Below are 143273 nucleotides of genomic sequence, written 5' to 3'. Positions count from 1 at the left end.
GGGGTCTCTTTGCAGAAGGAACGCTGAGGCCTGAAAAGGTAAGTGTGCTGCTGAACACGGGGCCCACACTGTGCTATGGCCCTGGGGCTGTCACTTGGCTTCTCTGAGCCTGTTGACTCATCTCTGCGGAAAAAAGGAACTGAAGTAGCAGTGAAGACACAAATTTTAACAGTCAAAGGATGCCATAATATGTGCTCAGAAATATCGAGTGAAAAATCTAGCATATCTCTTACCAATGTATGAAACAGCCAACAGGCGTGCCTAGAGAGATCGAAGTTCAACTCAGAAGGTACCATGAGATGATGAAAACTGTGGTGTGCTACTCTGAATATACAAAACACCATCGGGTTGCACACTTTAAAGGGGTGAATTAAATCTCAATAAAGCTGTTACCCAAAAAATTCAGAAGGAAGATCCTGCCTCCAAATGATGTAAGTGCCCTGTAATCCGCACACAGAGGTTTCCTGGAGTAGGAGAGGAGGCCTCATGGCAAGGTCTGGGGAGACAGCAGGCAGGCCCTTGACTTTGAGAAGGTTTCAGCTCCACTTCCTGCAGGACACCAAGGGCTGACCTCTCCGCTGCAAATATTAACTCAAGGCCTCGAGTTTTGTGTGGTGAATCATTCTAGTTTCTTCTATTTTTTTTTTTTTTTTAGTCTTTTGGCCACACCGCGCAGCATGTGGGATCTTAGTTCCCTGACCAGAGATCGAACCTGCGCCCCCTGCAGTGGAAGCACAGAGTCTTAACCACTGGACCACCCGGGAACTCCCTCTCTGCTATTTTTTTAAAATGGGATTTATGCTTCCCAACAGTGTCTCTCGATTTTTTTTTAAAATGCATTTCTTGTTTAAGCCAACATTCCTGGGTTTACCAAAGTTTCTTAGTTTCCCTCTATTTATAGATAAAGTTCAAACTTGACTTAACCCGCAAGTTGATCTGATGGCTCATTGAGCTTGTTGGTAAAATCCTTTGGCCTCTCAGAATGAAACCACAGGTATGTCCAACAAGGGACCAGAAGTGAAGAAGCATAAAATACAGCTCCTTCTACTGGAGTGAAGAAGAATAAAAGACAGCAATCCGGGCGCCATCAAGCTATACTTCAAGGCCCAGGAAGGCACCACAGTGAGCCCTTGGATTGACCTCCTTCACAACTGCCATCTTTGTTAAGGGCTAGTTATAAAAAACTGAGACGTCAAAAGCCTACCTCTTAAAGGACAGAAAATGAATGTCTCCTTAATTAGAAATACTTCTCTTTAACTTTAAACATTTTAATCCTCAAATAAGACTGAGATCCCGGGACTTCCCTGGTGGCGCAGTGGTTAAGAATCCGCCTGCCAATGCAGGGGTACATGGGTTCGAGCCCTGGTCCAGGAAGGTCCCACATGCCGCGGAGCAACTACGCCCGTGTGCCACAACTACTGAGCCTGTGTGCCACAATTACTGAAGCCCATGTGCCTAGAGCCTGTGCTCCACAGCAAGAGAAGCCACCACAATGAGAAGCCCATGCACTGCAGCGAAGAGTAGCCCCCATTCACCACAACTAGAGAAAGCCTGTGCACAGCAAAGAAGACTCAATGCAGCCATAAAGAAATAAACAAATTTATAAAGTTTTTAAAAAAATTAAAAAGAAAACAAGAGTGAGATCCCTAGATTCCACTGCTATTGAGAATCTGTCACCCCAAAATTTAGCCCTTTGAAGAGCCCTCTTCATTTCTTATCTTCCGGGTGCTTTTCTCAGCCAGTTCCCGCATTGTTTTCGAGCCTCCCGCCTTTTCTCTCCTTGCTAAGAGTTCAAACCGTGATGGAGCTTAGCACCTGTGACTGTGTGATGGGTGGGATCCGCTCGCCTGAACGTAGAGCACTGGGGCGCAGGCTCCCGAGGCAGCTCTTCCACCACAGCGCTCCCGCAGCTTCCCTCCAGCAGCTGGGGAGCTCGAAGCGGCCTTCTGTTGTGTCAGAGTCCATCCGAGCCGCAGTCCAAAGCAGCGCCTTTCTGAGGAGCCCTGAGATGCCCTGGCAGCCGCAGTGCATCCCTGCCCGGCCTTACCCTGCTCTGCTGTGCTCCGAGCAACAGTGGGATGAACTGGAAGCCGGCCAGTGGCTTCGGACTGAAAGATATTAAGGAAGCTCTGCTATTACACAACAGTGACCAGGACAATGCTTTGGAAGACCTCATGGCTCGGGCGGGAGCCAGCTGAGACCAAGCCCTGCCTAGGCCCTGCCACGGAACCACCCCCGCAGGAGCCCTGAGGAGAACACCTGTGGGCAAGAAGGGGCACGCTTCCAGATTTTCTTTTAGGGGTGGAAGGTCAGGTGTAGAGACTGTGCTTGCCAAGTCTCTGTGAGCCTAGGTCCCGAGCTGGGGAGAAAGTGGGGAAGATTTGGGCATGCAAATGCCCCTAGAACTGTCCTGGCTCCTTCCGTAGTAAAAGTATCTGTATTCTGAGAAGTGTCCTTCCCACCTTGGCCATCCAGAGAGACTTCTCTGGTCTTTCTGGGGTCTGTATGGCCTCAGCCGAAACCTGGCCCAGCTGCCAAAGGGAGCTGCGGAGGAGGAGGTGGGAGGGCCTGACTCAGTGCCGCTCTGGGGCTCGATGTTTCCCACCTCTGTAAGGGTGGACTCACCTCTAATCCAAGTTGAGTGCAATTGAAAGGTTCTTCCAGGGTTTTGTTTTTTCCCCTTTTAACAACATCACTTAGCGTTACACTGGTTCTGCAGTGTCTCTGAGGGGCAAAGAACGCCCTTTTCCTCTTGGGGCCCTGAGTTTGCCTTTTCTGCAGGGCAGTTACCATACTTCCCTGCCCCAGCCTGTTTCTTTTGGCCTGGTTTGGACCATAGTCTTCTACTACCTGAGACTTTAGAGCCCCCTGCTCTAGAAAACAGTTGTCAGTTTAACAAATCATTGGCCCCTTCCCAGCACATCAAGTGGGGAAGAAAGAGGCTGTGATTTAGTCACCCAGCACTAACAACAGCAACAAAAAAACAGTTCAAAAACAGCTTCTCTGTTTTTGGACTTATTCTCCCAGGGCCTTGTGTTCTGATAACATAGTTCTTAGAGCCAGTGGTTAGCACGTTCCTTTTTGAAGGTCCTGGAGAGCTTCCCTCACTCCCCCCATCCTTTCACCTTCTTGGTGAGATAAGAGGGGTGAACCCCTTGAGGAAGTGGAAGGCGGTTCTTCTCTGCGGGTCCCCCAGTGAAGCAGTACGACTGGCACTTAGGTTGTAATCCATGTTATGCCGAAACAAAGCTATGGTAAATAATAAGAGACTCGGGGGCAATGTCTTTTGGTAACTGGGACATTTGTGGGGGGAGGAGGGAGGGGAGTAGATTTTTACAAAGGAGCAGGGGATCATAATAAAAACTACCACTTGGGGACTTCCCTGGTGGTGCAGTGGTTAAGAATCCACCTGCCAATGCAGGGGACACGGGTTTGAGCCCTGGTCCGGGAGGATCCCACATGCCACAGAGCAACTAAGCCTGTGTGCCACAACTACTGAGCCCAAGTGCCACAGCTACTGAAGCCCGCATGCCCTAGAGCCCATGCTCCCCAACAAGAGAAGCCACCGCACTGAGAAGCCCGTGCACCACAACGAAGAGTAGCCCCTGCTCACCGCAACTAGAGAAAGCCCATGCTCAGCAACGAAGACCTAACGCAGCCAGAAATAAATAAATGAATACATAAATAAATTTATTTTTAAAAAAACCTACCACTTATAGACTATACGCTGTGTGCCAGGCATCGTGCTAGATGCCAGAGACTCTGTGATAAATCAGGTGGCACCTCCACCTTCCAGTTACCAGAGAGGCCTTGTCTCAGCAGCTACTCAGACATCACTGAACTGAAATGTTTGAGGGTCAGCAGCTTAAGATCTATCTGCTTCTTGGAAGTGTGTGCAACAGTTCAAGAAATTCCTGTGAGCAGTGATTTCATGGATCTGGTCTATTAACAAAAACAAACACCTAAAACACTTCCAGCTGGTCAGCGGGGGTAATGCAGCACAGGGCTCTGTCTACTGATGCGGTATCCTGCAAGTTCAAAGAGGATGATGCTAAGTGTGTCTGGGAATTTGAAGATTACGTAAGAAATTTATTACACTTAGAACTACATCAACTAAAGCCCTTTAAATATTTGTAGGTGGCACCCACTTCTAGACAAAGTCATCGAGACTGTGTGACGTAGGGTGAATAGTTCGCGCTTCCAGATTTGCTCAACTGGTATCTCCATTTTTCAGTGAACAGAGAGGTCAGCCTTGTGACTAGTAGGTACTCAGACACCTGAAATGTTTGCATGTAGGTTGAACACTAACAACGTTTGCTAAGCCTGCCCAGTAAGTTGTCTTTTTTTTTCCTTATAAGTGTACCCAACCGTTCAAGAAATTCCTATGAACATGAATGCCCTAGATCTAGCCTATTAAGGAAAAACAAATTTCTTCTTTCTTAAAGTCAATTGATTTAAAGCAGTGCTCAAAATCAGGTTTGATGGCAAATTTCAACACTGTAAAACTTAACTCATTTTTGTCACGTTACATGTTATCTGACCTGATGATTCAATCCCCAAAAAAGCAGAAAATTGGCAAACTATTTGCCTTAATCTTTTTTTTTTTTTTTCCTGGCCTTGTAGCAAGCGGGATCTTAGTTCCCCAACCGGGGATTGAACCGGTTCCCCCGGCAAGTGGAAGCGCAGAATCCTAACCACTGGACCACCAGGGAATTCCTCCTTAATCTTTCTTGTCCTGCTTTAAGAGCACATATTTTTATATTGGAGATGTGTGTCATGGTTTTCTACCAATTTATGTGCCTGACCCAACCCATGAGAAAGTAGTCAAACTTTCCAGGTACGTACAACATACAGTGCTGGCGTCAAGCTGGTCCAGCTGGACAAGCAAGCACGCGGAGGCTTTGATAAGACACAGAGATAATCCGCACAAAGGTTCAGAGGCTTGCAAGCCCCCCCAGCCTGGTGCCTCGGGGTATGACGGTCAGGGGTGTGCTGGGACACACGTACTAAGTGAAAGGCTGATTGCAACTCCTGGCATCCCTCACCACAGAGGAAGAAGCCTCTTTGGATTCTTGGATGCATCCCACGCTCAGGACAACCCCTCCAGTCCATATACCAGGTGACCCAAAGGCACCCCTTCGCATGGGGCCTGGAGCAGGAAGGAAGTCTTCACTGGGCCCAGGCTACAGGCAAAGCAGTTCTGCTCGGGCCACATGATCCCACGGGCCTGAAGCCAGTGGAGGTGATGCTGTGAGGAGCCATCGGCCAGCTCAAGGGAGAGGCACATGCAGACCCAGCTCTGCTCCTTGGAAAACAGCCCCTGATTATGCTACAGGGCTCTGGAAGGGACTGAATGTCTGACCATGGACACCAAGTGGCCACACAGCAGCACTGCCCATCATGACCTGGGTTCTGTCAGACTCATAGGACCAGGGGAGCCCAGAGACAATCCATAACAAGATGGTGCCTCCAGGCTGAGCCCAAGCAGGACAAGAGGGCACACGTGAGCCATGTGGGCAGTAGCCAGCCCCCTGCCCCCACCACGGCTGCACTTGTCACACCTCTCCCCACCTCAACTGACATGAATAGCCACGTGGTGGCGGGGGTCCCGTAAAACCAGATGCAGCAGGAAGCAAGTGTCCACACTTGATGATGCGGGGTTGGCTCAGTGAGAGAATTCAAGCCAGAAAATGGATGGCAGCTTCGTTGTAGCCACACTCAGCAGTTACCTTGAAAGACAGTGGCATGGGGGAACCTTCCCGATGGGCAGTGTACCTGATTGCATGTGCTGAGTGAAAGGAAAGGCAGCCCAGGATAAAAATATATATGGACTCACGGGCAGTGGTGAATGACCTGGCTGGCTATTTTGGGCACCTGAAAGACCAAGGATGAGGAGGTCTGGGATAGAGGACGCCTATGTGGATGGACATCAGGGTGTGGGCTCAGGGTGGGAAGACCTGGAGAGCGCACACCACGCTCAGCAGAAAGCATCCACCACAGAAGAGGCGCCCGCCAGTCAGCTACATCGACAGACGGACTCAGCCTGTGGACATCAGCCAGCCCAGCACTGGAAAGAAGGTCACAGAAATGGAGTGGCCGTAGTGCCAGAGGTGGACAGCCGACGTGAGCCCCACGGCGTGGACTCCTACTCGCCAAGGCTGATCTAAATACCTCTGCCTCTGAACGTCCAACCTCCCAGCGACTGAAACCATCCCAGAGACCCCGCAGTGGCACTATTTTCTGATAGAACCAACCAGCCACTTAGCGGCAAGTTTACAGCATCCTGGGAAGGTGCACAACGTGTCCTACAGGAATAAGCACTTACTCCAGGCCGGATTGCCCTTCCTGTCCACAGAACCTCAGCCAGCACCACACTTGGGGGCTGTGAAGTTTCTGACCCACCTAGCGTTCACCCTAGAGACCCACTTCAGCATCCTGCACATCCCAGCCCCGGCGGGACCCAGCACTCGAGGTCCTGCCCCCAGCACAGCGGAGGGGCCCGTTTGGAAACAGCCCTCTGCCGCCAGGCTGAGATGCCATCTTCCAGGTCGTGTGCTCTGAGCCTGAGGCCTCTGCGGCGGCGTCTCCAGTAGAGAGGACGCAAGGGTCCGAGAACCAGAGAGCAGAAGTGGGAGCATCCTGCTTCCCATCCTTCTCCAGGGCCCACTGGGGGCCTTCCTGCTGGCCATCCCTCCCCCTCTGCGCTCTGGAAAGCCAGGAGACACAACGAAGTGCCCACCGAGCTACAGGATAGGGCTGCTTTGTGCCCATGTGTCCAGAGACCCAGAGATAAGGGGACAAGCCCCACCTTGGCAGGGGTAATTGGCTCTGAGCACCACTAGGGGTAGAGCTGCCGCCCCACAGCAAGGGCAGCAGTCACCGCGGTGATCCACTTGGGACCATTGTGACCAGGAACGGTCAAGTGCAGCAACACCAACCCGAGAAGAGGATCGGACCCTCAGAAATGAGGGGTGGGGTCACACCACCAAGCCAGCCACCAGGACTAGCAGGACGGACAGAGGAGGGCAGGAGGAATTGAACGGACGGTGGCGGAGGGGCCAGCGCGCATCATCATGGCCCTGAGTCCTCGAGCAGCAACAGACTGTAGTTCGCCCCACTGTCCAGGAGCCCTGGAGCGGCTGAGCGGAGCCCTGTGGCAGGCGGTGGGCGGGGCTGCCAGGGTGGGTGCGCTTGAATCTCCCTCCAAGACAGAGCCCACTGCCAGTGACACTGTAGCCACAGCATCTGGGGGCTCCATCCAGCCTTCAATCGCGGCCATGCCCTTCCAGGCAGCCCCCAGCCAAGGACTGGCCAGGACCGTGTTTGCCCAAAGTGGGACTCCTTTAAGGGACAGCCTTGACCCTGGCCCTCCCGTTGAGCTGACCAAAGCTTCGCCAGATTGCCAGCCTAGGCGAGGGCCCTCCCTGCCCGGCCCTGCGGCTTTCCCTCTGTGCCTTCCACACGCGTGCGTCAGGCCCACGTTGTGACCTGCGAGCTTTTCCCGCTCAGTTTTGCTTCCTCTCCTTGGGTCTTTCGCAAGCTTTCTCCCGCCCCATGCGTCTCCTATCACTGCCAGAACGTGTTACCACAAACCCGGTGGCTGCACACGATAGCAGTTTGTTGTCTTACAGTTCTGGGGGCTAGAAGTCCGAAATCGAGGTGTCAGTAGAGCCGCACTCCCCGAGGACCGAGGGAGGAATCGGTCCCAGCTTCCGGGGGCCCCTAGCCCTCGGGGTGCCCCTCGGCTCGTAGCCATGTCACCCGTCTCCACCTCCGTCCTGAACGTGGCACTCTGTCCTGTGTGTCTGCTTCTCTTTAGTCGTGTCGGACTAAAGGCCCAGGCTGCTCCAGGGTGACCGCCTCCCAGCTTACATTTTGATCACATCTGCAAGGATCCTCTTTCTAAATAAAGTCACGTTCACGGCCACCAGGGGTTAGGATTCCAACACATCTTTTTTTCTTGGGGGCAGGACCCGATTCAACCCACACGCCCCCACCAGCCCACTCGCATTCACTGTCTGCTTCCAGAGGCCCCAACTGACACAAAAGGTAAAAAGGTGATTGACATGTCAATTCAGTTTACATAGAGAATTAATTATTCAGTCATCTAACGGAATGCACCAAGTTTGACTTTATTGATCATTTCCTTAAAGCCCAGCTACTGTGAAGCCTACTGTGATATGTGGATTTCTATCAGATAGAAAAGGTCAGCCCAGAGGTTATTGCCCTGTAGGACATTAACCCATTTTGTCTCTATTAGCCAGTTCATTTCAGTGTTCCCGGGACTGACTATATAAATCTCTGTTCCTCAAATTCCCTTTTAAACCAGACTTGTTATCTTGCTGGTTCCCCCATTAATTACAAGTTGAATAAAATCTTTGACAGGTGTTCCTTTTGTACATATTTGAGAGTCACATTGCAAACTTGTTGACATTGTGCTTTAACAGCCCCTTGGACCTCCCTGTGACCATGAACTCACCCCCTGCATCCCGCCTCCCGGGAGCCGTGGGCAACCCACCCTGAAAGAACAAATTTCTGTGGGCCAGCCTTGCAGAAAAACCATGAGCCCATAATCTTGACACCATAAATGCTTAATGCTCAAAGGTGACAAATTTTCATTGCATTTCATCACCTGATAAATCTATGAAGTTGGTGACTAATAGGAAATTGAAGGCGGCCATTTACAGAGTTGTTCAAATTCAGATTTTGCATGCTAGAATAACGCACTGCCGACAGCTTGACAGGGCTCTGCTACCTAATTCAAACCTCACTACGAGCGACATTACACACATTTTTACAGATGAGAAAACTGAGTCTCAAAGGAATGTAAGTAATCGGTCCGTCTCAGGCACTGCAGGAAGTCAAGTCCACGTTTCCAGCCTCTACACCAGCCTTCCTCACGTCTAAACTGCTGAAGAGGGTTCTCTTCCTAAAAGTTACATCACATGTGTTTTACCTAAATACGTGTGAATCTATTAATTATGCACACACAGAAAATAATGGGACATCTACCAGGAATTTCTAAAGTAAATACCACCATTATTTCTCTGTATCTTAGCACAATACAAATCATTACAAACTCAAAAGTGAATCCAAACTCTAAAGTGAATCATGTTTATTCTTTATTAATTTATTTTTTTATGTTGAAGTATACTTGATTTACAATGTCATGTTAGTTTCAGGCATATAGCACAGTGTGTGTGTGTATATATATATATATATATATATATATATATATGTATATATATATATATATATATTCTTTTACAGATTCTTATCCCTTTTAGATTATTACAAAATATCGAGTAGAGTTCCCTGTGCCGTACAGCAGATCCTTGCTGATTATCTATTTTATATACAGTAGTGTGTATATGTTGATCCCAGCCTCCCCCCACCCCCTTTCCTCTTCGGTAACCATAAATTACTTTTCTATGTCTGTGAGTCTATTTCTGTTTTGTAAATAAGTTCATCTTTTTTTTTAGATTCCATATGTGATATCATATGATACTTGTCTTTCTCTGTGTAACTTACTTCACTTAATATGATAATCTCTAGGTCCATCCATGTTGCTGCAAATGGCATTATTTCATTCTTTTTTATGGCTGGGTAATATTAAATTGTATATATGTACCACATCTTCCTTATCTATTTATCTCTCGATGGACATTTAGGTTGCTTCCATGTCTTGGCTACTGTAAATAGTGCTGCTATGAACATTGGGGTGCATGTGTCTTTTCAAATTATAGTTTTCTCCAGATATACGCCCAGGAGTGGGATTGCTGGATCATATGGCAACTCTATTTTTAGTTTTTTAAGGAGCCTCCATGCTGTTCTCCATAGTGGCTGCACCAATTTACATTCCCACCAATAGTGTCGGAGGGTTCCCTATTTCTCCACACCCTCTCCAGCATTTATTATTTGTAGACTTTTCCATGATGGCCACTCTGAAGGGAGTGAGGTGATACCTCACTGTAGTTTTGATTTGCATTTTTCTAATCATTAGCAATGTTGAGCACTTTTTCATGTGCCTGTTGGACGTCTGTATGTCTTCTTTGGAGGAATGTCTATTTAGATCTTCTGCCCATTTTTTGATTGGGTTGTTTGGTTTTTTTTGATATTGAGTTGTATGAGCTGTTTATATATTTTGGGAATTAATCCCTCGTCAGTCGCATAATGTGCAAATATTTTCTCCCATTCTGTGGGCTGTCTTTTTTTTTTAATGGTTTCCTTTGCTCTGCAAAACTTTTAAGTTTAATTAGGTCCCATTTGCTTATTTTTGTTTTTATTTTCATTACTCTAGGAGACGGATCCAAAAACATATTGTTGTGATTTATGTGGAAGAGTGTTGTGCCTATGTTTTCCTCTAGGAGTTTTATAGCATACGGTCTTACATTTCAATCATGTTTCTTTAACACAAGGGTAACATATTCCCCTAACACCTTCTCAGTCTGTGAGTATGTGGTGTGGCAGTTATCAAGCCTGGAAAGCATACCCTGAATTGGAGACACAGAAGACCAGTGCTTGATTCAACCTAAGATGCTCAAGTGGGCTGTGTGCACAGGACGAGGGTGGCTGCGCTGGGATCAGCCTACACTCCCACCATTTGTCAGGATGGGATACACAAACGCTTCCTGAAGACCAGATGTGGGTCATGCCAGAGAGCGCTATCATGTGGTCATCTTGTGCCCTACAGATACTCTGCAAAGCCCAAGGGGACCCAATAGCAAGATGCTGGAGGCCAAGGCTAAATTCTTAGGGGCTGAGGAAGGAGGACCAAATGAGCCTCCCGAATAGTGACGCATCAGCCTGGATCAGGGGAACAAGGGTCCCCAACAGCAGGACTCTCCTGGGATCCTGTGGTATCACCTGCAGAAGGCAACTGACTCATTAGTCAGTTTCAAACATCTACCCTGCCCGGAGAGCATCTTGGACCATGCCAGTTCAAAGAGGGGCTTTCCTACTCTATACGCCGCTCTGCCCCGACCCTTTTCCAACACTGGAGTGGGTCCAAGAAACTGGACGGGATGCAGGAGCAGGAAGACGGGGAGCGAAGAAGAGGCTCTGAGGGCAAGACGGGGAGAGAGCGGAGAAGCCAGCCACCTGCCCCGCCCACACTGCAGAAGGGAAGGAGATCTGGTGCAGAGCTAGAACTGACTGTTACCTCGGAATAGCAGGACATCCTTGTGCCTGCCTGACTTTTCTTCCAGGAACAAGGGAAGATTACCTCTGCTCAATAACCTTTGTATGGACTGTAGGGGACAAAAGTAAAACTGAATTTCCAGTGTGTTACAAATACCGCTTGTTTCACATACCAGCTATATGCATATTAACGCCCAGTAGGAAGGAAACCTGTTTAGCTTGGGCTTAATGTGTTTATTAAGAAAATTTATCCAAATTTTGGAAAGAGGAAAAAGGGATTATGAGTTGTTGTTTCAGTGTCCCGCTCAGTTTCTAACAAGCTTGCTGGAAAAACCTTCTCCTGACTTGCTACTTAGTATTGGTTAGGATGTTTTAAAGTTCTAAAGGAGATTAACTTGAAGAAAACTGATAGCACAGCAACTGATATTCGTCTTAGAGTAGGGCTAACGCCCAAAAGTATCATTTATTGCCCTGTGGGAAATTAGCCATGTTTGTAGTAATGCAGTAATCTCATTCTACATTTAAAAATAAAGTCTTTCCTGGGCTTCCCTGGTGGCGCAGTGGTTGAGAGTCCGCCTGCCAATAGCCGGGGACACGGGTTCGTGCCCTGGTCCGGGAAGATCCCACATGCCGCGGAGCGGCTGGGCCTGTGAGCCATGGCCGCTGAGCCTGCGCGTCCGGAGCCTGTGCTCCGCAATGGGAGAGGCCACAACAGTGAGAGGCCCGCGTACCGCAAAAAAAAAAAAATAATAATAATAATAATAAAATAAAGTCTTTCTTGATTAACAAATGGACTCTTGTTCCTCAAATGCTCCCTGAGGCTTTACCATCCTGCTGGTCCTCTCATTAATGACTTAATCAACCCTTGACACATTTTGATTTTATATTTGTATGAGATATTCATGCTTTGTAACTTTTTGAAAATTAAACTTTACAACTGTTTTCAAAACTTACTTAGCTGCCAAAACACTACTAGCTTTTTTCCCTAATCTCATTAAGCCCATTGACATCCCTGGGGACCATATCTCAAGGAATCTGCTTTGGAAATTGCCACAAAGGCAGTCTGTCAGCCAGGAGAACAAAGGAAGTGCCTGGTTTGGAAATAGGCAAGATGACCCTTGTTGATTAAGCCAAAGGAAGATTTCAGGCCATCCAAAAAAGACTAAAAATCGAGACAGCGTCCCAATTCAGACACTCCTCTCATCCCCTAATCATCCCTGAGAGTAAAGTGAGGTACTGCTGTTTAGGAAAATGCAACTAACATAAACATCCTCATGTCAAATATTTAATTAGGCATTTGAGCTTTGGTATAGATACATGTAGGAACATATGAGGTTGTTTTCTAATTAACAGAGAGGGTTTTTTGTTTGTTGTTTTTTGTTTTTGCGTTACGCGGGCCTCTCACTACTGTGGCCTCTCCCGTTGCGGGGCACAAGCTCCGGACGCGCAGGCTCAGCGGCCATGGCTCACGGGCCCAGCCGCTCCGCGGCATGTGGGATCTTCCCGGACGGGGAAATGAACCTGTGTCCCCTGAATTGGCAGGCGGACTCTCAACCACTGCGCCACCAGGGAAGCCCGAGAGTTCTTTTTTATTGAAGCCTACTTGGAAAAGACCAATAATCACTAAAGTAAATATTAGAATTACAGGTAACTACACCTTCAGAGAGAATTGAGCCATGTTCAGCTGTTTAATCAACTGTTTGCATTTGCAGAATCAGGATGAAACCTAAGATGCTATTAATGTCATCTCCTTTCTTCATTTAACAATGTCATAAATATTGTCATTAAATATTGTTCTGCATGATTTTTAATGACCTCAAAGTTGTCCATTGTAGGGAGGTACGAAAATTTATTTTATGAATCTTGAACTGTGGACCATTCAGTTTGCTACAAATTCCTAACAATTTCTTTAGGTTAAGTTCCTAGAAGTGGAACATAAAAATGAAGTGTATTTGTCGAGTTTTTTTTTTAACACGTTGCCAAATAGTCCTCCCAAAAGATTGTACAATTAAGAATTCCACCAATAGGTGTATGAGTGTGCTGTTTCCTTACATTCTCCACAATATTGGGTATGGTAATTTTAAATATTTTGCTGAATCTTAAAAATTGAATTATAGTTGATTGACAATATTGTGCTAGGTTTCAGTGTACAACAAAGTGATTCAGTTATATATATAAAATATTATATATATAAATGTTCTTTTAAAATTATAAAATTTTAAAAATTCTAAAATTATAATTAAAAAAATTTTGAATTATAATTTAAAATTTTTTAAATTATAATTAAAAATTTTTTTCATTAAAAAAATTTTAAATCTTAAAAATTTTAGGGGGAGGAGCTTCAAGATAGCGGAAGAGTAAGACCACCTTCTTCCCCACAAATACACCAGAAATAATCTACAAGTGGGACAACTCCTACAGAACACCCACTGAACGCTGGCAGAAGACCTCAGACCTCCCAAAAGGCAAGAAACTCCCCACGTACCTGGGTAGGGCAAAGAAAAAAGAATAAACAGAGACAAAAGGATAGGGATGGGGCCTGCACCAGTGGGAGGGAGCTGTGAAGGAGGAAAAGTTTCCACACACTAGGAAGCCCCTTCGCGGGCGGAGACTGCGGGTGGCGGAGGGGGAAAATTCAGAGCCGCGGAGGAGAGCACAGCAACAGGGGTGCGGAAGGCAAAGCAGGGAGATTCCCGCACAGATGATTGGTGCCGACCAGCACTCACCAGCCCGAGAGGCTTGTCTGCTCACCCGCCTGGGCGGGCGGGGCTGGGAGCTGAGGCTCGGGCTTCGGTCGGAGCGCAGGGAGAGGACTGGGGTTGGCGGCGTGAACACATCCTGCGGGGGTTAGTGCGCCACGGCTAGCAGGGAGCGAGTCCGGGGAAAAGTCTGGAGCTGCCGAAGAGGCAAGAGACTTTTTCTTACCTCTTTGTTTCCTGGTGCGCGAGGAGAGGGGATTAAGAGCGCTGCTTAAAGGAGCTCCAGAGACGGGTGTGAGCCGCAGCTAAAAGCGCGGACCCCAGAGAGGGCGTGAGACGCTAAGGCTGCTGCTGCCGCCACCAGAAGCCTGTGTGCGAGCACAGGTCACTGTCCACACCTCCCCTCCCGGGGAGCCGGTGCAGCCCGCCACTGCCAGGATCCCGGGATCCAGGCACAACTTCCCTGGGAGAACGCACGGTGCCTCATGCTGGTGCAACGTCACGTTGGCCTCTGCCGCCACAGGCTCGCCCCGCACTCCGTGCCCCTCCCTCCCCCCGGCCTGAGTGAGCCAGAGCCCCCGAATCAGCGGCTCCTTTAACCCCGTCCTGTCTGAGCGAAGAACAGACGCCCTCCGGTGACCTACATGCAGAGGCGGGGCCAGATCCAAAGCTGAGCCCCAGGAGCTGTGCGAACAAAGAAGAGAAAGGGAAATTTCTTCCAGCAGCCTCAGGGGCAACGGATTAAATCTCCACAATCAGCTTGATATACCCTGCATCTGTGGAATACCTGAATAGACAAGGAATCACACCAAACTGACGAGGTGGACTTTGGGAACAAGATTATGTTTTCCCTGTTTCCTCTTTTTGTGAGTGTGTATGTGTATGCTTCTATGTGAGATTTTGTCTGTATAGCTTTAATTTCACCATTTGTCCTAGGGTCTGTCCGTCCTTTTTTTACTTTTTAAAATTTTTTTCTTAATAATCATTTTTTATTTCAATAACTTTATTTTATTTTATCCTCTTTCTTTCTTTCTATTTTTTCTCCCTTTTATTCTTACCCATGTGGAGGACAGGCTGTTGGTGCTGCAGCCAGGAGTCAGTGCTGTGCCACTGAGGTGGGAGAGCCAAGTTCAGGACACTGGTCCACAAGAGACCTCCCAGCTCCACGTGATATCAAACGGCGAAAATCTCCCACAGATCTCCATCTCAACGCCAAGACCCAGCTTTACTCAACGACCAGCAAGCTACAGTGCAGGACACCCTATGCCAAACAACTAGCAAGACAGGAACACAACCCCACCCATTAGCACAGAGGCTACCTAAAATCATAATAAGGCCACAGACACCCCAAAATACACAACCAGACGTGGACCTGCCCACCAGAAAGACAAGATGCAACCTCATCCACCAGAACACAGGCACTAGTCCCCTCCACCAGGAAGCCTACACAACCCACTGAACCAACCTTAGCCACTGGGGACAGACACCAAAAACAACGGGAACTATGAACCTGCAGCCTGTGAAAAGGAGACCCCAAACACAGTAAGTTAAGCAAAATGAGAAGACAGAAAAATACACAGCAGATGAAGGAGCAAGATAAAAACCCACCAGACCTAACAAATGAAGAGGAAATAGGCAGTCTACCTGAAAAAGAATTCAGAATAATGATAGTAAAGATGATCCAAAATCTTGGAAATAGAATGGAGAAAATACAAGAAATGTTGAACAAGGACCTAGAAGAACTAAAGAACAAACAAACAGTGATGAACAATACAATAAATGAAAATAAAAATACTCTAGAAGGGATCAATAGCAGAATAACTGAGGCAGAAGAACAGATAAGTGACCTGGAAGATAAAATAGTGGAAATAACTACTGCAGAGAGAATAAAGAAAAAAGAATGAAAAGAACTGAGCACAGTCTTAGAGACCTCTGGGACAATATTAAACGCACCAACATCCGAATTATAGGGGTCGCAGAAGACGAAGAGAAAAAGAAAGGGACTGAGAAAATATCTGAAGAGATTATAGTTGAAAACTCCTGTAATATGGGAAAGGAAATAGTTAACCAAGTCCAGGAAGTGCAGAGAGTCCCATACAGGATAAATCCAAGGAGAAATACACCAAGACACATATTAATCAAACTGTCAAAAATTAAATACAAAGAAAACATATTAAAAGCAGCAAGGGAAAAACAACACATAAGGGAATCCCCATAAGGATAACAGCTGATGTTTCAGCCGAACCTCTGCAAGCCAGAAGGGACTGGCAGGACATATTTAAAGTGATGAAGGAGAAAAACCTACAACCAAGATTACTCTACCCAGCAAGGATCTCATTCAGATTTGACGGAGAAATTAAAACCTTTACAGACAAGCAAAAGCTAAGAGAATTCAACACCACCAAACCAGCTTTACAGAAAATGCTAAAGGAACTTCTCTAGGCAGGAAACACAAGAGAAGGGAAAGACCTACAATAATAAACCCAGAACAGTTAAGAAAATGGTAATAGGAACATACATATCAATAATTACCTTAAATGTAAATGGATTAAATGCTCCAACCAAAAGACATAGACTGGCTGAATGGATACAAAAACTAGACCCGTATATATGCTGTCTACAAGACACCCACTTCATACCTAGGGACACATACAGACTGAAAGTAAGGGAATGGAAAAAGATATTTCATGCAATTGGAAATCAAAAGAAAGCTGGAGTAGCAATTCTCATATCAGACAAAATAGACTTTAAAACAAAGACTATTACAAGAGACAAAGAAGGACACTACATAATGATCAAGGGATCAATCCAAGAAGAAGATATAACAATTGTAAATATTTATGCACCCAACATAGGAGCACCTCAATACATAAGGCAAACACTAACAGCCATAAAAGGGGAAATCAACAGTAACAAAATCATAGTATGGGACTTTAACACCGCACTTTCACCAATGGACAGATCATCCAAAATGAAAATAAATAAGGAAACACAAGCTTTAAAGGATACATTAAACAAGATGGACTTAATCGATATTTATAGGACATTCCATCCAAAAACAACAGAATACACATTCTTCTCAAGTGCTCATGGAACATTCTCCAGGATAGATCATATCTTGGGTCACAAATCAAGCCCTGGTAAATTTAAGAAAACTGAAATCATATCAAGTATCTTTTCCGACCACAACGCTATGAGACTAGATATCAATTACAGGAAAAAATCTGTAAGAAATACAAACACATGGAGGCTAAACAACACACTACTTAATAACCAAGAGATCACTGAGGAAATCAAAAAATACCTAGAAACAAATGACAATGAAAACACGACGACCCAAAACCTATGGGATGCAGAAAAAGCAGTTCTAAGAGGGAAGTTTATAGCAATACAATCCTACCTTAATAAACAAGAAACATCTAAAAAAAACAACCTAACCTTACACCTAAAGCAATTAGAGAAAGAAGAACAAAAATCCCCCAAAGTTAGCAGAAGGAAAGAAATCATAAAGATCAGAGCAGAAATAAATGAAAAGAAATGAAGGAAATGATAGCAAAGATCAATAAAACTAAAAGCTGGTTCTTTGAGAAGATAAACAAAATTGATAAACCATTAGCCAGACTTCTCAAGGAAAAAAAGGGAGAAGACTCAAATCAATAGAATTAGAAATGAAAAAGGAGAAGTAACAACTGACACTGCAGAAATACAAAGGATCATGAGAGATTACTACAAGCAGCTATATGCTAATAAAATGGACAACCTGGAAGAAATGGACAAACTATTAGGAATGCACAACCTTCCAAGACTGAGCCAGGAAGAAATAGAAAATATGAACAGACCAATCACAAGCACTGAAATTGAAACTGTGATTAAAAATCTTCCAACAAACAAAAGCCCAGGACCATTTGGCTTCACAGGTGAATTCTATCAAACATTTAGAGAAGAGCTAACACCTATCCTTCTCAAACTCTTCCAAAATATAGCAGAGGGAGGAACACACCCAAACTCATTCTACAAGGCTACCATCACCCTGATACCAAAACCAGACAAAGATGTCACAAAGAAAGAAAACTACAGGCCAATATCACTGATGAACATAGATGCAAAAATCCTCAACAAAATACTAGCAAACAGAATCCAACAGCACATTAAAAGGATCATACACCATGATCAAGTGGGGTTTATCCCAGGAATGCAGAGTTCTTCAATATATGCAAATCAATCAATGTGATACACCATATTAAAAAATTGAAGGAGAAGAATCATATGATCATCTCAATAGATGCAGAGAAAGCTTTTGACAAAATTCAACACCCATTTATGATAAAACCCCTCCAGAAAGTAGGCACAGAGGGAACTTTCCTCAACATAATAAAGGCCATATATGACAAACCCACAGCCAATATCATCCTCAATGGTGAAAAACTGAAAGCATTTCCACTAAGATCAGGAAAAAGACAAGGGAACAAGACAAGGTTGCCCACTCTCACCACTATTATTCAACATAGTTTTGGAAGTTTTAGCCACAGCAATCAGAGAAGAAAAAGAAATAAAAGGAATCCAAATTGGAAAAGAAGAAGTAAAGCTGTCACTGTTTGCAGATCACATGATACTATACATAGAGAATCCTAAAGATGCTACCAGAAAACTACTAGAGCTAATCAATGAATTTGGTAAAGTAGCAGGATACAAAATTAATGCACAGAAATCTCTTGCATTCCTATACACTAATGATGAAAAATCTGAAAGTGAAATTAAGAAAACACTCCCATTTACCATTGCAGCAAAGAGAATAAAATATCTAGGAATAAACCTACCTAAGGAGACAAAAGACTTGTATGCAGAAAATTATAAGACACTGATGAAAGAAATTAAAGATGATACAAATAGATGGAGAGATACACCATGTTCTTGGACTGGAAGAATCAACATTGTGAAAATGACTGTACTTCCCAAAGCAATCTACAGATTCAATGCAATCCCTATCAAACTACCACTGGCATTTTTCACAGAACTAGAACAAAAAATTTCACAATTTGTATGGAAACAGAAAAGACCCCGAATAGCCAAAGCAATCCTGAGAAAGAAAAACGGAGCTGGAGGAATCAGGCTCCCTGACTTCAGGCTATACTACAAAGCTACAGTAATCAAGACAGTATGGAACTGGCACACAAACAGAAATATAGATCAATGGAACAGGATAGAAAGCCCAGAGATAAACCCACGCACATATGGTCACCTTATGTTCGATAAAGGAGACAAGCATATACAGTGGAGAAAAGACAACCTCTTCAATAAGTGGTGCTGGGAAAACTGGACAGCTACATGTAAATGAATGAAATTAGAATACTCCCTGACACCATACACAAAAATAAACTCAAAATGGATTAAAGACCTAAATGTAAGGCCAGACACCATCAAACTCTTAGAGGAAAACATAGGCAGAACACTCTAAGACATAAATCACAGCAAGATCCTTTTTGAGCCACCTCCTAGAGAAATGGAAATAAAAACAAAAATAAACAAGTGGGACCTAATGAAACTTAAAAGCTTCCGCACAGCAAAGGAAACCATAAACAAGACGAAAATACAACCCTCAGAATGGGAGAAAATATTTGCAAATGAAGCAACTGACAAAGGATTAATCTCCAAAATTTACAAGCAGCTCAATATTAAAAAACAAACAACCCAATCCAAAAATGGGCAGAAGACCTAGACATTTCTCCAAAGAAGATATACAGATTGCCAACAGATACATGAAAGAATGCTCAACATCATTAATCATTAGAGAAATGCAAATCAAAACTACAATGAGATATCATCTCACACTGGTCAGAATGGCCATCATCAAAAAATGTACAAACAATAAATGCTGGAGAGGGTCTGGAGAAAAGGGAACCCTCTTGCACTGTTGGTGGGAATGCAAATTGATACAGCCACTATAGAGAACAGTATGGAGTTTCCTTACAAAACTAAAAATAGAACTACCATACAACCCAGCAATCCCACTACTGGGCATATACCCTGAGAAAACTATAATTCAAAAAGAGTCATGTACCAAAATGTTCATTGCAGCTCTATTTACAATAGCCAGGACATGGAAGCAACCGAAGTGTCCATCAACAGATGAATGGATAAAGAAGGTGTGGCACATATATATAATGGAATATTTCTCAGCCATATAAAGGAACAAAACTGAGTTATTTGTAGTGAGGTGGATGGACCTAGAGACTGTCATACAGAGTGAAGTAAGTCAGAAAGAAAAACAAATACTGTATGCTAACACAAATATACGGAATCTAAAAAAGTGGTCATGAAGAACCTAGGGGCAAGACGGGTATAATGATGCAGACCTCCTAGAGAATGAACTTGAGGATACGGGGAGGGGGAAGGGTAAGCTGGGAGAAAGTGAGAGAGTGGCATGGACTTATATACACTACCAAATGTAAAATAGCTAGTGGGAAGCAGCTGCATGGCACAGGGGGATCAGCTCGGTGCTTTGTGACCACCTAGAGGGGTGGGATAGGGAGGGTGGGAGGGAGGGAGATGCAAGAGGGAAGAGATATGGGGACATATGTATATGTATAACTGATTCACTTTGTTATAAAGCAGAAACTGACACACCATTGTAAAGCAATTATACTCCAATAAAGATGTTAAAAAAAAGAAAAAATTAGTTTTTAATTAAAAAAATTTTTTAAATTCTAAAATTTTAAAAGATTAAAAATTTAAAGCATTAGGGCTTCCCTGGTGGCGCAGTGGTTGAGAGTCTGCCTGCCGATGCAGGGGACACGGGTTCGTGCCCCGATCCGGGAAGATCCCACATGCCGCGGAGCGGCTAGGCCTGTAAGCCATGGCCACTGAGCCTGCGCGTCCGGAGCCTGTGCTCCGCAACGGGAGAGGCCACAACAGTGAGAGGCCCGCGTACCGCAAAAAAAAAAAAAAAAAAAAAAAAAAAAAAAATTTAAAACATTATATATAAAAATGTTGTTTTTCAGATTCTTTTCCATTATAGGTTGTTATAAGATACTGAATATAGTTTCCTGTGCTATACAGTAAATACTTGTTGTTTTAAATATCTTGGTTCATTTAATATATTGGTTAATGCAACTGGTTTATTTAGTAGGGAGAGACTGGTATCTCATGGCTTTAATTCGCGCTTAATTACTAGGTAAGGTCAGTACTTTTTCATATATTTTGGCCATGTTTTCCTAGTTGTATGTTTATTTTTCTACATGAACTTCAGTATCAAATTGATTGGGTCCTAGAAAAGATTTAGTGGTATTTTTATTGAGGTCATGTTAAATTCATAAATTAACTTATAGAGAACTAATGTGTTTATGATACTGAGATGTTCCATCTAAGAACACTGGATGTTTTTCCATTTGTTTAAAACTCACTGTTGTATCTTTTAGAAGTGTTTCAAAGTATCCCCATATAAATTTTGCACATTTGTTTTTATGTTTATTCCTAAATACATTTTCTATATTATATTGTCTAAAGGGCAATTGTGTATCTGAAGCCTCTTTTTCTTTTAAGAAATTTATTTCTTTTATTTATTTATTTTTGGCTGCGTTGGGTCTTCGTTGCTGCGCACGGGCTTTCTCCAGTTGTGGCGAGCGGGGGCTACTCTTCGTTGCATGCGTATGCTTCTCATTGCGGTGGCTTCTCTTGTTGCAGAGCACGGGCTTTAGGCACGCAGGCTTCAGTAGTTGTGGCACAAGGGCTCAGTAGCTGTGGCTTGCAGGCTTTAGAGCACAGGCTTAGTAGTTGTGGCACACAGGCTTAGTTGTTCCGCGGCATATGGGATCTTCCTGGACCAGGGCTCGAACCTGTGTTTCCTGCATTGGCAGGCGGATTCTTAACCACGGTGCCACCAGGGAAGTCCCTCTTATTTTTTGTATGCTGATATTGTATAATATTTTGCTATCTTAATGAAACTTTTTGTTGAGTCAGCTTTAATTTTGATTCTCTGAGGCTATTTAGGGTTACTATCATATCATCTGCATTTTTTTTTTTTTTTACCAATTCTCCTGTCTCCTTTTATAATTAGCATTGGTTAATACCTCTAGTATCAATACAGTGTTAAGTAGTAATGTACATAATGGGCATCCTTTTCCTGTTCCTGATCTTAATAGAAATGCCTCTAGTATTTCCCCTCTAAGTAGATGGTGGTTTAGAGCTAAGATATATGATATATATACAAATAGGAATAGGAGTTGAATTTTGTCAATGATTTTTCAAAATCTAGGGAGATGATATTATTTTTCTCCTTAAATCTGTTAATATGGTATATACAGTTGACCCTTGAACAACATGGGTTTGAACTGTGTGGGTCCACTTATACTCAAATTGTTTTCAATAGTAAATACTATAGTACTGCACAATCCATGATTGGTTGAATCCTCAAATGTAGAGCTGGGGATACAGAGGATCTTCAGATAATGGAGAAACTGTGTATACCAAGGGCCAACTATAAATTATTCTTAGATTTTTTAACTGCACAGAGGGTTGGTGCCCCTAACCTGCATGTTATTCAAGGGTCAATTGTACTATATTAATGAATTTTCAAATATTGAACCAACCTTGTATTTTAGGATTAAATTGTATTTGGACATGATGCATTATTTCCTTAATGTGGTGGTACATTCTGTTTATTTTGTTTAGTATCTGTCTGCTGAATTGTGTCTACCTAAAATGTTGAAGTCCTAAGCTACAGTACCTCAGAATGTGACCGTGTTTGGAGATAGGGTCTTTAAAGAGGTAATTAAGTTAAAATGAGGTCTTTTGGGTGGGTCTCAATCCAGTGTGACTGGTTTTCTTATAAGAAGAAGACATTTGGACCAAGACAGGCATGCATACAAAAGAAAGGCCGTGAGCAGATTCAAGGAGAAGGTGGCCTCTGCAAGCCAAGGAGAGAGGCCTCAGAAGAAACAAAACCTGTTCTCACCTTATCTTGGACTTTCAGCCTCCAGGACTGTGAGAAAATAAATTTCTGCTGTTTAAGCCACCCAGTCTGTAATATTTTGTTCAGGCAGCCCTAACAAATAATAAAGTATCTTAGCCTTGATAATCATAAGTGACATCAGTCTGTAATTGTTTCTGTAGTATTTTAAACAGGAATCAGTATCAACATTATACTGGCTTTATAAAAGTTTTCCCCAACATCACTTAGTTGAAGTTCATCCTCTAATAGACTCTTCAAGTGGGGCTCATAAACTGTTTTTCCCAAGCTTTTGCATGTTCAAATCAATTTTTCTATAGTCTTGATACTTGAAGGAGAATATAGTGGGTTGAATAGTGTCCCACAAAGAGAGATGTTCAAGGAACTTCCCTGGTGGTCCAGTGACTAAGACTCCGTCCTCCCAATGCAGGAGGCCCAGGTTTGATCCCTGGCCAGGGAACTAGATCCCACATGCAGCAACTAAGAGTTCACATGCCACAACTAAAGATCCTGCGTGCTGCAACTAAGACCCGGTACAGCCGAATAAATAAATTAACATTAAAAAAAAAGAGAGAGGGCTTCCCTGGTGGCGCAGTGGTTGAGAGTCCGCCTGCCAATGCAGGGGATGCGGGTTCATGCCCCGGTCCGGGAAGATCCCACATGCCACGGAGCGGCTGGGCCTGTGAGCCATGGCCGCTGAGCCTGCGCGTCCGGAGCCTGTGCTCCGCAACGGGAGAGGCCACAACAGTGAGAGGCCCACATACCGCCAAAAGAAAAAAAAAAAAAAAAAAAAAAAAGAGAGAGAGAGAGAGAGATTCAAGTCCTAACCCCTGGTACCTGTGCATCAACTTATTTGGAAATTGGGTTTTTGTAGATATAATTATCTGCAAATCTTGGGATGAGAGTATCCTTGATTTAGGCTGGACCTGAAATGCAATGACTGGTGTTCTTCTAGAGAAAAGAGGGTGAGATTTTAAACAGAGACACAGAGGGAAGACCATGTGAAGACAGAGACAGAGATTGCAGTTATGCAGCTACAAGCCAAGAATGTCGAGAGTTGCTGGCACCCACTGGCAGCTAGGAGTGAGGCATGGAACAACAGACTGTCCCTCAGAGCCACCAGAAGAAACCAATTCTGCCAACACCTTGATTTCAGACTTCTGGCCTCCAGAACTCTGAGAGAATAAATGTCCATTGTTTTCAGCCACCACGTTTGGTAATTTGTTTACGATAGCCCTAGGCAACTAATACAGACTAAAATCTTTAGTTCATACTTTTCTTTTCTGTGCTGCTCCATGGTTGCCTTATTTCGTGTATTACTTTGGAGAAGTCTGAAGTCTGAAGGCTGTCTAGTTCTCTTGCCCTTGCAAGTTATTTAACCCTTTTGCCTGGAGGCTTTGAGAATTTTTCTGTATCTTTAAGGTCTAATCTACCACAATGTCTCAGAATTGATCATTCTCCGTTAATTTTCTCAAGTGGCTGCGGGTTCTTTATCTATTTTTATAGACAATGATGGAGATTGGTATTTTATCTTTATTTATTTATTTATGGCCACACCGCATGGCTTGCGGGATCTCAGTTCCTCAACCAGGGACTGAACCCTGGCCATGGCAGTGAGAGCACCAAATCCTAACCACTAGACCACCAGGGAACTCCCCCATATTTTGCTTTTAGGTAATGTTTTGCTATCTTAAAAAATTTCTTCTTCCTTTTTTTTCTTATCTTTGTTTTATTAGTTAGTCAATAGTTTTAACTGATTGTTGAATAATGCTGAAAAATCCAAAACTTACAGGACACCTACCCTTATACCCCATTCACTTCTCCCCAGAGGCAACCACTGTTCATTGTGTATCCTTCCAAATATATTCTATGAATATATGATTAGTGTATTTATATTTTTTGTCAGTGTATTTTTATATATATATATTTACACAAATACACTATATTATACATGCAGCCCTGCACCTTGCTATTTTCATTGTACATCTAGGGTATGGTTCCAAATTGGTGCATGTAGAGCTGCCTCATTTTTTTGAAGACCGCATGGTCTTCCATTGCATGAATGTACCTCAATTTATTTAACTAATGCCCTAATGCTGGACTGTAATTTACAGTCTTGCTATTATAAACAATACTGTAATAAATATTTGGTACATATTCATCATTCCACACATGTGGGAGTATATATATAGCCTAAATTCCTAGAAGTGACACACGTATTAGAATGGCTAAAATCCAAAACACTGACAACACCAAATGCGGACGAGTATGTGGAGCAACAGGAACTCCCATTCATTGCTGGTGGGAACGCAAAATATACAGACACTTTGGAAGGAAGTCTGGCAGTTTCTTACAAAACTAAACATACTCTAACGTTATGATGCAACAGTGGTGCTCCTTTGTGTTTACCCAAAGGAGTTGAAAACTTACATCCACACAAAAAACTGCCCACAGATGTTTATAGCAGCTTTATTCATAACTGTCAAAATTAGAAAGCAACCAAGATGTCCTTCACTAGGTGAATAGATTAATAAACTGTGGTACATCCAGGCAATGGAATATTAGTCAATAATAAAAAGAAATGAACTATCAAGCCATGAAAAGTCATGGAGGAAACTTAAATGTATATTATAAGTGAAAGAAGATAATCTGAAATGCTACATGCTGTATGATTCCAACTATATTATATGGAATTCTGGAAAAGGCAAAACTATGGAGACAGTAAAAAGATCAGTGGTTGTAGGGGGTTGGAGGGAGGGAGGGATGAATAGGCAAAGCACAGGGGATTTTCAGAGCACTGAAAATACTCTCTATGGTACTATTACGGTGGACACATGTCATTATACACTTGTTAAAATCCACAGCATGTACAGCAGCAAGAGCGAACCCTCATGTATGCTATGGACTCTGGGTGACGATGATGCATCAATGGAGGTTCATCCATTGTAACGAATGTCCCGTCTGGTGGGGGTGTGGTGGTTAGGGGGCTGTGCTGTGTGTAGGAAAAAGGGGTCCATGGGAACTCTCTACTTTCCACTCAATTTTGCTGTGAACATGAAACTGCTCTAGGAAAATAAAAGTCTATTTTTTAAAATCCTGGGGGCGTCTGCAGGATCAAAGGATATGTGCATTTAAATTTTTAATAGATATAAGAGCTTTCCAGAACTACTGTGGCAATTTACATCAGCCTTGCCTATTTTTATACCTCACTCTCATCAATACAATATAGTTGAACTTTTTTTTTTTTTTTTTTTGCGGTATGCGGGCCTCTCACTGTTGTGGTCTCTCCCGTTGCGGAGCACAGGCTCCGGACGCGCAGGCTCAGCGGCCATGGCTCACAGGCCCAGCCGCTCCGCGGCACGCAGGATCTTCCCAGACCGGGGCACGAACCCGTGTCCCCTGCATCGGCAGACGGACTCTCAACCACTGCGCCACCAGGGAAGCCCCTATAGTTGAACTTTTTGATCATCACTAAATTGTTAAAGGAATAGGGTATCTGCTTGTCATTTTAATTTTCATGTCTCATTATAAATTAGATAGAACACCTTTTTTTTCTTTTTTTTAATATGTCTGAGCCATTTGAATTTCCTTTTGGGTGAAGTGCCTGTTCATTTTCTTTGCCCATTTTTCTATTTGGTCTGCACCTAATTTTATAGTTAAAAATCTACAAATTGGAATGGGAATGATGGTGTTAAGATCTTATATTTTGGATTGAAAAATACAGTTATCATATACCCTGCAGTCAACCTTGCATCTTTAAGCATGAGGTGAAACTAGAACTGAATGAGAAGAGTAATAGCGTATGGGTACGTTTTCTGTGTATCTGGGTACAACCTCAGCCTCTTAACATGAGAAATAATACCATACCTAAATGTTATAAAGAGCATAGAATCAGGTGCACTGTCTAGTTTCATTTATGCTGTCTTTTGTGGAACAGTCCCGAGCTACATTTCATTAGATCATGCAAGGTTCTTTGTGTAGCCTGAAATCTGGATAGCTGCTGAACATACTTTTTGGTATAATAAAGTTAAGCACTGTACCAGATGTGATCTGCAAACTGACTATTTAAAGTAGCCTGAATAGGGACTTCCCTGGTGGTGCAGTGGTTAGGACTCTGTTCTCCCAGTGCAGGGGGGCCGGGTTCCATCCATTGTCAGGGAACTAGATCCCACATGCATGCCGCAACTAAGAGTTTGCATGCCACAACTAAGGAGCCCACGTGCCACAACTAAGACTCAGTGCAACCAAATAAATAAATACATAAATATTTTTAAAAAATAAATAAATAAAGTAGCCTGAATAACTCAGTTGCTTTTTTGGCCAAACATGAGTAAGTGGACAAACAGTGAGCATGTGTTGCAGTATCAGACGAGATACTGACCTTTGTACTACTTTCCTAGAGCTACCTTAATAAAACAAAAACAAACTGGGTGTTAAAACAAATTTATTGTCTCATGGCTCTAGAGGGTAGAATTCTGAAATCAAGGTTTTGGAGGGCCACGCTCCCTTTGAAACCTGTAGGGAATCCCTCCTTGCCTGTTGGCAGTTTCTGGTGATTTGTTGGCCATCTTTGGTGTTCCTTGGCTTGCAGCTGTATAACTGCCGTCTCTGCCTTTGTCATCACGTGGCATTTTCCCCGTGTGTCTCTGTCTTCACATGGACACCTTCTTATAAGGACACCCTACTCCATCTCCAAAATGACCTCATCTGAACTATATCTGCAATAACTCTATTTCCAAGTAAGATCCCATTCTGAAGTACTGGGGTTTAGGATTTCAACATACCTTTTTCGGAGGGACACAATTTAACCCATAACAACCTTTCTCTAGAATCTTTTGGGAGAAGGTGAGAGAGACGAGGTAAAAGCCAAAGAGGCTGACACCTTCTACATACATTGCATTCAGCCTGCCTGAGCCATATCGGCATTTGCTGTAAGCACAGGGTGGATGACTTACCAAAAGCTTAATTTCAGAGGAACTTACAAAGCACTTCTGCCCCACGTGGATCCTAGTCCTTTCGTTTGTGATTCACTGAACTGTATGCTCCACCTTCAGCCATCACCCTGCCACCCTGTCCCTGACAGGACGAGCTGCAAGCTGCAGAGAAAAAGAAATGAACTAAGAAGGGTCAAATGATCCCCCATTAGATCACAGATCAGACTGCAGGCCGGGGAGACTTCTGTCTGCTTCCCGTGCTATTGTGCTCCGAGGGGGGCCCCCTCCTGTTGTCCACCTTGTCGCCCTTTGAGAGCGACAAGGACCCACACATGGAGCTGTTCCTGAAGTAGTCTCAACTGATCTCAAGTTTCAGCCAAAAGACATCCTTTTTGAATTCAACACCTACTGGCCGCCTAACCTATTAAGCATCTATTCACCAAGGGCCAGATTTTACTACTTGGTTCAGTCACCCCTCTGCCGAGAGCCCTTTCTGTCTCGCTGTGGGTAGCATCTGAACTTCTGCTTGTTGTCTCAGAATTAATGTGCAGCCTTTCCTTGCTTTCCTGAGGAATTTTGTACTACTAATCCACTCACATCTAAGTGGCTTTTTCCCTTCTTTCCCAAAGTCACCTTAGAGCATTTCTTGCCCTTTTCAGTGGCCAAGGAATTTTTATACTAACTTCTAAAAAGGCAGTGAGAAGTTATCCTTATTTTAAAATGGGAATACACACACACACACACACACACACACACACACACACACATATATATAAAATTGCCAATATATATTGAATATATATATTTAGAGCAGGCCACACTTTCACTTTTTTTTTTGGTGTGATGACTATAAAAGTCCAGATGAGCCTTCAGCCAATTATTATTCCCTGCTCCATTCCCCCACTGTATTTTTTTTTTAAAGAGCCACGGACGTTTTCTTTAGATTCTTTGCTAGTAAATAAAAAAATTCTTGCCTTGAATATCATATGATAGCTGGGTGGGGTTTTTTTGGTTTTTTTTTTAAGCATGACAGTTTTGTCAGGGATAATTTTCAGATTATCAACTGACTGTTAGAAATGCAAGCAACACAGAGAGTTTTGGTTTTTTCATCAGCTACACTTCAGGTATTTTTTCTTTTAACTCCAGGCCCCAGAGATTGCTGGCTGAAAAGGCCTGGCGGACTTCATTCCAGGGAAGGCAGAAAGCAAAGGCCAGTCCTGCCTTCCCCAGCGATCAGCAGCAGCAGTTTTCTGGAAAGTAGGAAACAGAAAAGAAGAGGAAGATTAGATTTGAGTTAAAATTGTCACTTTCTCTCCAACTGGGAGAAGGTCATTCTCTGACATGATGTGGGGTATGAGGCACTGTATCTCTCTTGTTTGCAGAAGTCACCTAACAAAATCTTTCCCAGTAGGACATACCTACTCATAAATCAGCAGCGTCAGCTTCAATCACAGCTTGCATTCTAGAATGCAGACACCAGGGAGAGGCTGACCTAAGGTAACCTGGGGGGACTCCATGCCCCCCTGGCTCTCAGAGGTTGGAATTTAGAGGATGGCATGCTTCCTGCTGTCTTCACAGGGGCATTTAGAGAGCGATTTAATCCCGCATTATCTTTCCATTATGGGTACTTCTCCTCAAAAGTCCTACAGTCTTTATCTACCAGGGCCCCAAGTAGGGGGCGGTAAGTGAGGCACTCTCCTAGGGGCAAAATTTAGGGGAACCCTAAATAGCCCCAGTAATCAAGATAAACGGTATTTTAACGCAAAAAAATTAAACAAACAAATTGGCAAATAAAGCTGCTAACTGCTTGATTTTGGAAATAAAGCTTCCAGGGCTGGGATCAAGGTGAGGAGAGAGAGGTGGGCTCGTACAAGTGCGGGGGCAGATCCTGCATTTGATATTTTGATATATTGTTCATTATGGGATTTTTTGCATTAATTTTGGCCTTTAAAAATTTTTTAACTAAAATACTTATCTTGATTATTGACTTTTTTTTTCGAATCCATAAATACTGCAACTGAGGCAATTGCCTCTCACTGGTCTCACCCGAGTCCCGGCCTTTAAAATACTGACGAGTCAACAAAAAGCTATCCACCTTCCCGAACCACGACTCTTAGATAAGGACCAGGCTCCGGGGTACAGACACCCTGCCGTGAAGTCTCCGCGTCCCAGTGGGTTTAGACCCTCCCCTCCTCCTTTCCGCGCTCGGGTATTAAAACACTGCACGTTCTGCCCGGCCTTACTCGGAGCGGCCGGCGCGCCCGGGCCACGTCCGCTCCCGCACGTCTGTCCACGTTAAGAGATGACCCCTTCCCTCTCAGAGGCCCAAGTTTCACTCACCGCCAAGCCCGTCCCGCACAGCGGTCCCCAGGCCCGCGCACTGCCGCAGCGCGCTATCCGCTCTCCTCTTTCAGGCGCCGGGCCCGTGTGATCGCGCCTGCGCGCTCCGCCGTGCGCGGGCGTGAGAAAGGGCGCGCGCCGCTCCCAGGTTCTTCCGGAGGGGCAGAGGAGGGCGAAACTGCTCCCCGCGCGGCAGTGCGCAGGCGTAGCGGCGCGCGGCGCTTTCTTCCGCCTCAGCCACTGCGGCTCCGGCGGCGCGCCAGTCGCTGGGCTGCCCGGTGGGGGGCGCTGCGGGCCGGGGCGCCCGGGGGTGGTCGGGGCCGGGCTAGCTGCCCCGGGGCGGGGCCGCGCGGGCCGGGATGGGGCGGGCGTCGGGGCGGGGGTCCAAGCCGGCGAGCGGCGGCGGCGGGCACAGGAGAGGCTGCGAACCGAGGCGCAAGGTTCGGACGCGGCGCCATGCGCGGCCCCCCGGCCTGGCCGCTGCGGCTGCTCCTGAGGCGGGGCCCAGCCGCCCGCGCCCCCGGGACCCGGCCGCCGCCGACGCTCCTGGCGCCGGCGCGGCTTGGGGACTCGGGGCCATCGCTCCTCGAGGGTAGCGAAGCCGCGCGAGCCCCGCGGTGCCGGGCGGGCCGCTGCCCGGGCGGGGGTCCCGGCAGCCCCGCGGGCGGCGCGGGCCTGGCGCGGCTCCTGGCGCTGTGGACGCGGCCCTCCGGGCCCTCCAGGTGCGGGGCGCTCGCCGGGCCCGGCGTCCCCCGGCTCCCGCGCGCCGCGCTCCCCGGTGGCCCAGCGGCGGTCGCGCGGGCCGGGGGCGAGGCTTGGCTGCGCGAGCCGGCCTTGCCTGCGGCCGCGGCGACCCCCGGACACGACCCGCTGCAGCGGCCTGTGGCTGCCGGGCGCTCGGAGGCCCAGAAGCTCCTAAGGCTGGCGCAGCCCGAGCGCCGGAGGCTGGCAGGTAGGGCCCCCGTGTCCTCCCCGCGGTCACCGCGACCTTACACACGCGAGGTCCGGGGCCGCCGAGAGGGGCACTGCGGTGGCGGCAGGGGGACCCGGGGCCACTGGAAACGGTGCGGAGGACGGGGTGCCTCTACCTGGGCGTCCCCACCTGGAGCGCGGACAGAGCGCGCCTGCTGTAGCGGTGTGGAGCCGGCAGGCCCGCCGGGAATCTGCTCCCAGAGCTAATGTTTGTTTTCTTATCTTGATACATATTATACAAATGGGGTAGCATCTCAGTGTTGCAGTTTTCGGGTCTGTTCCGTTTTTACTTTGCTGGCGTTCTCAGAATGACCTGGGTTTTTCCCCCGTATCTTTGTAAAATTAATCCTAGCCCCAAATAAACCAATGTTGTCATATGTGCGTGCTTCAGGCAAGTTTATTAAGCAGCCAACAATACTTTTACTCTGTGAAGCAAAGCAGTGTAAACTTTTCAGGTTTGTCCCCTGCTTTTGTCTCCTGGGTGGTAGGCAGGAAGTTACTAAGTTCTTATCAGAAGAGTCAACACTGGTCGTGATCAGTGATCTGTAAACTCCAGAAGTGTTGAGAAACTGTGACTCATAACCCAACTAAATCATAATTAAGTAATTTTTAAAAAGAAATCAAAATGAATATTTTTAGGGCTTCCCTGGTGGCGCAGTGGTTGAGAGTCCCCCTGCCGATGTAGGGGACACGGGTTCGTGCCCCGGTCCGGGAAGATCCCTACATGCCGCGGAGCGGCTGGGCCCGTGAGCCATGGCCGCTGAGCCTGCGCGTCCGGAGCCTGTGCTCCGCAACGCGAGAGGCCACAACAGTGAGAGGCCCGCGTACCGCAAAAAAAAAAAAAAAGAATATCTTTAGAAACAAAATCCAGATAAACAGATTTTTGTATAGCTTGTCATTTTAGCCATAAATGGAGAAATGTTTAAATGCAAGGGCCTTGTAAGATCTCAAAGGTTTTGAGACTTCTCCAAGTCTTCGTTTCTTTAATAAATATTGAGTCTCATTGTGTGCTAGGCCCTTGGGTTCCACTAATGAGCAGGAAGAAGCATGGTTCCCGCTCCTGCTGGGGCTTGCAGCTTAGTGGGGAGAAACATTGATGAAAAGATATGTGACTGGAGATGAAACTGCACATGTGATGAGGGCTTGCAAAGAGGGCTTGTGAGGTTCTTAGGCTTGAAAGAGGAGAGAATCCCACCTTTTTTTGTTACAAGTCCATTGCTTTAGGAAGGATAGTCCTAGAGAGCTATTTGTGATGTAGGGTAGGTTGGTGCCATGGAGGAGGGCAGTAGAGTGGGAACATTTATACCTCTCACTGACTGTTACAGTTTAGGGGGCTTCTTGGTATTACTGAGGTATAAAGAGAACTATCTCATCGCTCAGTTGGTTGTGCGTGTATTTTTATGGAAATAAAGTTTTTTTCCTTTTTCCTCTTTTAAAAGAAAATTTTGAGGCTAGGAGCTCTCACTGGCCTGTGAGCTGCTTGGGAAAGGGGCTGTGTCTGCCTCATCTTTCTGTGTCTAGTCCTTAGCCTGTGTGTGTGTGTGTGTGTGTGTGTGTGTGTGTGTGTACTTTTAAATCAAGAAGCCAAAAACAGCTGAGTTGAAGAGAAGGAATTACAATGTTAATTTGTTAATTTTTAGGAAAAGGAATACAAAAATCCTTTTTCAAAAATTCCGCTGTACGTTTGAATAACAGTGTTTTCATCTGTGTTCAGTAGTTGGGTGAGCATGCTGCCTGAACTGTGTGACCAGAAAACTTTGGTCTTAAGTGATTTGTGTCAGAAACTTTAAAAACAGGGTCCGCCATTTGAAATGTTTATAGGTGTCTGCTGAGAACAGTCATTTACATTTCTCTTCTAAAGGAACCACAGTCCTCGATGCTCTCCGCGGCCCCTCCTCCCTGTGTCTCACTTTATGTAGGAATTTGCAGATATCTTCCAACAGCTGTGGCCTACAAGGTCGCTCCGCAGTCTTTTTTCACTGATAATTCTTCGTCTTATCACCTTGGTCACAGGAGTCTTAAAAGATGGAGGAGCTCACTGCGGAGCCCCTGTGGGCTGATGGGATAAGAGGTAACTGGTCAGAGCCGTCCTGCTGGGCCTGGCAGATAGAAGCGGCTGCTGGGGCTCCCAGGGAGTTAGAGACAGGCTGCGCAGTGCGTGGGGTTGGGAGTTAGGAGGGGGCCGTGAGATGCCGATGGAGGGTCTCTGTGCGGCGGGCCCGGTGCAGCAGGGGAGCTTGTCTTGCTCACGCTTTGCAGGCAGGCCCCTGGTCAGATGTGGCAGGTGCACGTCCAGCCCTCCACCCCCAGGGTGTTCACTTAAACACTGATAAGGGCCTGTGTGGTTTGAGAAGAGGACAGTTCTCAGAACCTGATGCCCGCCAGGAGCTTTTGCTGCATTTGTAGTTACATTTTATGGAGATAGACCGTGACGTGACCAAAATGAACAGAGTGGTGAAACCAGTGGGTGCGGTAAGCAAGGAGAGGGCGAAGCATGTTTCCTGCAGCCCAAGTCGGGACAGAGGGTCTGACAAGGACAGCACTGGTGGGACAGTGAGGCTGAGCCTCCGCAATGGAGACTGCTCCAGAAAGCCCTACGGAAGTACCACGTTGCAGAGAAAACATGAACATTCTGTATCTGTGCTGCGAAATGTGCTAGTCAGAGTTGATTCAAGACGGAAATACACACCAGATTTTGAAAGGACTTAGTATGGAAAAAGAATTGTGAACTTTCTTTACTTTTTAATGTTCATCGCATGTTGATTAATATTTTGGATATATTGGATCCAAATATACAAATAAAATACAGTATTAAAATTAATTTTACCAGTTTCTTTTAAATGTGGCAGCTAGAAGATTTTAAGTTCTGTGGGCGGCGCCCGTCGCGTGTCTGCTGGACAGGAGCACCCGACGCTCTGGCCTTGCCCAGACCTTTGTTCTCCAGGTCACTCCACGAGCCTGCGAGGCTTCCTCACCCTCCGCTTCCTGCTGGCTGTCAGCCCCCTTCACCTCCTGCCCTGGCCAGCTTAGCTAGATGCCAGGCTAGCTCAGCCTCCAACCTGCACCGGGCCTCTACTCCTTTGTTCCCTATAGACACAGAAAGCTCCTTTCCTCCTCTGTCCCACCCGTCAGAGAGTGGAGCTGCTGGCAGGGACACGGGTCATTCCTGACGCCTTGCGGTGACAGCTGTAATATAGATAATAGCGGATACTTACTGTTTACTAGGTACTGGGCACTGGGCCCGAGGCTTTACGTGTGTGTGTGTGTGTGTGTGTGTGTGTAATTTCTCCTCACAACATTTCTGTGAGGGAGGGGTTCTTTTTATTGCTATTTGACAGATGAAGAAACTGAGGCACAGAGAGTTTGAGTGACCCACTCAAGGTCAAACAGCTAGATGGCAGACCCTGTCAGTCCCAACTTCAGAACTGACCTTCCCAACATGCTTCCCAAATCTGAAATTCTCAGGTCCTGTAGAATCTAGTTCTTAAAAATATCTGCAGTCCTTGTCACTGTCCGTATCCCCTCTGCCCCTCCCCGTTTCACCCCAGTTCCCCTCTCGCCTGGATCAGGGGAGCCTCAGGTCCTTTCTTTTCACTCTGCTGCCAGAGTGGATCATGTAAAATGCAAATCTGACTGTCTCACTCCCCAGCCCGAGGCTCTTAGGCCTGCCTTGCTGCAGAGTCCCAGTTCTACTTTAGAACCCGGAGCCTAGTATGCCTCCACTTTATTTCTCAGTACTTCTCTGCACCAGAGTCCCTGTTCCAGCTTATCCTGCAGCCTTCCTGCTCCCTGGCTGCCCTCACCCCCAGGCGAGGCCCCTGCTGTGTTCTTGGCTTGGAATGTGAGAAGACGAAGAAGACAAACTTTGTCTCAGAATGTGGTTCTTCAGTGTATGAACTGGGTGACCTTGGGCAAGCTCCCTCACCTCTCTGTGCTTGAGTTTCCTCTCTGGAAACAAAAATGAGGGTGATAAAAGCATTGTTGGAGAGAGTGCATATCAAATGCTTCAGAGAGTGGTGGGTGGTTGGTGCCTTAGTACTTGAGTGACACGGGGGGTAGCTGCACCTGCCCAGCACAGTGAGCAGACGAGTCATTAAAAGATCTGTCCCGTATCCAGTGGTGATAGACATGCTTGAGAGCCTCCTCCGCCCCCCAGACCTGTCCATCCAGGAGCTGTCTACCGGCCACAGCCCTTCTCCCAACAGCCTCTGTTTCAGGTTTTCCATCCCCTTTCTTTTGGAGGAGATTTCTCTTATTCTTTGAACGCTGTGATGCAGTAGAATGAGGGTAACGGAAAGATACTTGAAGATACCTGTCAAGAGACAGATGACAGTTGCTTGGGACCCGTCAAGCAAGGATAGGAACAAGCAAGATGCTTAACCATGGAGAAAAGGTGGGGAAGAGTTTCCAGAAGGATTATGGTATACTTGGCTTGTCAGGTTTGGGGAGGAATCAGAGATGATAGTTGTGGCGCAAATCTACATGATTCATGAATGTCCGAGATGGTGCTATGTAGTAAAACCTTAATTAACAGGAATCCAGCTAAACCAACGCTGAAAAAAAAAATTTAACTTTTGTATACATTCAACTTGTAGAAGAAAGAGGCAAATGGCAATAAGACAAGCTGTCAATCGTTCTTTGTTTTTGTTTTTTTAATAAAAAGGAAAGAGAGGGGAGATCCTGGAACGAATTTTGATTCAGCCCAATTCCTTTCTCTTTGTAATCATTATCATCACTGTGTAAGAACTAGTGTGTGTTCATGAGATACAGGTTCTTATTTCGGAGTTGTAACTTTGAGTTTGAAAACTAGAGGCGGGAGGGAGAGATGGACCTTGATGGCACTCTGCATACATTACACTTACTGAAGTATTTGCCAAAGGGGAGAAACAGACCAGAGAAGCTGGCTGCTGATGACAGATGAAACAGGCCTTTCGGGTTAACCCCCGGCTCGCCAGGCCACTGCTTTCTGGAGCAGCCCGTTTGCCACGACCGTGCCCTGCAGAACCCGAGCTACACTTGCCTCCTACACCCTTCGGGCTTCCAGTCCCTCTGAGCACTGTCATCAGGAACACGCGATTTGAAACAAGACCCCGGGTCTTAAAGCAGAAGGAAATGGCCCTTGGCCAGGTTCACGTTATGCAGTTCGGTTGTGATAAAAGGGGCTTTCAGCCAGTCACATGGGCTTTCTGGCTCTGGTAAAGGAGTCATTGCCACACACGGACTTCCTGAGCCACCAGATCTTACGATTCTCTTTAGGCTGTTGTCGAACTCTGATACACTTTCATGCCTCCTTTGCCAAAGTTCAGTTTATTTGTTCATTCATCCAACAAATATTTATTGAGCTTTTCCTATATACCTGTCCCTGTAGGCAGTGGGGATACAACAGTGAACAAAACAGACAGAAATCTTTTATCCTACTGGAGAGAGACAGTAGACAAGTGAAGCGTTGGGAAGTGCTGGGAGGAGAACGGAGGGCGAGGCTGCTGTGTTTGGGTCTGTATTAACAGATAGGACTGCAGAGCAGGCCTCCTTGAGGGGAGGCCATTAGAAGACCCCCAGGAGGGGAGAGAGTGTGTGCAGTGTTCCCGACTTAAGTCAGGCTCACATTCCTCCTACAGCTCTGTTTGCCAACTGAACAACCGGTTCACACTGAGTTCGTTCTCTACTCTTTTTATTAATGTTTTGTGAAAGTAAAGCCTTTCACTGAAGTGTGAGCATTAGGCAAGACACAGATAGAGAAACTGTTTGCAGGGTGTTGGCAGCGCCCATTCCCCAGGGCTCAACCCTCATTGTGTCCACTTGGGGTTCTCGCCATTGATTCTCCAGTGATGGAGCTAGCTGGGCCCCAAGCGGGACCAAACTCAGAAGGTGCACAGTGGCACGCGCCCTGCCCCAGTCACTTGATGCCACTCTTCAGAAGGAACCTCTGTTACTTGTTTCTTGCTACTCTCCTGGAGATATTCTGTGCATTCATGAACTTGAAAATCAATAAGCAAAAAAGTGCCACAGATGTTAACATCTGTGTCCTGGGCTTTTTCACTAACAGTGTATCTTGGTGGATGGCTTCATGTCTCTTCCTATAGACTCACCTCGTTCTTTTTAACGACTGCATAATATTTATAAAATAAATGCTCCATAATTGATTTAACTTTTCTCCATTAATGAACGTTTAGGATATTCTGAATCTTTTGCTGGGATAAGCAATGTCATAATGAACACCCTTGAGTGTACATTTTTTGCATACACATATGGGAGTGTATCTGTAAGTTAGAATCTTAGAGATAGAATTGGTGGATGAAAGGGAATGTGCATTTATGTTTTGACTGATAAGATCACATCGCTCTGCCATTGCAACTGTACCAGTTTGCACACCCACTAGCAGTGTAAATGCTTCCTTTCCCACAGCTTTACCAACACCATGCTGTCAAATTCTTTGATCTTTGCCAGTCATTAGATGAAAGTGTAGTGTAAATATGCATTCCTCTTATTAGGAATGTTGTTATCTGATACATGTTGTTCCTAATTGGATTTTCTCGATATTTTCTTTTCTGAAAAGATACTGTGTCCTGTGTCTTTTTTGTTTTTAAGCCGTGTGAACAGTTGTGTTCTTACATGTTTTATTATCATGCTCATACTCTGGTACTTTATCTCCCAGAGCAATAATATTAAGAAGGAACGTATCACATGTGTAATGGCTGCCCATAACTGCTTTCCAAAGGTTCAAGTGTTTTGAAATACTGGACATAATCAAGAGCTTTACCTGCATAGTTTGATCTTCAAGCTAAGATACAGTTAGATGCCAGGAAATAACAGTGTGTAGCACGAATGTAGGAAAAATGTCATCTCGGGAGGGAGGCCAGAACGGATTTTTGTGGTTAGCTGTCAGTTACTCCTGAGGAAGAAGAGAGCAGCAGACCAGGGTAAAGCAAAAGCCGTCTTGTCTGGGTACTTGGGGACGATCAGTGCCCTTACAGTCATCCTGCCTGATTTGGCCCCAGAAACTACTCGGTTCTTCCCTTTAGTCAAGGGTCCAGGAGCTAAAGGGAGGAGACTCCCGGCATCTGAGAGCATCACATGATCTGAAAAGTTTATTCGGGAAAGAAGCGTGATGAACTCAGCACCCTGCCCCTTGGCCGAGGCACCGATGAACCGGAGAGTTGCTTGTGTTTTCCAGCTGCAGTTGGGTTTCTGACGGTGTCCAGTGTCATCACCATGTCCGCCCCCTTCTTCTTGGGGAAGATAATCGACGTCATTTACACAAACCCCTCTGCGGACTACAGCTCCAGCCTGACCCGCCTCTGCCTGGCGCTCGGCGGCGTGTTCCTGTGCGGCGCCGCGGCCAACGCCGTCCGCGTCTACCTCATGCAGACGTCAGGTGCCACGACCCACCTCCTGGGCCACATGGGGTGGGGGTTGGGGGGGGCGGATCTCGTGGGTTCCCTGTGCTCCGGCCCCCACCTGTGCTCTCCGGCCCCTGTGCTCTCTTCCTCCACCGCGTGGGGGACAGGGCCAACACTGGGCTGGGGATTGTTGTAGATCATGTGCTCTGTGCTCAACCTGCCTCTCCCGTGAATTGGAGCGCAGTCGCCTGTGTGCCTTCCGGGAGGTTTGAGTGAGGCGGCCGCAGAAACCGGGCCGTGCCCCGCGCTGTGCCGCCCCTGCAGGCGGAGCCGGGCGATAGTGGTCGGTGTCACTGTGAGGCCTGCTTGTTAGTAGGCGGTGACACCACAGTGACGCTAGAGCCCGGCACACCCGACTCCAAGTCGGTTGCTGGCCATTTAGCTGATGAAATACTCTGTAGATAAGTAACCAGTTCTTGCTATTCGAAGTTAAATCCAGGAAAGAATTGCGAAGGAGAAGCAAAATTAGCTTTTGAGAAGTTAAGGTCGTAAAACTTCTCTGTAAGTTATACTTTACGAAAGTCTCTTGGTCACATTCCGTTTACTGCTGTATCCTGTCCTCGGCATCCTCGGGCTGTGGGCACCGAGAGGAGATCGGTGCTGGTCAGCAGCGCGTGCCGATTAGTGCGCCCGGGCTCCCACCGCACCCAAGCCGGCGCAGACAGGCCTCCGGGGCTGCGGCTCAGAAGAGGCGCCGACCTCGGGCCGCGCGGCTGCGTGTTAGCGGCTGAGCCCAAGCCGATGCCACTGCTCTTTGCCTTGCAGGTCAGCGCATCGTGAATAGGTTGAGAGCTTCGCTCTTTTCCTCGGTTCTGAGGCAGGAGGTCGCTTTCTTTGACAAGACGCGCACCGGAGAGCTGATCAACCGCCTGTCCTCGGACGCGGCCCTGCTGGGGCGGTCGGTGACCGAGAACCTCTCGGACGGGCTCAGGGCCGGAGCCCAGGCTTCCATTGGCGTTGGCATGATGGTATGTCGGCCCGGCTGCCGGGGCGCCCTGCGGCCGGGGCTCGGCCCGCGCCCTCTTCTCAGGCGTGAGGTGCGCTCCGTTGAGCTGTTCTCATCGCTGTCGCAGAGGCCGCGGGGACCTGGAGCAGCTGCTTCCTTGGTGGCACCTGCGCCTTCACTTCTCCGCCATGAATTCCTGTCTGGAGAACGGACCGTTGGCATTTAGAAAAACTTACCTTGTTGCCTGGGTTTTCCGAGAACGTGTGAAAGTGGTGGGAGGGCCCTCGGGTCCTGAGTGTGGGTCAGAGGAGGGGTGTCAGTTCCGTCCCCAAAGGCAGGAAGCTGCCACTGCCGTCTGGATGGGACAGAGGCCTCATTTCCTCTCCTCCTCCTATCAAGAGCAGGTCCCCTCCTGCACGCAGGCAGCTCTGCCCTCCCTTAGGGGAGCCGGCTCCACCCAGGCCCGTGTCCCTTCCTTAGCTGGGGGCCTGAGCCCAGCTCCCTTCTTCACACCAGTGGTCTCTTCAGACCTGCGCAGCTGCCTGGTAGGAATGTAGTGCAGGCCACGTGTGCCAGTGTACATTTTCTAGTAGCCACGTTTTAAAAAGCAAAAAGAGGGAATTACCTGGCGGTCCAGTGGTTAAGACTCCGCGCTTTCACTGCTGTGGGCCCGGGTTCAGTCCCTGGTCGGGGAACTGGTACTAAAATCTCACAAGCTGCGTGGTGTGGCCAAAAAAAATTAAAAAAAAAAAAAAAGCGAAAAGAAAGGTGAGGTGAGATTAATCTTAATAATTTTACTTAATATAAACAATATTATCAATTCAACATGTGTTTAATATAAAAATTGTTAGATATTTCAAATTATTTTTTCATATTAAGATTTCAAAATATAGTGTGTTTTCTTTTATAAATTTATTTATTTTGGGGTCTTAGTTGCTTAGTGCAGGTAGTTGCAGCGAGCGGGGGCTACTCTTCGTTGCGGTGCACGGGCTTCTCATGGCGGTGGCTTCTCTTGTTGCGGAGCATGGGCTCTAGGCGCACGGGCTTCAGTAGTTGTGGCTCGCGGGCTCAGCAGTTGTGGCTCGCAGGCTCTAGAGCACAGGCTCAGTAGTTGTGGCACACGGGCTTAGCTGCTCCACGGCATGTGGGATCTTCCCGGACCAGGGCTCGGACCCTTGTCCCCTGCATTGGCAGGCGGATTCTTAACCACTGCGCCAGGGAAGCCCCCAAAATATAGTGTGTATTTTATACTTACGGAACACTTAAATCTGGATGCTAAATTTTCATTGGGAATACCTGATCTGTATTTAGATTTCATAAAATTTGTGGTTGAAAAAGTATATTAACATACCCAAATTCCCAGACATTCTTAAAACTTTACCAATAACTAAATAGAAATGGAGTATCAGTTTTTAAATTTAAATTTTAATTAAAACTAAATAAAATGTAAGGTTTAGTTCCCCAGCACACTGGCCACATTTCAGGTGCTCAGTAGCTGTGAGAGGCTGTCATCTTAGCACAGTACTAGACCCCTAGAATGAGGACGGAGACTGATCTTTTCTCACAGGTGGAAAAGCTTGGGTTTCTGTCCTGTGTCCCACAGGGCATTCAGTCCAGAGCAGAAGAATATGTTGAGCCTGTAAGATCTGACATACAGAGTGGAAGACAGCTTTGAAATCTTATGTATGCCCAGCCAAGAGAGAAGCAAAACTCTGGGAGAAGGGCCCTCCTGAACTAAAGCACCATTTCCAGATATTAATAGTCCAGGGCTCAGGAAGAGCTGGGAACCTCTTTTTGTAGCAGGTGAAGAGAGTCCCAGTGTAGGGCAGGTGGCTCATCAGGGGGAGGGAGCCTTAGTACCTTGAGCTGCATAGCAAAGTACCACACCTGGGGGCTCAAACAACAGAAGTTTATTTCCCGTGGTTCTGGAGTCTGGGAGTCCCAGATCAAGGTGCTGACAACGTAGGTTCGTTCTGAGGCCTCTTCTCTTGTCTTGTGGGCAGCCATGCTCTCGCTGTGTGCTCCGCTCACAAGGCCTGTCCTCCGTGCTTGTGGGGAGAGAGCTGACTTGCTGGTGTCTCCTCTCTTAAGGACCCGAATCCTATCAGATCAGAGCCCCTGCCCTTATAACCTCATTTTACCTTAACTCCTTCCTTAGAGGCTCCATCTCCAAGTCCAGCCCCATTGGGGCTTAAGGCATATGAGTGTGGGGGGGACACAAACACTCAGCTCATAGCAGGGCCTCATAAGGGGGCATCCCCTGGGACCTGGCCTTTAGCTCTGGAGGAACAGAAGTGTGCTTTGTTTCTCATGGGCTCCCTGGACCTGACTATGGTAAGCCTGCTCCCAAGAACCTAATGATGTCTGTACCATACTGCCAGTTTGGTAATTTACGTTCGGGGGTCTCCCTCCCACCATTAAGATGTGTGTCCTGATACTCCAGCGCTCCTTGTATGACAGCACCCTGCAATATTCTTCAGAAGGATATTTCTAAGCGTGGAACTGGAGCACGGGGAGGGAGGGTTCTGAGCCCGTCCCCAGGGCCTGGGGGGCACCGAGGGATGCTCCTGCCCCCCGTGCAGAGGGCTTGCTTGGGCTGTGCTGAGACCTGCCTGGGTGCCTCGCTGCCCCTGCATGTGTCCTGTGGCCACTGCCATCCCAGCGTCTGCTTGTCTGCTCAGGGTGGGTCGTCCCATGGATCAAGGTGCTGAGCTCATTGCTGCCTCAGGGCCTCTGTGTTCTTGCTCTTCCAAGACCACATGACCCTGTGGTTTCTCTCTCTCTCTCTCTTACCTGTTTGCTCTCCGACTCTCATCTTTGCTGTCCCCTTGGATGAAGCTCCATGTGGGTCAGTTATCTCCCAGGTGCCTAGAATAGTGTTCGCTGCATGACGGCATTAGGCAACCAATGAGTAAATAAGTGAATGATTGCGTGCTTCGTCCTTTACTTTACATTTCAGTCTGCAGCTTTTCCTCAGCATTTTAGGAGAGCCTTGTACTGATGATACTATTTTATAATTAATAATTTGTCGAAGAAATGCTAGTACCATTTAAAATACAATCACCTAATTGCAGGGTTGGCTACGGGAAAACCCCACTGTGTTACTTCCCCTTCGAGCAGCTCCAGTTGTTAGGAGACTCCTCCTTTTGTTGAGTCTAGATCCATCCGACTGCGATTCCAGTCCTCTGAGCCGCGGAAACAGCTCTAACTTGGTTGTTACACCCCCTGCCAAGTCCTCTTTCAACTCTGTCATATGATGTGGGTATTTTTGGTCTTGCTGCCACCTGAGTCATTTCAGTGAGATATTGCTCAGGTTGTTCAGAGCCCTTGATCTGGACCTGAATGCAGAACTCCTGGTGAGGTCTGGCCAGCGTGGAGCAGAAGGCGGCCTCCTTCCTCTGCTCACATCCTGCCCCCCTTCTCTGTCGGTGAACAGCGTGGCCTGATTTACACAGCACTGGTCCTGCGTTGTGTCAGTAGTGGTGCAGCAGTGGAGGGTAAAAGAGCCCCACCCTTGCTTCAGCAGCTCTCTGTCGCGTCACTCCTGTGTGGCAGGCTGAATATTCATGGGGCTTTGTGAAGACTGAAAATGTTTGAAAAGTTCTACCAAAACTGGATGTACGATTTTGAGACAGCAACCTTTAAGCCTGCCTGTTAATTTCAACACACGCACACACTTAGAGCGGGCAGTGAGAATGTCTTGCTACTCTGTGTAACACAATACCTTTTGGCTTTTGTTTTCGACAGTTTTTTGTCTCCCCTAATCTGGCCACTTTTGTTTTGAGTGTGGTGCCTCCAATATCCATCCTTGCTGTGCTTTATGGCCGATACCTACGGAAACTGACCAAAGTCACTCAGGACTCCCTGGCACAAGCCACTCAGGTAAAGGCCCCTCCCTGGTGTGGTCTCCACTTGAATGAACTCAGAGCCAGGGTATCGGTGGGCAGACCCTAAGGGATGTGCTGAAGCTTTTCAAAAAAGTACTTCCTTTTCCTTACATTAGCCCCCCGGATCTTAGCAACACAAAGTACTCTGCCTTCTAGACTAGATTAGTACCCACACCTCAGCGTTGAGCCCACTTGACTGTACATTGTGTGAACTTCTTACTGTCACTATTTCTTATAGGACGAAAAAGCTAATTATATTCTGAAAATAGTTTCTGGATGATACTCTGTCCTTCATTAATGAATAAGGGTAGCTTTGTAATGCTATCCAGTATTGTCTTTTTTAAAAATTAAAAATAACTTATATTTTCATGTTACAAAACCATGCATATTTATGAAACTAAAATTTTGAGAATATAAAGAGAAAAAATAACATGCATAATTCTAGCTCTCAGAATGAATGTTATTAACATTTTGGAGTCTATGCTTTTCATCTATCTTTTTCACTACGTAAAATATATGTCTTTATCTATCTACCTACCTTCCCATTTATCTCTTTATCTACCTATATATATGATGTGTCTATGTATAAATATAGATTTGTTTCCAAAAACAGGATTGTTTATCATATACTCTACTTTGTAATCTATTTTTGACGTAGTTGCGTATCATGAGCAGCTTTCTATTGATAGTATCTTAAAAATGAGAACCACATTTTAATTTTGCCTCCCTCGAAATATATGTATTATTTCTCCCAGCTAGCTGAGGAACGTATTGGAAATATAAGAACTGTTCGAGCTTTTGGGAAAGAAATGACTGAGATAGAGAAATACACCAGCAAAGTGGACCATGTGATGCAGTTAGCAAGGAAAGAGGCATTTGCTCGGGCTGGTTTCTTTGGAGCAGTAAGTAGATCATTTTGGAAAGAGTGGAAAGGGTAGACGTTATGACTGGGAGGGGTTTTTATTCTGTGAATCTTGCCATACATAGAAAATACTTCTCCCTCAAGAGTAAGAATTACCATCCTTAAAATATTTTTGTGAAGGAGGAGGAAAACAAGTAAATGTAATTAAAAGAAAGGTGGTGAGACCAAGACAGTGTGGGATTGGGCACTGATTCTCAGAGTGTGGTCCAGACCAGGCATGTCAGCTTCACCTGGGAACTGGTTAGGCACACCAGCTCCACTCTGGATGTCCTGAATTGGAAACTCTTGGGATGGGGCTGGCAATCTGTGTTTTAGCCCCAGGTCATTCTGATGCAGGCAGTTTGAGACCCACTGAGGATTAACCAAAATAATCTCAGTGTATTTCAAGAAGGAAGTATAAGAAAATTGATCACGTTGATCACAATGAACTCGGGTAGGACACCGAACTAGAAAATCACCATGATGGCAGATTCATAATATGTTCAAACTGGAAAGAATGTTAGAGGTGATTCAGTAACGGCCGTGACTTAACGGATAGGAAGGCCCAAGGAGGCAGCACTTACAGAGACCACGCACCTAACGCAGGTCAGGGCAGGTGAGCGAGATGCAGGGCTCTAACTTCTCAGTGCAGCCTGCCCAGCCCAACACGGTACAGTGTACTGATTTCCTCCAGTTAGGGAAGGCCTCCTTACTATCATTTTTCTCCTTTGCAAATTGATTAGACTGAGTAAAATAGGAATCTGATGGGTGACTTAGTGTTTAGGTTTCTGTGTTAATGAGATTATTTCCTTCAATACTGTGATATTTCAAAAGTATTTTTAAATTCAGATTAAAACTTATTTAGTATTTTGGAAAAATCTTGCTTGATGGTGAAATGCATAAAGGGAATTATAGGCCATGCAAATGCTTTTTGCATTTGGCGACTTTGGTTCCCACCTGACTTCTGTGTTTTCTTCCCTTGACAGACCGGGCTCTCTGGGAACCTGATCGTGCTTTCCGTCCTGTACAAAGGAGGACTGCTGATGGGCAGTGCCCACATGACAGTGGGTGAACTCTCTTCCTTCCTAATGTATGCTTTCTGGGTTGGATTAAGCATTGGAGGTATATAATTTAAATAGGCTTGGGAATTTACAAATCAAAAATAGGGTTATAGTTTCTGAAATGAAAAGTTAACTTTCCCATTACTCCACCTCTCATCAATTAACTAACTGCAAAAACCTCTCCTAGAATGTTACTCCAACTTGACTTTGAAAGAAAGAGCAGAGATACAAGTGGGATCCTCCGTGGGGTCTGGAATTTCCAGGGTTTTGCAGGCCCCCCGTAGCTGGTGGAGCTCCGGGTCTCACTGGAGCTCTTTCCAGCTGCATGTAGGGCAGCCTGTTCCCTTTCACCATAGGATGGATGCTGGGGAGGAAGGGTGGTGTGAACAGACATGTACAGGAACCCCCGTCCTCTGGTGGTGATGCTTCCATGATGGGCAAGTCACTGGTGGGGAGTAAAGTTCCTTCTGTACAAAGTCAGCCATGTTCAAAACTAGTGAACAATCACAAATATAAGTGATAAAGTACATGAAGCACAGTTGCTTGCTTTTGTCAAGAGCCTCTCAGATGAGCTTTCATCGTCTACTTCTGAGTGAAGGGAAGCAAGACCCGTGGAGTCTGCGAGGTTTTCTTTTCCGTAGCTTTCCTGAGGCCCCAGCCAGCTGGGAGCAGATGATTTCCTGCTTTGGAAAGGATGGAAAGGTTAGATAAACACTGAAGTCTGGTTCAAGGAGCTCAGGTATCCCATGGGGGTCACCTCAACCCGACACTCTTGTTGTTTTCAGGGTTTCAGGGTTTTCTACTGGTTAAAGGTATAGACTTTTCCTTAGACATCTGCAGGCAAGTGAGGATGTTTTCTGGACTGAGATTTCCAGAGACTCCTTTAAAAATAGCATAATAGTTCCTCTGGCTGGTCTTGAAGACAAACCTGATCAAGACACTTCCGGGTGCTGAGTGACTTGGGATGCGAGAGGGCCAGTTCAGGAGGACAGAGCAATGACAGTGTTTCTCTTTTCTCTCCGTCTCTTGGGTTGGGCCTGTCGGGCTGTAGGCTCGCACACCCGTGTGGGTGGGTTCCTTTCAGCCTTTTGTCCCACCTCAGAGCGGACTTGTCTGCCGCCACCTTCCCTCTCTGTGGCCTTCCTGTGCACGGTCCACGCTTGACCGCTGTCAGCTTTCCTCCTGCCCCCCCCAATCTTGAGTTTTCTGCCACATTTGTCTTGATCTTTCTTAGTCCCTCTGCTGACACCTCCTTTTTTCCATAGTACTTGACCTGATAGACACTACCTCTGTTTTGGGGTGTTCTGCTGCCCTATCTTTTGTCCCAGGTTCATAGCTGTGTCTTGCACAGAAATTGGTTGGAAACACAGTTCCCGTCCCCTGGGAGTCAGTTACCTCCCCTGGTCACAGATGTGCTGCTGAGGCTTTGTCTGTGCTTGAGATTTCGGGGGGCTCGGCCTCCTGAGCCACAGGCCACCCCACAGCTCTGGTTGATGGTTCCTGCCATCTGGAGGTGGAGAGAGGAGTGAAGTGTGGGCGGGACTGTAGGGACCTGTTACAGGTTGAGTTGGGTTTTAAATGTTTTTGTGAAGCTCACTGTTTAGAGTGATTCTGTAATGAATCTGCAATCAAGAAATCCTGTTTTATTTATTAAATAAATCAGAATTTTTATATGTTGGTTCCTGCTTAGAATAGATTTTACTGAAAAAAAAAAAAACCCACAGTAAATTCTACATTTATTTTCTGTTATGAGAGGGTCAGAGGTGCTATTTGAAGGAAAACATGCTTGTTTCTTTTATACCAGAGAAGGCTCTTACATCTTCCTATCAAACCCAATATCTTTTTTTCTTACATTTTTATTGAGGTGAAATTCACATAACACAAACTTAATCATTTTTAAATGTACAGCTCAGTGGCATTTAGTACATTCACAGTGTTGTGCAACCACTACCTCTGTTTAGTTCCAAAGTATTTTCCTCACCTCGAAGAAAAGCCCATACTCATCAAGCAGTCTATACCCCCCTCCCCAGCCCCTAGCAACCAGTTTGCTTCCTATCTGTATGTATTTACTTACTCCGGATATTTCACGTGAATGGAATTATATAGTTTGTGGCCTTGTGTGTTTGGCTTCTTTCCCTTCGCATGTTTTCAAAGTTCACCCACATTGTAGCATGTACTTCATTCCTTTTTGTGGTTGAATAATATTCGATTGTATGGATAGACCACATTTTGTTTATCCAGGGCCATTTTGTCTTTGTTTCTGTTTTCCAGAGTCTAAACTCTTTACTATGTTGTGAACTACTTCCAACTCTTTCCCTTGGCTTTTCCTTCCTTCCTTCCTTCCTTCCTTCCTTCCAATTAATAGACTTCTTAAAAGAGCAGTTTTAGGGGCTTCCCTGGTGGCACAGTGGTTAAGAATCCGCCTGCCAGTGCAGGGGACACTGGTTCAAGCCCTGGTCCGAGAAGATCCCACATGTCACAGAGCAGCTAAGCCCGTGTGCCACAACTCCTGAGCCTGTGCTCTAGAGCCTGTGAGCCACAACTACTGAGCCCACGTGCCACAACTACTGAGCCTGAGCTCTAGAGCCCGTGCTCTGTAACAAGAGAAGCCACCGCAATGAGAAGCCCGCGCACCACAACCAAGAGTAGCCCCCGCTCGCCACAACTAGAGAAAGCCTGCGTGCAGCAACGCAGACCCAACGCAGCCAAAAAAAAGGAGCAGTTTTAGGTTCACAACAAAGTTGAGCAGAAAGTACAGAGAGTCCCATAGACCCCCCCGCCCCCCATGCACAGACTCCCCCATTTATCAGCATCCCCCACCAGATGGTGCATTTGTTATAATCGATGAACATACACCGACACGTTATCACCGAAGTCCAGAGTCTACCTTAGGGGGTCACTCGTAGTGTTGTACGTTCTGTGGGTCTGGACAAACGTATAATGGCATGGATCCACCACTGTAATATCATACAGAGTAGTGTCACTACCCTAAAAATCCTCTGTGCTCTGCCTATTCATCCTTCCTTCCCGCCAGCCCCTGGCAACCACTGATTTTTTTTACTGTCTCCACAGTTTTGCCTTTTCCAGATGTCGTGTTGTTGAAATCATGCAGTGTGGAGCCTTTGCACCTTAGCTTCCTTCACTTAGTAGTAGGCATTGAAGGTCCCTCCATGTCTTCTCATGGCTCAATAGCTCTTTTCTTTTTAATGTTGTCTGGATGGACCACAGTTTATCCATTAAAAGGACATCTTTGTTGCTTCCAAGTTTTGGCAATCATGAATAAAGCTGCTGTAGACATTTGTGTGCAGGTTTTTGTGTGGATATAAGTTTTCATCTCCTTTGGGTAAACACGGAGGAGCATGATTGCTAGATTGCATACAGTAACAGTATGTTTAGTGTTGTAAGAAATCGCCAGACATTCTTCCAAAGTGGCTGCACCACTGTGCGCTCCCGCCAGCCCAGAATGGGAGTTCCTGTTGCTCCACGTCCTCACCAGCATTTGGTGGTGTTAGGATTTCGGATTTTTGCTGTTCTGATAGATTCGTTGTTGTCATAATTTGCTTTTTTCCCTGGTGACGTGATGCAGAGTATCCTTTTATATATTTATCTGCCATGGGTGTATCTTCTTTGGTGAGATGTCTGTTTGTCCATTTTTTAATTGGCTGTTTGTTTTCTTATTGTTGAGTTTTAAGAATTCTTTGTGTACAATAGTCTCCCCTTATCCTCGGTTTCACTTTCTGTAGTTTCAGTTACTTGTGGTCAACTGCAGTCTGAAAATATTAAATGGAAAATTCCAGAAATAAGTCATAAATTTTAAATTGCACACCATTCTGAGTAGCATGATGAAATCTCACGCTGTCCTGCCTCCTGCCTGGGACATGGGCCATCCCTTTGTCCAGCGCATCCCACCCGTTAGTCTTTTGGTAGCCGTCTCAGTGATCAGATGCACTGTGTAGTACTGCAGTGCTTGTATTGACGTGACCCTTGTTTCACTTAATAATGGCCCCAAATTGCAAGAGTGGTGATGATGGCAATTCAGATATGCCAAAGAGAAGCCATGAAGTGCTTCCTTTAAGTGAAAGGGTGAAAGTTCTTGATTTCTTAAAGAAAGAGAAAAAATCATATGCTGAGGTTACTGAGATCTATGGTAAGAATGAGTCTTCTGGTCATGAAATTGTGAAGAAGGAAAAAGAAATTCATGCTGGTGTTGCTGTCCCACCTCAAACTGCAAAAGTTACACCACACTGCTTAGTTAAGTTGGAAAAGGCATTTAATTTGTACAAGATACTTTGAGAGAGACCATGTTCACATGATTTGTTACAGTATATTGTTATAATTCTATTTTATTATTAATGTTACTCTCTTACTTTATAAATTAAACTTTATCTTAAGTATGTGTATGTAGGAAAAAAATACAGTTGACCCTTGAACAACACGGGTTTGAACTGTGAGGGTCCACTTATACAGATTGTTTTTCAATAAATACGTACTGTAGTACTACACAATCCACGGATGCAGTTACAGAGGGCCTGCTACAAAGTTATACATGGATTTTCACATGTGAGGGGTTGGCGCCCCTAACCCCTGTGTTGCTCAGGGGTCAGCTGTAGTATATATGGAGCACCACGGTTTCAGGCATCCACGGGGGTTTTGGAACGTATCCCCCGTGGATAAGGGGGAACTACTGTATTTTGGATACCAGTCCTTTGTCAGATGCGTCTTTTGCAAATAATTTCTCCCAGACTGTGGCCCATCTTCTCATTCTCTTGACAGTGTCCTTCACAGAGCAGAAGTTTTTAATTTTAATGAACTCTAACTTCCTTATTTTTTTCTTTCGTGGATTGTGCTTTTGATATGATACTTAAAAAGTCATTGCTGAACACAAGGTCATATATGTTTTTCTCTTATGTTATCTTCTCAGAGTTTTATAGTTTGGCGTTTTATGTTTAGACCACTTTGAGTTAATTTTTGTGAAAGGTGTAAGGTCTGTGTCCTGAATCATTTTTTGCACATGGATGTCTGGTTGTTCCAGCACCATTTGTTGAAAAGTCTACCCTTTCTTCATTGAATTGCATTTGTTCATTTGTCAAAGATCAACTGACTATATGTATGTGGCTCTGTTTCTGACCAATGCATTCTTAATTTAACCTGAAGGTTTTAATCCACCGTATCTTGTATAAATAACCGTATAGCTTAGACAGAATATTTGAATTGCATTTTTTCAGCATCCTTACTGAGGGAAAGTGTTACAAGTATGTGTTCTGGCAGTTGACATGGAGTGTACTTGGAGTTTAAATCATTAATTAAATCATAGTTCAGAGGTGGCTTTAAGAAGAGGTTGGAGGCTTCCCTGGTGGCGCAGTGGTTGAGAGTCCGCCTGCCGATGCAGAGGACATGGGTTCGTACCCCGGTCCGGGAGGATCCCACATGCCGCGGAGCGGCTGGGCCCGTGAGCCATGGCCGCTGAGCCTGCGCGTCCGGAGCCTGTGCTCTGCAATGGGAGAGGACACAACAGTGAGAGGCCCGCGTACCAAAAAAAAAAAAAAAAAAAAAAAAAAGAAGAAGTTGGAGTATTTAACATTGCCAAATTTCTTTTCAGTTTTTAGCCTGGTAAAAGTTGTATTTGTTGAGTGTCTGAAAGGAGGGTTTGATTATGTGGATATGTCTTTTAAATGAATATTGGGGTACCTTAAGTTCCTTATAAGTATGGGATAAGCATTATATTTTATTTATATTGCTATGTTTTTGAGTAGGTAGACTTTTATGTAACATTGTGATTTGTTTTTTGTTTTTTTTTTGCGGTGCGCGGGCCTCTCACTGTCGTGGCCTCTCCCGTTGCGGAGCACAGGCTCTGGACACGCAGGCTCAGCAGCCACGGCTCATGGGCACAGCCGCTCCGCGGCATATGGGATCTTCCCGGACCGGGGCATGAGCCCGTGTCCCCTGCATCGGCAGGTGGACTCTCAACCACTGCGCCACCAGGGAAGCCCTAACATTGTGATTTTAATTCAGTGGTTGATTAGTATGACTATATGTATTTATAAATTCCCTGATCTGACCAAACATTAAATCCTTACTAGAAATAATGAAATTGGAGGAGGAGAAACTGAAGGAACACAAGGGTATGAGACTGAGGGAACTCTGATGGATTCCCAGGTAGCTGCTTCAAATCAGATTCTGTATTCACAGCAGGTTGTGGTCACTGTTCCCAGAGGTGCGGGAGTAGCAGAGGGCCGTTTCCTGGTACCAGTGATAGACGTGTGCCTTTGCTTCTCGCCCAGGTCTGAGCTCCTTCTACTCAGAGCTGATGAAGGGCCTGGGTGCCGGGGGCCGCCTCTGGGAGCTCCTCGAGAGAGAGCCGGAGCTTCCTTTCAATGGTGGGTCTGAAATGGGTTTGCTCCTCTTGGCTGGGGTTAAACAAATGTGGTTTTGGACTGTGACACCAGCTTCCTGCCCCACTTGGGATGGACGAGCTGGAGCGGGACGCTGTCCCTTGCATGTGGCAGGGACAGGGCCGTCAGCGGGGTGGGCGGTGAGGAAGCACAGCTGCTGGGCACTGTCATGGGGCCCCAGGGCGTCCCTGGAGGCGTGGGGACTGACCACAAAGTGTGCAGCCACTGTTTACCTCCCTGCAGGCGATTTGCTACCACAGACAGCAGGGTAGAAGTAAGTGCAGCTCAGGGGTGCAGATAGGAAGGGCCCGGCCAGTGCCCAGACTCGTCTCCCTTGGTGCTTTTGACGTTTGTGTGGGCAGGGGGAGGGAGGCAGGAAGAGGGATCACACGTATAAAAGCCTCTGAGTTGCCTGGCTTCGGGGGTGGGGTGGAGGGTGCTGGTGCTAATTGGCCAGAGCTGTCTCCTTCATCAGCTGCTTCCCGGGAAGCCGGTGCTCGGGGCAACTGTGTGGCCTGGGCCAGCCAGCCAAGGGGTCGGGGGACGGGGCTGGGAGCGGCAGCCACTGCCAGCTGCTCGCTGATCCCTAGGTACTGGCGTTGGCCCCAGGTCAGTAGTGAATGCCCAGTATTCTCCACTATGACAGGCTGGGAGAGACTGAGCCCCTTCTCCCAAGTCAGGAGCAAGGTTACACAGGACAGAGCAGACCTCTGACCCCCCTCTAGCTCCGGGGCTGTTGTGCAGCGCCCGCCTGTTCATCATCATCCTCTGAAAACATTGATTTAGAGAAGGTGAGGTAAACCCTAGACAAGGGAACCACGGAGGCAGCGTACAGGGAGAAGGCCACTGGGCTCGCCCGGATGGCTCCCGGGCTGGAAGCTCCATCCACGGCTCGGTTGACACGGGCAGGCTGGCCCCTCTTCACCTCGGCGTCCCGTCAATAAGACTGGGATGGGGACTTCTACCTCTCGGGGCTGCGAGGCTCCAGCAGGGTGGCGGGCGTATGGTTGTACTGCCAGTGCAGAGCGGGTTCAGGGAAGCGCTGGTCGGAGGCCTCCTGACTTGCCCGGGAAGAGCCCAGACTCCAGGACTCGCCATGCTGGGCCATGTCTGCAGTCAGACAGGCGGGCACTGGGCTCTGCTGTGAGCCTGAGCTTTGCCCTGAGTGATTGGAGCTCCATCTTCCCTTGCAGAGGGGGCCATTTTAAACGAGAAGAGCTTCCAGGGCGCTTTGGAGTTCAAGAACGTGCATTTCGCCTATCCAGCTCGCCCAGAGGTGCCCATATTCCAGGATTTCAGCCTTTCTATCCCAGCAGGATCCATCACAGCGCTGGTTGGCCCGAGTGGTTCTGGCAAATCAACAGTGATTTCTCTCCTGCTGAGGTTGTACGACGCCAGCGCTGGTGAGTGGCTGAGCACATCGTAGGACGGGAGGCCTCTCCTGAGCCCCCAGAGAGGGTCAGGTTACGCAGGGGCCGTGCAGTGCGCGAGTTCTGAACACAGAGGGTTTGTTCCCAGCAAGGAAGTCCCAAACAGAGGATTCACTTTTCGGGCTATGGCAGCTCACACAGAGGGCCCATCAGGCACGTTGTATCTTGTGTTCGCCACTCAGGTCCAGAGTGACTTCCTGAACCCCACCTCCTCGTCTCCCATGTGGTGCTTCCTCCACCGGGAGAGGGGCTCCAAGAAGGTGCCTCGGGGTTGCTGAGCACCACCGGCCACGGCAGCACCATGAGTGCATGCCACTCTGTGCCAGCCCTGAGCTTGTGCAGGAGCCTGGGCTCTCCCTGAAGCCCTCCGGTCCTCCTGCCTGGGGCTGGTGTGCAGACAGGGCATGTGGCCGTCACTGATTCACTTCTGGGCCGCTGCTCCATTGAAGCTTTCTTGCGGTAGTAGAGATTTTCTTACAGACTTTTCTCATTCAGATTTTTTTTTTTAATTTTTAACTGGATTATAGCAGCTTTCAGAGCAAAGAACACATTATTTTACTTCTTTATATCTTTTTAAAATATACAGTTGACCTACAACATATTAGTTTCAGGTGTAGAGCATAATGATTCCATATATGTATATACTGTGAAATGATCACCACAGCGTGTCGAGTTAACATCCATCACCACACACAGTTACAGAGTTGATATCCTTCTTTGTATCAGAGCTCGGAGAAGATAGTCTGTTTTTGGATTAAGAAAACAATGATGGGGACTTCCCTGGTGGTCCAGTGGCTAAGACTCTGCACTCCCAATGCAGAGGGCCCAGGTTCAATCCCTGGTCAGGGAACTAGATCGCACATGCATGCCGCAACTGAGAGTCCGCATGCCGCAACTAAGACCCAACGCTGCCAAAGTAAAATTAAATAAATATTAAAAAAAAAAAAGAATGGTATTTCTCAGCAAGAAAACAATTGTCAGTATAAAATAAAACCATGAATTTGAAGAGTATGTCTTATGGTCTTTTTGGTTACAACAGTGTGAGAGCTGGTTATGTGCCAGGTAATTATCTGACTCACAGGTCCTGACCACAGAACCACCAAGTGCATTAAAATGGGTATTACTACACTGTTGGCCTCTGGCATCACTGCCTTGGTTTACCCTCTACTTGCTGTAAAATTCTGAGTTTAGAAAAATCCTAGTGAGTGGGATGCAAATCAAGTCAAAATGTAAGTCTCCAGTTTCTTCACAGCGGTGAGTAAATCAAGGAGAGAAGCAGCTACGCTTACATCCTGCCTTGTGCAGCCTATAGGACACTTACACTTTTTAAGTCAAGACCTCAGGTTTCGGTAGGTTTATGAAAGTTTACAGCTGGCTTGTATAATGCCACACACCTAACTGAGAAGGAATGGGATGTCTTGTGTTGGTCACTGTCATTGTCATCGGGAAGCATGATTGCGTTCCCTCAAGGTGTAGAGGTAATTCTGTCAGCTGAGGTCACAGAGTTACATCTGACTGTTGAAACACTCTGCCACCGTGTCAGAGTGTTAGTTGCAGACAGCAGACTCTCCAGCTGTGCTTACTCGGGAAGGCGAGCTGGATGGATGAGCTAGGTGGGCTTAGTCATCTAACCACTGCAGGGAGATAGTAGGCGTGGACAATCCAGAAAAGTCCCTTTTAGCTCTGAAGTTCCCTAAAATACGTTGGTTTTAGATTCTGTTTGGAGATTTTGAGTATCTGATCTTTAAAAAACTGAGTCTAGAATTTTCACATCAGAGCCTTTCTGTGTTTACATGAGTCATTGGCCCCATGACACTCAGTGACTCTTTCCTTCTTCTCTGCAAGGAACGATCAGTCTTGATGGCCGTGACATCCGTCAGCTAAATCCAGTCTGGCTGAGATCCAAGATTGGGACAGTGAGTCAGGTAGGAGGAGAGGGCTCCATTTTTATTACATTTTCTTTTAAAATTGCTTTTGTCATTTGCTTTTTTCTTGGTCTTGAACCTTTCAAAAGAAAAGGAATGGAAGTTTTCTAGATTTATGAAACCAGTCTCCAGGGCAGGTTGTTTAGGTTTGTAAATAGTGCTGTTTCCTGAAGACCTTAAACATGTTAACCACTCGAAGCATTGACTTTATCAGAAGCTGGGGACTGGCATTACTTTGTAATGCAGATAGTCTAGAAGATTGGGGAGAAAAAGATACAACTGTTTAGCTGCTTCTGGCTCTTCCTCAATTCTCATTTTCATTGCTAGCCAGTCTACTGTTTTGCATAATGGGTTTCAGAGACAAGCAAGCAAAGGCTGTGGCCAGAGCCAGGGTCTCCTTGCAAAGAGGCTGCAGATTTCAAGAACCTTGATGGAATGCGGTGTCTTTGATGAGGCTGTTTTCACAGGACCACTCGGTGCAGGGGAGTTTTGACACAGCTATTGGTATTTTTATCACCAAGCTTCGTGCACAGCAGGCAAACACAAGCACCCCGACTGCTGAGCCTCTTCCTCTAATGAGCCTTCCCTCAGCACCACTCCATTGGTGGGGGGCAGCGACGGGGGGCTTGGCTCGGTGGTGCAAGGGTCACGGCAGTGCCACAGCCTTATTAGGGAGGGAGAAAGAAGCTGGGAGTTCATTTGCTTTTTAGCACTATTCCACAGAATAGCTCTGTCCAAATGCCACGTTCCCTTCTGCTCTGTGTGTATATCAAAAAGTGATAGAAATGGATTCTCCCATTGCCCTTGGAAGGCAGGCAGCTGGAGAATGCCGACGGGCTCGGGGTCCTCCTCGGGGAGGGGGACTTGCATTTACAGAGCGCCTGCTGTGTGCCGGACGCTTGCAGGTGGCTACTGTGGGACCCCGTGTCCTGCAGTGGGGGACCTACAGGTGATAAAGGCAGTCCTGCTCGTGCTAATGCATGAATTTTTTAATCGCCCATGGGGTATATTTATGGAGAATGAACCAGAAAAACAGTATATATTCTCTGGGAACCGTTTAGTGTCTTAGCTGTAAGTATTGTACTAAGCTCCACTGTATTTACTAGACTGTTGCAATTTGCAATAAATACGTTTTATTTCCAATGTGTAGGAACCAATTTTGTTTTCTTGCTCAATTGCGGAGAACATTGCCTATGGTGCAGACGACCCTTCCTCGGTGACGGCTGAGCAGGTAGAGAAAGTGGCTGGTGTAGCCAATGCAGCTGCTTTCATCCGACATTTCCCTCAAGGGTTCAACACTGTGGTCGGAGAAAAGGGTGTTCTCCTCTCAGGTACCTTTTTGTTACCCCTTTGCAGCAAACACTCTCTAAACACTTCCTGTCGCAGTGTTATTTTCTAATTAGGCTCTTGTCCTTAGAGTTTATGAAATTAACCTTTTTCGTTTTCTCACATCTCTTTTGTATGTGGACAACTCCCCAGTTCCTTTCACTTTCTACCCCAGACATGTTTCCAGATTCCCACTGGTGTCCCACTGGGTAGTACTCAGCCACAGCAGCTTTCTCTCATCCCAGAAAAGATACGTTTTGTAACTCGAGATCCTTGAAAATTGTAGAAAATAAGACAGATACCGCGGATGGCAGGATGATTTGTCCAGGAGGCAGAGACTGCATCAGGGCAGACGTGCAGCTGAAGGGGCTCCTTATTCCTCACTTCGTAGGTTATGTGTAGACCCAGGACTTACAAACTTTTCTGTAAAGGACCAGAGAGTAGATGATTTAGGTTTGTGCGTCACACGTGGTCTCTGTCACAGTCTTCTTATTATTTTTTAACGACTCCTTTAAAACATAAAAAGCATTCTCAGCGTGAGGCTGTGCACAGACAGGCCCTGGTCCAGACCTGGCCCAGGTGTAGTCCGCTCTGCCCCGTCCTGGACGAATGGGGGCTCGCAGGGCTGTGGCACCATCTGGCCCATGGTATCGGCTCCCCCCGCAGGTCAGATCGCCTTTGGGGGTGGTGTTTCCAGGAGGGAAAGAGAAAACAGTTCTATTGCTTTCAAGTACAGAAGTGGGACCAATGAATAGAGGAGTAAATCTTTGGTGAAACACAGATTTTTTTTTTTAATTACAAATATTCAACTGTACTTCCTTTCACGACGAGCTCTGTCACGGGATGTGTGCGAGCAGGGGGTAGAGACCTCCACGTCAGAGTGAAGCTGCCGGGTTGGGTGGGGGCAGGAGTCCTTCCAGTGCTAAACCGTTTGCTTGAACTTAGACTGCAGACTTTAACACAAAAACGTTTTAATTTTGTTGTGTATGATTTGTTTCAATGATAGGCAGTAGATGAAAAAATATTTTTTGATAGATTGGGGAAGTTCTGGGGTTTTGATAGATTGGGGAAGTTCCGGGAGTAGAACCACTACTGTGTCGCTGGAACAGACGTGTCCTTGGGCAGGACTCCAGTGTAAGCTGCTGGTGGTGAAATTACCGAGATGGAGGGGTGGGGTTGGGAGCTACCTGTGCTCTGTCCCATGAGCACAGCACCTGCTCGCTTGGAACAGGTGCTGCATGTCCTTCCCTTCGACCAGGATGCTCAAGCTCCATCTCCAGTGAAGTAACCGAAGGTCACGGTCTACCCTGGAGGAAGGCCCCTGTGTGCGCATTGGCACTGGGGTCTTCAGAGCTGACCAGAGCCCTTGCTGGCCGCTCTGCTGACCCACACCAAGCACTCAGACCCCCACCAACCAGAGAACTGGGAAAGGAAGGGTTTTTCCTCCTTCCCTCCTCATGAGGGTGGGGTTGCCTGGTTGAGGACAGCTTTTAGCAGCATCACCCATTTCAGTTTAAATGATTAACTTGTCTCAGATGAAATAATAAGTAGGTTCAGCCAGTAACATCAACCAAAAAGGAATGTTTTCGTCACCAAAAGTGGAATTGAGTTTCCTAACATGAACTAAGTTGGGAGGAGTGAGTTGAGTCCTGCGCTGAGACTTCACCAGTTATAACTTAGGAGAGCGTCCCTGGGGGGAAGGAGAGGGTGGGGTGCAACAGGGGTGAGGAGGGGAAGTATCATCTGTCCATCCCTCCCCCTTCCCCCACACCACCCCCTGGCGTTTAGTCGAATTTGAGTTTTACAAAGGGGGCTGGCTAGCATGGCATAGTCTATCTGTTGCCCCCATTTTCATACACGCACAAAGTACCGCGTGTGTCGGTTGTTCCCTGGGGCAGGAAAAAGAAAACAGCGTGAGAGTGGAAGTATGGAGTAGTGTTCTGGGCGGACAGTGGAGTTACCAGTCCCAGCTCCTTTCGCTCCTGTCCATCTCACGTACTGCTCTGAAACCTCTAACTTCCTCGAGTTTCCCGTTCGTTTCCTGCTACAAGAGGTGCCCTCTTGCGGGGCACGGCACGTGTGTGGTTAAAAGCGCACAACACTGTTCAGACCTCGGCTCTGCCACTGACCAGCTGTGAGGCCTCTCACAGGATATTGTGCCTCAGCTTTTCACCTGTAAAAAGAGAATCATTATAGGATCTACTTCAAAGGCTTGTTTTTGAGATGAAATGAAATAATACATGCATTTAGGAAATGCATTTAGGAAATGCCTGGGACGTAGGAATTCCTCAATGTTAGCCATGATAATAATTATTGTTATTATTAATCTTGAGATAGATGAGGAAACATTATAATATTTAAAATGTAGGTTTCTGTTCTCGCATCTATCTCAACTATGACTGGGAGAAACTACCTTCAAATTGCCACATGGCTCATCAGAAAAGCCTGTTACCAAGAATTTTTGTTAAGGCGTTCAATTTTAAAATGTATATATTGTCATTGTCAGGTGGGCAGAAACAGCGAATTGCAATTGCCCGTGCTCTGCTTAAGGTAAGCCGGAAGCCTCTCAGCGGGGGTTGGCATTGTTCTTAATCAGGGACCTTGTAATTTGTAATGTGCAACTTTTCTTCTTCTTCCTTTTTCTTGGGAAGGGGCGGGTGGGTATATGGTTGACAGTTCTGGTGAAAGATGAGTTGGGAATTCCACTGAGTACCTGTGGTCCAAATTTAGCAAGTGTTTCCTGAGTATTAGGAGCCAGAGGGAGAACAGTTTAACACACGGATCTTCCATCAAGAAGCATACAGAATATTTTAAAACAAAAATGTCTCTATGTGTGTAACTGAGTCACTTTGCTGTGCAGCAGAGCACAGCATGGTACATCAACTACATTTCAGTACAAAAAAATAATAAAATTAAGCATACAGTCTAACTGGTAGAGTAGTGATTATATCAAAATACCAAAATAATACAAGTATTCTTACTCGTATAATCTGTAATCACCTGCTAAACTGAATAGTACAGACTTGAAATACTTATACAAGGCTCCTAAGAGGAGAGGGAAAAGCTGAAAGTCATAGACATTGTATTTTGTAGGAAATGATGGCCTTCTCCTTTGTTATATAACTATTCTCCTCAGATTTATAGGTGATTTTTTTAAAAAAAACAGCTTTATTGAAGCATGATTTACATATCATAAAATTGACCAGTTTTAAATGTACTTTTCAGTGACTTTTAGTAAATTTACAGAGTTGTGCGCCCATCACACAATCCAATTTTAGAACATTTCTATCACCCTGATACCCTTTTGCAACCTTTCTGCCTTCCCAGCCCCAGCCCGCCACTAATCTACTTTCTGTTTGTCTAGATTTGCCTTTCTGGACATTTCAGATAAATGGAATCAGACAAGATACAGTCTTCTGCTTCTAGCCTCTTTCAGTAGTATAGTTTTTGGGGCTCCTCCATGTTGTAGCCTATATCAGTACTTTATTCCTTTCCATTCCTTTGTATGGACAGACCACCATTTGTTTATCACCCAAGTGTTAATGAACTTCTGGATTGTTTCCGGTTTAGGGCTGTTGTGAATAGCACTGCTCCGAATGAACAGTGTACAAGCTTTTGTGTGGGCGTGTTTTCATTTCTACGGACGGGTTCCTAGACAAAGCTAGATTTCATGTGTTTCTCCGCTCTGTGTGTACTACTCCCAGCTGAACTACAGGCAGGGCCTTGAGAGTCTAGACTCCATGTGACTCACTTTAGAGCCCCACTTCATACTGTTGGTTGATTCACCAGCAGGTTAAAGCTGCACTACGAAGAATATCCGATTCAGTGATCACTGGGATCATGGTTTTTGTGTGAGATCATGCGATCTCAGACACTTACGAGTTTGTTTTTCTTCTTTTGTAGCAGCTTTATTGTGATAGAATTCACACACTCTACAGTTCACCCATGGAAAGCGTGCAGTTCACTGTTAGCGTATTCAGAGTTGTGCCTCCATCACCATAATCAATTTTAGAACATTTTCATCACCCCCAAAATAGCATCCACACACCACCCTGCCTATTTCCCCATCGACCCCAGTCCCAGGTAACGACTCTGCCCCTGCAGAGCTGCCTGTTGTGGACATTTCCTCTAAGTGGAATCGCACACGAGGTGGACTTCTGTGTCTGGTTCCTCTCGCTCAGCAGAGTGTTTTCAAGGGTCATCCATGTTGTATCACGTATCAGCACTTTATTTCGTTTTATTACTGAGAGTGTGTTTTTCTAATAAAATTATGTTTTCTTTTCCTTTTAATGTTTTTCCTTCTTCAGAATCCCAGAATTCTTCTCCTAGATGAAGCAACCAGGTGAGGCTATCTTAATGTGTAACTGGATTAAACCACATTCTTCCTCTATCACAAATTTTTATTCTGTACTTCAAGTGATACGGCTGAGAATGCCTTACACTTTAAAGTCACGGGGTCTGAATTAATCATGACAGTTGGGAGGCAGTGAGCAGGCCGAGTCATGAGTTGAGGGTTCTAGTTTCAATTCAGACATTTGTGATGAATCCCTGATCACCAATCAGCAACTGTGCAAAATGCTTTTAACTTACATGGCAGTAGTTCTATGGAGGTCACGGGTCCAAAGCTTCTTTTTTTTATAGTAACTTTATAATATAAAATATAGATAGTTGACCCAAGAGGTTACAATTTTGATCATAGTGAAAATTGGCTGCTAATGAGGGGCCAGTGTACGTGTACCAGGAAATACACGCGTGAACAGTGTGCGTGGCCCTGACGTCTTTGATTTCCTGTGGGTTCTCCTATTCAGTGCACTGGATGCTGAAAACGAGTACCTCGTTCAGCAAGCTCTGGATCGACTGATGGAAGGAAGGACGGTGTTCATCATCGCCCATCGTCTGTCCACCATTAAGAATGCCAATATGGTAGCTGTCCTTGACCGGGGGAAGATCACCGAGTGTGGGAAACACGAAGAACTGCTTTCGAAACCAGACGGGATATACAGGAAATTAATGAATAAACAGAGTTTTATTTCAGCATAAAGAAGCAATTATTGGTAAACTTAATATGAGACACTTTAAATCAAAGCAGCACTGCAGGAAAAACATTTTTTAAAAACCCAGGCTGTATGAAATCTGTAAATCATACTTCAAGTTATTTGAAATCTGCCTATTTTTTCCAAAGATTGTAAAATATTGTTTTGAGATCGACCTGTTCTCAAGACCTTTTTATTCAGAGTTTTAATAATTGTAACTTTCTAAATGTCTAGTTCACTGAAGTTATTTTCAGGTTTTGTACTTTTATCTTGGAATATTTTGATTAATATAGCCTGGCACCTCACTTTATCTGCTGTTATAAATTGAAGCTATTGTCAAATGACAACTTTTAAAAGGGAATTATAAATAAAGAGCCTAATTATTTTAGGCCACTTTACCAATCACTGTGTAATCTCTTGGTAGTACTCTACCTACTTTGGGTATCGTTGTACCAGGTAGCATAACAGAAGGTGAAAATCTAACCCTTTATTTTATCCTGATAATCTCATAAAGCAAACCTGACATATATATATATGTATGTGTATATATATATATATATATATGTATCTATATATATGTGTGTATATATATATGTATATATATGTGTGTATATATATGTGTGTGTGTGTGTATATATATACACACACACACACACAAATAGTTAACATCACATGGCAAGGAGGGATCATGTATGTTCCCCATCTCCTCTCTTCAGAGGTGTGAAAGTTCAGGGACATGTGTTCCTCTGGGCTGAGACTGTGTTTGGATGTGTGCATTTTCAACATTTTTGGCACCTAAGAACCTGATGAGTTGTGAAAAGGGAAGAGGCCCCATCCTTTGAATATGAGAACTTCTGATTTCATTATTTACATATTTGTTTCTGTGAATTTGGGAAGCCAGGTATTATCAAGAAGGATGTAAAAATGAATTTTACACTTATGTTGTCTGAGGCATGTATCTTGAAAATTATCTTTTAAGAGTTTATAATTCCTAGCCAAATTGTACAGCTTTTTATCAGTTACTTAGTTTTGAAATTTCATTCAATGAGGCTAAATTCCAAAATTATTAATATAACTGTAATGTTCAACCTTAAAACATTTGAAGGAAACTTATACGTTCTTGCTATTCTGCAGAAGATCAAGAAAGCTTAAGAGCTTTTCACTCTTCTGAAAAGAGGACATAACTAACCATCTTTCTTTTATTTGTGGTTGTAGTTTTATTCACCTAAATTTCTGAAAATTCCTCAAGCAATGCTGACGCCATTGGATTTGTCGTATTTCATATCGGCACCATTAATTTGCTGTTGCCTCAAGAAAAAGTGCTTTTCTACATTGATAATGCCAGAACCTAAGAAGTGACAATGTTGATGTGATTAAAATGGACGTTTCCTCGTGTCCTAAGTATTGATTAGTTTCCTGATTATACTGGAAGAAACCACTATTTCACGATAAGCATGGAGTATTACATTTATTCTACGTAAGGGAATTTATTAATGAATAAAATGAGTTCAGTGAATGAATGAACTCAGTGTTCTTTGAATTAGTAAACAGTACATCTGTGACAGTAACTTTAACAAGCTTTACTTGTTTTCTTCATGGTTTACTACTATGGTATGGTTCTCAGAAAGATACAATCACAAGGTTGGATCTGAGGGAAATCTCTTTGTGCCATAGAAATATTTACAAAATTGAATTTGATCATTACATTTTATTTTCTTATACAATGTGTTAATTGTGTCTTGGGTAACATTTTATGTCATGGATTAAAATTCAAGCACATTACATTTATTGTGCACTTTATTTCTATTATTATTACAGATGCAGCTTGTCACTTGCCACTCACTGATAGGGTTTTGATATGAGTCTGCAAGCAGTTGATTTACTATGCAGTCAAACCTCTCTGCTAAGGATAATCTGTATCTGCAGCCGCTCCCCAGCGCTAGCATCACCACCTCAGCTCCACCTCAGATCACCAGGCATTAGATTCTCATAAGGAGTGCGCAACCTAGATCCCTCGCATGCGCAGTAGGGTTCGCACTCCTGTGAGAATCTAATGCTGCCGCTGATCTGACAGGAGGCGGAGCTCAGGTGGTAACGCGAGCGATGGGGAGCGGCTGTAAATACAGATGAAGCTTCGCTCTCTCACCCACCCTTCACCTCCTGCTGTGCGGCCTGGTTCCTCCGTGGCCTGGGGTTGGGGACCGCTGATCTAGAAGATAAGCAAAAAGAAGTTTAAATCACATGAAAGTCTCCACGTGAAGATAAAATGTCCCATCAGTGAGCTTAGTGTTCTGTGGTCTGCTCTCCCAGGCTCCTCTCTGTGTAAGGTCTCTGACCTTGGACCTGACTGGTTCCCAGGAAATAATCACAAATTAAACCACTATAGGCCGTACCCTGTATATGTACTTTTATAAAGTAGGGCTCCACTTAGGGAAGTGCATTTTATTCCATAAAAGTGCCAAAGCTGTTAGAAAATAAGTGAAAACAAATGTAAATGTTGTAAAACATTAAGTATATTAATGAAAGAAGTATATGGAAACTGCATTGTAAATGTTCGTTTGAGGGTGTTTGTTTTTCTCCGTTTTTACATCTGAGGCATCATGGAGCTTAGCTGGTAATCGCCATTCAACCCATTCAGTAAACATTTATGGAGCATCTTCTATTTTGTTAGGTCCTGTGCTAGGTGCTGGCTGCACCTCCCTCATGAGGCTGGCACAGGGGTCCACAAGCTGTGACCTGCTACCTGTTTTGTATGGCCTGCAAAGCTAAGGATGGTTTTTACAGTTTTAAATGGTTAAAAAAAATTCATAATACATGAAAGGTATATGAAATCCAAATTTCAGTGTCCATAAGTAGAATTTTATTGGAACACAGCCATACTCAGGGCAACAGACAGCAAGCTGGAGATTCTTCCTCTCTGGCCCTTGACAGTAAAAGTTTGCAGCCTCCAGCACTGGGGAAAACAACACACATTCTTCACTGCTTGAAGGATGTTTAAACTATGCTGAAATTTAGAGTTATCTCAAGAAGTTCCATTGCCACTAGATGGGGGCCTTGGAAATGACTAGGCCTGGATAATTTCCATGATGAGTTCTTCATTGCACCCCTGCCTTTCCATTTGAAGAGGATCATAATTTCTGTGTTGCTGAGAATGGAATTCTGATAGTTCTACCACATCTGCAGGAAATAATCCTGGCTGCTTCCCTGTTGTTGACCGCAGGGATGAGTCCCACATCAATCAGTGTGGTCGTAACAGAATGGGCTGAGGTTTAGGAAGGTTGGACAGAGGGAGGCACACCTAGGCTGAGAATCTTACACACACACATGCTGCACTTGTGGGGTATTTTTCTTTTTATCTTAATGAAACAAAAATGGGCTTATATTGGACATACTAATTTTTAACCAAACTTTTTTTTTTTTTTTTTACCGGTATGCGGGCCTCTCACTGTTGTGGCCTCTCCCGTTGCAGAGCACAGGCTCTGGATGCGCAGGCTCAGCGGCCATGGCTCATGGGCCCAGCCGCTCCGCAGCATGTGGGATCCTCCCGGACCGGGGCACAAACCCGTGTCCCCTGCATCGGCAGGCAGACTCTCAACCACCGTGCCACCAGGGAAGCCCACCAAACTGCTTTTTTTATTTGATAATATCTTCCTACATCTGCAAGTATTCATTACACACATCCACATGTATTCTTTTTAACCATATAGCATTCTATAATGTGAATATACTAGAAATCTATTGTTGGACATTTATCTTACTTGCTGTATTCTTTGCTGTCATAAACAACATTACCTATATATCTTTGTTTTGATTTCTTTGATTTTTTCAGACAAATTTCTAAAAGTGAAATGGCCAAGTTTAAAGAGCATATACAAATTATAAGGCTTTTTGATAGACTGTCCTAATAAAAGACTACTAATTCATAATCCCACCGGGAGGCTATACAGTAGGACCTCTTTCTCCACAGCCTTTTCAACATGAGCTATTTTCTTTTTCTTTTCTTTTTTTTTGCGGTATGCGGGCCTCTCACTGTTGTGGCCTCTCCCATTGCAGAGCACAGGCTCCGGACACGCAGGCTCAGCGGCCATGGCTCACGGGCCCAGCCGCTCCACAGCATGTGGGATCTTCCCGGACCGGGGCACAAATCCGTGTCCCCTGCATCGGCAGGCGGACTCTCAACCACTGCGCCACCAGGGAAGCCCGCTATTTTCATTTTTTAAAACATTCCTGCTGGTTCAACAGGCAAACAGTGCTGATGGGTGGTTTAACTTGCATTTCTTTAATTAGTAGTGAAGTTTAAGACTTTTTCATGTGTTTTTTGTCATTTTTAGTCTTTGATTTAGTGCTACTTCATGCCCTTCATACATTTCCATTTTTTTCTATTGGGGTAGCTTACTTTCTCTTACTGATTTTCTTTAAAGTTTACTATTTTATTATAAATATTTTTCCTTCAGATTTTTTGTGTTTTTTGACATCCACAAATGTAATGGTGTCTCTGTTCTCTAATTCTCACAAGTGGGCACTATTAGCAGTTTATCAGAGGCTCAAAAAGGTGACACAGATAGTAGACAGCAGAGGCGGGATCTGAAACAAGTCCCATTTAATTCCAGAGTCTATACACTCTTGTCAGTTACTACACAGTAGTTAGCAAAATGTCCCAAGACAGCTGTCTCAATAACACTTGGAATAAAGACACAGACCTACTAGAGAACGGACTTGAGGTTATGGGGAGGGGGAAGGGTGAGCTGTGACAAAGCGAGAGAGTGGCATGGACATATATACACTACCAAACGTAAGGTAGATAGCTAGTGGGAAGCAGCTGCATAGCACAGGGAGATCAGCTCGGTGCTTTGTGACCACCTAGAGGGGTGGGATAGGGAGGGTGGGAGACGCAAGAGGGGGGAGATATGGGAACATATGTATATATATAACTGATTCACTTTGTTATAAAGCAGAAACTAACACACCATTGTAAAGCAATTATACCCCAATAAAGATGTTAAAAAAATAAATAACACTTGGGAGTGCAAATTGTTAGAAATGCAGACTCTCAAGCCTCAGCCCAACGAGTCAGACACTGAGATGGGGCTCAGCCGTGTAGCTTAGCCAGCCCTCCAGGTGCTGCTGGTGCCCACTTAGGCTGGAGAGCCACTGCACTACACTACCCTTCATTCTGGATTTCCAGAGTAAGTGGCTGCACTAGATTAAATGAGGTAGAAGGATAAACAGGGAAATGGCAGCACTGGGGAGGGATAGAGAAGCCCTCGGCTGCCCCAAGGTGTATGTGATGTCTTCCGTTCCACATGCCTTCTCCACTCTATCCTCTGGGAGGCCGGCCTCCACAGACTGTCCTCGTATCCTCCTCCCTCACACCCTGGCCTCCCTGCACTGAGGTCACAGTACGAACACTCCCAGTCCCCTTCCTTCCAGGTTGCCATGAGTTGCTGCATCTCCTGACCCAAGGCCACGGCTCTGGCAGGTGGCCCTATTTCTCAGGTTCTGGTGACCACTTCCTTTCTTGGCCCATCTGCTGTTAGGAGCCTCAGGGCTTTACACAATCCCTAATAGTCCTCTTTTGAAATTTTATATATTTATTTTATTTTGGGCTGCGTTGGGTCTTTGTTGCTGTGCACGGGCTTTCTCTAGTTGCGGCGAGCAGGGGCTACTCTTCATTGCAGTGCATGGGCTACTCACTGTGGTGGCTTCTCTTGTTGTGAAGCATGGGCTCTAGGCACTCAGGCTTCAGTAGTTGTGGCATGAGGGCTCGGTAGTTGTGGCACACGGGCTCAGCTACTCCGCGGCATGTGGGATCTTCCCGGACCGAGGCTCAAACCCGCGTCCCCTGAATTGGCAGGCGGACTCTTAACAACTGCGCCACCGGGGAAGCCCCCCTAATAGTCCTTTATTAAACTCTCTACCCAGCTTGAGGGTGCTATCTATTTCCTCTGGGATCTTGTCTGATAGAGTTTACAAGGCCCTTCCTGGACCCTCATTTCTCCAGTCTCCTCTACTTTTACTCACTTGTTGTTGGTTGGTTTGTCTGAAGTCCCTGGAATGTACCAAGCTCTTTGCTGCTTCAGGACCTCTGCCTGAGGATCCACTGCTTCAAACACTCTTCCTCCTCTTCTTTGCCTGGCTGACGGCACGTCTCAGCATAGATGGCCTTTTCTCTCAGAGGCCTTGTAGATCTTCTTCCAAAATCAGGTACCCCAGTCATTCTCTGTCAGACACCCTGCTCTTTTCTTTCATAGTACACATCTCAACTTGTAGTTGCGTAAATAAGTTTGTGTCCATTTGTTCAGTATCCGTCCTTCTCACTGGCCTGTGACTCCATGGGGGCAGGGCCCATGGCTGCTTTGTTTACAGTCATAAACCTCAGCACTTAGCGCACAGTCTGGCACGCGGTGGGTACTCAATAAATCCAGAATGAATGAGTGACTGTCTATTCGCCATCCTTCCTTAGTCATACATCTGGGCTCCAGGGAAGTTCCTTTGAGCACAAAGGTGCTGGCGAGTCGTTTCAGCCCCTGCAAATAGCAACTTTTATAACTGGCTGGTGGACAAACCACTAACCAGACCCACAAAGCCCAAGAACAGATTTATCCCACAAATACCCACTCAGCCACGACTACTCTCATCCCCCTGGTAAGAATGAAACAAGAGGGGAATGCACGGGGCTATAAAAGCTATAAGACTCAAAGATGAGGTGCAAAGTTGGGTTATAAATCTAAGAGGAAGAAAGAGCAAAGCAGCTTGCCTATATAACCTTTGAGTGACTGTCCTGATGCTATAACGTGCACAAAAGAATGGCTTCCCAGGGGAAGTGCCAACACCTGACATCCACATTGTGGTCTCCCACATCATATGCCAGTGTTTACTTAACCATTCCCTTATTTCAACAAATATTTAATGAAAGTCTATGTACCTGTTATGGTGTGCACAAAGGGAACAGCTGTTAAGGCATTCAAAAGGAGCTAAGTGAGAGAGGGTTATGTAAACAACTGTCATGCAGTGTAAAAATATTATAGCCTCTACGTAGGAGCACAGCGGGCAAAGGATAAAGGGATGCCTAGTCCTGTGGAAGGCTGCACCGAGAAGGCAGCACTGAAGTAAGATGATGTAAGAGGCAGACGCTTGTGGGCAAAGGGGGAGGGAAGGCATTCCAGGCAAAAGACACATGTGCAAGGGCAATGCAGGGGGGTGTGGGTTAGGGACAGAAAAGCCAGCCAGAGTTATATCACAAAGGACCCTGCAAGGGAGCTTAGCAAATTACCTTTGGGCAACGATCAGCCAGAGCATTTAGAAGCCCAAGAGCAGCTTCTGGTTTTCCTTAGTTTGTTAAGCGGTGTCAATTAAAAATATATATTCACAACCTGAAAGTTGAGAGTTGTGTTTTATTTGGCAGGAATTTTTAGGACTTCAAGTCCAGGAGGCAGCATCTCAACTAACCCTGAGAGAACTGCTCCAAGGAGGTGGGGGGGGGGGGAGCCAGGATATATAGAGGTTTTGCAACAAAGGGCAGGTAGTCTGAATGTCAAAATATTACTGTTAAAGAAAACCAGGTATGTCAAGTTATGGAATTTAGTATTTTTCTATGTATGGGAAGATGCAAGAGTCTGGGCTCACCGAAATCATTCCTTTGATATGCACCTCAGCTATCTGGGGCCAGCATCCTGTGTTTTAATATCCTGAGTTTCCTCAAGGCGCATCAGCTCACCATCAGCTGTGGCTGCAATCGCTGATGACTGACATTCTCTGTTTACTGATACGACAGGCAATATTCCATTTATCAGCTGGCAGCATGGGAGGACAGTGTTGTAAGACTACACAGAGGCACGGAGACTCAAAAAAGAGGTGAAAGTCTACAAGAGAGGGAAAAGGTGAACACGTGAACCAAGGCAGAGGCAGTGCAGATGTGGTTTCTACTACAGATGCTCAGTACAATGTCCCAGGTGTCACAGTGGAGGAGAGTGTGAAGAATGACCCTAGGACAGAGCTCTTCCTTTTTTTTTTTTCCGGTACGCGAGCCTCTCACTGTTGTGGCCTCTCCCGTTGCGGAGCACAGGCTCCGGACGCGCAGGCTCAGCGGCCATGGCTCACGGGCCTAGCCAGTCCACGGCATGTGGGATCTTCCCGGACCGGGGCGCGAACCCGTGTCCCCTGCATCAGCAGGCGGACTCTCAACCACTGCGCCACCAGGGAAGCCCAGAGCTCTTCCTTTTGCCTTGGCCAACTGCCCAGTTTTACCAAATGTGGCAGAGGTGGTAGTAAGATAGGGGTCCTAATGAAATCGTGAAACCAGCTTTTAACGACTGAATTGTGAGGGGTCTGCAGGACTTCCAGGTGAAAGCGTCCACTAGGCGGCTGTCAGAAGCCTGTGGTTTTTGAGCAGGATCTGGTTAGCGATACGGACTTGTGGCGTCACCAACGTGAATGGGAAATGACAAACCTAAAGAATAACATCTAAAACACTGAGTGTGAAACCCAGTGTCAGATTTAACACTTTTCCTCCCTTCTCAGCTTGGACCAGGGAAGAACTCATTTCCCGAGAGGCTCAGGAAGGACCAGCGTGCAGAGGCTTTGCGTTCCAGTTGCTGGAGGGCCACCCCCACCCGCCGGACTGGAGAAGGGCACCTGCTTTTGCTGCTTCACTTCCCTGGAAACTCCGGATTCTCGCCGCTCCAGGACGGGTCCACGTGCACACAGACCCTCTCCCCCTCTAGGGGCCGCCGCCTTGACCACGCCCCGTGGCTCGACGTCACCACCCCACCCCCTCCTTCCCGGTTTCTCCTGACTTCCCGACCTCGCCCCGCGCCTCGGCGCGGCGCTTTGGCGTCATCACAGCGCGCCCCGTGGCCTGGCGCTGCGCTTTGACGTCTTCACCACGCTCTCTCCCTCCCCTCGGGTGTTCAAGCTTCGCGCGCTGCCCGAGCCTCCGCTCCACGGTTGAACGTGCGCTCTCTGTAGCCTCTCCCTTGCGTCATGTTCCCGGCCGTCTCCTCTCCGCGGACCCCGGGGCCCGGGGCTCGAAGGGGCCCGCTGGGCGGAGTCGGGCCGGGCTCCACGCCCCGGGCGACCAGCAGGAAGGGTTTGGCCCTGGGGTCTTCGCTCAGCTCTCCGGTGCTCTTCTCGCCGGCCGGCCGTCGTAGCTCGGTGAGCTCGCGGTGAGTGATCGTCCCGGGTTTGGTTTGGCGACTCACAGGCTCACGGGCCTCCAGAAGCCACCAGAACCGGGGACGGCGCGGGACGCCAGTGTATTGGGAGAAGAGACCTCTGTCACCCTTGCATCCTTGTGTGTTATTTTAGTCTCGCTTTAATTCATCAATTGAGTCTTCGCATCATGCACTTTGCATGGAATTACCTTTGTGTAGAGGTGAAGAACACATTGGATTAGAATCAGTGGTTACCCGCCTCACTCTTAGTACCCCTGTGGTCTGGTGTAGGTCACTCATGATCTCTTCGTCTGCGAAATGGCGATAATGATACCTGACCAGAGCCTGCGAGGAGTCAGTATGAAATGCCACGATGCAGATGTAAAGTGGAGAGTGAGGACCTCAAACCCTGGAAAATCATTATATGTGCTTAACATACTAACTGCCCTTAATATCCGCTGGTGGATAATTAAAGGGATTTTAGCTACAGAAGTTAGCTTTGTAGCCAAATTAATAGGGAAAAGGCTTTCCATAAGCAATGCGATAAGACTAGTAGTTTTGTTACCAAATAAAAGCGTGGCACACCAGTTCACGTCACTCGTGAAACCGTGGTCTGCATCTCCCCTTTCATAATTAAACTAGAATTTTAGAAGAAGCTAACATGTGTCTTAAGTGGTTTCTTTTGAATTCATCTATCAAATGTGAATTTTCCCCTGCAAAAAGACGGTGATACTGGATCTTGAACTTATAGTTAAAATTTATCTATAGAAGTTTGCAATACTTTAAAGGAGAAATGATTTTTAAAGAATACCTTGTATCCTTTTGCGTTTTGTAAAGTGCTCTTCAAATGGTAATCTTGTGATTGTTTTCTACTCCTTTTGAGAAAAGTCAGTGAATAAAAGTCATACTTGGTTTTCTTTTTTTTTTTTATTTCTTCTTATCTTTCGGTAATCATTGAAAGGAAAAACCTTTGTTATAATACTTTGTAAGAAACAATGCTCTCAGTCACTCTGCATCTCCTCAGTTAATCCTGTGATAAGAGGTAGAATAACTTTTATACTAATAAATTTACACTGGTTTTCTGAATGTTAAGAAGAAGGGGAGAAGGAAATATAATTTCTACTGCTGTATCTGTTATCGAAGACCAGGTAGCAGCAGATACTCACGACCCTATTTAATTTCTTGATTTTGATTGTATAAATCTGGTAGATTCTTATAATTCTGTATCTGATGAGAGCTTAAAGATAATCTAACCCAATGTTTGTAAAACATTTTTGACCACAGAGTATGATAAACTCTATATTCTATTTCGTTTTTTAAAAATGTTGATTGAGACCCATAATTTGAAAAACACTGATCTAGTCCAGCCTTCTTATTTCACAGCTAAGGAGGCAGAGTTATAAAGAGTTTAAGTGAATAGATCATGCATCTAATTACTAGAGCATGAAAGTCTGAAACCAAGTTTTCCTAAATCCTGTCAGTCTTTTTTTTTAATGAAAAATAAATTTAATAACACAGTATATATGAGCCAGAGTTTTTTCACTGTTATACTTCATCTTCTTGTTTATCAGAGATTTTTCTCTTTATTGCGAAAATATATACATAAAAATTATAATGAATAATGGAAATTTTTAAGTTATGAGTGAAATAATATGGTTCCATTTCTTTAGAGGAACACCTACACGAATATTCCCGCACCACTCCATAACTGAGTCTGTGAACTATGATGTGAAAACATTTGGATCTTCTCTCCCTGTTAAAGTCATGGAAGCCTTAACATTGGCTGACGGTGGGTATCATTTTCCATTTGTCTCTGTTAGCAATGCAAAATGAAGCCTAGGTCTGGCATGGAGATTGAAATTTGTGCTTTCTCTGGTATACCTTCACTTCAGTGGAGAGAAATAGGTGGCTTATTTGGTTTTTCATTGTAATTGAGAAATATAAATTTGGGAAGCAGAATGAGTTCATTTTAGCACAATCAAAATAAGTGTTTATGGTTGTACATACTGTATATGCAAAAGTTAGTCCAATTTCAAAAGTTGATTGAGTATATGAGCATATGAGTATATGCTTTTTAAACAAAATCCAAAAAACTACTGCCTCACATTACTGGGTTTAATAATTCAGTAGAATCAAGTCTTACCTCCATTTCTGGATCCTATGTAGTACCCTAGAGGCTGTATGCACAAATTTATGTTATCAATTTGGTGCACCATTAGAAGATTCTCCTGGCAGACAATTAGAGTGGAAGTGTGGATGGTGCAGCCAACACAAGCTTTAGAAAGACACCGTTAAGGATGAGTTGGGGTGACTAGAAGAGCAAAGTTCAGAGCATCCTGTGATTTCCTGGAACAGTGTTTTTGAGACTGCAGGTAGTGACTGAAATCAGTTTAGTGGTTCATGACCAGCATTTTTTTAAAAAATGAAGTAAAATAGATTGCAAAATATCAGAGTGCTTCTCATTTCGTTTTATTAAAATTGTGTATGAATGCATCATGATGTAAAATGGATTTCATACTGTGAATGACAGTCACAAAAGTTTAAAGTACTCCGTTCAACAAGAAGGAATATTTCTCATCAACTTGAACCGGCACATCTTGCCAGTAAGTCCATGGGAGCTTCAGGTCCAATTATTTTCAGGCAGCTAAACTTCCATGAACCTCTGTCATGCATTGTTCCTATTTTAAATATATATTTTCTTTTCCTGTCTAAAAATTTCAGCTTAAATTGCATTTAAACCTTTTGACACACTCCTGGTTCCTGCCACCAGATCATGTTAATAACAAATAGTACACAGCCTCAGAGGAGAGAGTCTCTAGAAATCAGGATGTGTAAATTGAAGAGTGTGTAAACTTGAGAGGAACTCGTCCTCACGTGGAAACTTCCAAGTGCTAGTCAGTTGGTGTGCTGTGTTAGCGTCCTCGAGGGTTCACCAGTGGAGGATTTGGAGCTGCTGTAGTGCTTTCAGGAAAAGAAAATACGGAGCAGATACTCCAGTTCAGCAAAAAGCCCACCCTTAACCTAGGTATGATGTGGTATTTTAGCTTGTACATTATTGATGCCTTTTATTTTGCCCCTCTACCCTGACTTTAGTTTTATTTATTTATTTTTTTTGCGGTACGCGGGCCTCTCACCGTTGTGGCCTCTCCTGTTGCGGAGCACAGGCTCCGGACGCGCAGGCCCAGCGGCCATGGCTCACGGGCCCAGCCGCTCCACGGCATGTGGGATCCTCCCGGATCGGGGCATGAACCCGTGTCCCCTGCATTGGCAGGCGGACTCTCAACCACTGCGCCACCAGGGAAGCCCTACCCTGACTCTAAGCGAAGAGCAAAGCTCACATTAATTAAATTTCTAGGGCCGCTAATACATTTACTCAGGTTTACCACCAACATGTACAACAGCAATAGAGCAGTCTCCCTTATCCACAGGCGTATGTTCCAAGACCCCCAGGGGATGCACCAGACCCTGTGTGTACTGTATTTTTTCCTGGACGTACATACCTGTGTTAAAGTGTAATTTATAAATTAGGCACAGTAAGAGAATGTCCAAGTTGCCAGCGTCACTTCTCTGTGCTTTCAGCCATGTTTAAGTAAAATAGGGTTACTTCAACACAGGGACCGTGATACCGCAACAGTGACTCTGATAACCTGCACCACGACTATAATTGGCTAATGGCCGGGTGGCAAAGGAATGATTCACCTCCCCATCAGGACATCAGGACAGTGTAAGATTTCATCACAAACTTAAGAAGTGTTATTTCTGGAATTTTCCATTTAATATTTTGGACTGCAGTTGACCACGGGTAACTGATACCATGGAAACTGAGGATGAGGAGTGACTACTGTATACTAATTTAGTTTTGTCACTTAATACGGAATGTAACCCTTTAGGTCACCATATAATTAAGTAATTTATCATACTTTCAGAGAGCTCTTATTTGAAAATCTTGTTCTTTTGAAGGAACGTGATTTTTCCTTGAAATATTTTATATATTTAATGAGGTTTATTATTTGTGTTGCTTTATCAAAATTATGAATGTTACTAAATATAATGTTATAAAAAGTAAGATATCTGTCTCTAACAAAACTTAAGAAATATTAAACCTAGGCCCAAAATATACTTTTTGCCTTTAGATATATTTCTAAAAGTAGTTGTCAAAGTTAAATGGATCTCTTGTTTCGGATATTAATAACTCTTGAATTATTCAAGAGTATTTTTTGTTGTGAGTTAACCTCGTGTGTGTGTGCTGATTACTTTTTTAGGTGAAGATGGTGCCAATGAAGAAGATTTTGGTGTGAGGAAGTTTTAAGTTTTTCTTATTCATACTTTAAGATTAATTACGTACCTCATTTTTTTTCTTCAGTTGACGATCAGCTGACTGTTCACATAGATGAAGGTGGATGGGCTTGTCTGGTCTGCAAAGAGAAACTCATTATTTGGAAGATTGCTCTGTCACCTATTACCAAGGTAATGGTTCTTTAGAGAGCTGGAAAGAGAGGAGAGGATTCCTGATTGGCTCTGAATTTTTACCCTAAATTTTTAGAGTTGTTGGAGGACCATAATTTGAATCTACTCAAGCATTATAGATTTGCATTTTCACAGCAATATGAAATACTGAGCATATCATTTCAAAAAAGTTTCTCCCCTTATCATGATTTTAAGCAAGATCCATCTTATTTACATTTAATAAAATTAGAGACATGGAAGTTTTTAATGAATGTCATGCTAGTCACTCTGTCTAATGAAGTCTAAGACTAAAAGCCATCCACATAAGCTGATGAACTGAGTTTATTTATTTATTTTTTTTAAGGTTTTCAAAATAACATTTATTTCTTAAAAGTTAACATGTGCATAATAGGACACCAAAGAACACAAGAAGCGAAATACAAAGTCATCCATCATCACAAGCAGTTTACCATTTGATGTGTCCTTCTAGGTCTCGTTCGTGTATTTAAACACAACTAAGCATCCATTTTTATGTAATTAAGATCATACAGTTATGTATCATGCTTTTTCACACATCGTGAATATTTACCATTTCAAAGTCCCAGAGCTATGAGTATTTTGATAACCAAAAATACACTACACCAACTCAATCTGGAAGGGAAAAAAATGTAATCCTTTCTTGGCGACAAAAACTTCAGAAAAGACAAAAATGGCAACAGGCCTCTAGATAAAGATATTGGCAGAGTTATGATTAAAATACTACATTCCCTTAACGTTCAATTAAAAATGAGACATAAAGCAACAGAGTACCCAAAGTATAATGCTTTTAAGAGAATTCATTATCTGATCTAAACTATTAAAGTATTAGCAAGGAGGTATATTTCTGCTAAATTACTTAACAATGTATTCCTATAGTACAGCTAAGAGATGCACACACATCAATGGTTATCATCAAAATATAAAAAGGAACACATCCACATACTTCCCTCCCTTTTATACTTCCTTCTGCCCCTCTGCTGCCAACCTAATGAACAAGTCCTGGTGTACATTTCTCAGATGGTTTAACAATTCCATGTCCAAGATGCTACTTTTTTACCAATTATAACAAAGATATTTACAAATTGGTTAATTCGCTAGCTCTACTTTTTATCATACATTGTCACCTCAGGACTCCTAAAAAGCCTAGATGTTGCAAAATAATGAATGAACCTTGTCCATAGTAACCATTGGTACTTTACAAAAATGCACATTTAGACCTATGGTTATAACCTAAAACTGTCTTCTAGATATGGAGATACTAGCTAAGAGCCCTTCCCTTCACCCTTCCTCTTACCCCTCCTCCAGCATATCAGCGACTAAGTACAGGACTATATCTAGCTCCAAGAGGTGGATTAACGTAGACGCTCCCAGAAGACACAGCCCTTCCTAAAAACCAACAAAAGGGCATTTATTAAGGGGTTATTTTACTACCTCTACTTTTAATATACTTTGGGCATTAGGACTTGCTTATTCTTTAATACACAGCAATATTAACTAAAACACACAAATAGAACAATGGTTAGACAATCTGAACTTGTCTAAAGACTCATGGGCACAGATCCCTTCTCTGTACTTCCTTCTCTGTCCGCTCCCGCCTTCCCACTACCCAGTGAATAGTCAGCTCACTCTCCAAGACTCAAGTTTAACAATTTCCACTCCCCCAATACAACCATTCCTATGAATTAACAGAAAACAATACTTAAAAGGTGTTACTTTTAACTCTCTACTTTCAACATATGTTGTGCACTTTTACACATCTAGAAAGATTAGATGTTTCAAATCCAGATTTAAGTTTGTCCACTATGTATACACGTAGTAACACTGAAGAAACTGCACACAAAGGCTATAGTCACAAAGTGTCTCCTAAACAGGAACACTGGCCTAGAAGCTTCCCCTTCTCATCTCTATCAACCCAGTGGACAAGAATAATAAGCATCTGTAATGCTTAGAGGGGATTTTAACAATTTTACTTCCTCCAGTTGTTTTCAGAAGTCTTTCCTATGAATTTTAACACAAAGTGTACACAATGTATTTGTCAGCTATTTTTGTCATACACCGGCAACCTCTTTAACATCTAGGAAGACTAGATGTTGTAAATTTGGACCCTCTGTCCTTTATGTACGCTATGTACACAGCCAAGTAAAACAAAACGCAGAGACACACCAGACAATGGTTAGTCTTGGTATAAAGCCCTTTACACTTTCTTCTGTCTCCCTGAACCAGCACAAATAAAATAATGTGTACTGCTCAGAGAGGTGGTTTGATCATTTTGATCACTCCATTTCTAAAAGACAGTAGTTCATATGAATTTTAACAAAAGGGTATATCTACAGAATATGTTACTTCACTACCTCTACTTTTAACATACTTTGTGCACTTCTAAACATCTAGAAAGACTAGATGTTTCAAATAAGGACTAAAGTTTGTCCACTGTATACGCAGTAGTGTTGAATAAACTACACACGTGTAACAATGGTTAGATCTGAAATTGTCTTCTACATAGGAACATTCTAATCTAGAACACTTCATTTCTCCCAGTACCTCCTTTCTGCCATCCATCCAACATTGGGCAAGTACAGGCACAGGTGTCACTTAGATGTGATTTACAATTTCACTTCCAAAGGCCCTTTTCAGAAGACGGCCTTTCAATGAATTTTAACACAAAGTGTACAAAATGTGTTAGTTTACTAACTCTACTTTTGTCATACATTGACAACCTAATATCTAGAGACTAGATATTATAAAATTGGGACCCATTGGTCCAGTATATACAAAATATACACAGTAAAGTTAAATAAAATGCATGTAACATATAGAGCAATGGATAAGTTGAAATGTCCTAGTACCTGCTAGCAAAACATCTTTTGCAGTCTTCCCTCCCACCTCCCTAAACCCAATGAACAAGCATAGAGTATACTGTTCAGAGAGGAGGTTTAACAATTCCATTTCCAAAGACAGTATTTCCCATCAGTTTTTAAAAGCTATTTACAAGAAGCATTATTCTACTAAAATTACTTTTAAATACATCAAGCACTTCTAAACATCTAGAAAGAATAGATATTTCATATAAGAACTTACTTGTCCACTATGTACACAGCACTGTTAAATAAAATTGCACACATGTAACAATGGTTATAATCTGAGGTATCTTCTAAATATGACCATTTTGGCCTGAACCATTTCCTCCCTCACTTCCTTCTCTCCACCACCAATCCAGTGGACAAGTACATGCATATGTAATGCTTAGAGGTGGTTGAACAAATTCATATCCAAAAGTCATTTACAGAAGACAAGCTTTCCTATGAATTTCAATAAAGTATACAAAATGTGCTCATTTTACTACTTTGTCATACACTGGCAACCCCTTTAACATCTAGAGAGTAGATGTTGCAAAACTAGGACTCAATTTATCCATTATATACACGATATACACAGCAAAACAAAATGAACATACAAAAAATGGTTTTGTCTGAAAATGCCCAGGTATGAACACACTAGCATATTACCTTTTGCAATTCTTTCCCTCCCTCCTCCAAACCACTGAACAAGTATAGAAAATAGTATACTGCTCAGAGAGGTGGTTTAACATTTAACATTCCCAAAGACAGTGCTTCCTGTGAATTTTAGCAAAAAGTTATTTACAAAGTGATATTTTACTACCTCTACATCTAACATACGTTGGGCACTTCTAAACATCTAGATGGACTAGATGTTTCAAATAAGGACTTAATTTGTCCACTATATACAGAGCAGTACTGAATGAACTGCACACATGTAACAGTTATAATCTGAAACTGTCTTCAAAATACCAGCATTCTAGCCATTCTAAGACCAATCCCCTTCTCTCTCTCCCCCCTCCACCAACACAGAGGGCTATAATGCTCAAGTTTTCAGAAGACAGTCTTTCCTATAAATTTTAACACAAAATGTATTATTTACTAACTCTATTTTTGTCATACACTGGCAACCTCTTTAACATCTAGAAAGACTAGATGTTTTAAATTAGGACTCATTTGTCCATTATATACACTATATACACAGCAAAGTGAAACAAAATGCAGGAACATAAAAAAGACAATAGTTAATCTTGCCTCACTATAAACACACTGGCAGAGATCTCTTTGCACTTCCTTCTCCTCCCCGCGACCTTGAACCAGTGCACAAACACAGTGCATACTGCGTACTGTTCAAAAAGGTGGTTTGGCCACCCCTCCCCCCAAAACAACATTTCATACGAATTTTAACAAAAAGATATTTACAAAATGTCTTTTTACTACCTCTACTTTGAACATATATCAGACACTTTAGAAGATCTAGAAAGACTAGATATTTCAAAAAAGTACTTATTGTCAACTACACATACAGTAGTAAGGAGTAAAATGCACACACAAACCAATGGTTCTAATATGCAAATGTCTTCTGTGACCAGTCTGGCACAGAACCTTCTTTTCTTCCTCCTCAACGTCTTCCATTCCATGTCCTCTAACCCAGTGAACAAACGTGGTCCTCTGTGGCTCCTGATGTCGCCTCTAGAGGCGGTCAAACAACTCCATTTCGAAAAGTCATTTCTAGAAGACATTTCTTTTCTACGGTTTTTTTAAAGAAACAAATAGGCATTTATTTACAAGACATGTGACTTTAACTCTATCATACGTCGGCAACCTCTTCACATCTAGAAGGCCTATATGTAGCGAAAAGTTTTCTTTCGAAAGGTTAGGGGGAAAGTTGAGAGCAGCTTTTTCATATTATATACACAGGCCTTCTATAAACGGCCAGTAAATCTTCCCAAAGGGTGGCGGGCACTTCCTACTGGCGGCACGTGGTACGTTATTCTACCATTTCTATCTTCCGACATCGAGGTCTTGGTAGAACGACGACCAACCGCCCGATGACCCGATAACGTTCCACCCGTCGTCGACCGGGGCTCCGCTCACCTTCCGGGCCCGTTAAGGCCTTTGTCCGTTGTTGTCCGGACGAGGTGAGGTCTCGTCCAACTGGGGCAGAGAGGTCACCTCAGGTCCTGGATCCGCGCGGGCTCCAAGGCCTAAGGGTGGCTGAGCTGGCGTCCACGTAGAGCCCCCTTCCCGGGCCCTCGAGGCTCTAACGGCCCTCCGCAGCGTTCCAGTGGCCGCTATTCTTCTCGCCCTGCCACGCCCGACGCCCAAAGGCGCCACGTCCTCGGTGGGCTCCCGGAGGCTTCGCCTAACCCCTGCAGTGTGGGGTCAAGAGACCCGGCGGTGGGCGGGATCTGGGCTCCAAGGGTCCGCCGCCATTAGGTCGCGGAGGTGGGGGTGTGGGAGCAGTTCGTTGCTGCTTCCAGGCTTGGGCCCTGCCAGTGGACGGCTGCGGCGAGGGCTCTGGGGCTCGGTAAGACACAGCCTGAGCTTGTCCCGGGGGCCCCCCAGTTCACCTGCCCACCAGAGGCCGGAGGGCCTGGAGGGTCCCGGGCTAGAAGGCCGCGATCCGCTTCTCACCGCGCTCTCTGCCGGAACTCTGAACTGAGTTTCTTAGAAGATAGGAATGTATTTCACTGAATGTACTGAATGATGCATAATAAAATAGGAAAAAATGATACCAGTTTTTATAACGCTAATTTAACTTTCAATTGTCATCTTCTCACACGGGGGTTTTCATTTGTACATCCACTACCGTGCCCTCAGCAGCCTCTTTTTCTTTCCGCTCCAGATCAGGCATACTCTCCTGTACCACTTGTGTTCACTGGGCCATTGTTCCACTGGGACTTGGGCTCCCACTTACCTAAACTCTTCACATCTACTGGCCTCTGTACTGCTGCTACCTAGAAAACCGTGTTTGTAGTTTTAGGAGCATAGGTGAGGGAGAGGGCCTGGGGTGGGCATCCTGAGTTAGCAGAGGAACAATGATACTTGGCTGAGTCTAAGAAATGTTTTCTAGGTGACTTGGAATACTAACTCTGTGGTCATGCAGATTTTAAATGTCAACTAAACAAATCAAGATTAGACTGGGAACATTCCATAGGAAGCCTACACACTTCTTTCAACCAATAGACTTTTTGGTCTGGGAAGAGATTGGAGTAGTTTATATTAAGGGTCTGGTCTAGCTGCTATGTTTTCCTGATTCTATATCTCTTAAAATATTTTGTTTTAAAATTACTGAAAATGATGATGAAAGCCTGATCAAAAAGATATGAGAAGAAAGAGTATTTGTAGAATGGTATTTCCAGCAATGAATTAGAATCTAAAATATGCAGAGAAGGGAAATAGTGAAGCCAGATACATATTCAAAAAATTGGATTTGACATGAAAGATTTTTTGTTTGGATTTGTTCTATAGTTATCTGTTTGCAAAGAACTTCAGCTACCACCTACTGATTTCCACTGGAGTGCCAACTTGGTGGCTCTCTCTTACTCTGCTACCTCAGGTGAAGCACATTCTACTCAGGTAGGTGACTTAAATGCTTACTGAAGTACATTTTTTAAAATAAGGGAGTTCTAAAGTTGGAGGAATCATCCAGCCCAGTTCTGAAGCGTAGCTGTAAAGCTACAGGAATCAAGACGGAGAGGCGACGGCAAAGAGATGGACACACAGGGCAGTGGAACAGAATAGAGAGTAGAGATATAGACTCGCTCAAGGATGGCCCTTTGATCTTTGACAAAGGCACAAAAAAATTCAGTGGATCAGGGATGGTCTTCTCAGTAACTGGTGTTGGAATCATTGGCTGTCTTTATGGAAAAAAGAAGCATTCCTCCTAAACCTCATTCTTTATGTAAGGATGAACCCAAAATGGATCATAGATCTAAATGTAAAATGTAAAACTAAAAACTTTTGGAAGAAAACAGGAAAAAAAATCATCATGACCTGGGATTAGGTGAAGAGTTCTTAGAAATTACCAAAAGCATGATTCATAAAAAAAAAAAAGATAAATTGGACTTAATCAAAATTTAAAACTTGGCTCTGCCAAAGGCACTGAAAGAAAATGAAGAGAGAACTACAGACTGGTAGGAAATAGTATATTATATAAATATTATATACGATTTATATATCCAACAAAGGACTTGTGTGTAGAACATAAAATGAACCCTCAAAGCTTAGTAAGAAAACAGACAACCCAATTTAAAATAGGACTTGAATGCTTTACCAAAGAGGATATAAGGATGTCAAATAAGCACACGAAGAGGTGTTCACATCATTAGCCATTAGGAAAATGCAAATAAAACAAGTGAGATACCACTAGACCCCTATTACAGTGGCTGAAATTAAAAGCACTGACACTACCAAGTGCTGGCGAGGATGTGGAGCAACCGGAACCTCATACATTGCTGGTGGGCCTGCTGGTGGTACAGCCACTTGATTTTCACTTCTTATAAAGTTAAAGTACCCTTGCCCTATGACCCAACAATTTCATTCCTGGCTATTTACTTTAGAGAAAGTAATGCTTATGTTCACACAAAAAACAGTACGCTAATGTCATAGCAGCTTTATTTGTGATAGCCAGCGGCAGAAACAATCCGAATGTCCTTTCAACTGATTTATCCATAGGATGGAATACTACTCAGCAGTAGAAAGGTATGAGCTACTGATACATGCAACAACAACCTGGATGAATCTCAAAGACGTCATTCTAAGTGAGATAAAGGTTATATTCAGTGTCAGATATAACCAGAGTCAAAAGGTTATATTCTATATGATTTCATTTGTTTGGCATTCTCAGAAAGACAGAACTATAATGATGGAAACGGTGATTGCCAGGGGTTAGGATAGGGAAGGGTATGACAGTAAAGGGAAAGCGTTAGGGAGTTTTGGGTGCAGATGGAACTGTACTGTATCTTTATCATGGTGGTAGTTATATGAGTCTACACGTGTTTTAAAATTCACAGAACTGTAAAAAGCAAAAGATTTTATGTGGTCTGAACAGAAACCAGAGTATAAAAATTCATAGAACTGTAAAACAAAAGGGGGAAAATGTCAGTTTTACTGTATGATAATTTTTTTAATATGAAAAAAAGGAATTTTTATTTCTGATTTCTGTTAATCAATAGTACATTGCCCTGGTTTCTTTATATCAGTGTCAACAAACTCCCGAGTTGGGCTCCTTCTTTTATTGTGGTTACTGAGTGTTATGGTCTTGTTTTGAGGCTGTTGCTGTCATGGTTGCCACCAGAGAAGGATCCATCCGCTATTGGCCAAGCCTTGCAAGTGAAGACACCTACACAGAGACGTCCGTAGATCTGGGAGGTGATAAGACTTGCAGTTTCCTAACAACAGTGCAGGTATATGATATTCTTTTATATTTATTGGAAAGCTGTGATTTGGCTTGGAAGTGGGATTTAAATGACTAAAAATATGGGGTTTTGAGCACATCATACAGGCAGGGGGTGGGGGGAATCAAAAAGAGGCAAAAAAAGAATGTCAGGATCTAGGATTTGAACACTTAGACAGAGGGAAGCCCTTCTCATAGGACTCTGCAATATCAGTAGTGCATAGTAGCTGATGTTATTCATTTCTGTCAGAAAGATCTTCATAAAATGACGTAGAAACTCTTAGACAGTAGGAGGAATGGTTTGCTAATATATACTCTGCAGGTTTACTGAAGAAATAAAATCTGATACTTGATTTGTTGAACCTGCATGATGGTGAACCTATCACTTAAAAATCAGAATTAAAAAATACATGCAGTTAAAAAAATTGCAACAAAGTTATTCTGTGTAGAATTAATATTAAGTGAATGGATTCATAAGTAAGTGATTTTAATAAAATAGCACTGTTCTTTTTTATTCTTTTAGATTTGTTTTAAGGTACAGATGATTTCCTTCTGTATCAAAGTGATTTGTGTTAATTTTCTTTTCTTAGTCTTAACTGCTTAACTAATTTTGCTATGTTTGTTCACAGGGAGGAAGTTTTATTTTATCCTCATCGGGAGGCCAGCTGATTCGCCTGATACCCGAAAGTGTAGGAAAAATTCATCAGCATATCCTGCCTCAAGGGCAAGGTGTGCTTTCGGGAATTGGTCGGAAGGTTTCTTCTCTTTTGGGAATTTTATCTTCTAGCAGTGATCTCATAGTAAGTTGATAAAATAACTGTTTTACAAGCTTCTCTTAGTGAAATCAATAAGTTGGCAGTTCCCTATGAAGTTGGTATTGCCTCTGTATGAACTGTGGTGTACATGAGCTGAAAGCTTTGATCTTTTAGTGAAGCATTTTTATTATGATGGTCAAATGAGTTCATACCCTGTAACGTTAATATTCTTAAGTCACACAGATTATCTTATAAGTAAATTCTTTGAACTAAAACTATGATGTAAAATTATAAACGTGTTTAAGGATTAATTTTGCTTTCTAGACATAACCAAAAGTGTGTTCTCTACCCCCATGACTCCAGCTATCTGTGTGGATGACTCAAACCTCTGTCTGCTGGGCTTCTGCCTCAGTCTCTGGAATAGTGAAGGGAGGCTGATGGGAACTAACGTGTGGGGGGCATCTGCTCTCTGCTAGGTGCTCCATGTTTGTTACCTCCTGTAATTATTAGATGACCTGTAACGTAGAGAGCTTCATTTCCAATTTGTAGATGAGGAACTGGCCTCAGTGAGGCTAAATTGCCCAAGGTTACAGAACCACTCAGCGGCAGATTCATACCCAAGTCTGTTTGAATTGAGAGCACACCTTTTTTTTAAACTATGCTGTTCCCTCTAACTTCAGGTTGCTATTATTATCTGCTTCCTTAACTGGTCTTTGAACCTAAAACGTAACATGTCTGGAAGCAAATTGCTGATATTCTCTTCTCTCCTGTTGACTTACAAAACTCATTTCTCTTTTGACCTATTTCTAATGGCACTGTCACTTTTTTCAGAGACCCAGGTATAAAACCCTGGTGCGTGTGTGTGTGTGTGTGTGTGTGTGTGTGTGTGTGTGTGTGTCTGTGTGTGTGTGTCTGTGTGTGTGTGTCTGTGTGTCTCTCTCTCCTTACCAGGTTCTATAGGTTTGGCTTCTTTCATGTCTCACTGCCATCCCCATCTTCCTGCTTCCATTGTAAGGCCCTAATATGCACTCTTGGTTAATTTCCCCTAATTCTTGGTGCCAGTCCGCTTTACTCACTGTTGGCCCCTCCGGTCCCATTAGTGACTAGAGTCATGGTGATAGGAGAAGTGGAGACAATTAGGGTTTTCACTCAACAGTCCTGTATACCCAACTTAAAAAACACATCTGTTCAGAAGCAAGAAAGACGAGGTTAACATACCCACGTGGAACTACACACAGCCCTACCAGATTCCTTCTCCTGTAATACAGCTCTTGTGCTCACAAGCCATTGAGACTATCTCCCTTGCTTATTAGGTTTACAGGCTCACATTTAAGACTGTGCTGTGTGTGAACCTTATTTTTGCTTCTTTCCTGGTTGTAATCCGCATCCCAATTAAGCAGGACTGTGTCTTGTTCTCTGAAGATCCTGTGACTTTCCCACCTCCCGACTCTGCTCTTCCTGGGCCTTCTGCCTTTATATTTGTGCCTGTGGAAACCCTCCTTACTCAAGGTCTGTTTCAGGATCACTCCTTCCTTCGAGTCCTAAATGAAGAATTCTGCTAGGATTACTATCAAATAGTTATAAAACGTACTAATTTTGAATTTCAGAAAAATAGTTCATTAACATTAGAACGTAATAATCTATAAACTTTTTTCTCCTCTCCATATAGCTTTCAAGTGTCCTTTGGGATAGAGAGCGATCAAGCTTTTATAGCTTGACAAGTTCAAACATCGGTAAATGGGAATTAGATGATTCTTCAGAAAAACAAGCACATAGTTGGGATGTAAATAGAGTCCTGAAGGAAAACATTATTGATGCTATCTGGGTAAGGAACAGTAACATTCATCTCTATAATTTTCATTTATGTGAGACTGCTAGTTCCTTTAGTTGTTGTATTTATTAGAACATATTTCAGTGTAATACACAAAGTTTTAGCCATCAGATAAGCTGAAATGGAGTAGTCAATCTTTAGAAGTATTGGAAAGCACTGATTTACTTAACTTTTTAAATGCATACATTCATTCAATAAATGTTTGACTTACTGTGGATGAGGCACTTTAGTAGGTGGTGGGGATATAAAGGTGAAAAGAAACGATTCCTAAACTCAAGGAGCTTACGTTATTGATATTTTCATGTAGGGATCTGAAAGTAACTATGAAGCTATTAAAGAAGGGGTCAACATTCGGTATTTGGATTTGAAGCAAAACTGGTAAGCAATTAATTTGTCATGAAGAACATAGGAGTTGTTTGGAAAAACAAACTGATGTTTGTTATAAAATGATGAGCAGTCTTGCTATCTGTTTTTCGAATGCCTCTAATGCTAATCTTATACTATTATGTCTTAACTAAATCGTTTTGTGTTGTCTAGCGATGCTAATTCATTTGAGAAATATAGGCAGTTGTCAGCCTTCCACTGTGTGTTCCATTAGCTGTCTGCCCTCAGTAGGGATCCGTCTGTTCTGCTGTCACAGCCGGAGCCTCTAAGAGCTGCCTACCCCGCTGCTGGGGGTGCTCCATGCTGTCATTTTTCCCGACTCAGTGGAGATGCCAGGCGCTCTTCTCCAGCCCTTTTTCTGTTGCTGAAGAAGCTTTAGCCTGTGTTTGTCGCTGTATTGAATAAAGGAAGGATGGGTGAGGTTTTGTCATGGTGGTACAAGTTAGAATTCAGTCATGGTTTATACTCAGAGTGAATTTCCTCTTAGAAATGGTGCTCTAAATGGTGCTTAAGATCCCAGGTTAGTCTGATAAAGCTACTTAATCCCATGTTATTGTTTAGCTTTAATACCAGAGGCCATATGGAACTTAAAAATCATTTGTAATACGGCTTCTGTGGCAGAGCTCATAATGAGTGCAAATACATGACTTGTAATTTTTCAAAACGCAACTTACCAGAAGTTAAGGAGTATTTTTATGTGTTCTAGAGTAATTTAGTTTAGTAGAACAAATTCTACTTGTTTCTTGGCTTGAAGTTGTGCTGTTTAATTTTTCTCTCTTGGGCTATTGGGACTATCAGGACCCTTTATAGTTTCTGAAAACCACATATGTAAACTATCAAAGAAGTAAAAATATTAGTATATATTTAATTTCCCAAAACAGTTGCATTAGATACAGTGTATCTTGTTTTCATTTAGCTTTACCAGACCTTCATAAATTTAGAACTGCTGCCAGGACACAGCCCACTGTGGGTGTAGGATGCGGGGATGCAGACGTTTCCTCATGTGTAGTTTTCAGAACGGAGACACGGGTTGAGAACAGAGAAACCTGCTTAGGACTGGCTGTGCCGAGGCAGACCAGACCCTGGGCGCCTCCCCCGGTGCTGTCATGCTAACGCAGCTCGATTCTCGTGAGGCCTGTGAGATGCAGCTCTCACCCTCCTTCTGGGCCCCTCCCCACCATAGCTCCAAATGATGCGGTCATCGCTCTTTTGAATACTCTTGTTCTGGTGATCCGTTCACCACGTCTGGGTGGGCCTCTTCTGTTTAAGGAGCGTGTGTGTCTCCCTGATGCTTATTGCTCCTCCTCGGTCGATTGCTCCTTTTGGCCAGAGCTGCAACCTCGGCTCCTGTTTGCAGTGAACAGCCTCATGAGTTCTTTTACCAGACGATTACTGACGCAAAGCTCAGGTAGCTTCATTCTGGATTTTTTGAAATCATAAACGTATTGCCCTGTATATACTCGCATAAAAATTTGTCAATTAAAAAAAAAATTCTGTTTATTTATTTATTTATTTTGGCTGCACCGGGTCTTGGTTACAGCACATGGGACCTTCATTGAGGCATGTGGATCTTCTGTTGCGGCACATGTGCTTCTCTCTAGTTGTAGCACACGGGTTTTCTCTTCTCTAGTTGTGACGCACAGGCTCCAGAGTGTGTGGGCTCTGTAGTTTGTGGCATGCAGGCTCTCTAGCTGAGGTACGTGAGCTCAGTAGTTGTGGCGCGTGGGCTTAGCTGCCCTGCGGCATGTGGGATCTTAGTTCCCCAACCAGGGATCGAACCTGCGTCCCCTGCATTGGAAGGCGGATTCTTTACCACTGGACCACCAGCGAAGTCCCTGTCAAATTTTTACTGATTTGCAGAATTGGTTATCTTCCTATCATCTTTACTACCTAAAATACCTTCATGTTTTTTTAATCAGGAAGATTTTTTTTAATAAAGATGTCAAATGAAACTGGTCCAAGCACCACTCCCTGAGGAATCCTCTGTTAGCTGTGTCTCTGGGCCTCAGGGGGCACCCATTACCCCACAGCGGTCCAGTCTTTGGAGTGACTTCAGTGTCGAGCCTCATCTGGACGTGGCCGTCTCTCCCTCCCTACCTGGGCAAGAGACTGCATTCTCTGCGGCCTCAGTCGCTTCCTTCTTACGTGTCATCAGTAGCTCTTTAGGTCACTGCCAGTATGTTTGGATGTGGGCCAGTGTCCTTGAATTCTTCTCGGGAATTCAGGTAGAAGTGATAAGGGCTGGGGAGCTGGAGGAAGAGAACAGTGGAGAAGGGAAATGAGAGCCGCGTTAGGACTGCTTGGTTTGAAGTGCATGTTGTCCAGCCACTAGCTCGGTTTATTATTTTTAGTTGTCAGTAGAGGGTGCTTGCCACCCTGTTAATATTTCTGAGACTTGAACCGAGAGTTGCTAAAAATGCTACTAAATGTTTTAGAAGGGTTGAGATTAGAGACCATTTAATTGGTTGGGGGCAACAACTTTGATAGACTTAAGAGGACCATATACACTTTAAGATGGAAAAAGGTTTGTTTTTCACATATACAGCAGCTTGAATATACAGCAGCAGTTCTATGATTGGTTATTAAAATTAAAAACAACATGTTTTTCCTCTGTACAAAAGTAAGCTTTAAAGAACAGATTAGATCAGGGGTTGGCAACCTTTCCTGTGAAGGTTCCAAAACTTTTATATTTTCAGGCTTTGGGGACCATGTGGTCTTCACTGCAGCTCTTTTACTCTATCAGTGGTAGCATTAAAGCATCCATAGACAACACATAACAAGTGGCGTGGCTGCATGGCAGGAAAGCTTCATTTACAAAACCTCAACCTGGGCTCAGTTTAGTCTGAGAGCTGCACTTTGCCAATCCCTGTAATTGATGATTTGTTGGTCTTTTTAAGTCAGATTTGTTGAGTTATATTTTACATATAGAAAATACCTTGCACCCTTTTTAATGTGTAATTTGGTGAGTTTTGACAAACGCGTAGTCATTTAACTAGAACCGCAATCAAGATACAGAACAGTTCTATCACTCCAAAATTTCCTTGGTACTCTTTTGTCAACCCCTCTCTCCACCTGCGGCTCCTGGCAACCATTGATGTATTTTCTGTCCTCATAGTATAAATGGAATCATAGGGTATAAAGCCTTTTGAGTGTGGCTTCTTTCACTTAGCATAATGCATTTGATATTTATTCAGTGGTTTCTTCCTTTTTACTGCTGAGTAGTAGTTCATTGTATAGATTTACCAGGATTTGTTTATCTATTCAGCAGTTGAAGGATGTTGGGTTGTTTGCAGTTTTAGGCAATCATGAGTAAAGCCACTATAAGGTCCCAGTCTCTAGGACTGGGCTTGCTAGGTCATACGGAAAATGCGTGTTTAACTCTTCAAGACATTGACGGACTCTTTTCCCAAGAGACAATAGATCTTTCTTTCTCACTAATTAGCGATGGTCTCCTGATTTTGTCAGCGGCATGGCACCTGGCAGACAAGCCCTGTCTCGTCTATTACTCGCTGGTAACAGTAGAAGATAACGGCTACCAAATGTCAGATGCAGTGACTGTGGAAGTCACTCAGTATAACCCACCTTTTCAGGTAAGGTTTCCATCTGTAAGTTAAAGTACAAAGTGACAGTAACATGCTGAGTTCTTTTCCTAACCATTGCAGGGTCAGATTCTTGGAGAAATTCATCTGCAGAGCTTGGAAGTACATTTTATTTTATTTTATTTAAATCTCTTTATTGCTTTATTGTTATTATTTTTGGCAGCTTGCGGGATTTTAGTTCCCTGACCAGAGATTGAACTTGGGCCCTTGGCAGAGAAAGTGCAGAGTCCTAACCACTGAACTGCCAAGGAGTTCCTGGAAATACATTTTAAATAGCTAGTTTTTAGGCATTGCATTCTGTTTGCCATCTCATACTCAGTCCTTTGTTCAGCCTTAGCTAAAGAGAAGTGAGAGTGGGAGCCCCTCACAGCGAGGAGTGTGCCTCTCCTGCCATAGCTCTGTGAAGGGGTCTTCATTTCAGTATCGCTGAGAAGGAAAACATTGATGATGAACTGCAGAGTGAAAAATAAGGAAGAAACCTGACATGAACTGGGCTTTGGTTTTGAGCCCTATATACTATAGAAAAATCCCATTTTTCCTCAAAGTAGGATTATATTTGTAGGTAACCACATTCTATACTTGTCAAATTTCATGTGAACGATTAAAAGGCAAGCTCTCTAATTTTAAGCTTCTTAATAGCAATTGAACATTGTTGAATAAGTATGATGTTTTTGAGGAAAGGCCTTAACTGCTGTAAATTCATTTCATTTAATCTTGTATAGTATCTAATTCTGTTGAACTCTCACTCTTAATATGATTTGTGTAGCTGAGTGCCCTAAGGAAATCTTTTAGTTTGGTCTTTTATTTCAAACAGAAATAAACCTTATGTGTTCTGATTATACAAGAAAAATATGCTCAGTGTTAAAATTTTTCAGACAGTGGGAAAGGGTATAAAGAAGACAATTTGAGAATAAAAAAAATTCCATGTTTATGTTATGTTTGTAAAATTCTTTTAATAAACGGAATATCCTTTTTAGCTTTCGCTAATTTTATGATTTAATTAGGTCTTATTTCTATTTTTAATTTCATATATGATCAAATTAACTCAGTTTTCTTGTGCTTGATATCTGGACAGTGAAGAAAAAGACAATATTTATCAGGGGTCGTTTATAAATAAATTTGTCGATTCTAAAATAAATAATGAACTAATCCTTTTATTTTCTTCCTCACATTTGTTACAGGCGGTTAGTTAAAATCTTATCACCATGGAAACGTTTTCAAACTTTGCTAATTATTTGCAACTCAGCAAATGGTCTCTCTAATTGATGTTTATAAACTTATTGTCATGTTTTGTAAATCATCTGATGAATAGTGTTTAGGTTTTCACAAGGATAATCAACAAATTATTTTATCATTTTTATGAGCGTACAAAAGTGTGAATTACAAAATCATACAAACAAGTATTTTTGTTTCATTTGTGATTAAGTGTAATCTTAAATTTAATTTTCAGTCTGAAGACTTGATTATGTGTCAGTTGATGGTCCCAAACTTTTCAAACCAGACTGCCTATCTGTATACTGAAAGTGCTGTCTACGTGTGCTCCACAGGAACTGGGAAGTTTTCTCTTCCTCGGGAGAAAATCGTCTTCAACACACAAGGTAGGGTAGTGGTTTTAGAAAACAGGATTAGGGAACTCGTTAGTCATTCTGAGCAGTTTTTGTTCTCTTTCCATAAACTTTGCTTCAAGCATGATGCCTGTGACATTCAATACCACGCCTACAGTAGCTGAAAAACTGGAAGGGTGGTAGAGTTCCCAAACTGATACATTTATGGGCAAAAAATAGTAACGTTTTTCCCAGAAGAGGCCAAGAAGAAAATAACTGATGCTAACAGAAGTAATTGCTTGTTCCTGATCAGTAAGAGTGACTTATTCTGAGCTGATGTTCTTTAAATGTTTGTCCAGACCCCTGGGTAAGAAGAATCCCAGGTGCTGGACTCATGCAAGGGGGCTGGAATTGGGGGGGAGGTGTGGGTGATGGGGGGAGCCAGCCAGCAGTGAAAAACACCAAGCAGACAGTCTCATCAGGGTCTTAAGGGGCAAAGGGCAAAATCCATGTGAGGCAGCAGGATGGAACCTCAATTCTCTAGTCCCAGCACCAGAGCCTTGACTGGGTGAGTGGGATGCTGTTAAGACTCCAAGAGAGCTTAAACCTTTTCCTTCCGCACTGGCTTACTCAGTAAGTCAAGGTAGGGTTGGCAAGCTGTACTCTGAGTCTTGCAGAAGGGATGATTTTCTCGTTTGGTGCTCTGTACCCACTACTCTTGCAAGGCACAGTGAAGGACACAGCCTACCACTCCAGATAGCGGGGAGCCTTGACTTTTGATGCGGGATTACAGAGTAGGAGTAACACGGCAAAGGATATCACCAGGATTTTCTGCTGGGAGGTGGATTTAGGAAAGTACTTTTTGGTTATGTCTATCTGATCGTGTACTTTTCTTTCTCTTAGGAGATAGTATTTTAGGAGCTGGTTCCTGTGGGGGCGTTCCTATCCTTTTTTCTAGAAACAGTGGATTGGTGTCTATTACTTCAAGGGAAAATGTGTCCGTATTGGCAGAAGACCTTGAAGATTCCCTGGCATCTTCAGTTGCTGGACCAGGCAATGAGGTAACGTGGTTCCATAAGATTTTTTTTTTTTTTAAGTATAGTTGATTTAAAGTGTAGCTGATTTGCAAATGATTTAACGATTTTTATCAGGGTGTTTCCCACAAATGTTTAAAAGTCAGACCCTTTTAAAAGAGTTGTGATGAAGACATTAGTTCTTTTATCTCTCTCATCTCTTTTGTCCTCTTATTCAGAAGCGACTACTTGTAAGTCCTTCAGCTGTTTTTTTTGGTGTTTGCCTCCACATTTCTAAGTAATATGCATGTATTGCTGTCTCTCATTCACTAATTCTCGTCGTCTGTAGATCTCCTGTTGGAGGATGAGGACTTGGGTAACCTACATTCCTCTCTGCGTTTATCACCCCAGTGTACATTTTTTCCATTATAAGGGCTATGTGAATGTTGTTTATAGTCCAGAGTGAAGCAGTGTGCTGATTACATTTCCTTTAGTGTACAACTTTGTGCGATTCTTGGAGTGGACTAATTTCATATTTGCTTACTTTTCTTTGATATATGGCTTAATCTTCCCACACCCTCCAGCAGCTGCGTAGGCGCCTTTCCGTAAAGCTTTGCCCAGGGTCACGTCTCTAGAGAAGCCCCTTGCCTGCTATCTGCCTGGAACTTCCCTATTTCTTGTCCTCAGGGCCTGTCCCCGCACTGCACGGGTTTGCCTGGCCTCCTCCCTGCTCTGTCACTTGCTGCTCCTCCCTTCTAGTTTCCAACTTTGTGTTGCAGTTGGAACCGCAGATGTGTGGTGGTTGTGTTTCTTTTTCTTCTGGGATGATTTTTGAGGGGAGAGTGGGGGAAAAAAACATCATTTTTTTTTCCTGTCATCTTGAATTCTGAAATACCCTGATCCGTAAAAAAGATTTTTATCATTCTTTTACAGGAGGCTAAAAATTAACACTGTTTGGGGTAATTTCCATTTGAATAGTATGTAAAATATATAGACTGTAATTCAAAATGAAAATGATTTGATACAGGTTCAACAGAAAGTAACTTTTTTTTTTTTACGTTTTTTCTTTTGTAATCATGTGGTTTTCATAATACTGCTGTATGTTAAGATTGAAATCAACCATTATGCTTAGAAATACACTTTGTGATGAGTTGTATAAGGGTAAGCCTATAAGAAGGTTGTGTTGTGATGAAATCTGCAAATGATTTTACTCACAATATAATTCCTGAATTATATATACATTTTCTATAGGACTTTAGTTGATCATTTGGTGTGTTTTATCTTGTTTCAATAAATGTCTTAAGTATCAATATATAAACCGTTGGTATAGAGAGTACGGCAAACAGCTGTGTGTCTGTACTGTTGCTCTCATAGGTGGGTCCAGTGTTTAGTCCAATAACTAAGAATATTCTTATACCTTCACCTCTAAATTATAGTTTGTTATTTTACAGAGTGTGGTTTTTGACACCTCTACCAAGAATGAAACTATTGCCCGAGAAGATAAAACCAAATTGCTAAAAGCTGCTTTTCTGCAATACTGCAGGTATGATAAGTCTTTAAAATTACTGCCCTTTTGATGTTTGAGGACACATGTTACTGACATATGCTGCTTATTTGTTGACTAGTGGGAACGAGTTGGAGGAGTGAAGCCATCCAGGAGAAGATGTTTTTCTGAGCTTTAGCACTTTAACAAACTCTTGTTCTGAACTTGGTAGCCGCGGGAGGGTTCCAGCTAGGCTGGGAGAAACCTGGTGTAACACAGCCTCTCCACTCGATCGAAACAACGTCCCACTAGAAATGGTGGTCATGAAGGCAGCTTGCAGGCATGCTTTATGTATAATGTGAAGGCAGTGAAGTTGCATACAAAGGGTTATCATCGCTGTTGTAAAGGAATTAGTCTTGGCCTGTTGGTTGAGTTCTGCTGTGTAGAAATCACCATAGAACTCAGTGGCTTATTTAATACAGCTTCTGGCCCTGCGTCTGGCTGTTTGGGGCTGTGCTGGGGTGGCAGTTTTCCTGGTCCTGCCTGGGCTCGCGCATGGTCTGTGGTCAGCAGCCAGCTGTCTGGTTACACTTGCTCCCATCTGGGGACCCTGGCTGGTCAGCTCTGTCTGCCTCATGTGGCATCTCTTCCTCTAGCAGGCTACCCTGGCCTGCTCACAAACCTCAGGGCTCTGGAAGTGGAAGAGAGGAAGCCTCGCTGCACAAGTGCTCTTCGAGTTTCTGCTTGGTCACATTTGCTAATATCCCGTTGGACCCAGCGAGTCCCGGGGTGAGGCCTCGTGGAAGGCTGCTCGCAGGAGGGTGTGCACGGGGTGGAGGAAACAACTGCACTCGCTCTGTCGCACTTGCTGACCCTATACAGTCATTTCAGTTTGTCCTGCACACACATTCTGCACGTTCTGTACCTGGTACCTTCCATTTATATTGGAATGAATACTCGGGAAAATTGTGATCCAGCCCTTGCTCTGTCCCAATTAACTGTGTGAGACTTTGGACAGATTGCTTAATGTCTCTGGAATTGGGGTTTAGCAGATCTTTGTTTTGAAGAAATAGTCAGACTTTACCGCCTCCATTTTTGCCGCTCTCAGCTCACGGTCCCGTAATTCCACTCCTAGTGGCGTCTGGTGCGTGGAGGCTCCCTCTCACAGAAGGGACACACTTGAGACTTTGTAGTGCATTTACAGTTTGAAAATTCTGTGCCATCGTACTGATGGTCTACTGAGCTTAATTTCCTGTCCAGAAGAGGGCACCAGTGTTTTGTTTCTGTTTTTAAATAGTATTCTTTTAGTCTTGTTCTGTTGCATGGTGTTCAGTCTGACTGCCAAGATTTGGATTAATACTCTGATTTTATCTTGTATAAATTTATCCTTTAATTAACAGTCTGTCAGACTTGTGGCATCTCAACATTTAAATGGTAATGGAGTCACTGTACTAGTTTCCTGTGCCTGCTGTAGTGAATTGCCACAAACTGGGTGGCTTAAAACAATAGAAATTTATTCTGTCACAGTTCTGGAGGCCAGACGTCCAAGAGAACGGTGGCAGCAGGGCCGTGTACCCTCTGAAGGCTCTGGGGAAGGGTCTTCGCTAGCCTCTCCCTTAGCTCCTGGTGATTGCGGGCAGTTGTTGGCTTTCCTTGGCCACATACGCATCCCTCCAGCTGTCTGTATTGGCATATGGCCTTCTTCCCTGTGCATCTGTCTTCACGTGTCCTGATGATGACACCAGTCATTGGGTTTAGGGCCCACCCTAATCCAGTATGACCTCAGCATGAACTTAGCTGATCGTAGCTTCGAAAACCTTATGTCCAAATAAGATCACGTGCTGAGGTTCTGGGTGGACTTGGATTTGGGGGAACACTATTCAACCCAGTATAGTCATTTCTAAATGTTTTACTGGGGAAGATGATTAAGTACGAAAAGCGGTCCCTGGCCTCAAGTGCTCAGAGCGTAGTAACCTTAGGACCGGTGTTATTGGGCTTCTGACACAACTGTGTTATCCTGTTTAGCGTAAAGTACCATGAGGTTAACAAGAAGTCATTTCTGGGGTGGTTTCAGCCAATGGTCTAAAAAAATTAGCCTCTTCACAAGTGGGATCATGGAACCTTTAAAGCAGCATTTCTCAGCCTTCTCACTACTGACATTTGAGGCCAGATGGTCTTTGTTGTGGGGCCGTCCTGTGCACTGTAGGGTGTTTAGCAGCATCTCTGGCCTCTTCCCGTTTGATGCCAGTAGCATCCTTCCCCCCAGACCGTGACAACCAGAATTATTTTCAGGGGGTCAAAGCTGGTGGATAGAACTCTAAACTATTATCCATTCAGTTTTTTGCTAAGGTAATATTACTATTTTTATAGCATGGTTTCTTTGAAATTAATTTGTATATTATTTTGATTTTACTTAATATAAATATAAAATCTTTTGTTCGTGAGAGTTTTAAGAAACTTAGTCTTTTGATTAAAATAGTTCATTATTGAGTGATCATGCTATGGTCCACTTTGTATTCCCATGACCTCTAGCATAACTAGGTTTCCGGCTTCAACCTTGCCTTTAACACTTGGCGGCAGTTTTTCTGTGTTTCTCTGGTCAGCTCTGTCTCCTCTTCTGCAGAGACCATTTCAACCCTTTCCTCGCCTCGCTACCTTCCCATTTCTCTGCTCCTTTCCCCCGCAAGCAGCTGACTCAGGCTCCTGTTGCACAGAGATAGTAGAAGCCATCAGAGGACAACTCCCTGTACTTAGCGCCCACAAACTTACCTGCATCCCGGCTCCTCTTCCCTTTCCCTCCCTGGGGAGTAGGAAGAGGTGTTCTTCTTCCTAAGGCCAGTCTCTCTGTTCTGAGTGCCATTGTGTCCTGTTTCCCTTGAGACTGTACTCTCTCAGTTACTCCCCTTCTACATCTTTGACCTTGTGCTGGCCTCTTCTCATCAGCTGTTAATCATATGTAATCTGCCATTTTTAAAAAAGACCAGTCTTTGATTTGTTGTCCCCCTTTGAGCTAGCACCTCTTCTGTTTGTTCCTGTTTACAGCTAAACTGCCTGAGACGTCGCCTCCAGTTGTTATCGTCTTCCATATTTTTCTCTTTCTACTCCCTGTGCCATCTTTCCTCCTTCCTTGGCTTCATTTGCTGAAGAAGCACAGCCCTACCTTGCTCTGGGCCATTACATACAAACGAAGAATGTTCAGAAGCAGTTGTGTGTTCCACAGGAACCTAGTTGTAACACATGTGAAACTGTGCTTGTCTTCTCCAGAGCTTATTCTTTCTTTCCTAGCCCCTGTTCCAGTGGCAGGTCCTAGCAGCCACAGTCAGTTGTTCAGTCATCCTTACGCATCAGACCCAGCCGATGGCCAGAATTTCCCTCCTGTGTCTCTTTCTCAAAGCTGTCTGCCTGTCTCCTTCGCTGCTGCAACTGCTGCTGATGGAAACTCCCGTCCTCTCTTGCCTGGATAGATTTCTGCAGTAACTTCCTCACTGGATTTTTCTCCCTCCTGTCTGATCCCTCATCTCCATAGCGTAGTTAGAATGATCTTTTTAAAATAGAACAGATCGCGACATTTCCTTCTAAGCTCTTTACGAGACCTTCTGTGCTCTGTCCTTTGTTTCTAAGAGGTCTGCCTTGGACCCTTCTTCCCTCTCTCCTCACTGGGTGATCTTCTCTCCCCCAGGGCTTCCGTTCTCTGCTGGGATGCAGGCGTACTTCTTAGAGGTGTGCCTTGTGCTCTCTCTGCCACTGTGTGCCCCTCCCACACTCACCCCCACCCCCCTGCACCTCTTTCTCCAGGAAGTGTTCCCTGCCCGTCGGGGGTGTTGGTTCTCCCTCTGTGTGCTATGTGGCCTCTGTTCTTTCCCTGTCTAGTGTGTGTGTGTAACTGCTTCTTTAATTATCTGACTCCTCATGCCACTGTATACTTTGTTAAGTCTTAGGACTGTGTTCTGATGTTTTGTTTATTGTTCTGTCTCCAGAACCTGCATATTATCAGTGTTCAACACGTATTTGTTGAATTAATGAATGCATAATTGTCTCCCTTTTAAATAAATGATATTAGAAGTAATAAACTTTGGGCTAACATATGGGACTTTTAATTTCACAATTAACTTTTTCATGATGAGTTTAATACTTTTACTTTTTTTAAAAATTTTTATTGGGGTATAATTGCTTTACAATGGTGTGTTAGTTTCTGCTTTGTAACAAAGTGAATCAGCTATACATATACATATATCCCCATATCTCCTAATACTTTTACTTTTGTTTTCTGATTTTATTTCAGAAAAGATTTAGGTCATGCTCAAATGATAGTTGATGAGCTGTTTTCCTCTCACTCTGATTCGGATTCCAATTGTGAACTAGACAGAGCTGTTACCCAAATCAGCGTGGACCTGGTGGACGACTACCCTGCTTCTGATCCACGGTGGGCTGAGTCTGTCCCCGAGGGTAAGAGCATCCTAATTTTAATGTTATGGAGAAGAAATTCTGGTTCTTTTGTTCAAGCGTTTCTCAGTGCATATTTTTTATTTTCTGAAACAATTTAATATTAATTCAGTATTTTATAAAAGTTGTAACTTTCCTTATAGTAGATTTTTTTTTTTTTTTGCGGTACGCGGGCCTCTCACTGTTATGGCCTCACCTGTTGCGGAGCACAGGCTCCGGACGCGCAGGCTCAGCGGCCATGGCTCACGGGCCCAGCTGCTCCGCGGCATGTGGGATCTTCCCGGACAGGGGCACGAACCCATGTCCCCTGCATCAGCAGGTGGACTCTCAACCACTGCGCCACCAGGGAAGCCCATAGTAGATTTTTAAAAGGGCTCAGAACAGGGAGCTCCTGGATGGTCTTAGTGGTTAGGATTCGGAGCTTTCACTGCCATGGCCCGGGTTTAGTCCCTGATCGGGGAACAGAGATCCCGCAAGCTGTGCGTCATGGCCAAAATAAGAAAAAAAGAAAAAAACACCTCATCTATTTTACATACATACAGGCATACATACATAAGGGGCTCAGAACAGGTCTACATAGTAGAATAGAAACGGAGGAGACATTGGAGCAAATCCTACATGTTCTGTCTGAACAGATTAATCAGCCCTACTTAGCATTCTCAGCATTTTATTTCTAAAAGGAAATTGGTGGCATAGGTAGGCATTTGACACTTGCCCCAAATTAAATGATAATTTTAGCATAACTACTGAATTTGGCTAATGGAAATTATGTGCTTCTCTAAGAGCAACAGTGGTCAGATCTCAGCCTGTAGAAGTGGGCATGTGTCCTCCTGTTCGGCCTGGGTGACTGTCCGTCTTACCCTCCACGCAGCATCGGGGCACTCGGGTCCCCAAGGACCATGCAACTGTCACAAACATCCTTTCAATCCCTAATTTCCTGCCTAGCAAGTAATTCCCATTAGAGTCTTAGGAAGAAAACATCAGTGCTCACCTTCTTTCTTTGACTGTTTTGAGCTGTCAAGCTTAGAATGATACAAGTGATTAAACTAATAATAACATATTTGTGTTTTGAATAAATGCGGTATGAATTGTATCAAACCCCCAAAAGTTTCGTCTAAATTTTTAACCTCTTGGGTAATGTAATTAATAATTGCATTGAAAGGTTAGTACTTTCCTTTTGTATAGATTTTTCTTAACTTCTAATAGCAGTACTTTCTGTCAAGCCAGTGTATTATGTTTTTGTCTTGTTATTGTGTTTCACCAGAAGCACCTGGGTTCAGCAATACATCTTTGATTATTCTCCACCAACTCGAAGACAAGATGAAAGCCCATTCTTTCCTTATGGACTTCATTCACCAAGTAGGCATCCCAGTCGCTGTGAACAGGGATGGCCGGACACCTGGCTTTACTGTGCCCTTTGTGGCTCTCTCCAGGACAGTGGGAGACCCTTTCTCACTAATTCTGAGGTGTTTCATTGGGTGGGACATGACTAGTGTTGCCCATTTTCTTTGCTGACTTAAGTAAATAATTCCAGGGCTGTGTGGAGGCCTGTAACTACAAGAAGCAAAGCTGCATTGAAAATAGGATAAAAAGAAGAAAAATAGTGTATTTCAGCAGAAATGTTATTTCAGCTTTTCTTGTTACATCCTATGATACCCTGCTTTTCATTCGGATTTCCTGTGTGCTTTTATATAAAACTTAGGTTTTCCCGAGTTGATTTTGTATTATTAGAAAGACAGTGAAGAATCTGAAGGTGGTGACAGGTTTTTCTATGTGGATGTTTAATTTCGAGGTGCCATTAGCATCAAATACTCATATAAAGTATTCTTTTTTTTTAAGGGGTAAGGGAATTCCCATTTATATTGAGCCTAATAATAGAAAATGTTTTTGCTGCTAGACAGAGTTGTTACACAAAATCACCCATCCTTACCTTGTTGATCAGTTGTGGCTCCCAGGCATAATCCAAAAGAATTAATTTAAATCCATTTTTGCACACTTTCTCCCAGAATCAGTATGCCTCCCTGTTAAAGAGACTGAAGTCAGTGCCACCTAATAGAACCTTCTGTGGTGATGGGACTGCCCTGTGGCTGTGCCGCCCAGCCTGGCAGCCTCAGTCCTGTGTGGCTGCTGAACACTTGAAATTGCTGCTGCAGCTGAGGAACTGAAGTTTTCTAAATTTAAATTTAATTAACTTAAAGTCACCACTTTGCTGGATAGTGGCTACCTTATTGGACAGTGTGGTTCTAGAGGATTCCAGAAATACCTTGGTTGTTTCTAATACCTCACTCTGCTTCAGTTTTGTTTTTTTTTTTTGTGATACGCGGGCCTCTCACTGTTGTGGCCTCTCCGGTTGTGGAGCACAGGCTCCGGAAGCGCAGGCTCAGCAGCCATAGCTCACGGGCCCAGCCGCTCCGCGGCATGTGGGATATTCCCGGACCGGGGCACGAACCCACATCCCCTGCATCGGCAGGCGGACTCTCAACCACTGCGCCACCAGGGAAGCCCTCTGCTTCAGTTTTAATGCACAGTCTGGCTCCAGTCTGCTCTTACTGTCTGGGCAAGAGAACTTTATTTGTTCACTGAGTCTTTTCTTAGTGTTTTAGGTGGGCTGCAGATCAATGGGGAAAAAACATGTTTTCTTCTGATGTAATTGTCAGGTGTTATCAGTTAACTCTTAATACATAACAAATACCCCTGGATGTGGTGGGTTAAAACAACTGTGGGTTAGCAGGGGCGGTTCTTTGCTGATTTCCCCTGGGCCCTCTCCTTGAACTGCATTTGGGGTGGGCTGAGCTGGCAGGTCCCCAGGCGTCTCTCGTCAGACTGGCAGTCGGTGCCACCGTCCGCTGGGGCCTCTTGGTTCTCCCCCCACTTAGTCTTATCCTCCTCTAGGCTGGACTGGCCTCCTGTGGTCTCCAGGCGGCGCTTCAAGGGGATGAACTTAGAAGCTGTAGGCTTCAGACGTCACATATTATCACTTCCACCAAAGCGACGTTGGTCAAAGCAAGTCACAAGGCCAGGCCAGATAAAAGGGATTGGGAACTTGATTGTGCCTCTTGATGGGAGGAGTGGCAAGGTCACTTTGCAGAAGGGTGTGCAGAAGGCTGGGGTGGGAGGAGTCCGTGGCCCTCACATGCCACACTGCGGGGATGCTAAGTTATCGGGGGGGGGGGCGAGGTGGGGGAGCCATGGGGCTGGAGCCGTTGTGGTATCTCCTGGTACAGCCTCCCTGGGCCTCAGACCCTCATGGAGTCACACAGCTGTTGGCAGTAGCATCCGTTGCAAGGGAATGTCTAGCCAGATCTAAAAATCCCAGTCTGCCTGTGCCTTTATATTTCCTTTAATATTTAGAGCTCATTTCATGGAAAGATTTACATTAATAATCAGGAAAAATGTACAACTGGATACTTGTATCTAAGAAAATAATTCTGAATATAAAACTCTCCTCCTCAAGCCAGAAATGGGCATCAAGCAAATCAGAGGCAGCTGATGCAAAGGGTCAGAGACACCCTCCCCCCAACCCTCCCCATGGCTTTAGGGTTCTGGAAGGTGGAGGCTGCTGAGTTTCTAGTTCTGAAGGTCTGGAGTCTAGGGGAGTTGATCAATGTAGCTAGGAAAGAACAGTTTTATGATTTTGATAACCATAAACAATCATTTGAGGAATAAGGTAGGTAGAGACAACAGTAGTTGACCCTAATCTTAGAACAGGAATGTCTGTACTTTCTTACAGGTGTAAATGGCCCTGGCTGAAGAGAGAGAGAGAGAGAGAGAGAGAGAGAGAGAGAGAGAGTGTTAGGAACAGCCCCAAAGACCAATAGACGGAGGTCTTTCTGGGGGAGGATGGGGCCAGCATCTCTGTACCCAGTGAGCTGCTGGTGGAAATGTGACTGCGTTCTCCTGTATGTTACTGTGAATGCTTTCTAAGAATATGTGTTCGTCTTGCCTCAAGGTCGGCTTGTTTGGACGTCTCGGCACTTTTCCAGTGAGAGGGCTGCCGATGGCCACACGGCTGCTGCTCTGTGAACACGCTGAGAAGCTGGCCGCCGCCATCGTCCTCAAGAACCACCACTCGAGGCTTTCCGACCTTGTCAACACAGCGATACTGATGGCCTTAAACAAGAGGGACTGCGACATCCCGTGCAGCCTGACTCCCGCAGACGTCTTCTTCAGAGAGGTGAGACGAGACCCGTCCTCCCCTTAGTGCGGCTCTGGAGCGCTGTGCCATTTACAGAACGGGCCCCCAGTGAGGAAAGGATTGAGAACAAAAGATGTCATTGAAGTTTTAAATTGGACTCCATGTTTTCTGGGTAAATTATCCCTCAGAAGTATCACTCATCTATCGCTTTCCCTGTAAGTTAGGGCTTGTAAAGATGACTACAAAGTCTTCCCTATCACATCTGGATGTTTTCCTTGTGTTTCTCCACACCACGTCTTGACTCTGCCCCAGAGGGCATCTCCATGGTGGGCTCCCCTGTCCCCCGGCTTCTGTTGTTTTGATGAAGGTGCAGCACCATCAGGTCAGAGCTTGGAGCTGTCGTCCCCAGCTTCCTTCCTTGCTGCTTCCACCTGTTTGCTGTGCCTGCTGTCAGACCAGGCTCCTCTCAGGCCGCCCTCTCCGCCCCTCCAGCGACTGCTCTGTCCCAGTTCCCCTTCAGGCCTGGACCTAATTGTGGCTCCCCATCTTGCTAGCCCGGGGCTGCACCATCCCGCCTTGGTCCCCTGACTCCTGCTCACATCTTTGTAAACAGTCCCTTCACTAAACTCTCCTCAGCTGCCTGCTGGGATCCTGCTCTACACCTCACTTTTAAAGTCAGATTTATTTTCAGAGGAAAAGAAAAACCTGCTGTAAACTTGGGAGGGAGAAAAGATGAAGGTGCTGGCCAGCTGGTGGCAGCTGGGCACTGGTCAGAGCACACAGCTCTGGTACCTGAGTGACACCTCACAACCTCATGAAAGGCAGGGCTGACTTTCCCGTCTCCCTTTACAGGTGTTGACGCCAAGACCCAGGGGCCGGTTGACTCAGCTGAGACCACAGATCCTGGCTCTGAGCCACCATTCAGCAGGCTGTTTTGGGTGTGCTAGTCAGTTGCTTCAGGAGTAGTCCTTCACTAGGGCTGTTCCTTCTCCCTTTGTGGCGTTATCTGAGTTTAGAAACTGCTAGCTCTTCCCCCAGCTCTGTGGAATTTGGAATTGTTTTTTGCATTTGGGAAGTTTTTCTGTTTGGTGCCTCTAATTTTATCTCCTTCCTCGTGCAGTCCGGCTGTCATCTAGCATCTAACAGCCTGTGCCAAGGGTCTCTTCTACTCTGAATATTTGATGTACTGCAACCAAAAATAAGACACTGAACTATGTTCAGTTCTGTTGACTCCTTAAATGTGTTTAGTTTGAAGGCCTCATTTTTATACATTTGGGCTTTTTCTAGGGAATGTAAGGCAAAGCACTTTTCTGTTTTATTTTGTTTTTTAATCAAGTATACCTGAAATCTGAATGAAAAAAAAGGAAGACAGTTCACCTCAAATTTCATGATCTAACCAAACTGTTGTCATTTTTGTGTCCTTCTTTGTCTTTATTCATACATAATTTTACAAGATAAAGTTTTTGTTTTTCTTATTTAATTATTAATGACAAATTGAGTTGAGCAAGAACCTGGTTGCTTTTTCTGCTTTTGGATCAAAGTGCAAAGCATACTAGTTAATTATGTATAAGTACATTTTTCCAATTAACTGGAAAAGAAATAGGGTCTGGAAATTATCAATTGGATGAATATATAATTCATGAGTAGCACCGTAGGAATGTGATAGGAAAAAAAAAACTAAAAATGTGATTGGTTCCTCAAAAGAATGCTCCATATGGAAGATAGTAATGTTTAAGACTGTTTACATCACCATTTATCTTAATTTCTCTTTACATTTACTGGTCTTAAGTTTCCTTTGGGTGAAGTTCTAAAGGTCCTCCCACATGGCATAACCATAATAAAAAGAGAGAGCTGAAGAGGTATGCATGTGTTTAGTGAAAAAATATGTATCAATTTTTTTTTTTCTTTTTACCTGTCCATCCACTTGGGAGTAGTAAATTACATTACAAACAAGTATGCATTTTAAGAGAAGAGCTGGATAACCCAAGTCAGGCTCTGATTGGTGGGCTGTGTAGGGGAGATGTGATCTCATAGCCCTGGATAGAAGGTAAAATAATACAGACTCTGCTTGAGGGTTGACCCTCCACCTGTAGCCAGTCTGGAAGGAGCCCCCGCACCGCCTGGGTCTCTATAAAGCGAGTTAACTGCTTCAGAACAGGCCCTCAACAGTGTTGGTACAGCTTATGAGCAATGTTTGAAACCACTGAACATGTAACTCACGTGGTAAGGCTGTCTAGCAAGTGTCTTGGGATTTTATTTGCTTTTATGTTATTTCGTGCCTTTTATATCACATGCTTTCATTATCTTTTTCACATTAACAGTGTAAAAAATTCTTACAAATTCAACGTGCCAGAGGTTTCTTGCTAGGGCTGTTAGGATGCCTTTGACTGACATCAGAAATACTAAAAGAAGAAGAGTGATTTTGTTTGGGCTCCATTGTGCATGTGTTTATGAATCGTTCCTTCAACTAGTTTGTAAGTTCCTTGAGGGCAGCAAATCTAATTTCCATTTCTTCTTATCTCTGAGCGCCCAATGCTATGCAAACTCTAAATGCCAAGTAAATATCCACTTGATAAATAAAGGGGGAAAAGCTTAACTGGGGGCTGAAACTGGAAACAAGTGTTTCAGTGCTTAACATTTTTGCACAGTTACCTTCATGTGTTAATTAATGACAAAAAATAGAACAGTTACAAGTTATGTATTTAGTTAGTTTCTATGTAGCTACTGCTGTTCTACAAACATTTCTATTATGTCTAAAGAAAAGAAATTCTTCAAAGAAAGAAATTAGCAAGTTCATTGGTTGGATAACTATTTTAATCCATTAGTTCATTCGTTTAATTCATTACTTTGGGGTCTCGCATTGTTATGTGACATCATTTGTAGCCTAGTACTATTTAAAGGTGGCATTGAGCCCTCATAGCTATAATAAACAAATATTTCAGTTACTTGATATTTAAATACAAAACCTACCGGCTACCAATCCAGAATTTGCTTATTTATCAGACTCAGTTATTTGGGCTCTCCACCTTTTAAAAGTTAGGAGATTCTAACTTTTCTTGGCTTTTAAATTTGTTTTCATCACTGACTGTCCCTTTGACTACTGAGCAGAGGGTGTGACTTAGTGAGGAAAGCCTGCTGAGTCGATTCCAGGCAGCTGTAAGCGTGGCCCATCGGCATGGTCTCTGTTCCTAGTAGGTACCGTCTCTGTCCTTCCTCAGGTGTCCCAGGTAGATAGCGTCTGGGAGTGCTTACTGGAGCACGAGGAGCAAGTCTTGAAGGACACGGCCTTGGAGCCAGTTGAATGGGCGGAGGTGGCGATCAGTGTGAACAGTATTCTCAAGGTACGCACACATGCTGAAGATACCAGCAACTCAAAGCCCAGGCTGTGGATGGGGGAGGAAGTGGTCTCCATGTTCCTACTTTGCATCACCAGTGATCCATAATGGTTTAGCCATTCGTTCATTCCAAAAAGTTAGGAAAACCTCAGTCATTTTATCAGTCAGTTAATACACATCTGAGTGTTTGCCTTGTGCATGTTAAAAGTTTCTATTTGGTAGAATAAACCTTTTATTTGGAGAAGACATGTATATCATTGCAAAGGTATTAATGTTACTGTAACTGTATGCTTTTTAATTACACAAAAGCACACTACTTATATTATTGATTAAAATGTTTCATTTAATTTTAGCTCATGGACTTTATAGTAATGGTCTTCCTAGTTCGGTTACCGTAGTTCTCTAAAACTGAAGTTAAACTCTAGAGTAAAACAAATTTCAAATGCAGAAAGAATCAAAAAGTAGTCCAACAGGTCTCTGCCGAGTAATTTTTTGTAATAATAGACTTGATGTTTCAGATTATCTTAGAGATCCTGGGATCCCTTGCTTCCTGCATGTGATAACACATTTCATATTCCAGGACATGCTGCAGGCTGCTAGTCATTATCGACAAAATAGAAACTCCTTGTATAGAAGAGAAGAGCCAGTAGAAAAAGAACCTGAGTATATTCCGTGGACAGGTGAGATTGCAAGCACTGAGCCCAAATACACTGATTCATTAGCAGTTGATCAAAACATATTTCTAATGGTCTGTTATTTTCAGAAGCCATGTTGTTCTCCTAGTGCAAGTTTGTGAGTGAAATGAAAAATAACATAAGTGCCATCCCCAAGATGAGTAGTTCTTACGAAAATCACTTTGTTGCCTTGGAATAATTTGTAGATCTCTTTGTAACTCATTTTTTTAAACTGGTACTCAGGCATCTACTAGGTTTTAGTACGTGTAGTTATTCATAGCAGCAGGCCCTGGATGTACTGACTGTAATTTTTGTTGTTTTAATACAAGGAAATAAGTGGAGTAGCATTAAAGGAATTTAGAAGGAAGAAGAATCATGTTTACCTGGCTCTGCTGAGGCCATCCTCATAGAGAAGATGGGTTTGAGCAGGACATAGAAAAATATCAGCTGACCTCCTATTGGATTTCTTTTTCCATCCATCAAGGCTGACGGGATATAATTTTTAGGCAGTTGGTCTTTCCCGTAGCCATTATAGAATCCTTACTTGTCATATTATTTTGTGTGATTTTACAGCAACGAGTGGTCCTGCCGGCATCCGAACAGCAATAGTGCGCCAGCATGGGATTGTCCTGAAAATGGTTTATCCTCAGGCGGATAGCAACCTCCGAAACATTCTGACAGAGCAGCTGGTAGCACTGATTGATTGCTTCCTGGATGGTTATGTTTCTCAGCTCAAGTCTGTGGACAGATCCAGTGATCAAGAAAGATACAACAATCTGGAAATGGAATACCTGCAGAAAAGATCAGACCTCTTATCTCCGCTTCGTAAGTGCCTGATATTTAGTGAGGGCTGTGGGTCTTGAGTCTGCAGAACAGATGTAGGAGCCAAATCATTCACGCAATGTGTTATGCAGTGTAATGTCGTTAACCCAGCTGTAGCTCAGAGCTTAAAGCAGAGCTTTCCTGTGTACAGCTTTCTGTGTTCGTTTATTCAGCCTCGTTGTCATTACTTACCAGGTAACAAGTGTCCTAGATGGTGTTAAAGATGATTTAAAAATAAATAAATTAACAGCATGTGGAGACTGCTTACCATCTCAGACCTTCACAGGAACAGCTAGACTGCAGGGTAGAGCAGACAAGGGTCGTTCCACGGTGTGGAGAGGTGGTACGGCTCTTCAGAGGAGAACACGAGACGGTCACAGCCAGGATTCAGAGAAGAAGCTTGTCTTGCTACATGAAGGAAGGGGATAGCATCTTAGGTGGGCAGTGATGAAGCAAGGGACTGAATTTACATCTTTAATGAGTTTATATGGATTATGAAACTAAATGCCAGTAACTGGAAAGGTTTCTATTAATTAACTTTAGTATATAATATGAATAAAGGTAAAATTTCAAGGAATATTTTTTTTATTACATATTAAGTTTTCGCTAACAGGATTTTTTTCCATCTGTTCTCATTTCCATAGTCACACTAGGCCAGTACCCATGGGCTGCTTCATTAGCAGAAAAATACTGTGACTTTGATATCTTAGTACAAATGTGTGAGCAGACTGACAACCAGGCCAGACTGCAGCGCTACATGACACAGTTTGCTGACCAGGTAACGAACCCTGGGGGTGTAGGCTGTGGACCCTGTAAGAAGACTTTACCATTTCAAATCTTACTTGGGGTTTTTGGAAGATGATACAGTCTTTTTGCAGATTACCAGATACTAATTTGTACATTATGTTTCGTTGTAAATAGGTAGACAATTCTTTATATATAAATATTACTGACGGATTCTTTGACCTCTGAAAAATATGTTAAGACTTTTATTTCTATTCTTATATTTTCAGTTATAATTAAAAGTACTTAGGGATACGGATATTGCTAGAGTTCTAAAGTTTGAGTAGAAGATCTTGGGAGCATGGGATGCTACTTTTAGAGAGCTCAGATTTCTGTACACCTAAGATTCTTGTTTTCCTTCTTTGACATGCTTCCTGTTGTTGTTTTTTTACGCTTACTATTTTTTTTTAAAGTTCGCATTGTGACACTATTCAGGTACATTTAAGTTGTTCCTTAAAGCCAGTCTATTCAGTCAGTTGATCTTTATGTAAAAACTGATTTTTTTTCTTACTATAAAGGTAACATTGTATAAAGTTCAGGAAACCACTATAAACAAAAAAGATTAAAAAATCGTTCATAATTCTACCACCCGGAGAGAACCCTTTTTAACATTTGGTTTTATTCTTCTAGTCTTTTTACTCTACCAAACATGTTTCATTAACTGCTTATTTCACTTAATACATAACAGACATTTGTCCATATCATTAAATATTACACAACCACATTTTTAATGTTGTTATGGTATTTCATGGACTGGATGTAACTTATTTGATCAGTACCTGATTGCTGGACATGGCTTATCTCGTATTTCACAGTAGTGCTGAAGTAAATACTTTGTGCCCGTCATAATTTTTATTCCTTTTAAGGATTCTTATTCTCCGTTGATATTTTCCATCCTTTTGTGCTTTGTTCCTTTTATTTTCTTTAATATGTTTGCTAGTTATTTTAAGTCCTTTTGTGCTGATTCCAAAATGATCATTCTTAGGTCTGCTTCTGCTGCCTGCATATTCATATTTTTCTGCTTCTTATGTCTTACAATTCAAAAAATATACATTTATTTATTTTTATTTTGGCTGTGCCAGGTCTTAGTTGAGGCACATGGGATCTTCGTTGCGGTATGCAGGATCTTTTTTTTTTTTTTAGTTGCGGCATGCGGACTCTTAGTTGTGGCATGCATGTGGGGTCTGGTTCCCCGACCAGGGATTGAACCTGGGCCCCCTGCATTGGGAGCATGGAGTCTTACCCACTGGACCACCAGGGAAGTCCCTTGCAATTTTTTAAATTGTATTTTGGACATTGTGTATAAAAGAACCGTAAAGACGGAAATCAATGCTGTTCTTTCCCCTGGGAGACAGGTAAGATGAGAGGCAGATCACTCAATACATCAAGAATAGAGGTGGGTCAGGGCTTGACTGCAACTTCCGTTAAATTCATTCATTTCTGGTTTCAGATGTCTTATGGGGCTGGTGTGTTCCTTGCAGAATTCCCCCTTTAGTGGAAATATCTCTTAAGTACTGTGAGACTGCAGGACACTTTTGTCTTCCTTTCCAGCCCAGCCTCTCACACCACCCCAGCATCCAGCAAACGTCCTGTGGGGAAACTGGATGTGCCTCTCTAGATTCTGATTTATTGTGCCAGCCCACATGGACACGTGGCACCCAGTTCTGCCCCTGAGAATCTTTCATTCTGGAAGGATAGTGTCTCAGTACCGTCCAGTGGAACTTTCTGTGGTAATGGAGATCTTGCCCATATGTGCTGTCCCAAATGGAGTTTCTGACCACAGATGGCCTTCAAGTACTTGAAATGTGACTGGTGTCTCTGAGGGACTGAATTTTACATTTTAGACTAAGTTTAAGCAGCTACATGTGACCGGTGACTGCCATATTATTGGACAGTGCACATCTGTGTGACCCTGAGCAAGATCCCCTTTCTGGATCTGAATGGCCTCATTTGTTAAATGAGGTGATTTGAGGACCCTACAATGCAGGAAATGAGTGTTTAAAACTGGATTTCTATTCTGGAGTCTAAGACCTTTGGGAGAAATTTAATACTTTATTATCAGAAATGTGTGTTGTTTTTTTTTTTTGGCACTACGCGGGCCTCTCCGGTTGCGGAGCACAGGCTCTGGACGCACAGGCTCAGCGGCCATGGCTCACGGGCCCAGCCGCTCTGCGGCATTTGGGATCTTCCCGGACCGGGGCACGAACACGCGTCCCCTGCATTGGCAGGCGGACTCTCAACCACTGCGCCACCAGGGAAGCCCCAGAAATGTAGTTTTAAAAACTGTATTACTATATATTCTTGAATTCTTGGCTTTGTTCTTTATAGAATTTTTCAGACTTTCTCTTCCGTTGGTATCTGGAGAAAGGAAAGCGAGGCAAATTATTATCTCAGCCTATTTCTCAACACGGACAGTTGGCCAATTTTTTGCAAGCTCATGAACATCTCAGCTGGTTACATGAAATTAACAGCCAAGAATTAGAAAAGGTAAGAAGGATTCAGTTATATGGAGCAGATTTAGGCAATTTTTTGTTTAGTTTTAACTAGTTTAGTTTTTTGTAGTTAAATACTACTTACGGATTTTTTAAAAATGTATATCTCCTATTCTCTCACATAATTTGATAAAAGTATTTTTCATTTATGATGGTACTGCCATTACTTGTTATATCTCAGTAAAAAAAAAAAATGAAGACTATTGTGATTTGACTGTTATTACAGTAAAATAAAGCACAAAAACTTTAACACATAATTAGCAGTTATTGGCCTTTTTTTGTAATGAGTATTTTCTTGTAATAAAAATGTTCAAATTATCAGTAAAAAGAGTACATGAATTAAAGTTTGTCCTTGACAGGGTATTGACGTGAGAGCAAATGTTGGGATTTTGGGGGGTTTTTTTGGCTAGGCTCCTGTTACAGCCCTTTTTTTTCTTGAATTGGGGTATAGTTGTTTTACAACATTGTGTTAGTTTCTACTTCACAGCAAAGTGGAGTTCCCTGTGCTATACAGCAGGTTGTTACTAGTTATCTATTTTATACATGTTAGTGTATATACGTCAATCCTAATCTCCCAGTTCATCCCACCCCCCACTCCCTACCCCCCACTTTCCCCCCTTGGTGTCCATACGTTTCTTCTCTACATCTGTGTCTCTGTCTCTGCCTTGCACACGGGTTCATCTGTACCATTTTTCTAGATTCCACATATATGCATTAATATATGATATTTGTTTTTCTCTTTCTGATTTCACTCTGTACGACCATATCTAGGTCCATCCACGTCTCTACAAAAGACCTAATTTCATTCCTTTTTATGGCTGAGTAATATTCCATTGTATATATGTACCATATCGTTTTTTTCCATTCGTCTGTTGATGGACATTTAGGTTGCTTCCATGACCTGGCTATTGTAAATAGTGCTGCAATGAACAATGGGGTGCATGTGTCTTTTTGAATTATGGTTTTCTCTGGGTATATGCCCAGTAGTGGGATTGCAGTAGTGGGATTGCTGGGTCATATAGTAGTTCTATTTTTAGTTTTTTAAGGAACCTCCATACTGTTCTCCATAGTGGCTGTATCAATTTACATTCCCACCAACAGTGCAAGAGGGTTGCCTTTTCTCCACACCCTCTCCAGCATTTATTGTTTAGATTTTCTGATGATGCCCATTCTAACCGGTGTAAGGTGATACCTCATTGTAGTTTTGATTTGCATTTCTCTAGTTAACGATGTTGAGCAGCTTTTCATGTGCTCTTGGCCATCTGTATGTCTCCTTCGGAGAAATGTCTATTTAGGTCTTCTGCCCATTTTTTTATTAGATTGTTTGTTTTTTTGATATTGAGCTGCATGAGCTGTTTATATATTTTGGAGTTAATCCTTTGTCCGTTGATTCATTTGCAAATATTTTCTCCCATTCTGACACTTGTCTTTTCGTCTTGTTTATAGTTTCCTTTGTTGTGCAAAAGCTTTTAAGTTTCACTAGGTCCCATTTGTTTATTTTTATTTCCAATACTCTAGGAGGTGGGTCAAAAAAGATCTTGCTGTGATATATGTCAAAAAGTGTTCTTCCTATGTTTTCCTCTAAGATTTTTATAGTGTCTGGTCTTACATTTAGGTCTTCAATCCATTTTTTTTTTTTTTTTTTTTTTTTTTTTTGCGGTACACGGGCCTCTCACTGTTGTGGACTCTCCCGTTGCGGAGCACAGGCTCCGGACGTGCAGGGTAAGCGGCCACGGCTCACAGGCCTAGCCGCTCTGCGGCATGTGGGATCCTCCCGGACTGGGGCACGAACCCGTGTCTCCTGCATCGGCAGGCGGACTCTCAACCACTGCGCCACTTCAATCCATTTTGAGTTTATTTTTGTGTATGGTGTTAGGGAGTGTTCTAATTTCATTCCTTTGCATGTAGCTATCCAGTTTTCCCAGCACCACTTACTGAAGAGACTGTCTTTTCTCCATTGTATATCCTTGCCTCCTTTGTCATAGATTAGTTGACCACAGGAGCATGGGTTTATCTCTGGGCTTTCTATCCTGTTCCATTAATCTATATTACTGTTTTTGTGCCAGTACCATATTGTCTTGATTACTGTAGCTTTGTAGTATAGTCTGAAGTCAGGGAGTCTGATTCCTCCAACTCTGTTTTTTTTCCCCTCAAGAATGCTTTAGCTATTCGGGCTCTTCTGTGTCTCCGTACAAATTTTAAGATTTTTAGTTCTAGTTCTGTCAAAAATGCCATTAGTAATTTGATAGGGATTGCACTGAATCTGTAGATTGCTTTGGGTAGTATAGTCATTTTCACAATGTTGATTCTTCCAATCCAAGAACATGTATATCTCTCCGTCTGTTTGTGTCATCTTTGATTTCTTTCATCAGTGTCTTACAGTTTTCTGAGTATAGATCTTTTACCCACTAGGTAGGTTTATTCCTAGATGTTTTATTCTTTTTGCTGCAGTGGGATTGTTTCCTTAATTTCTCTTTCTGATCTTTCACACTTAGTGTATAGGAATGCAGGAGATTTCTGTACGTTAATTTTGTATCCTGCAACTTCACCAAATTCATTGATGAGCTCTAGTAGTTTTCTGGTGGCATCTTTAGGATTTTCTATTTATAGTATCATGACATCTGCAAACAGTGACAATTTTACTTCTTCTCTTCCAATTTGTATTCCTTTTATTTCTTTTTTTCTCTGACTGCCATGGCTAGGACTTTCAAAACTATGTTGAATAGTAGTGGCGAGAGTGGACATCCTTGTCTTGTTCCTGAATCTTAGAGGAAATGCTTTCAGTTTTTCACATTGAGAATGATGTTTGCTATGGGTTTGTCATATATGGCCTTTATTATGTTGAGGTAGATTCCCTCTATGCCCACTTTCTGGAGAGTTTTTATCATAAATGGGTGTTGAATTTTGTCAAAAGCTTTTTCTGCATCTACTGAGATGATCTTTATTCTTCAATTTGTTAATATGGTGTATCACAGTGATTGATTTGCATATATTGAAGAATCCTTGAATCCCTGGGATAAATGCCACTTGGTCATGGTGTATGATCCTTTTAATGTGTTGTTGGGTTCTGTTTGCTAGTATTTTGTTGAGGATTTTTGCATCTATGTTCATCAGTGATATTGGTCTGTAATTTTCTTGTTTTGTAGTATCTTTGTCTGGTTTTGGTATCAGGGTGATGGTGGCCTTACAGAATGAGTTTGGGAGTGTTCCTTCCTCTGCAATTTTTGGGAAGAGTTTGAGAAGGATGAGCGTGAGTTCATCTCTAAATGTTTGATAGAATTCACCTGTGAAGCCATCTGGTCCTGGACTTTTGTTTGTTGGAAGATTTTTAATCATACTTTCAATTTCATTACTTGTGATTGGTCTGTTCCTATTTTCTATTTCTTCCTGGAAGAAATAGAATGGAAGCTTATACCTTTCTAAACATTTGTCCATTTCTTCCAGGTTGTCGTTTTTATTGGCATAGCATTGCTTGTAGTAGTCTCTTAGGATGCTTTATATTTCTGCAGTGTCCATTGTAACTTCTCCTTTTTCATTTCTAATTTTATTGATTTGAGTCCTCTCCCTCTTTTTCTTGATGAGTCTAGCAAATGGTTTATCAATTTTGTTTATCTTCTCAAAGAACCAGCTTTTAGTTTTATTAATCTTTGGTATTGTTTTCTTTGTTTCTATTTCATTTGTTTCTGCTCTGATCTTTATGATTTCTTTCTTTCTACTAACTTTTCTTTTTCTTCTTCTTTCTCTAGTTCCTTTAGGTGTAAGGTTAGATTGTTCATTTGAGATTTTTCTTGTTTCTTGAGGTAGGCTTGTATAGCTATAAACTTCCCTCTTAGAACTGTTTTCACTGCGTCCCATAGGTTTTGGGTCGTCGTGTTTTCATTGTCATTTGTCTCTAGGTATTTCTTGATTTCCTCTTCGATTTCTGCAGTAATCTCTTGGTTATTTAGTAATGTATTGTTTAGCCTCCATGTGTTTGTGTGTTTTACGTTTTTTTCCCTGTAATCAATTTCTAATCTCATAGCATTGTGGTTGGGAAAGATGTTTGATATGATTTCAATTTCCTTAAATTTACCAAGGCTTGATTTGTGACCCAAGATGTGCTCTGTCTTGGAGAATGTTCCGTGTGCACTTGAAAAGAAAGTGTAATCTGCTGTGTTTGGATGGAATGTCCTGTAAATATCAATTAAATCTATCTGATCTATTGTGTCTTTTAAAGCTTCTGTTTCCTTATTTATTTTCATTTTGGGTGATCTGTCCATTGGTGTAAGTGAGGTGTTAACGTCCCCCAATATTATTGTGTTACTGTCGATTTCCTCTTTTATAGCTATTAGCAGTTGCCTTATGTATTGAGGTGCTCCTATGTTGGGTGCATATATATTTATAATTGTTACACCTTCTTCTTGGATTGATCCCTTGATCATTATGTAGTGTCCTTCCTTGTCTCTTGTAACATTCTTTATTTTAAAGTCTATTTTATCTGATATGAGTATAGCTACTCCACCTTTCTTTTGATTTCCATTTGCATGGAATATCTTTTTCCATCCCCTCACTTTCAGTCTGTATGTGTCCCTAGATCTGAAGTGGGTCTTTTGTAGACAGCATATATATGGGTCTTGTTTTTGTATCCATTCAGCGAGCCTGTGTCTTTTGGTTGGAGCATTTAGTCCATTCACGTTTAAGGTAATTATCGATATGTATGTTCCTATTACCATTTTCTGAATTGTTTTGGGTTTGTTTGTGTAGGTCCTTTTCTTCTCTTGTGTTTTCTGCTTAGAGAAGTTCCTTTAGCATTTGTTGTAGTGCTGGTCTGGTGGTGCTGAATTCTCTTACCTTTTGCTTGTCCATAAAGCTTGTGATTTCTCCATCGAATCTGAATGAGGTCCTTGCTGGGTAGAGTATTCTTGGTTGTAGGTTCTTCCCTTTCACCACTTTAAATATATCATACCACTCCCTTCTGTCTTGTAGAGTTTCTGCTGAGTAGTTAGCTGTTAGCCTTATGGGAGTTCCCTTATATGTTATTTGTCATTTTTCCATTGTTGCTTTTAATAATTTTTCTTTGTCTTTAGTTTTTGTCAGTTTGATTACTGTGTCTCGGTGTGTTTCTCCTTGGATTTATCCTGCCTGGGATTCTCTGCACTTCTTGGACTTGGGTGGCTATTTCTTTTCCCCTGTTAAGGAAGTTTTTGACTATAATCTCTGCAAATATTTTCTCTGGTCCTTTCTCTCTCTCTTCTTCTGGGACCCCTATAATGCGAATGTTGATGTATTTAATGTTGTCCCAGAGGTCTGTTAGGCTGTCTTCATTTCTTTTCATTCTTTTTTCTTTATTCTGTTCCATGGCAATGATTCCCACCGTTCTGTCTTCCAGGTCACTTCTCCGTTCTTCTGCCTCAGTTACTCTGTATTGATTCCTTCTAGTGTATTTTTCATTTCAGTTATTGTAGTATTTATCTCTGTTTTTTGTTCTTTAACTCTTCTAGGTCTTTGTTAAACATTTCTCGCATCTTCTTGATCCTTGCCTCCATTCTTTTTCCAAGGTCCTGGATCATCTTCACTATCATTATTCTGAATTCTTTTTCTGGAAGGTTGCCTATCTCCACTTCATTTAGTTGTTTTTCTGGGGTTTTATCTTGTTGTTTCATCCGGGACATAGTCCTCTGTCTTTTCATTCTGTCTGTCTTTCTGTGACTGTGGTTTTCATTCTGCGAGCTGCAGAATTGTAGTTCTTCTTGCTTCTGAGAGCAAATGTTTTATACATGTCTCTTTTCCCAATAATTAGTGTGGGTGGCTGATACTTTATGTGTAATTACTCTCAGCGTATGGTACTCATCTGTTTTTAGGCTTGCTAGCAGTGACTTGATCTTTCATTGATACAGCTTGGGGGGAAACCAAGTTTGGGTTTTACTTAATCTTTATTGCAACTTGAATTAGTATCCAAGATTTTATCATAGTTTTCATATTTTGTTTATTGTAGGCTCATGCAACACTTCTGGGTTTGGCAAATATGGAAACTCGTTACTTTGCAAAGAAAAAAACCCTTCTTGGCTTGAGTAAATTGGCTGCATTAGCTTCAGACTTTCCAGAAGATACACTGCAAGGAAAAATTGAAGGTAAAATACAGTATTTGAACAAGAAGACATACAAATCAGTCATACTGTCAGTGTATTCTTAGAATGTGCTCTTGTTATCATTTAATGGGGTCCATTAGAAACAGGAGCCATCTCCTTTGAGAGGAGTGCTTTCTATTCAGTGTCCTTAGGCAATTACTCAGTTACATAATTAGGATTCTCTTTTTATGGAAAAAGTAATTTGTGCCTTAAATAAGAATTCCTAAAGAGTAAATTCAAATGATTTGAACAGAGTACTCTGATTACACCCCTAGTGACTCATATGCTAAGAAGAAACTGCAAAGAAACTTGACATTTACTCAGTGGGTTTGCTGTAGGTGGTGGTAATTCTGTAGTGGTGGTCTGCTGTAGGTGGTGGTTTGGGAAATTCTTCCTCATTCTTTTATTTTTAAACGCTAATAGTGCCTTTTGTTCTAGAGAAGTGTGTATATGTTCTGCAAGACTGGCTGGTAGTCTGAAAGGGGAGCTGTATTTTAACCTGGCCACCAGAGTTAGATCATGTTAATCAAAATATCTTAACACAAGGCTTTATTATTGCTGGTTCCCCCCCAACTTCTGGTCATCACTTTGCATTTTGATCACTTCTTAGCTTTTGCTTTCTTAGCACAATGAGAATATTTTCAGGTCTCAGTAATTTCCTACAGACTGTTATCACAGTGTATCTAATTGAAGGGAGTAGATTTTTAAGAGATAACTTTCTATTGGTTATACAAGTTTAATTATGGAAATTAGTAAAGTATAGAAAAAACAACAACAACAAAATAAATTGTCTATAATCCCACTGCCCTAGAGATAATTACTGTTACTTTTTTAATCCTCCCAGTCTGTTTTCTTAGGTATGGAAATTGCACAAAACAGTTTTAATTTTTACAAGCTTGGGATCATGTGGAATGATGCCAGTATTTGAATGAGCATATCTGTGATTTAGTCACTCCATTTTGCTGTAACTGCTGTTAGCAAACAGTTCTCCGTCCTTTTTTCCTGCAGCCCAGCTCATTCTCGTGGGTGAAGCCAGGTTATGATAGTTTATGTAAATCAAAAGCTCCTGTCACCCTATCGTATGGCGATAAATAACCATTGCTGGGTAATAGGTCTAGTGCACAGTCCTCTGGCTTGTGTTTTTCCTGGCATGTACTCATGGTGGCTTTTAAGTAGATCATTTCCCTTAGTGAATGAAATTATACTAGAAACTCTGGTAAAGTGAAAAGTAGTACTTTACAGAGTAACCTTAAAATGGCCTGAGAGACCTCAGATTTGGGGGACTTGTGCTTCTGAAATCCATCTGCTCTACAGTTGCTTCAATCAGTAGGTTTGTTTTCTTAGCTCTTCTCTCCCCTCCTAATATTTCCGGTTGCTGTGATAATCCACATGACTTGGATCAAACCCTGAATATTTGTAACATAACTAGGAATCAAGAATAAGCAGAATTAATAACATTCTAGGATCACTGAATTAGTGATGGGATTACCTTTAGAGCTGTTCCATTTCTTTTTAAATTCAGATTTGTTTATGACAGCGCAAAAATGAATGTTTCCCCCTCCCCCTGTGTTGCCTCCTAGAAATGGCTGAGCAGGAGCGCTTCCTGCTGCACCAGGAGACGCTGCCTGAACAGCTGCTGGCCGAGAAGCAGCTGAGTCTCAGTGCGATGCCGGTACTGACTGCACCACAGCTCATTGGCGTACGTGCTTTTCAAATCCCTGCACCACTTCGTAGTCTCAAAACCACCTCAGTGTTTCCTGGACCACGTAGTACTGTTCCTCAGAGTAGTCATCTCTCCATTTCTTATTTTCCTGGTCACTTTCCCCTGGAGTCAGGTGTCAGAAGCTGCTTAGGAGCAGGGTGCCAGTTAGCAGAAAGCAGTGGGTCAGCCTCTGCCCCCCATAGCTCTCTGCCTGTTCCTCAAGACACTTATCCAGGCGACCAGAAGAAATTACTTCCATTGTGCTTTTCTAGTACAGGACAGATATGTACCATGAGACATAGTTCAGGCTCTTCAAAAACAATGGTTTTAGGAACTGGATTTGCATAGCCTCTAAGTGCCATCGTCACCATTTCCCTCTGCAACATAGCACATTCCTGAGGACATAGCTAGATTAGGGGCTGCAACCCAGATAAGGTAATTTTGTTGCTGTGCACACTTAATAGCCTTAATTCTGCTTCTCTCTTTTCCTTTCAAGAAAGCATTTCCAATGCAAAAGCGGTGTCATAGAATCACCTTGAATTGCGCTAATTATGTTACTAAGAAAGCAGACAATTCAAAAACTTCAGTATTTTAGTCATTATTAGTAACACATTTCCTATCATTGAGCTCACAGCAGCCTCTCCTGATAGAGCACATTTAATTTAAAAATCTAAGGGGCTGTTGCCTCTAAGACTCACCATTATTTTATGTATTGGTAAGAAGGAAAAAGTTGTCCAAATTTACCTTGATACTGAATCAATTTTAATACTACCTTCCAATTTCAGGGATGTTAACATTGTGGGGAAAAAAGGTTCAGAAACAGTGAAATAAAATATTGTTTTCAAGTGTTGTAAGACAATGACAACAAGTAGATAGCTTTTCTTCTGAAATGGTTTGAGTATTGTCTTTGCTGTTAAAGGATTATGTGCAGTATTTTAAAATGAAATTTGTTATGTTATAAATAATTTTTGGAAAAAGAAGTTAGGAAAAATTCAAATTGATATTGTTAATAAGGCAAGCATTTTTCTGATTATAAAATTACGGGACATTTATGATCATATATAGTCAGCTGTGATCTACCCAACCAGGGGTAACCATTGGTAACATATTGGTGTGTTTTGTTATCTCTTAAGTAAACTGTAGACCAACTGCATGCTTTCTCATAGGTCTCAATTTTTAAAACTATTGAAAGGGCAACATTTCAAAAGCATTATAGCCAGCTTTAAAAATGCAAGGGCAGCTGTTTATTACAGAGTATGCTTGAAAGAGTACTGAAATGTATACTATCTTGAACTTATGAATATAAATTTACTGGCATTTTAGAAGTATATATACCAAGTTATACAAGTTAGTTACTGTGAATGAACATAGGTGTGTTTTAAAAGACAGTTTGCTGTGAGGTAGATGGAGTTTAATTTCCAAACGTGTTGCTGTTCTTTGCTATAAAGATACCTATAGATGTGATGACTTCTCTGTAAATCTCTCCAGTCTTGGTTATATGAAGAGTTAAAATAATTCTCTACCTTATTTTAACTTGCCATAGCTGTATATCTGTGAAGAAAACAGAAGAGCTAATGAGTATGATTTCAAGAAAGCTTTGGACTTGCTTGAATATATTGACGAGGTAAGTAAAATCACTTGATGATCTCAGGCAAGGATCACAATTTGTGTATGGTTTTCTGTAGAACTGAGTACATCTTGAAAATGTCTTAATTTTAAAAGACTCTCAAAAAAATAAAATAAAAGACTTTCTGGTTCAGCTACCCGTAACTCTTGGAATACGTATAGCTCTTTAGAAAAGCTGTCAAGAGATCTCACCTCTTGATAATTCTCACACATTTCCAGGTGTCTTTTTCCCTGCACAAATAAAAAATGTTGCTTTTCAAGGTCCTGACATATTTTTTCTCTTTCATTTATTGAGTCGTTGTTAGTTTCTCAAACGGATATGCTGCTTGTCGATTTATTCTTCATAGTATTCACCCTAAGAGAAGCTGTTTCTCAGCCTTCTTTGAAAAAAAGATTATAATGATAATTCTGTAGGGTGAGTAGTCGGCCCTGCAATTGAAAGTAGTTTGGTAGATTATAAAGACAATAATATGTTGGCTTTTATGTTACTCTGTTTAAAATCTTGACTCTCTCAAGCTTCTTGATAAAATCATTATCTCAGAATAATCGGAAACAAATTCACACAAAGTTCTTAATAGTTTTACTCTTCTGAGTAGTATTAACGTCTCAAAGAAAGGGAAATTTTTTAAAATTATAAATTAAAGCATAATAATATTTATGTGGAATTAGGAATTGACATAACTCAAATTTAAGCATGTATTTTTTTAAATCAGGACTTAATGAGGATTTTTTTGTTTTGCTGTGAAGGAGGAAGATATAAATATAAATAATCTAAAACTGGAAATCCTTTGCAAAGCTCTTCAGAGAGATAAGTAAGTTCCCATAGTGTGAATATAAGACATGGTTTTGGAAAAGGACTCTTTAGGAAGATTATGATACCATACACATCAAATCGTTTTGTAACCTAATTGCATTGTAACGTATATTATAAAAATGTTAATGGTTTCATTAGCAATCCTAATGTTTTTATTCAATACTTAAGGAATAGCTTAAGGACTTGGGGCCACTGGTATAATTCTCTGCTTTTGATTTTAAATTTTACACTGTCAGTTGGCACAGAAATGTGTATGTTCCTTATTTTCACAGAACTTGGGCCAGTTCTGCCAAGAAAGACTTGAGGCTACAAATTTTTTTTTTTTTTGAATAAGAAGTTAGTACAGTTTGAGAATCAGTACCCTCTTCTAAGTTATTGTGACGTCTTTTTCACTGTAATCTCCCTACATAGGAGGATTTCTGTCCACTGGAACGGTGGTATTAAGATTCAGTGGCAAAGAGAGACAGAATAATCAACTGTAGAGATGGATTTTTCCCACGGAAAGAATTTTAAAGAGAGCATGACTGAGTGCTAAAAGCCTTCTCTACTCGGTTTTCCTTTTTCCTGTGGCTTTGAGAAATTGCAATGGAACTATTTTTACTAAAGCATTTCTTCCTCTAATCACTCCCAGATAGTTAAAATTGTTGTCAAATTTGGTCTTGGAGGTCATCCTCCGAAGCATCTAGCTCTGCCTGTTGGATTCTCCTTCGCAATCATAAAAGATGTATTATGTCATTTGACTGGAATACCTTGTCTTGGCTTCCTGATTAAACACTCTACGGTATCATGAGGGATATAGCCATTGATTACTACAAAGGAGTGGTTCTGTGGATTTGTATTTCAGTAGTAGATAATCTCAACTAGAAAAAGGAAGCTTTTTAGGTTACACCAGACACTGGTTGCCATTTTACTTTTATGAGAAACAGAATATAACATTCTTTAACTATCACCTGTGCTCTGAAGGGTCATACTTTAGGGTCGTTACTAGGTTGTTACATATAGAATTTTCTTGGGAAAGATACCTCACTACTTGGTTTTGACATCAAATACATGCTGGTTATATTGGGCGAATAGCTACCTGAGTATAGCATCTCCTATCTAATAGAGAGACTCTGGGTATATCCAACATTTAATAAAGCTCCTTTATTTAAATAGTTTTCAACAGTATCACAAAACTCAAGATTCTTCACCCCCTACAAACATCAAAACAAATCCACAATAGCAAACAAGTCATTTGTTTCAGATTGTGGCCACAGTTCCATTTTCTCCTCACAGTGATTTTGTTTTCTAGCTGGTCCAGTTCAGATGGTAAAGATGATCCAATTGAAGTATCTAAAGACAGTATATTTGTGAAAATCTTACAGAAACTTTTAAAAGATGGTAAGTGGTTTGTTCATGTTGGAAATTAGTGTCACTCCTCAGTTTTAGAATCTTAGAATAATGGGGATTTGCCTAGGTGTCAAATGCCAGGGGGTTAAAATTAAACGGTATCATACTTAGAATTAGAGAAACTTGTTTAAAATAAAGGGAGGGCTCTTTCCTCCCCTACATGTTGGGGAGCTGTGTCATGGTGGAGTTGCCGTCTGCTTGGCCACTTAACTCTTGTGAAGATTGAAAACCTAAAATGTGACTTTTTTGGTATATCCCGTACTGAACTGGCCATACCATGCCTGATAGCAAACTACAAAATGTTTTATCAATCCATTTTGGACATTAATACTATAAAATTAGTTTTAAGAACAAAATAAGGGGCTTCCCTGGCGGTCCAGTGGTTAAGACTTCACTTTCCAATGCAGGGGGTGCGGGTTCGATCCCTGGTTGGGGAGCTAAGATCCCACATGTTTCAGGGCCAAGAAACCAAAACATAAAACAGAAGCAATATTGTAACAAACTCAATAAAGACTTTAAAAATGGTCCTCGTCAAAAAAAAAAAAAAAAAAAAAGAACAAAATAAAAGGAGACAGGAAGGGAGTATGTTTTGTACCTAAGACAAGTGAGCAAAATTCCATTTGCTGATCGAGGTGCAAGTAAGTAAAGAAGCGTTTATGGTTAAATGTTTATTATGAAGGGAGAAGATGAATTAGAGGGTACTTAACTTTTACTTTAATATAACTGGAGGTTAATATATGGAGAAAGACTAGAGGTGAGAGATTTTCCACATTTTATACATGAAGACAAGTGTGGCTCATTTGTTGTAGAATTATTAAATCAAAATATACGATGATGGGCTTCCCTGGTGGCGCAGTGGTTGCGAGTCCGCCTGCCGATGCAGGGGACATGGGTTTGTGCCCCGGTCCGGGAAGATCCCACATGCCGCGGAGCGGCTGGGCCCGTGAGCCATGGCCGCTGAGCCTGCGCGTCCGGAGCCTATGCTCCGCAACGGGAGAGGCCACAACAGTGAGAGGCCCGCGTACCGCAAAAAAAAAAAAAAAATATATATATATATATATACACACATATATGATGATAATCCAGGCAGTGTGCAAAATAGGCTAACCTAGTGTTTACCAATCTTTTCAGGTGTAAGGACACTCTCTTTAATACCAGCTGGAAAAAAGTACACAATGACAAAAAACCACAGTAAATTCAGCAGCCCTTCTAAACGGATGTGGATTTTATTCATGATGCTGACATTTACACACATTCGGAAATTTCTGTACATATATCTGCAAGACACATTATTTAATCTACATAAGACATGCGCGGCCCAGTGCCTGGTACATAGTAGTCACCCAACAAACATTTGTTCTTTGAATGCCTAGAATTATTTTACAGATTCATAGCCCCAGTTCTTCTGTAATAGATTCCACTCTCCGGTCCTCTGCTTGAGAATCACTGGCTTAACCGAAATGACGGGGGCCTCAGAGAAGCACTGCGGAGCTCACCACACCAACCAGTGTGCCGAGGGGAAAGGGCGCTGAACTTGGTGTTTACACCGGAAGTTCACTCCGGATAGAGCTGTCCACCTCAGCATTGACCTGGGTGTTTACTTATGAAAAATGAATACTTGACTACCCCACATTGACAGTAGATTTACTGAATGCTTTTATTTTCAAAGATGAATAAATAACACAAAGGCAATTAAGCCTTTTCATTGTCAAAAAAATAAAAAATAATGAAGGGGTATAGCAAAAGAAAATAGCTTTTGCTTAAAAATACTTGAAATTCAGACAGAGTTAAAATATATCTATTAGGCTTTTTCTCTTTGCTAGATTTGGAATTGAAGAAATAACTGGATATGGTTGATTTCTCTGTGCTGTTGAAGAGATTCATTCGGACCCATATCTGATGCTTTCCATGAAGTTAGCTCTTGTAAAGGGGCCACTGAACCGAATTGTGGCTAATTAAGTATTTGGTGCTATTTAAAGTTCACTTTTCAGTTGTTGCTATTTTTAGATTATAAATCATAGATGGAAAACAGAAACCTATAATTTTACAAAAAGAATTATTAAATTTTGACCAAAGGACAAAAACAAGTGGAAACTATTATATATAAATTATAATATGTAATGATATAATATATAATACATATATATTAATAACATACATTTATAATATTATATATATATTATAAAACCAAGCCAAAGACATTTATTTTTGGAACCTTTTAATAATATAGCTTCCATGTACAAGAATAAATGTTTTTTTTGGTTTTTTGGGTTTTTTTTAATTTATTTTATTTATTTTTGTCTGTGTTGGGTCTTTGCTGTACGCAAGCTTTCTCTAGTTGCATCAAGTGGGGGCTGCTCTTAGTTGCGGTGTGTGGGCTTCTCACTGCAGTGGCTTCTCTTGTTGCAGAGCATGGGCTCTAGGCACACAGCCTTCAGTAGTTGTGGCACGTGCACTCAGTAGTTGTGGCTTGCGGGCTGTAGAGCGCAGGCTCAGTAGTTGTGGCGCAGGGGCTTAGTTGCTCCACGGCATGTAGGATCTTCCTGGACCAGGGCTCAAACCCATGTCCCCTGTATTGGCAGGTGGATTCTTAACCACTGTTCCACCAGGGAAGCCCAAGAGTAAATGTTTTTTAAAGGGCAGATTCTGAAGGTAGATATAGATAACTTCACATTGTATTTCATAGACTTGGGCAGCCCAACAATTACTTCAGCCTGTGGAATGAATTCAGCCTGCAGATATATTTAAATTACCCACCTGGAGCTTTTCAGTTTTTACATGTTATTAAAGTACATTATACGTACAGAAAAAAATGCACGTCATTGCATGGAGTATAACATTTTTCCTAATTAGTCGCTGGCATTTAATAGTTGAGAAGAGTTCTTACGAAAGTCTTGTTTTCTGACTTGTCTTAAAAATCAAAAGATTTGCCTATACCAGACTGAAATGTTTACCTGGCAGCTGTCAGCTGGAGCTGATGAGCACTGCCCACTTTGAATGGGGCGCTGGTCCTAAGTTTACCAAAGCCCCTAGGCCATCTTCCTCATGGTACCTGCCAGGGCTTTGCAGGCATTTGAGTTTTTTTGACTCCTGCTCTAAAGAAAAATAAACCATCAAATATTATGTCTAACAGAAGGCATGCATTATAAAAATAGAAGTTAAATAAGATGGTTTTTTTAAGAGAATTAATCTTTAGGAAATTAACGTGATATTTTCACAAGTGTAATGCTGTTTTAGAGAGAAAAAGTCTCTCTTGAAAGTGTTAATTGTAATAAATGATATATAAATATTGCAGATTTAGTCTCATAACACTTACTATGAGATTTTTTATTGTATAATAATTATCAAAAATGGTGCTAGGCACTTAGATGGTATTAAAAATAAACAGTATTTGATTTTGAGAAACTTATAATGTAACAAACTATAAAATATTGCCTTATTAATTTAAAATGTTTCCTCCAGTTCTCTTTATTTATAAAATGAGAAAAATCGTACATACTGTTTTGTGACTACACAGATGCGCATTGACTTTCCAACTCAATAGAGGACTGACTGATGAAGACATGGTTCTTCCCCCTCTCCAGTTGTAGAGAGAAACTGTGATACGTTTGGCGACACTGTAGATAGCTTTCACGGCAGTGTTTCTACTAAATTATTTTCCTGAATAGGAGAATATTGTTTGACCTACTTGTTTTCTTCTCTTTTTTAAAAATTTTTAAACAATTAAATAAACTTGAAATACAAAATAAAGTTGATCAACTTCAAGGAAAATACATATTACCAAAGTTGACTCTAGAAAATAATTTTTTAAAAATTAAGCAGACCAATCACCCCAGGAAAAAAACATTAAAAACCGGTTCTCAAATAAGCACCTCTGCAGTGAAGCATTTCTAGAGTGTGGGAAGACCACCCATCCAAGCAAACAGTGGATCTTTGATCTGGGAGACAGATAAATGTCTGAAAGTCTTTTAAGAAGATATGGTATAACTTGTCTTCCTTGATAATTCAGATTCCTGTCATTCAAATTTTACATGTGGGTTATAAGCAATCTTTCACTGATACCTTCTACCTCTCACTATACAGCTGCTTGGAAAGCTGTTTCCTCGGGCTTGAAATACTTATTTTCAAGTGATTATTAGTTTAAAACTTCCACACCGAAGGAATGGCTTAAGCTGTGGAGAGACATGAAAGTGTTTCAGATTGTATTAAATACTTTAAATAGAGTGGCTGTTTTGACCACTAGGGCGAAGAACAGTCACACAGCCCCTGCTAAGTAAGGAATGTCATATTCTCAGGCCTGCGAGTATGCTTGGCAGATGGGAAGGAATTTAGAACAGAGTATTTCCCAATAGCAGAGTGACATTATATTTTAAATAGAAGCACAGGTGTTTTTGTCATCAGTCATCTCAGTTCGTTTGAGAGTTATGTGAAAAAAAAAAAATGTTCTGTGTTTGTGTTTATAGGCATTCAGCTCAGTGAGTACCTGCCAGAGGTGAAGGACCTGCTGCAATCAGACCAGTTGGGAAGCTTGAAGTCCAATCCTTACTTTGAGTTTGTTTTGAAAGCTAATTATGAGTACTATGTCCAGGGACAAATGTGATTTTGCTAAAATGGTCATTGTTCCTGAAAATTTGTATGAGTGTGTCCTTATAAAAATTTTAAACCTTAAATATCTAGAAGTTTGTACAGTTTTATAACATGTATTCCTGAATTTTTTATACTGTATTTGGAAGCTACTACAAAATATTTGTATGACTGTGGTTTTAGTTTTTGTTTACATGATAATTTTTTCTTCCTCTTTTCCTCTGAAGTTTATCTGTGGGTTTCATACTTGCTCCCCTTCCTTTTTATCTCACTCCATCCAGGGCCCTGGTTCTGGCTACGTGTATGCACGGGTCACTTCTAGGCTTCAGCCTCTGTAACTCTAAAAATGGCAAGATTGCACTAAGTTGTCTCTGAAATTGCTGTGGCTCTGGATGTTACATACTGGACAGTGTCTGGAATAGTTGTCCATTTTGGTTAGGTCTGGGGAAAATATCTAGTGGGATAAATGTCAAAATTTGCTAACTTATTATGAAACTAAAGGACAAAGTGGGCCTAATTCATTGTGAGCTTGATAACTGATTACTTCACTGGGAAAAATGTCAGACTTTTCTACATAAATAATAGAGTATTAATAAAAGTATTTTGGTGAATAAAACATATTTATGTGGCTTTCTAATCTATCTATAAGTTACCGTATAATAGGTTATAACCTGTCAGTATGGGGATTCAGTCAGGTTTATGCATTTTCAGGATGATTTACACTGAATTCCATCTTTACCACAGTCTGTCTAGCTAATCTAAGGTGTGTGTAATGCTAGAAACCTTTATAGGTTTTCCTAATGTGGCAACTGATTTAACTGAAGAGTAGTTGTTCTCAAAGGTTTGTCCTGACCAATGTTGTCACTCAGTTTTTATCGGGCTTTAAATAAAGATGGAGTTGCTGGCATATTCAGGCTTTGGCCCAGTTGAATCCTCACTAAACAACTTGCTCCAACAGCTGAAAAGGTCAGGAGTTAAATATGGTGAAGAGAGTCCGGTTCCCGGCTTCACAAAGTGCAGCTCTCGCGCGCTGTCCCCTGCAGGCTTTAGACCCCGCCTCTGAGCATGTGTGGAAGGACGGGTTCATGGAGGAGCTGCTCTCGGCCGTCACCAAAGGAGGGAAACGGGCAGCCTCGCCTCTGTCTGCAGTGCGGGGCGCAGTTAGGGATATCCTGAAGGGCACTAGGGGAAGTTAGGGAGAGGAACTTGTCAGACGGCACAAGAATTCTTGTGTTAGAAGACTTTGGTTTTACCAAAAGGTGAGGGCCCTACGGTTCTCACCTGTGAGATCCTGTCAGGTGATGCTGTGACTGGGACACAGGACCCTGCCACCTTCATGCGCTGCCACAAACCCAGTTATCCCCGTGTGACGAAAGCCAGTCTGATGCCGACCCCGGCCCATGGACCCGAGGATGTGAAGCTGCCGCTCTCACAGCAGGATGGATCGTTGTCTCATTTTGAGGGAGAAAAAGGCTCTCTCTTCTACCCCTGTTAGAGATGGTAGCCATAGCTCCAAAATGGTTGGGTTTCTTAAAAATTATTTTAACAGGAGTACTGAAATTAAGGCCTAAAATATTGAGTAATTTTTTCTTCTAAATTTTAAAAATTTGTTGCACAACGTAGTCTTCATTAAAGAATTACTGATTTTTATATAAATTGAGTAGTTGACGATGACAAAGTGTAAAGGTGCTGTAAAGGGTGAACATGTTTACTAGGAAAGAGAAAGTGTACTGACTTGGAAAAGGTTTTCTTCACTCCTGAACGCTGCTTGAAAAGTCACAGCTTGTGGCCCCAATTAAATCAAACAGGAAGGTTGGGGGTTTGATCGTGAGCAACAGGCTTTGTGTGTGGCTGTGTTTTAGGAACTTGTGAACGTGTCGAGGATTAAGACAGAATTTGAGAATCACAGCAAGAGACGGTGCTGGAATTCTTGGTGAGGTGGAAGGCGACTGATGCCCTCAGTTTTAGGGATTTCGTTTCTGAAGAAAACTTTTTAGAAATCGGGTTGTGCTGCTTTTTATACTTTGGGGTCTGAATCGTGTTTTGCTCACAGCTTCACCCTCCAGGTGTAGGGGGCTGTCGGGAATAGGTGTGAAGCATGCTCCTCGAGGTGACTGGGCCTGAAGGAGAGCCACGCCGAGGTGACTGCAGCCTCGCTCCCCACGCACGTGTGCGTTTTGAGGCTAATAACTACGAAAGTATTAGTGTAGCCCGCCTACCTGTTCCTGGAGACTTTATTCAAGGAACGCTTCTAAAGAAAACAGCTTTCTATATTCCTACATAAAATTCACTCATTAAAGACCAAGGTATAAGTACTGTAGAAAATGTGAAACCTATTAAGAAAAAAGAAGTGCGTGGAGGAAAATAAACCCCTGTAATCCCACCAGCCAGAAATAACTTCGGTTACCATTTTGAAATATATCCTAGATTGTGCATGTATCAGTATTTGGACTGTGCATGTGTTACCTTTTGTAACCTGCTTATTTTGATGTGAGGTATTGTGAGCATTTCTGTGTATCTTTAATCTGGTATTTCTCAACCTTCCTTTTTTTTTTAGCGTCTTTATTGGAGTATAATTGCTTTACAGTGGTGTGTTAGTTTCTGCTTTATAACAAAGTGAATCAGCTGTATGTATACATATACCCCCATATCTCCTCCCTCTTGTGTCTCCCTCCCACTCTCCCTATCCCACCCCTCTAGATGGTCACAAAGCACCGAGCTGATCTCCCTGTGCTATGCGGCTGCTTCCCACTAGCTACCTATTTTACATTTGGTGTATATATGTCCATGCCACTCTCTCACTTCGTCCCAGCTTACCCTTCCCCCTCCCCGTATCCTCAAGTCCATTCTCTAGTAGGTCTGTGTCTTTATTCCCATCCTGCCCCTAGGTTCTTTATAACCTTTTTTTTTTTAGATTCCATATATATGTGTTAGCACACGGTATTTGTTTTTCTCTTTGACTTACTTCACTCTGTATGACAGACTCTAGGTCCATCCACCTCACTACAAATAACTCAATTTTGTTTCTTTTTATGGCTGAGTAATATTCCATTGTATATATGTGCCACATCTTCTTTATCCATTCATCTGTCAACCTTCCTTTTCATTATCACTCCTCTTAAGGAGACTTCTTAAGATAATTTTCTTTAATCACTCTGCTCCCTTCACCCCCTCTGAAAGTTTAATACCACAAATCTATTGTATATCTTTTTATGTACCACAGCCTTTGGAGCCACGCATCATTATAATATCTAAGATTTTCTTTTTAACCCCCTAAGAACCAACTTTTCCCTCTTCAAGAATGTATGTCTTCAGGGGCTTCCCTGGTGGCATAGTGGTTGAGAGTCCGCCTGCCGATGCAGGGGACGTGGGTTCGTGCCCCGGTCCGGGAGGGTCCCACGTGCCGCGGAGCGGCTGGGCCCGTGAGCCATGGCCACTGGGCCTGCGCGTCCGGAGCCTGTGCTCCGCAACGGGAGAGGCCACAACAGTGAGAGGCCCGCGTATCGCAAAAAAAAAAAAAATATATATGTCTTCAGTATTCTTCAAGGTACAATTTTTTTTAATGACTGCCTGACACTTTACCATATAGGGCTGTATCATAATTTAACAGGTCTCTCTCTTCTTAACAGTCTTAAAAACACTTGGGTTAATGGTTTGGGGTTGGGTTGAGTTGGGGTTTTGTCTTTTTTCTTACCGTAATACTGGAATAAATCTGTACAAAAATCTTTGTTCATTCCAGATACATTTCAAGTGACACCGACTCTTCCTGTTCAGTTAGTGATGACATTGATAAGCGGTCAGTGAACTGTTCTAATGATTTTTAGTGTCCTTTGCTCACCTTCCCCCTCTGACCTCCTCCAAACACTTAGAAGAAAGGTACTGTACCATTTATCGTTTCTTGTGTTCCAGGCACTTACCTAGTTTCAACCTTCAAATCAGTCTTAAAGGAGTAGGTGGAGTGTCTCTGGAAGCCACCGGCCCCAGGCCACATAGCCCGTCAGAGGGGCGGGTACACCCAGATGTGCTTTACCAAAGTGCAGGCTTTCTTAACTAGTGGGCTGGGGTGGGGATGAGGGGAGCGGAGGGGGAGGAGAGGGGGAGGAGGCCAAAGGAAGCCTCGGATGGAATCATTAGTCCCTTAGAGATGCCAAAGCAGAGTGAGTCCCAGTCTGGGAAAACCAGTAGAAGATCGAAGTCCTCTCTTCCTGCCTGCCACGGTCAGCTGGACATTTGTGGATGTGTGGCTTGGGAGGGCAGTGAGTTGTTTTTTTCTTTCACCCCCCTGCTCACTGGAACGCTTCTGACTCTGTGCCTTGCCAGGCAGCCCCCCTCCCTGTTCTTTTTGAGATGACAGAGGACGGCTGCACATGGAGCCATGGCTTCATTTAAGATGTCTTTGGCCCTTCACTGGAAGAGGTCCCTCGAGGATCTGTTATGTTCCCGAACATACCAAGTGTTGGAGGAGGTTAAAGAGAGATAGGAAGCAGCCCCGAGCACTCCTAGGGAAGGGTGGGTCTCCCAAGCCGCTGTGTGTCCCAGGATGTGCTGTCTGGCTCATGGAGCCTTGGTTTGCTGCTTTTTAAAGCTAGCGCAGATAGTACCTGCCTCATGTACCTCCAGACAGTTACAGGATTAATGGAGCAACACAAAAACATGTGAAGCACTTTACAGATTCGTGTCTAAATAGGTAGGAAACACAGTAGAAGGCTTAGACTGCCTGAGATTGGGGACCACAGATATGTGAGGAGCTGAGGGGATGCGGCTGGATTGGGTGTGAGCACAGTGGCTGGGCCCTAGTAGAAGGGCCTGTCAGAGGATCGAGCTAAGGCTGCCCTCGAAAACTTAGAAGCAGGAGCTCTATGTCGAGCATACCCTGCATGGCTGACCTTTCCTCAGGGTGTCTCTCAAAAGGCTGTGCAGGCAGTGACCCACTTACTCAGGCGTGGGGTGCTGGGGTGATCCCCAGAGTGTACATGTATGGAGACGGCCTTCCACCTGCTCCTCAAGGCCATTTATGAGCCAATGAGAACTCAGCAGGACCAGAATGGGCCTGCGGCTGCCCTGTGATAGCCCTCGGGTACTATTTCAACCCGCGCAGGTGTCCCAGCTGGTGTTCCCAAGCCCACCTCCCCAAGGTTTGCTGTACCAGCAGATCTCCACTAGCTTGTGACTGCTTGATTCATAGCTTTTCATGTGTGTCTGAATCTAACAGACCCTGAGATTAGAAAAGCTTGCTATAGGAGAGGAGTTGCCCTGAGCAACAGTTCTGGCAAATACAACCTCCTTCCCCTTTAAGATGTCAACCAAATTCTTAGGTATTCAGTAAATGACAGCATACTTCTTCCTACCTTCAAGACCAAAATTTATTTATTCCCCTTACACTGTACATAGAGTGCATTTGCCAGGTTTTGTTTTGTTTTTTCTAGTGTTGCCACTTCACACTGCCACAGCAGGACACAAGGTATCGAAAATGAAATGTAGCTCTGTCCATTATTCATTCATTCTCAAATTTCAGAAACTGAATATGAAGCCACAGTGGCATTATACTCACTACCGAGGCCCCGTACTAACCAAACTCCTTATTTTGTCATTGACTTTGGCCATTTTGGGGAAGGGCTGCCATGATGTGGGCTGCGGAGAAGGGTTTCATATACTTTTATATCCCTCCTCAAGAGGACCCACACCTGGAGTCCCACCACCAAATGTGAATGGTAGCTATTTTGGGAACACTTCGGCACATCAGAAAAATGAGTGGTTCCATTCTGGCTCACACCGCATCACTGATGTACCCCTTAAAGCATGTCACTGAGTTCATCACAGAAAATTGTTTCTCCTTGTGCCTTCCACAGCAAGGTTACAACTGTTCTCGTCCGGGAGCAGAGGTGGGGGGGGGGGAGTGAGAAGCGCCAACTGGGTAACCTCCTCTGACCCCCACTCCACCTTACCATAAGTAGATAGATCCAAATCCTTCTAGAAAATTAGAAAGGCATATCCCCGTATATCAGCGGTATAAATAGAACGGCTTCCGCAGGCCCTGGTGGACCGGTGACTCTACAAGGTGGACTGGGAAGCGGCCGGCCTCGGCTGGGCGTCACCCTCTAAATATAACGATGAGTTTGTTCAGCCTTCGCAGCAGGAAAACGTTTTGCCCATCCTAGAGCGCGACGTCCTTGTCCTCTTTACCGAGAGGAGAGACGGGCGCGGCTTCATCTAGTAAGAACACCTCACCGTTCCCACCTCCAGGTCGTGGGCTGTGACCTTTGCCTTTCGGCCCCAGAAGCAGGGCCCTCAGTGAGCTCCGCCAAGGATGCGGGAGGGTAGGGCGCTCCGCGCGGCCCGCCGCACCCCGGAGCGCGCCAGTCACGCCCTGAAATTCACTGCCTTCACAAGCCCCCGAGCGCTCCGCGCGTCCCCGAGGCGGGCAGGTCCACGGGCCCTGGCTTTGCGCCCGGCGCTGCCGCAGCCGGCCCGCGCCTCCTCCCCGGCGCTCCGCCCTTGCCTCCCGCCGCTAGCTGTCTGCCCCACGACAGCTGCGCGCCCGCCCGCCGCTGGTGACCCTCTCCGGTGGGGGTGGGGGCCGACGGGTCAGCCCTCTGGATTCGGGGAGCTCGGGGTGGGGGGAGAGACCAGGTTCTCTGGGGAGCTGGCGGGAGGGGTCGCCTGCCTCCCCTGCCCGGGACGCGGGTGTGACTGCTCCCCCGGTCCTCTCGGGCCCACCACTTGAACACGGCTCCCTCCTCCCTGGAGCCGCACTTGAGGTTCTGGGGTCTGAGCAAAGAACCCGAAGAAGGGGCGAAATGTGGGGCGCACCTCCCCGAGGCCCAGTGCGCGCCCAGCGGCCGGGGTCGGGGCAGGGCGGCGGCGGCGGACAGGTGCAGCCCGGGGCGCAGGCGCGCTGGCGCACGCCGCGCACGCGGTGACCCTCGCCGCACCCCAGGCCCTCCGCCGGGCAGCTGCGCGGGGTCGGGAGGGGCCGACCAGCGGGGAGACGCTCCATATACGGCCCGGCCCGCGTTACCTGGGTTCGGGCCAGGCCGCTCCTTCTTTGGTCAGCGCGGGGGACCCGGGCGGGGACCCAGGCCGCGAACCGGCCGGGGGAGGGGGCTCTAGTGCCCAACACCCAAATATGGCTCGAGAAGGGAAGCGACATTCCTGCGGGGCGGCGCGGGGGGAGCTCCCGAGGGCTATATAAAACCTGAGCTGGGAGACGAGCGGCCACCGCAGCGCCCCAGCCGGAGAGCAGCAGGTGTAGCCACCCGCCGAGGTAGGCGGGTTCGGGGTGGGGACAGGGGGACGGGGCACCACCGAAGGGAGTCCGGAGAACTCCGGGTAGGGCCCAGCCGACTCACTATATCAGTCCCAGCCCTGCGTCCTCAGTGCTGCGCCTCCGACCCCAGAGCCACGTGCGCTTTAAAGAAGAGACAGGAAACCGTCCTTTGGAAACTTCTCCAAATTTATGCCCAGCCCCTTCGGGCTGCTCTCCCTGACACTTAGTTTGTGCCCAAGTAGATGAAAGGTTTTGCTCTAGTCGTCCTCAGGGCAGTTCCGTCCCAACCGAGCCAAAGGACAGCAAGGGCCACTACTCCCCGGGTTCGCCGTCAGGCCCAAGGGCGCCTCGGTTGCGAGTCTGGTGTGTCGTGGGGGTCCGGAATAGACCATTCGTCCCCGGGTGGAGCGCCCAAGCCCTTCCCACGGCGTCTCCTTTCACCCTCACAGTCGCCCAGCGGGCAGGGTTCGCGGACCTTGACCCCCTAGGTGAGACCCCGGAGGTGTGGAGAGGGCGGCGCCTGCAGCCAAGGAAGAGAACCCTCGGGGACACTGTGCCCTGGGTTCCCAGATGGAGAAAAGCTCCGTGTGGTCTCCCCCCGGCGCAGGGCCCGGCAGCGAAGCTCGGCCCGGGTGGCATTAATTTCTTCCCCTTCGGGACCGCGCCGGGCTGGGGGCTGGGGGTGTCCATAGGCCCCGGGGGAGGGAGGGCACTCGGGATGGCGGGGCCTTCCGCCTGACACGCCGAGCGTCTCCACGGCCTTCCCGACCTTGCAGAAACCAGACACCATGTGTGACGAAGACGAGACCACCGCCCTCGTGTGCGACAATGGCTCCGGCCTGGTGAAAGCCGGCTTCGCCGGCGACGACGCCCCTAGGGCCGTGTTCCCATCCATCGTGGGCCGCCCTCGCCACCAGGTCAGGCTGCCAGTCCGCGGAGGGAGCCGGGCCGGGTCCCCGCTCAGCCCAGCCCCGCGCCACCCGGAGCCGCGGTAACGAGCTCGTGGTGTCTTCGCTCCGCAGGGCGTCATGGTGGGCATGGGGCAGAAAGACTCCTACGTGGGCGACGAGGCGCAGAGCAAGAGGGGTATCCTGACCCTCAAGTACCCCATCGAGCACGGCATCATCACCAACTGGGACGACATGGAGAAGATCTGGCACCACACCTTCTACAATGAGCTCCGCGTGGCCCCCGAGGAGCACCCCACCCTGCTCACCGAGGCCCCCCTCAACCCCAAGGCCAACCGCGAGAAGATGACCCAGATCATGTTTGAGACCTTCAACGTGCCGGCCATGTACGTGGCCATCCAGGCCGTGTTGTCCCTCTACGCCTCCGGCCGTACCACCGGTGAGTGCCCGGGAGCCGCCCCACCCCCTTCCCGAGCGCCGGGCACTGAGCCGCCGCTCACCGCCCGCCCCACCCCCGCGCAGGCATCGTGCTGGACTCGGGCGACGGCGTCACCCACAACGTGCCCATCTATGAGGGCTACGCGCTGCCTCACGCCATCATGCGCCTGGACCTGGCCGGCCGCGACCTCACCGACTACCTGATGAAGATCCTCACCGAGCGCGGTTACTCTTTCGTGACCACAGGTGCGCTGCTCCCCGGGCAGGCGGGCAGGCGGGCGGCCCGCGGGTCCCCTGGCCCCGCGCTGAGGGCTCCTCTCCCGCCCCGCCCCCCGCAGCCGAGCGCGAGATCGTGCGCGACATCAAGGAGAAGCTGTGCTACGTGGCCCTGGACTTCGAGAACGAGATGGCCACGGCCGCCTCCTCCTCCTCCCTGGAGAAGAGCTACGAGCTGCCCGACGGCCAGGTCATCACCATCGGCAACGAGCGTTTCCGCTGCCCGGAGACGCTCTTCCAGCCCTCGTTCATCGGTGAGCCCCGAGCGCCCGCCCCCCGGCCCCCGCCCGCCCCCGGGGCCCCTCGCCCGCCCGCTCACGCTCCTCCCCGTGGCCCCCAGGCATGGAGTCGGCGGGCATCCACGAGACCACCTACAACAGCATCATGAAGTGCGACATCGACATCAGGAAGGACCTGTACGCCAACAACGTCATGTCGGGCGGCACCACCATGTACCCGGGCATCGCCGACCGCATGCAGAAGGAGATCACCGCGCTGGCCCCCAGCACCATGAAGATCAAGGTGGGCGGCGCCCCCCCCCCCCGCGCCCCGCTTTCCCGGCCCGCGAGGGGCTCCGGGCCGCGGCCGCGTCCCTGACGGACTGTCACTGTCACTGTCTTGCAGATCATCGCCCCGCCCGAGCGCAAGTACTCCGTGTGGATCGGCGGCTCCATCCTGGCCTCGCTGTCCACCTTCCAGCAGATGTGGATCACCAAGCAGGAGTACGACGAGGCCGGCCCCTCCATCGTCCACCGCAAATGCTTCTAGACGCCTCTCCGACAGCCGCGACTTCTCCCCAGGACGACGAATCCGCTTGCGGCGCAGGCGGCTGACCTCGAGCCACCGCGCGGCAACTGCCCTCCAACCACCTGCGCTGCTGCCGCCGCAAACCGACACTGTTTATAACGTGTACATACATTAACTTATTTACCTCATTTTGTTATTTGTAAAACGAAGGCCTGTGGAAGGAAATGGAAAACTTGAAGCATTAAACTCAGCCGTTCTGTTATGCTGCGTAAAGTTGTCTGTTGTGTTTATTTGCGTGGGCGGGGAGCGGCCGGGGTCGGGGAGGAAGAGGGACCCCATCTTCCTCCATCACTTTGCACAATACTCCGAATGAGTGCACGCCTTTCAAGACCGTAAATTAAGTCTTCCCCTGCTCACGGCTCTCCCCTCTGGCTCAGATCCATTCCCCAGAATGGCAGGCGCGCCGGGGCCCGACTTGACCTTCGGGCGTGTCCGGCTCTGCACTGCGCTCGGGTCGGCGGCGGCGCTGGGGCCGCGCGCGGGTGGCCAGGGGACGCCGCAGGCAGGGCGCTGACCGTGGTGCTGGGCCCAGGGGCCGCCCCGCAGCGCGCACTTACGCTCCGCCCGCGGCGGGCGTGGCCTTACAGAATCCGGGTTCCCTCCGGAATCTGCGATCTAACTGTGCTCATTTGTAAGGGAAGATCCCCACTTCTCTTCCCGATTGAGAAGTCCTTTGCTTCGTACCAGGTGATGGTGGCATAAAGAAGCGCCCTTTCCAGGGTGGGGCGGGGGAGGAGCGGCGCTCAGAGGTGGGAGGAGGGCGAGGAAGGACCAAGTGAACGCTCCGAAAGAAGGACGGCGCATCCTAGGCGGGGAAGGGCACTGGGGGCCGGCCAACAAGGAAATGCCTGCAGGGAAGGGAGCCCAGATGGTGCTGAAGAAGAGGTCAGCAAGAGAGAAGCAGCAACCCCACTCCACTCCCGCAGTGTCTGAAAGGCACAAAACATAGTAACAGTTTGCATTTCTACGAGCGAACACTGCATCTACATATTTTAAAGTAGCCCAGTGTTTCCCAGTCAAGACTTTCGGGAAAAGTGGTCCCTAAATGAAATAGATTCTGACTCAAGAAGGTAATACACTCATTCAGAAATAAGTTTATAAGTAGAATTAACAACATAGCTGTGTTATATGCCACTGTGCCATATGTTTATTCCCTCCTGTTATGGCCTATTGAGAAGCTTCCGAAATCATTGAAGCCTGCAAGGCAGGAATACTGCCAAATCCAGATATAAAGAGAATCACCATTCAGTAGAACTTAAGATTTTAATAAAACAAGTATATGATACCAAATCCGCTGAAAACCATGCATTTATCCACCTAGGATGGATAAAGGTTAGAAACGAGCTAGGGCTTCCCTGGTGGCGCAGTGGTTGAGAGTCCGCCTGCCGATGTAGAGGACGTGGGTTCGTGCCCCCGTCCCCGAAGATCCCACATGCTGCAGAGCGGCTGGGCCCGTGAGCCATGGCCGCTGAACCTGCGCGTCCGGAGCCTGTGCTCCGCAACGGGAGAGGCCACAGCAGTGAGAAGCCTGCGTACCGGGAAAAGGGCTAAATTCTAGCCTTCCAGAGATACCCAGGTTTTATGGATAATACTACATTGACACAGGCATATCTGAGCAAACAACACACACACAGCCTGAATAATTCGTATAGCCAACAGCTGGGAAAACACGTCAGAATTACATGAGTCAGCTAACCAGCACGTTAAATCTTTTTTAACCAGGACCCCAGGTCTCTTAATTAGGATTTAAGTAAGATATTTAAGGAGGTAATGACCCATTTCTCCTGTGGTCATAATCATCAAATGCCCGAGAGAAGTTTTCCATATAATCTGTAGCATTTCCTTCTGCCCCACCTTTGACGTTGTTCTACTGAAAACATGTGCAAAAATTAGGAATTGTGTGTTTTTACTGGAAGTGTGCCAGATGACCTTTTCTTTTCTGGTTCTTCTCTAAAAGGAAACAAGCATCACACATTTCATTGGTGTTCTGTATCTTTCCTGCTCTCCTAGTAGGCTGTGATTATAGGTATTTGGTAAATTGTGTTACCTATATTAGGCCTGAAGGAAGATATTTGGTTGCTATAGTAAAGAATTATATATATATAACATATATATTATATATTATGTATATATAATAATGTATAATTTATGCATATATAATTATGTATAATTATATGTATATATAATTATATACATTTTTATATAATTATATATAATTTTACGTGTATATATAAAATATATATAAACACGCACACACACACAGTATATGGAGTGTATATAGTGTGTATAGGGATATACACATGTTTGTGCTGGGTGAGGAGAGCACTCAGCAGCTCTAAGTGTGTCTGCAGTATGAAGAAGCGAGAAGCTCCTGAGTGACAGCAGTGTACTTGGCACTAGAGGGAATAATGTTACGGCTAATTTCCCACTGAAAAGCCATCTCAGAGAATCAATTTTTGGAGCTGTGAGAGAATTGAACGCAACAAAAACAATTTCCCCAGCAATCACTTATGGTGTGTTTCCTTAGACCTGGTAGGTCTTATCAGGGATCTCACTGCAGTTATTTCATTCTCTCAAAAGCTCATTAAATAGCCGTAATTTTTTTTCGCACCAAATCTATATTGCTAGTGCCCAGTTGAAGGAAGAAGGGACAAAGAAGAAAATGGGAAGAGAGGATGTGTCAGGATTAAAAAGAAGGATAAGGCTGAGTGGGAAAAATAAAAGGGTCTGGAATTGGGGTACAGCCTAGGTTTTATCATTTAAACCTTTGGCAGTTAGCATTAGACCATGGAATACCGGAGTACCTCCCAGCTGTTTAGTCCCCTGAACTGTCACCCTAGATTTGGCAGAACCCTAAGGGGTTAATGAAATATTTTATTGCCCATCTACTATGTGCCAGGGGTACGGAGAAGGCTAAGATGTGGTCCCATCCTGGGAGTTCACTGTCATGACCCCTGCCATCACCAGGCACTTATGCCTTGACTCCAATCGCCGCAAAGCCTGTTGGAGGAGCTGCCTGGGATATCGGATGCTGTGGGTATCTGGCTGCTTTGCACTCGCCACCACCAGGCCGGCTTCCCTCCCGCACAGCATTGTTTTCTGATGAGGCTGGATGGTTCCAGAAATAGATTCTTACAGGGAAACATCCATCATTGTGCTGGAGAAGGCCTGCCCACCCCTGGCCTTGGGGACACAGACTACTGCTGCCTCTCACCTGGCAGTGCCTCTGCCCTGAGAACAGGAGTCAGAATGGGCTCAGGCCACAGACCAGCCCTGCCCCTGAGGGCACTCATGTGGCCAGGCCACCTGCCTGCCTTCCTCCCTTTCCTTCTTGCCTCATTTCTGTCGCTGACATTTCCTCTCTGCCCCACACTGTCCTTGGAAGTCACCCTCTTTTGCACTGTCGCTATGTCACAGTCCTTTTGGGGAGTTCCCACAAGCTGATGCGCTGTGTCTGACCTCAGCTCAGAGAGAAGCCGAGAAGACCTGGTGTGATGGCGTGCTGGTGAGGTGGGCAGCATGGCGGGTCCCACGTCCGGGTCCACCTGCGTCCTTGTCACCCACAGCCAGAGACACTCCCCCCAGCAGGCCATGGGCTGCACCTTCCAGAAGGGGCACGGATGGCAAAGGCAGCTGGATGTTAGCTGACGTGAATGAGGAATGGGGGCCCCTCATTAAGGGTGGCCCTTTCGCTGGGTGCAGGAGCCCTGAGCCTTCTGATTGACCCTGCCCCTGCTTGTCAGTTTCTTAATGGCTTATCCTGATGGAATGGAGCGGGACCCTAAGGGGTCTTCATAGAACAGAAACACCCCCCTCTATGTCCTCTGCCTGCCTCTTGTCTGTAGAAAAACTTTAGCCAATGAATAAATTTATTCAGAGAAGTGAGAAAATGCAGAAGCAAAGAAAAGCAGTCAAACAAAAATAATAATAATTTAGTCATTAAACAAAGTCAAGGATTTTAGTTCCTCCTCAAGTGTTATAGATAATATTCTGAGCCATATCCTGTGAGCTACCTTGTAGACATTGAAACTCCCACCAGGTGGAAGAAGTTAACTACATGATGACCAGACTGTAGCCATGACATAAGCTGCCGCAACTCCCAGAACTGGCCTCAAAGAAAGGGGGACAAACCGACCCTGGAACTGAAGGCTCACTGTACGGAAAACAATCAGGCTGATGCTGCTCAGACCACCAATGACCAGTTTCAAGACGACGGTCAGAGCTGGCTGTGCTGTTGCTGCATGCAGCCCCCTCCCTCTGCCCATTCACCCCTGAAACTCCCCTTTAAAAGCTCTTGCCCTCTGATTGGCAGGGGAGAATTGGCCTTTGGACATGAGCCCGCCTTCTCCCCAGGTTGCCAGCCTCCAGAATAAAGCAAACTTTCCTTTCTACCAACACTTACCTCTCAAATATTAGCTTTCGAGTGATGAGCAGCCGGACCTGAGTTCAGTAGCACTGATGCTGAACAGTTTCTGGGGGTGGTGATTGGGTGAAAGACTCAAATGTGCAAAGGTGATGTTGGCGGTTCTCAGAGCTGTCCATAGAATCAGGATTGCCTTTCCTGTGACAGTCATTGGGGTTTCCTAAACCTTATCACCACGTGGAGAGCTCTGGTCACTGGAGATGGACTCGGGAGTAGAAGTCTCTCTACGTCATGGACCAAGGGTGGCCGTAGCACCCCTGGATCCTTGTTCACCCCATCTTTCCTAGTTTCCTTCATGGGACCTGTATTAAGTTCCTGTAACAGATTACCACAGACTGCGTGGCTTAAAACAACAGGAATTATTTTTTTCCACAGTTCTGGGGTCTAGAACTCCAAAATAAAGGCAGGACTGTCGTCACTTGAGGCCTCTCTCCTTGGCTTGCAGATGCCATCTTGTCCCTGTGTCTGCACGTCCTCTTCCCTCTCTTCATGTCTGTGCCCAAATTCCTCCTTATAGGACACCAGTCATGTTGGATTAAGGCCCACCCTAAAGGCTTTGTTCTAATTACTCCTGTAAAGGCCCTGTCTCCAAATACAGTCACATTCTGAGGTCCTGGGAGTTAGGACTTCAACATATGAATTTGGGTTGGTGGTGACACAATTCAGCCCACAATAGGGACAACAATTTAACCCACTATAGTAACTAAAAGGCCACTAGTAACAATTCATTTTAATGGTCCATTTTAATAGCCCATTCATTTTAATAGTCCATGGACTATTAAAATGTTAATGTTTGTTTGACTGCTTTTCTCTTACATTATGTCTCTTATGTGTCTTATGTTATATGAAGAACTTTCACATACATTAGCTCATTTTATCTTAGAAGGTAGCTAGGATAGGGATTATTACTCTACTTTCATAAATGATAACAGTGAGGCCTCAAGACTGAGTGACTTGCCTAAGTTTATAAACTTGGTTTATAAATTAGTAAAAGTGGCAGAGGAAAGACTTTAACTTGTAACTCTTGACTCTATTCTTTTATTTTCAATTTTGATGTACCCTTATATTTTATATACATTTCTTGTAAACAGCATAAGGCTGAATAGTTTTCCCAGCCTGACAATTTTGTCTTTTAATTGAGACCCTTTGTCCGTTTATATTCAATGTGATTACTGGCATATTTGGGTTTAAATCTATCATTTTATTTTGTACTATTAGTCCAGCCTGTTCAAAGTCTAAAATTAATCAATATTTTTACTTTCCTTGGACAACACGAGACCCTTGAGGACTTCTAATTCATCCATTTATTTTCATCCTGACTCATCACATATTTTCATTCTATCTTTATAAACTCTTACATATTATTATTTATCATACATCAGTCATGGTTTTAACCTCCTCAAAATACTGTAATTGTCTTATAGAGCTTAGATTTTCTTGTATATTAATAATTTTCTCTGCTCATTTCTTCTTCCCTATGGGTACCTTCCAAGGGAGATTATTCCCTTACACCTGAAGCACAGTCTTTAGAATTTCCTTTTGTGATGGTGTGTTGGTTGCAAAATCTTTCAGTTTTTGTTTGCTTATGTGCTTATTTCTCCCTCATTCTTGAAAGACACTTTTTTCTCATAAAGAATTCCTGGATAACAGTTATTTCTTTTGGCATATTGAAGATGGCATTTCTCTGCCCTCTAAGTGCTATTGTCGCTGTTGAAAAGTCAGCAGTCTAGTCCTTCTTTGAGGAAATCTGCATTTCCATTTCCCCACATTTCAGCTTAGAATTTTTTTTTCTTTTTGTCTTTGATATTCTTAGAGAAAATCTTAGAGAAAATATTGTTTCTCTATGTCATACCTAATTGTAGGTTTCTTTTTACTTATCTCGTTTGGGATTTACAAGCTTTTGAATATGTGGATTGCTGTCTTTCAACAGGTTTGGGACATTACCAGCCCTTGTTTCTTCCAACGTTGCCTTCAATCCTATTTTTTCTCTCATCTCATTCTGAGGAATTGACAAATTGGGCTTCACCAAGTTTAAAATAGTTGCTTATCAAAGAACACCACTAATAAAATGAACAATCAGGCCACATACTGAGAGAAAATATTTGCAAAACGTGTACCTGACAAAGGGTTGGTAGCCAGCCTATATAAAAATAACCTATAGGGCTTCCCTGGTGGCGCAGTGGTTGAGAGTCCTCCTGCCGATGCAGGGGACACGGGTTCATGCCCCGGTCCGGGAAGATCCCATATGCTGTGGAGCGGCTGGGCCCGTGAGCCATGGCCGCTGAGCCTGCACGTCCGGAGCCTGTGCTCCGCAATGGGAGAGGCCACAACAGTGAGAGGCCCACGTACAGCAAAAAAAAAAAAAAAACCTATAAAATTCAATAACAGACAAAAATGCAATAAAATGGGCAAAATATTTTGAACAGACACTTCAC

The 143273-nt window shown here is 44.1% G+C and overlaps 3 protein-coding genes, 1 long non-coding RNA gene and 1 other non-coding gene across 8 annotated transcripts; 4 read left to right on the top strand and 1 right to left on the bottom strand.

Moving 5' to 3' along the window:
- The first annotated feature begins 30062 nt into the window (after nt 1-30062).
- ABCB10 (ATP binding cassette subfamily B member 10) lies at nt 30063-63111 on the top strand. 4 transcript variants are annotated; one of them, XM_049697416.1, is made up of 14 exons: nt 30063-31008; nt 38203-38403; nt 39194-39465; nt 43122-43256; nt 44017-44163; nt 45149-45284; nt 51505-51600; nt 52809-53018; nt 54891-54970; nt 56121-56301; nt 58803-58846; nt 60604-60638; nt 61105-61350; nt 62545-63111. In XM_049697416.1, the coding sequence occupies exons 1-13, from the start codon at nt 30513-30515 to the stop codon at nt 61334-61336; spliced, it is 2265 nt and encodes a 754-aa protein (XP_049553373.1). In that variant the 5' UTR covers nt 30063-30512; the 3' UTR covers nt 61337-61350; nt 62545-63111. The 4 variants fall into 4 exon arrangements, with proteins under 4 accessions (XP_049553373.1, XP_033264833.2, XP_033264835.2 ...); XM_033408942.2 differs by having other exon boundaries at nt 39194-39396; nt 61105-63111; XM_033408944.2 differs by having other exon boundaries at nt 61105-63111.
- On the top strand, nt 53823-53895 carry TRNAG-CCC (transfer RNA glycine (anticodon CCC)). Its single transcript has one exon. It is a non-coding gene; the product is annotated as a tRNA-Gly (tRNA).
- A 2801-nt stretch (nt 63112-65912) lies between the features above and the next one.
- On the bottom strand, nt 65913-70080 carry LOC117197317 (uncharacterized). Its single transcript, XR_007471471.1, has 2 exons — nt 68956-70080; nt 65913-67856 (listed from the first exon to the last, which is right to left on the bottom strand). It is a non-coding gene; the product is annotated as an uncharacterized LOC117197317 (long non-coding RNA).
- Nucleotides 70081-70203: 123 nt separating this feature from the next.
- On the top strand, nt 70204-127339 carry NUP133 (nucleoporin 133). The gene is made up of 26 exons (XM_049697415.1): nt 70204-70493; nt 72152-72270; nt 74845-74948; nt 81278-81385; nt 83080-83214; nt 83834-84004; nt 85629-85784; nt 86098-86168; nt 89617-89764; nt 91224-91371; nt 92221-92378; nt 93782-93873; nt 98096-98259; nt 99521-99615; nt 102206-102430; nt 105610-105732; nt 106307-106406; nt 106974-107225; nt 107867-108000; nt 110334-110492; nt 116472-116607; nt 118185-118303; nt 119850-119930; nt 120680-120744; nt 122038-122126; nt 126599-127339. Exons 1-26 carry the CDS (start codon nt 70312-70314, stop codon nt 126733-126735), a joined length of 3471 nt encoding a protein of 1156 aa, XP_049553372.1. The 5' UTR covers nt 70204-70311; the 3' UTR covers nt 126736-127339.
- Nucleotides 127340-133835: 6496 nt separating this feature from the next.
- On the top strand, nt 133836-136628 carry ACTA1 (actin alpha 1, skeletal muscle). The gene is made up of 7 exons (XM_004281561.4): nt 133836-133983; nt 134763-134903; nt 135009-135333; nt 135417-135578; nt 135671-135862; nt 135949-136130; nt 136233-136628. The coding sequence occupies exons 2-7, from the start codon at nt 134775-134777 to the stop codon at nt 136374-136376; spliced, it is 1134 nt and encodes a 377-aa protein (XP_004281609.1). The 5' UTR covers nt 133836-133983; nt 134763-134774; the 3' UTR covers nt 136377-136628.
- The last annotated feature ends 6645 nt before the right edge of the window (nt 136629-143273 follow it).

The sequence above is a fragment of the Orcinus orca genome, chromosome 14 (assembly GCF_937001465.1).
Source record: "Orcinus orca chromosome 14, mOrcOrc1.1, whole genome shotgun sequence".
NCBI classification, from domain to species: Eukaryota; Metazoa; Chordata; class Mammalia; order Artiodactyla; family Delphinidae; genus Orcinus; species Orcinus orca.
Note: the sequence above shows the minus strand (reverse complement) of the source record. Positions and strands in the feature narration are given on the sequence as shown.

Bases quoted from the DNA above. Each gene is read 5' to 3' on its own strand.
- ABCB10 (XM_049697416.1), top strand. From the start codon at position 30,513: ATGCGCGGCCCCCCGGCCTGGCCGCTGCGGCTGCTCCTGAGGCGGGGC. The intron at 38,404-39,193 runs GTGCCACGACCC...TTTGCCTTGCAG, and splicing joins CTACCTCATGCAGACGTCAG to GTCAGCGCATCGTGAATAGG. The intron at 39,466-43,121 runs GTGCGCTCCGTT...TGTTTTCGACAG, and splicing joins GCCCTCTTCTCAGGCGTGAG to TTTTTTGTCTCCCCTAATCT.
- NUP133 (XM_049697415.1), top strand. From the start codon at position 70,312: ATGTTCCCGGCCGTCTCCTCTCCGCGGACCCCGGGGCCCGGGGCTCGA. The intron at 102,431-105,609 runs GTGAGACGAGAC...GTCCTTCCTCAG, and splicing joins CAGACGTCTTCTTCAGAGAG to GTGTCCCAGGTAGATAGCGT. The intron at 122,127-126,598 runs GTAAGTGGTTTG...TTGTGTTTATAG, and splicing joins ACAGAAACTTTTAAAAGATG to GCATTCAGCTCAGTGAGTAC.
- ACTA1 (XM_004281561.4), top strand. From the start codon at position 134,775: ATGTGTGACGAAGACGAGACCACCGCCCTCGTGTGCGACAATGGCTCC. The intron at 135,863-135,948 runs GTGAGCCCCGAG...CGTGGCCCCCAG, and splicing joins CTTCCAGCCCTCGTTCATCG to GCATGGAGTCGGCGGGCATC. The intron at 136,131-136,232 runs GTGGGCGGCGCC...ACTGTCTTGCAG, and splicing joins CCAGCACCATGAAGATCAAG to ATCATCGCCCCGCCCGAGCG.